The sequence below is a fragment of the Cupressus sempervirens genome, chromosome 3 (genome assembly GCF_028749045.1).
Source record: "Cupressus sempervirens isolate cs-2001-9-10 chromosome 3, ASM2874904v1, whole genome shotgun sequence".
Classification (NCBI taxonomy): domain Eukaryota; kingdom Viridiplantae; phylum Streptophyta; class Pinopsida; order Cupressales; family Cupressaceae; genus Cupressus; species Cupressus sempervirens.
The window spans coordinates 614,044,280-614,168,509 of record NC_143120.1 but is presented as its reverse complement, the minus strand read 5'-3'; the positions used below and the strand labels follow the sequence as shown (position 1 = coordinate 614,168,509).

The window sequence follows — 124,230 nt, the reverse complement described above, 5'->3', positions numbered from 1 at the left end:
TCCGTGGTCACTGTGGCTGGAGTTTTTCGTGATTGGCATTTACCTTCACTATGTTCTTGGATTATTATGATGGATGGTTAGATTTTATGATAGATGTTTTATCATTATAGATGTATGGATGTATCATGTATGGTGAATAGTTTTATATATTTTTACTGTACTTTGTATCATGGATTTGAGGATATTGTATCTTGATCTTTATATATGTATATTCTTTTAAGCCTTTCATACTCTGTGACTTGTACAGTGGATGATTGAGCATTCCGAATTAATTTGCTGAGAGGCATTCAGAACAAATGTATATTATGGACATTGGAGTTTCTGAATATTCTTTCATATGTATGTGATAGTTGTTAGACTTAGAATTGATTAAATTTAAACGTGACTCAACGTCTTGGGATCTTTAAGAAATGTAACTTGCAATGTATGTTTGTCGATGATTACATGTTATTGCTTCCGCTACTATGTGTTTGATGTGTATGTTATACTTTCTTACTTTAAAAAAAAAAATGTCTAGCAAACTTAGTGAAACTTTAGGTTAACTCTTTTGGATCCCTTGGCAGGGCGTTACAATTCTCAGTTTGAGTTTCAATGAACGTTTTTTAATGTAAAGGTTCCTCACTATTACCCTTATAATTTAACCCAATTATTTTTCATGAATATACAAGTATTCTCAAATTTAAAGTCAAATTTCCTAAAATAGATCAATCTGGAATAATCTTTATTTTATTAAGTTATAAAAATAATCAATAATGATTTTTAAACAAAATCACTATGATTTTTAAACAAAATCACTATGATTTTATTAAAATTAATTATTTAATTTTCATTTAATAATAACTCTTTTACTATTTTCAGATATTACCCTAACCATATTTAATTAAATAAATTAATATTTTATTTAAATATAAAAACATTTATTATTATAAAATTATTAACAATTTTTAATAAATTAAAAAAATTATTTAAGCAATATTTATTATTAATATCTATTAACAAACTATACCATTAAACATTGTAAAATAAAATACATTCATTTTTAGCTTATTGACGCCCTTACAAAACAAAAGAGCCGTGCGGCCCCGTCACAGGGTACTGCAGGCTTTAAAAGCCGTGCGGTCCCCTGCTGACGCAGGTCGCCGCCGACGATTTTGCATCGTTGGGGGGGAAAAAAGGTAAGATCCCCCCCCCCCATGCGTTTTATTTATTAAGTATTTTATTTTTATTATTATATATAATTTTTTTTTAAAAGAAACTTTTAAATTTAATTAAAATCGTTTCTCAATTCTTTCCCATTCAAAATTTAATAAGATAGGTTTATTATTATATAAATATTTTATAAATAATTTATTTATAATTATTTTATAAATAATTTATTTATAATTATTTTATAAATAATTTATTTATAATTATTTTATAAATAATTTATTTATAATTTATTATTATTATTATTATTATTATTATTATTTATAACATTCACAAATATACTCTGATAGAAAAAATAATATTAACCATTCAAATTTCAATCTACAATTTTCATTTATAAGTTTAGAATTTAACCCTTCCCCGATTAAATTTAGATTTCATTAATCTATCAAATAAGAATTCTTGATCACTCTTCTAATTTTTACGTATGCCGAATATATTGACAAGCATTTAATGATTTACAATATTGAAATATTTAAGCTTTCATCACAAAGAATTTGGATATACAATTCCACAGGCATGAAGAAGACAGGAAAGGATAATTGTGTATTTAATCGATGATCAAAACACAAGACCCTACCTGATCCTGATGCTATTATGCAATCCCTAGGAACTGTAAGAGAATTCGCTCCTCTTCAATAACCTTCTTCCGAGAATCTTTCTTTCAAATTAGCCTTCTGAAATTCGCTTCCAAAAGTTGTCTCCCAAAAAATTCCCGTCCAAATTCGTGCCCCCCCAAAAATGAACCCCAAAGTTGTGATAAGAAGTTTTCTCCTCAAATCGGGGCATTAATTGTGCGTTCACCCGAGAAGACTCTTTGCTCAACTGAGTTAACTCAAAATTAACTTTTATCATCTTTTATTTTATTTTGCATTCATCTTTTCATGCACATTAAGTTGAATTATTAAATAACTTTATTTAATATTCCACTTGACTTCTATTTTAAATTAATTTATTACTTTAATCTCATGTGCACTTTATGAAATTAAAATAACATTATTATTTTCACTTATTTTATCTTTTTAATTAATTTCTCATATTTAAACTCATGCTTAGATCATGCGATCTAGAAACCTTTAATAATTTAATATCTTTTTCACTTTTAATTTATTTAAGAAACTTTAATTGATAAAATATTTATTAATTCAACTAATAATAATATTTAGCATTTATTTAAAAATGAACTCTAAATATATTATTATTAAATTAAATAAATATTATCACATTCTAAAATTATACTTAAAACTTTATCTCCTAATTCAATTCTTTTTATTTAATTAATTAAATATAATTAATTATTAAAATATCATAAAAAATTTCTATTAAATTAAATCATTAATTAATCTTTTTAATTAGAATTAATTAATAGGAACATATCAAGGACTCATAAGGTAACATACGAAAACCCATCATAGAAAAACACATACTAAATCAAACAAAAGGGTTATAATCATGAAATTACATCATTTGATGCATTCAGAGGGTACTTAACTCAGATACTTGTCATAATTATCAATTAGGATAATTGGCTAAAAGGTTTAGGATTTGGACTTAAGAGTTTATCTCCCCTCTCTTACCATTGAGATAATGCGATAGAGTACGCTCATCCTAGCAATTCAGGGAAGTCGATACCCGGTACCTGCAACCTGCATAAAATCCACGCATGTACAAACACAATATTCTAAGCTAAACAGACAATGGCAGGAAGTGGTGCATCGTGTAGATCCTGACTAGCAGGTGACTACGACTCCCTTCCTTAACCACATCAGAAACACCATACATAAAGAAAACAAACATGCACACCATACACATGCAGTATGGGGTAAGTATCCATAAGAAAGCGCATGTGATAATAAACTATCTAACTAATCATCATCGATAACTGAAAACATTGAATAATCATCATACATGCATGAAATATAGAGTACCAAGTAATCTCATCATATAATAAACTGAGTGTAAGACAACATCTGATAATCTCAAGATAATGCTACTAATTATCAAACACAAAACTTGGCCTAAAAGAGTTTGGCAATGATATTAGGAATGTAACTAGAAAAATGTAGACTAGGGGCAGGCACTACATTAACCTTAAACCCTAATACCATATTTGGGTATTTAATTGATGTGTAAAGAAAATTCCCAACACTCATGTTAAACATTTTAGAACAAATATTTACTTGCTACGATAAACTATCTCTGTTTATTTTGTGCATTCATAGTCTGCTCTGCTTGTTTGGAAATTTTAAGCATATAGTAACTTATTTGGCTTGTACAAATCTTTACAATGCTCAAGGGGATCCATCTATTCTCACTTTGCATTGGGGTCAATTTAATCACCTTTGTTCAAAATCATCCAAATTCTAAATAAATTCTTCAAACAATTTGCAGAGAAAACACAATTGAAAGCAAGCAAATTAGTTTACTATATTTGTTGACTTCTTTTAAAAGAAGCAAGATTTGGGAGTAAGTTGAAACAATCTTCAAGTATCACCTGATTCCTCTACTCGTGTTGTTAATAACTTCCAATTCGTCAATAATAAGACTGTGGAATCTATGGATTCCCACTCCATCTCATTCAGAGGACAAATAACATCAAAATAAAACAACATTTGGTAGAAACTCCATTCCACACTCTCGCAATTATGCTCCTTAGAAGTTTGTATTTAAATTGGCCTTTATCATTTTTATGTATTCGTGCATCAACACCACTTCTCCCTACCAAATAACTTAAGAAAACACAGATACATAAGATGACTAGCATTCATGCAAAATGTTAAAGCATATTGAGTCACGTGAATTATTTGAAGGTTTCCAGCTGTCAAGATCTTTGACCAGGTGGCTCGTAAACATTTTTTTATAATTTTGTAGAGTTAAAAATAGAAAAGATTACCAACAAAAACAACCATATCCAATCATAAAACAATAATAAGTTCATAAAAATACATTTTAATAGAATTATTTCTCCAAACCATAGGTTAAATGATTTCAAAACGATTTTCAAAACACAAATTAATTGTAAAGAAGCAAGTGAAAAAAGTGAAAACTATAGTCTCCGCAGGACTAACAAGGAATTTTTTCCATATTCATATTGAGAAAATAATTTTTCATATTTATATTGAAAAAATAATAACTAAATATTTATGTTACTAAATGATACACATCATTCAAATAAATTATTAATTTACTATCCGTTGCCTTGGCATGGACTCATAATTCTATGTTGGAGAGTCATTATATAGTTGGGTTTAACGCAATGCTTTTCCTTTTCCATTGTAAGTAAACAAATAAAATATTCAAGGGGATTACAAAGTGAATAGCACTGTAATCCCCAGCTTGGGTCAATGGTTGACAGTTCAAATATATATATATATATATTTTCTCTTATTTTAATATTTTCCCCCTAAAACAACCCACAATAATTTTTCAGCAGTGAAACATTGTGATCTAGCAGTTGTCGCACCGGCAATGGCCTTGGTTTTTTCATGTTTGTATTTCATTCGCACCTCAAGAGTCAGCGAGGGCTGCTAGTCTGAAGATCAATAACGCTGCAGAGACAGTGGATATAGAGCAGAGAGAGAGGTGTTTACACAGTGAATTAAGGCGGTTGGATCTAGAACAAGATGGGCGTTCCGGCATTTTTCCGATGGTTATCTGACAAATATCCACTTGTAATCATGGACGTGGTGGAGGATAATTTTGATGATAGTAATGATGCTTCTAAACCCAACCCCAATGGCTTTGAGTTTGACAATCTTTATTTGGACATGAATGGAATCATACATCCCTGCTTTCATCCAGAGAACTCTGTAAGTATCTTCATATTAATTCTTCAGATTTTATTTCCCCTTGTCCAGCACCGAATGATTTTTTTCTCTAAAATCCGTCTTCATTGGATTTGTTTATATTGGTACTGAAAGTAAAACGATTTTTTTTACCTTTTTAAGAATTCTTAATTCAATTTGTACGTTCATGATTACCTAGCAATCTTTAAAATCTATGTTTCTGTTTGCTATGCTCGTAATGTTTTGGGCACTTATTCATTCTCAGCGGTTTGTTGACTCAGCGAATGCGTATTCACTTAAGGGTGAATTGTCATTCATGGTAGATAGCCACGAGTGGGATGTACTGTCTTAGCTATTTTGGTTTGTTCTTCTTTATATTAAATGGGGGATACATCCCTATCCATTGGTTGCTTGTTTCCATATCCATGTTATTTTGAGAGAGAAATATTTGTCCTAAAATTTTGGCTACCCTAGGCATCTGTTTTTCCTTTTCTAGAGTTCCTCCATCTCCTCATAGGAGAACTTACTCAAACACGGGTTATGTTCTGGGTGGACTGTATTTCATTTCTCGTTGTTTCCTTTGCAGTTCTTCGAGGACATGTGCCGAGAGCTTCTCTTTCTTATTCTAATCTATCTGTTTTTTTCAAAATCCATGGCCAGTTATGCCCATTAATTTTGATATATTTTGAAACCTGTAATGTAATTCTAGCTTTTGTTCTATGGAAAAGCGAAATTGAAATACAAATATTTGTGATCAATTTGTATGAGGGCCTAGCTATCACAATGAACAAAAGTTTGACTGCGGGGAGGAAATTACTTTGCATTTTATGGTCATTCTTAGGGAGTGCATCAGGGTTGTGTTATCCTTTTAAGCTGTTTCTGCATCGGGAGTTGACATTTTAATATATTGAAATGAAAAGTTTACAAAATATGCTCATAAGATTGGGGTTCCCAAAAATGGGATATGGGCAGTCTTAAGCGGTTTAGTCTTTCATCACAACAATTATACACAATCATTTGGGTTTACAAGATCAAACAAAACTTTTAAGTCTGCATGCCATCTGTGAAGGGATCAAATTGTTTGGGAAAAAAGGCTATGAACTAAAAGCAGCAACAAAATATTTCTGAATTTTCTATTTTTGAGATTTTCCTCAATAGTGGACCATTTTTGTCCTCCAGTTATTACTTTAGACTGTTGTCCATGAGCAGTTGCTTCTTGTGCGACTTTTCATTTATGTACAGTCGTAATAATCACAAGGCAAGGGATTGAAGAAGCATACTGACAACTCTAAGTGATGGTAGTACGTGGGTTTCAAGTAAGGCTGGAGCAATAAACAATATTAAAATATAAGCCAGAATAAGAGAGGCAAAATAACAGAACACAGTAGTGTATTTTTTAACACGGTTCACTCAATGTGGGCTACATCCACCATAGAAGCAGCCACCCACTTCTTTTCTATTATTGGCAAAGAGCAAATTAGAATACGATGTCTTTCATATTGCACAGCCAATTGTTTGTAGGCCTTTTGGGCAGTTAGTATTATGGTAAATAAACGAATGTGTTATTAAACAAATATCATGAATGATCTATATATACAAGATACAAGAGAATGTTTCTATAATGAACAAGAGAGAGGAAATATAAACATTCTTGTAGAGTGAAAAAGAAAGTTTCCATAATGAACAGAAGGAGTTTATGGAAACACTACAAAAAGAGTGACCATTAGAAAAAGACAGAAGAGAGAGAAAATAGAAACTATCTAATATCGTAATACCCTCCCCTAATGGTCAATCTATCTTCAAAAAATAGTAATTTGCATGTCCTCAAAAAGCGTAAAAGGCAACCTCGGGTTGATCAGAGAGGTCTCCTGTGGCTGAGACCCTCCCTGCTTCTGTTGGTCAAAAGCAACGTGAGTCCTGCACTCTTGAATCACATGACCAAATTTGTGGCAATAGTTGCATCGGATTTGCTTCTTCTTGGACCTATTCTAAGATTGAGCAGATGATTGAGATGGCCCTTTATCCTTGTTAAAGGATTGGGATGAAAATGCTTGTTTAGAGGAGGACGAAGGAGCACTACTACCAAATCGTTGTTTCCAACGATCCTGTTGTAGAAGTTTGGTGCATAGATTTGAGAACTTCAAGTCAACATTAGTTGTAGTAATGTTGAGTGTCTCAATAAAGTGCTCATAAGACGGTGGTAGGCTTTTCAGAGTAATGACCACCTTGTCCTCTTCCTCCATAGTACGACCAATGACCTCAATTTGATCTCTGATGTCCTTAATCTTTAGAAGATGTTCTTGTAAGGATATGTGCTCATCCAAAATAATAGAGAATAGCTGATTCTTCCGAAAGAAGGCTTTGCTTTTATCTAATGTCTCGTGGAGATCCTTTAGTGTTGTCCAGATCTCTGTAGTTGTCTTGCCAGATGACACTTGAGGCAGCTGATCATGGGTAACTGAAAGCTTAATAAGCATAACCGCTTCACGATTATGCTCATCAAACTTCTCTTGAGTAGCATCCACTGTGGTAGGACGAGTCTCGGTACCTAGAACAAGCGCCTCAAGGTGATGGTACTCGAAGATTGTCATCATTCTCTGCTTCCAGGTGTTGTAGTTCTTTCGATTGAAACGCTGACTGCCTTCCAACATGAGACTGGTGAGAGATGCCATTGCACGTTTTTTGATGAAAAAGCATGAAAAACCTAAGATGACACAAACTTCGAGACAGATTGACAGAAGACCTAGAAAATTTGAAGAGACACCCGGATAAGAGCTCAAAAAACCCACAAAGAATATGAAATTAGATTTTGAATCCGCTGGCTCAAAAATTGAGGCACGAAAAACAATGCACCCAGAAAAAAGTGTGACTAACCTAGTTGAGATCTGCAAAAACTCACCAGGAATATGCAAAAAAATTGTTAAGCCAATACAGGAATTGAGGGTTTTCAAATAAACTGTAGTCGGATTAAAAAATTTGAAAAAATTTACAGAGTTCTTGAACAGAGGGCAGATTTGAAAAAAAAGCAGATTTTAAACCATGCAGCACAAAAAGAAAATTGCAAAAAAAAATTGGATGCCAAATCCCTAGTTGGGTTTGGAGGAAAAAAAGGATGCAAGTTTTGAACACACTCGGACAAATATTTTGAAAATTTTGAACAAATAATTTCAAAAAAAGATTAATTTTTTTCCGAAGAGGCGAGAAATTTGCTTTGATACCATATTAGAGCATATTATAGTAAAATAATGAATGTGTTATTAAACAAAGATCACGAATGATCTATAAATACAAGGTACAAGAGAATGTTTCCATAACAAACAAGAGAGAGGAAATAGAAACATTCTTGTTGAGTGAAAAAAAAAGTTTCCATAAGGAACAGAAGGAGTTTATGGAAACATTACAAAAAGAGTGACCATTAGAAAAAGACGGGAGAGAGAGAAAATAGAAACTATCTAATATCGTAATACTTACAAATGTTGTTTTACATGCCAAAATAATAGGTTACACTTGATGGTGCAGTCCCATGGAAGGGGGCTTCCTAAAAAGTTATTGTAGGTCCTGTTGAGATATCTAGGATTATTTTGAAGTGGGAGATCTCATGAATTTTTTAGTGGATTTCATGCTTAAATGTTTAAGCTCCATAATTTGTGAAAGCTGGTGGTCTCATGATTTTTTTAAATTGTCATATTCAATTCACATGATAGAATAAATAAATTAAAAAATAAAATTAATAAGATTGAATTTTTTTCAATGATTGACAAGTGGCAGGAAAAAGCCTAAGCTGGTGAGGCAATTTCTAACCCCCGCCTTTTTCACCGACTCAAAATTTACTGTCCTAAAAAGTAGTGACTGCTACTTATGAGGAAGAGATTTTAATCCTGTAGCATTCTTTTTTTGACTTCATGGGACCTCCCACTTGATAAATATAGATTCCGAAGCTCCCCTCATGGCACTGCACCTTAATAGGGGCTTGATTCCACCTGCAATCCTCTGTTAATTGATTTGTTGGGACAGTGGCTGACCAAATCACCAGAATTTAAGCCCAACAGCACTAAGGTAGTAACATAGAGAAGTATGGTTAGTCATCAGTCTGGGAAGTTATATGCGAAAGTTATGCTTGGTAAAGCTTTTGGTGCATGTTGTGCCTTATATGCTTGTTTCAGTCACACTCATAATTGATTTAGTACAGTCCACACCCAACATTCTTCTATGCTATGAAAGCTCTGGATAAATCTAAATAATTGGCGTCCTATGTTTTAACTTAAAGCTCCTTGAAGTTGTAGGTCTCGTGACTTTAATTTGATCATTTAATTTAATATCTTAAGGTTCTGGTCACGTGAGCAGAGAGACTAGAAGTAGTATTCTTAAGGACTCTATTGGAGCAGCTTTGCTAAGGTTTCACTTTATTTTCTTGCTAATTCGGCCCATTGGGGCAACACACATGATTCTTGGATAGTCAAAGCTTTGGTTCATCCTGTCATTTAAATTGATAGAGCAACTATGATAATGTATAAAAAGTTAAAACTGCAATTGGCTGACAAGCATATTATGGTTTAGAAGAACAAGGGGGTTGATTGTGCTTCTGATCTGTTCTGAAAAACGAGGCAGGGTGGTTGTATAACTGCAATAATGTATGAATGCAAGAGGAAGCAAATGGTTAACCTCTGTAGATACTAATACTGCCGCATTTTAAATGCTAGGAAATTTCCTGGTGTTAACTTCTTTTGTGGAGCTTTCTTAAGTACACATTCTGTGGTAGATATTTGGTTAATGCTTGGCAATATATTATATCTTGTCGGTTGTTACTCACATTTCAATTTGGCAAGTTGAACTGAAATTTTGATTTAATCTAATCTGATGCTGAGCAGAATACTGTTTTTGAGTTGTTTCTTTCACACAGATGTAACTTGTGGATGCTTCTCTAAGTGGTCAATTAAAACATCAATACCCTCAGATCTTGGCTTATCACATTACTTTATCAAAAAGCATTTTGGCAACTTTGGCATCATCGACTGTCTAATTTTGTGATTATGAAGAGTAATGAATCTGTTGCTACATTTGTAGTTTTTTCTTTGATGTGTAATTGTTCAAATGCAAGTTTTGGGGTGCATCTTTTTATGGTGGAGTAAGGCCTCAATCAATCTTGAGTTCAGGGTATCTGCTTATTCTTTAAGGAAATGTTTTACAGTGGTGATAGTTGTTTCAATTTTGCAGATTTCTCCAACTCCTGAGATATAACATTTTTTTATTTCTTCTGTGTAAATGGCAGCCTGGACCATCCTCATATAATGAAGTCTTCAAGAGCATGTTTGATTACATAGATCGCCTCTTTTTTATAGTGAGGCCAAGGAAGCTTTTGTATATGGCAATTGGTGAGCTAATTGTTTGTTATTTGTGCATGGACTATTTGAGCAGAGAGAATCATTGTTTACATTTTAGTTTATTTTATAATTGGATGCTGAGTTTAAACAACTGATGTTTTGTTGCATAATGTTGTGCATCTTTAACATCAATTGATATGCTGATTTAAGCCTTTTCCTTCTATGACTTTATTCAGTTTCTTATTATAGTTATACAATGTTCCAAAATCTCTTCCTTCCCCGTGTCTCTCTTCATTTGAATTTTGAAATGTGATCAATATCAATTTACATCTTTGCGAACTACAGATGGTGTTGCACCGAGGGCTAAGATGAATCAACAACGTGCACGGCGTTTTAGGGCTGCACAAGATGCAGCCAAAGCAGTAAGTTTATCTGGGATTTGGAGAATTGGCTTAGTTTGTAGGATAGAAGCTCTTTTGAAGACAAACTCTAGCCGGCTTTTGATTACAAAGTCAGCGTCTCTAATTGATGTAGTGGGTGTGCCAGGCTGCAGAAGAAGAAAGTTTGCGAAAAGAGTTTGAGGCCGCAGGTAGAGTTCTGGCCTCAAAAAAGAAGTCAGAAGCCAATGACTCAAATGTGATTACCCCTGGAACAGAATTTATGGCAACTCTATCTATTGCTCTTCAGTACTACATACATCTAAGACTAAACCATGACTCTGGATGGAAGAACACAAAGGCACGATTTCTGTTCTTTTTTCAGTGACAGTCTTGTATAAGCACTGCTTATAGGATAAAATTTGTCTTTGATTGAAGTCAGCATCATTAATTTCTGGGTTTTTGTTTGGCCTCTAATACTGATACAGAGTTGTTGCTAGTTACACCTACATGATCTTTACTATTTCCAATCATACTGAATTTCTTTTTGTTTAATATTGTTTTGCATTTTAACCTGAAGGTTATACTGTCCGATGCAAATGTTCCTGGTGAAGGAGAACACAAAGTCATGGCTTATATTCGTCTTCAAAGAAATCTTCCTAATTTTAATCCAAATACAAGGCACTGTTTATATGGATTAGTAAGTGCCATGTCCTTGAAGTGAATTTGAAGTAACTCCAAAATGATTGCTCGATTTCTTATTTACATCGATGTATTTTGATTTGACTGCATAATTTTGGTTTGAGTTTGATTATTATGAACACTTGTTGAAACTATAGGATGCAGATTTAATCATGCTGGCGTTGGCAACCCATGAAATCCACTTTTCAATTTTAAGGGAGGTCAGGGTTTGTCATTTATTTGGAAATGCATTCACTGTAATGTCTGTCTTTGTATGGTCAAAATTAATATATGGATAACCTTGGATGATTGTATGACTTCGGTGATTTAGGTTGTCACTTTTCCTGGTCAGCAAGATAAATGCTTCCTTTGTGGTCAAATTGGGCATTTGGCACCTGAATGTGAGGGAATGCCAGATCTAAAACCAGGAGAATTGGCTGAAGATGGCACTGAGAAAAGTTCCATTTCTAAGAAGCCCTATCAGGTTTTGGAAAAGTTTGAAAAGTAGAATTTTTTTGTTATATTATTTACTTTAAGTGCTAGGTATATGCATACACAGGGTTTGACATGTCAGATCTTGTTTCTTTTTTATCTTAACTACTGAGTTGATATTTTTATGTATAGCTTTAGAATTTGTGTCGATATATGCATTATTTTAATAAATATGCTAGTTGTTCTAACTTCTTCACTGTATTGGTAGTTCAGCCAATATGATGATTGGCCTTAAAATTCTTTAATTTTTTTTGTTAGATGTTCTGATGTTCAGTGGAAACTGGTGTCTGATCTGATTCGTTTGTATTCAAGCAGTTCCTCAATATCTGGATCTTGCGAGAGTACTTAGAGTATGACCTAAAGGTTCCAAACCCTCCCTTTGAGGTAGAGTTTGAGCGGCTGGTAGATGATTTTGTTTTCATGTGTTTCTTTGTGGGAAATGATTTTCTCCCACACATGCCAACATTAGAAATTCGCGAGGTTTGTATTTCATGTATTCTGCATTCCTACTGAAATTTTTATTTGAAAATATTAAAGAAAGCACTGTAATTCTTCAACTCTACCCATTGATATAGAAGCATTATTTTGTTGTCATTGTATCCTTGTGACCGGAATGATCTTTTGTTGTTTTGTCTCATATACATTGTACGCATGATAGTTATCCACATCATCTAAAAAAGAGAATGACTGGTGTTCTTAAAACATTAGCATGGAATAATCAACACACTTAATTGTAAGCTGTGTCAATCAATTTTTTGTACTATTCTCAGACTAATTACAATTTTTCTTACAGGGTGCAATCAACTTGCTGATGCATATATACAAAAAAGAATTTTGTCAAATGGGTGGTTATTTGACAGATGCTGGTGAGGTAAAGACTCTGCCATCTAGCTTGTCTGCTTCTTGTTGTACCAAAGTACATCAAATAAGGGTCATGTGCAAATTTTTAGAATTTATGATGCTTCTGTTTGAGTTGTAAAAAAATAGGGTATACAATTTTTTTTTCCTTTGTGAAGATTCATTTAATAACTATCTGTAAAGATTGAAAGGAAGCAGTCTTATGTGTACCGTGTATAGTTTCATAAATGAACTTTTTCTTTTTCCCTGCTGTACAAAGGTGGAGTTCTACTTTAATAATATATTTACTTTTTAGTATACATTTTAGGATGGCATTGTTTTACCCTTGATATCTTTTGCCCATTATTTAAAATACTCTTTCATACACTGCCAGATATTCACTGCCTTCACTTCTTGCAAATGCATAATACATAAGCCATGCATTTGGAAGTTTAGTTTATGTCTTGTTACTTGTCCACATTTTAGAATTACAATTCTCTGTAAGTGAAGTGATGGTCTTTGACTTTATATATGTCACTATTAGTATTATTATGTTCTATAAAAGTATTGAAAATGGGAGTATAGTATCCATGATCAAGCACAATGCAGAATGAGAAAGACAGGAACTGAGAACTTGTTTTTTCCATTCACAAGCCATGGTTAAATGTATTCCCAAATAATTGATGATGTTGAAACTTATTTACGATCTTTAATCTACTCTTCTTATGTGATGTACATGACTTTTCTCTTAATAACCTCATGTACATTACAATTATGTTTCTTAATTTTTGTTTTCAATCCACTAGTGTACAGACTGTGCACACATACACACAATTATCCCAATATCCTCACTAGTTAATTATCCAAAAGAAATGCTGGCACTTGCACAGTTGTTATCACTGCCACTGCATAAGTTTTCAAATCCAGAGGCAGCCATAATCCATGCCCGAATCTGGTTTTAAAAAATCTGATAAGATCCAAATTTCTTATAAATAGAAAATATGCTGAAATATTACAGAACAGAATAAATCAGACAACCTAAGATACATGATTGGTGCCAAGATTCCCTAATATTTGTAACGGGCCCTTTTCCAATGCCCTAGTTGTCTCCCTAAATTTCAATTCCAACTAAAGCAAGGAATGGGATAGAGTTAGCAATATCATTTACCAATTGTGGAATAAGATGGATCCTGGTTGAGACCCTGCAATTATGTTAGGTAATCTTTGAAAAATAATCCATAAAACATATCTTTCTCATTAGGGTTTTGAATATATAACCAATGTCATTGATGGAGTTCCTTAGAAGAACATATAAGGCTAGGAGCTTTGAATGACACTTACCATTCAGCCTCCCGGTCCCTCTTGGGTCACCACTACTCGAATGGAACCTAGGTGCTACTTGCATGCATTATATGTATTCCACCATAATATGCAGGAGAAATTCCCTCGAGACCTTCCCTGATAACCCATCCACATCATGAAGTACCTTGGGGGATCGCACAAGGTGCATCGAGCTTGTTCATCAAGCCTAGGAGCACGGGATGACACTCACCATTCAGCCTCCCAGGCCCTCTTCTGTCACCACCACTTGAATAGACCTTATGCTACTTGCATTCCTTGCATGTACACTAATTCCCCTCCTTATTGGGCAATTTATTTGATGTAGTTCTTAAAGAAATTTTCGTCATTACTAAGTAAGCACATTCCTGCTTCTTATCGAACGGAAGACAGGATAATCAATTAGCCAGATCATATTGCACTGTGCACCATAGTCATACCTCAAACAGTATATTAACTGATGTCTAATTTATTAACCACCAGATCTCTTCCTCAGTTACTCTTGTTTACCTCAAGAGATGCAATCTTTGGAGGTATCTGCCTTTCCATAAGGGATCCATCCTTTGGATTTGACTGTTAGTGATGCCTCTTCATAACTATTATTCATAAAAAAATGATTTTTTAACATACTTGAATGGCTGGAGTGGAGTTGTTCTTTTTCTTCCAAGCAACCTTTAGGATTTTCCTCAAAGGAATGCTCTAAACTTGCTTGAAGGTTGCTTCAAGGCCTGCTCTACTTCTGCTTTATATCTGTTCATAATTTTACTCTAACTCTGTATTAAAATCTGATCATAAATTTTCTCTTAGATCTGCTAGATGTATGCGCGCAGATCTGCATTTAATCTTTCTCCTCTCACACAAGTCTGCTGCTGTTTCCATAATATCTCCCTTTTTTCTTCTTCTCAATTGAAACCTTCTTCCCTTTATATCATCCAATGTAAAGGAGAGGTCACAACTCTTCATCATGTTTTCCTTTTGGCAAGAGATGAGCTTTCACAGTTAGCACCCTTTAGAAGTGTGACCTTTTATAATTTCTGCCCTTTGAAACAGTCACTTTCTCATTTACTTCTCATTCCTTTGTTAATCCTTCCTAGACTCCTGTGCTCCATTCTTTCTTAATTCCCTTTCTTCCCCTCAAATGAAGTTCTCTTCTCTCCCTTTAATATCTCATGTTTGAGGGAGAGACAATTTTTCAGTTCATGCCTTCTGCCCATTCATTAAAGAAAACTAAATTTTAATTATTTCTAGTTTTATTCTTTTATATTTTTTGTTTTATTACTATTGTTTAATATTAAACTTTATTATCAAGAAGGGGACATGTCAATATTCTACATACTTTAATATAGAAGAACACCATTGAGGTAGGGCAACACCAATCAATACTTCTTAAGGTAGCTCCAAGTATCTTTGTTCTTAGAGCTCAAGTACAATCCGGTGACTATCAAAGATTCTGTACATTATTTTTTGTGCATGTTTTGCAACTGACAGTTTTGGGACCAATTGCAAAACAATGGTTCTAGCCACAGTGTCTGACACAATTTCTCCTACATATAAGGGAAGGCTTCCCCCTATTTACTGCTACTGAAACAACCTACGATAACTTAAGACCTAAGATGATGTACATTAAGCTAATTCATGGGTCATTACATTCACCATACTTTTCTTCTTTCAGAGTCGGTGTTCTTTCTTAATTGTGTTCTCTTATTTTAGAATACATGATTCTATTGTTACAACAATCTCTTAAGTACAGTTTACCAAAGTTAATAAGAAGAAGCTCATGAAAGCTCAAAGTCTTTCCACGACTCCTCATGTGAATTCTGGAAGAAAGATGAAACATACGTGTAGCTCAAAGTCTTCAACATAAACTTCACTTTACACACAAAAATGTAGAAAATAAAAGCAACACAGTCTGCAAGTTATTTCTTTACTAGGGCATTCTACACTAGTTTCAAATGTGATAAGCATGTCAAAGTCTGCAAAGTTGACTTAGATCAATTCCTAGGAAATGTCATCACATGACAACTTGAATCAGCACAAAGTTTGAAAGCAACTTGCCTCTTTTATTCAATGCAATTCAATTTACATCTAAGCTCAAACTTTTAGAATGTCCAACAAGTTGGCAAAGTTATCTTGCATTGCCAAAAAGATCATAATTTACAATGCCTTCTCGTATTTACGAATCCTATCAATGTCATTCTCTGTCAAATCTTCATGCTGCTATAGGACTCTGATACTTGAAGTATTCAGATTCGGCGTAGGCACTTTGTTCAAGAACACCAACTTTGGTCTTTGACTAAATCTCACCCAATCTTCTTGTATGGGGTAGTACTAGTTCTTCAAGGAAGTTATCTTTGTGAAGTCGAGGTAAGAATCCCAAAGAGTCAGAACATCATCATGTGTTTTTGGAGAACACATGACATTTTTCTACAGATTGGAAGTATTGCAAAATAAAACCCACGCCTTGATTTTTCACGAAGGAGGAACATGTTTGCAAACAAGACTGACAAGGAAAGGATGAAAACGACGCAAATGTGGTGTCATGATTGCAATTCTGTTTTCTCATATACAAGTAACATTCATGTCCTTCCCTAATCGCAATCCGACTTCGTTGCCTTTACAAGTGTGTTGCATGGTCCTAGGTTGCTAATTGTAAGTCCATTTAGGTTACACTTGTAGTTGAGTTTGTAGGACCCAACCACAAGTGGAGTATTTTGGTTTTCAAGTTAGGTTTAATACACGCTATTGCAAGTAAAGGCCTCTTGTAAGTCAAGTACTTGTACTAGAGTCTCTAGAACCCACCTCAAGTAAAGTATTTTGGTTTCAAGTATTATTGTTAAGTTAGGTTTAATACACACTGTTGTCGGTAAATTCTGTATTGTAGCCGACAGGTAGAATTTTATCCGAACAGGCGCGTGACGGTTGAGTCACCCCTTCTAGAAAGTATATGTACACTGTCCAGAAGGGACTTTATCATGATGATGAGAATCATTGTAATGAGCAAAATCAGATTGTAAGCATTGAAGTGCATATTGCATATATTAATAAAGTATCTGTTTTGTGATATATCTTACTGTACTACATGCGATAAGTATCCCTTTACCCTGTACGGTAAACATTTGGTGCCATTGCCAATCGAACTTGGAACAAAGGGAATGTTATGAAGATTAATGCCGAATTTACTTAACAAGGATAGAAATAAGATAAAAGATAAGGATGAAATACACATAGGACAAGAAGTTTTTATTTTAGCGCAATAGGCAGAGTGCAGACAGAAGCTTCAGCAGATTGCTAATGGACACTAAGGGGGTGAAGGGGCACAGACGGAGGGAGTGCATTCACCTAGCAGACTGATAAGTGCCGAGGAATTGCTAGAAGAGACTCGATAGCGATTAAATTTGGTGGAAGAGACAAGGGAGGAGTTCTTTAACTTGTATACGTTGAGGGTAGAGAATCTGGACAGAAGCTAAGTAACTCGCATGGGTCGAACTGCCGAAGGAGCATGAGTGTGGAGTGAACTTTTCGTTCTTGATACATCTGACGAACGGATACAGGGAGAGAATCGAACAACTTGGCTTGAGGAAGATCTTTTCTCACCAGGTAACACGGTTGTTGGAAGTAAGACAGTTGTTCGAAGCAGCGTGGTTGTGCAGAACAACGCGGGTGCTCAGAACAATGTGGGTACTCAGAACATCGTGGGTGCTCAAAACAGTGCGGTTATATAATAGGTACCTCAGAATCAGAAGTAAGTAGTAATGGCAGGACCAAAGGAGAAATTGTAGAAGTTTAATGGTGATAGAACGATAGATCCGATCAGGCACTGCAAGACATGTGAAACAATATGGACAGCTAATGGTGTAACAGATGAGGATGATTGGGTCTGACAATTTCTAGTGACCCTGCGGGGTGTGGCAATTGATTGGTTTGCGGATGTCGACCCTCAGAAATTGACTACATGGGTAGACGTCAGAAAGGAGTTCATAACAGAGTTCCGATTGCTACGAGACGATAATGGAATTGTAGCAAAAATATACAACACAAAGCAAGGGAAGAACGAAAAGATCTGTGCATATGCAAGACGGTTGAAAGAGTTGGTGGGGAAGATGAAGAGCCAACCAACTGACGGATTGAAGAAACGATGGTTTGTTGAGGGGCTACGGTTGGCTCTGAAGAAGAAAATGAAGATTGTACCTCCAGCATTGCACCCAGATGCGTATAATCGGGCGATGGATCTGGAGAGTGAACAAAAAAAAGCAAGAAGAAGCACAAATCGTCGGAGTTAGACAATTCATCATCTGAAACTAGTAGTAGTGATGAAGAATCAAGCAAGAAAGTCGGAGCATTACAAAAGGATATACTACGGATGATGAAAGAATTAAAAAAATTGAAAAAGGATCCGGACTCGGTGAAGGGAGAATTGTGGTGTACGGACTGTAAAGAGGAAGGCCACACAAAGGGTTCATGCCTGAAGAAATAATTCTGTGATATTTGCCATGTTGCGGGACATTTCATAAAGGAGTGCCCATTTAATATGAAGTCAAAAGGACACCAGCAATTATTACTGACGTAGGAAGTGTCTGTCGGAACAAACACAAACAATGATGCAACCTTAGGAGGCTATCGCAACAATAACCAGCACTGAAAGGATGATAATAATAATAACAACAACAATGGAGGCCGAATGTAATGTCCCCTTTTTAGCATTCATAGCATGATGTTGTTGTTAGCCTATTTCCCCACAGTCCCGTAGGCTAACTAGGACATTAAAGGGGCTTAGAGGCCATTTGGCCTAGATAGTTTTAGTTGCAGGTCTTTCTGAGGGGTTTTGAGGCAACTTTGGGCATACTTACTATTTATAGTAAGTCATCTTGGACATAGGCAGACATCCAGTGGCAACGGTATGTCGATGGTAATTGTTTAAAATTGACAAGAAGACTTGTTTATCATTGATAAGATTTGTTATGCATTGATAAAGCTATTTTATAAAGTTAAATTTAAATATTTAACTTTATTAATGCATAGACTATAGTTTGTTGGAAATATTTAAATTAAAAGAGTCCTCTTTATTTTATAACACATTGGAGACATAAGTTACGTAAAGGGAGTTATGTTTTATCCCACATTGATAAAATGAAGGATGGAGCTCTTATGAGAACACTATAAAAGAAATGGAAGAGCTTCTTTTAAGCATGCTTGGATGAAGATTAATGTTATGTTGCTGGATATCTGATTATCGGGCTTGGAGGACGGAATCCCTCTTTGCTAGCATTCTCTTCGCTGTTGAAAGACACAGTTAGGAGGATTAACGGTGTTTCCAAACACACTGGGTTTCATATAGTGTTTTGCTACAGTGCGCGTGAATAGTGTTTTTGCTACAGTGCGCATGAATAATGTTTTGCTACAGTGCGCATGAATAGTGTTTTTGCTACAGTGTGCGTGAATAGTGTTTTGCTACAGTGCGGATGAATAGTGAATTTGCTATAGTGCGTGAACAGTATTTGCAACAAGTTTATTGTTTATTCTTGCTGTTTTGAGGGTTTGGAAGGCTGCCAACTACATCTGCAAAAATACTACAGCAACTAATTCTAGGTTTCTTCTGTCAAATTTTTATACTTTGCATTGTAGTTGTTGAATACGAGACTGATATTTGTTGCAGCCTGTTAAACAATTGTATGAGCACATTACATGGCAAAAAATTAATATTTAATTAGCAAGCAAGAAGTTTCAAATTTTCCTATGTATTGTAGTATGTGTGCCAAGTGTTTGACAAAAATGCTATGTTGAGTTATTAAGCAAATCAATTGATATCATAAAGTAGCTTGCAAGTTTTTTTATTTGGGAAAAAATAGGGGAGGATATTACACCGAAGTCGGATACAATATGATGCAAATGGACGACCAATGATATAGTGTCGTGTGTGCAACCTCTAGGGACACTTTGCTAGAGATTGCACCACGAAGGAGACGCCGCAACTGTTATGCAGATGGTGTGGTCTGGGAGACCATGAAGATTCAAAATGCCCGAAGCAGGGGGTAAATTTGTTAAGCATCGAAACATGTGAGGAGGAAGCACTAGCCATTACGCGCGAGCAAACTAAGAAGGCAAAGTACCTTGATGCAGAGGAAGAAAAGAGGAGGTTGCAACAAGCACAAATGGAGTTGGAAAAACAGATGGAAGCAAGAAAGTTGCAAACTGTTGATACCTCGAAGAGGAATTTGGCTGAACAAAACGTGATAAGACAGGTAATGCAAATAGAAGTCCCTATAAAATTAAATGACCTTCTTCTTACAATGCCTCAGTTATAGACGACGATTCTGAATATGACACCACTCCTGAAAGAAACAAAGGAAATAGGAAAGGACAGTAGTGGAGCGACGGTAATAGACCCAATGCTACTTGCACTCACGACGGGAAGACATCCGACAGTAGTCGAGATGGGTATTCTAGGAATTGTACTTACAAACACAATTGTGGACGGAGGGTCAGCGTGAATGTGTTACTAGAAGATACATGGAAAAAGTTGGGACAACCTATGTTGTGGCCACCTACATTCCAGTTACTCACGGCGGATCAGCACGGAATCAAATTGTTGGGAACCTTGATGGCACAACCAGTAACTATCAGAACACAACCATTTTTATTAGAATTTGTGGTCATTCCATTGAAAAGAAGGGGGTATGGCGCTATTCTTGGACGAGGTTGGTTGGTGCAAGCAAAAGTGAAACATGACTGGAAATGAAATACCTTATCCATGGAACGCGGAGGCAAAAGATTCATAATTGACCTGCACTTACAGATGGTAGGTGAGGAGGCAGTGTCGTTAGATTTCGAAGGTAAAGGTGACAATGAAGGAAAGAAGAGAATGGAATTGGACGAAGGAGTGTTGAGATTAGGAGGGTCGAATGATGACGACTTAGACTCGGTGAACGGCCTATTCCATTGGCAGATGGAGGATTACGAGCTCGTTCCGAGCTGTAATATGTTAAGGGTCGATGAAGGTGAGAAAGGAGAGGAAAATGAATGTTCGAAGGAATACAGAGAAGTTGAAGAAGGAAAGGCGGTTATGGCTGTAGCTGAAGGGAAGAACATACAGTATGAACCCAGCAAAAGGAAAGATTCCACGATATGGTACATAGTGAACGGACCGCACAGAAAGAAAAGGTTACACTGCACCACAGATATAGTAGAAAGGTGTTGACAGCAAGGAAAACACATCGTATGGTCTGCACAAGAAACAAAGAGGAAGGGCTTAATAAAAACTTCAGCAGTACGGAGTGAAGGTTTTAAAATCAAGAATATAGTTATTGGTGGCAAGGAGTGGTACCCGACGGAATTCATGGTATTGAGTTTCGAGAACAAATTGGGTGATATGGAAAGTCTAAGGGAGAGATTGTATAATTTAAATAAACTTGATGAGTGATGATTGGAGGCACAACAGGCCACGAAGATTACACAGAATAGGCATAAGACATGGCACGACAAGCACTTGAAGTTGAACAGATTTCAATCGGGATAACTGGTGTTGAAGTATAATGGGCGCAACGAGATCAGATTAGGCAAATTTAAAATAAAGTGGGTCAGGCCATATAAAATCCGTAAAGTGGGCAACAACAGAGCAATAAAATTATAGATGCTTGACAAGAAGGGAGTAGTCAAGGCAGTGAATGGGTCGAAGTTGAAAATATATCACAAAAGAAGTAATGCGCCCCCGCGAACGAACAACTGAGAATAAATAATGAATATTAATGTATATATGTATAATAAAGTGTAAAATAAAATATTAAATTTTTTAGAAGTAAGCTGAAGAAAAGAGATAAATACTAATATGCGCAATAAGGAAATATGGATTTAAGTGTACAGTCTTAACAGGAGAACATTAACCGAAATAAGCATTACCGTACGGTACAACATAGAAGGCCATCAGAAAAGAAAGAGATTATAAAACGTTTCGTTGAACAGAGAAGGATAACATGCAAGCATGGTGAACGACTGGAAAAGACACCGTACGGTGACAATAGAGAACAACGAGATACTTAAGCACTGTATAGCAAATTAGTGGCATAGTATGACATTAAGCAGCACAGGGGAACATGTAACGTACGGTCTGTATGGAAGATACAAGCTGAAATTAGACCTTGCAAAGACACTGTACAGCCTAATGTATGGTAAGGAAGCCAAGTGTAGGATTGTACAGACATAAAAGACACTGTTGTGAAGGGGGAAAACAACGTACAACCCTATACAAAGCAAAAAGTAGTGACCATACGGTACAAGGAAGATAATTAAATTAGGAACAAATAGACCATACGACCGTATGGACAAAGGAAACATAGGCATATGGGCTGTACGGACGTACGCGTTTAACGAGCACGAAAGGGGTATGCATTGAACCATACAGCCAGGCAAAGGAGTACAAATTGAACAGATAGTGCATTGACATACTTTGCCGTACAGAATACACTACAGAAGCATTACATCATGTAGTCATACGTCATACAGAGTTGAGTTGTGATATAATAAAAGGGATCAGAGAAGCCGCACTAATAGAGGTACAATAATAAAGTTACCCTTCAGAGGCTGTACCAGAGCATTCAAGAAGGAGGAGCCGCACTCTTCAGGGAGCAGGAGCTGTAAAAAATCAACAAAAAAAACGATGACAAATCAAAACACTTCACAATGAATAACGTATGATACTAAAGGGAAGGGAAAGACATAAACAAGTAGTGAAACATAAGCGATTCGCTGAAAGATTATGGAGAATCGAAAGAAAATCACAAAAATGGTGTGTTCCATGGACTTTTATGTGGGTTTGAGAGTGCTAATTTGGTCTTGGCGGCGAGACCCTGTTGGAGGCGTTGCCCCCTAGATCCCCAATCAGTTCAGTTATCAGTCGTGGGAAGTGCTACCGATTGATGAGAGCTAGAGTTGCTGCAGGCATGGAGTGTCTATCTGCTAGAGGTGGACAGAGCACTGGAGCAAGCCTTTTGAGAGGGGTGATATGCTTTGAGGCACTCGGAGTAGGTGTTGGACGTGAGGTTGTCTTGGTGGATTCATAGATAGCTCAGGAGGAGTTGACCATCCAGTTGGAGGCAGTAGAGCGACATGTGGCTCAGTGTACCCAGGAGTTGGAAGTAGAGAAGGCGGCACGGGTGGCTATCAAGGTCAGATTGGCTAGGGAGACAGTATTGTATTAGCAGAGCCTATAGATGCAATGTGTTTTTGGAGACCAGTTTGGTATAGGCACTGGAGGAATGTGAATGTGATGTGACGGAAAAAGATCTATCTTGTTATAGATGTGTATTACACCCTTCAGAGGAGCCAGGTAGACCAGGTAGCAGCAGAGAGGGCTTGGGAGGAGTCAGCTACCAGGCTAGACACAGAGAGGGCAGCCTTGTTAGCCAGATAGAGTCAGATACATAAATTGGCAGCGGAGAAGGAACAATTAGCAGTAGAGGAGGAGCGAGTAGTAGATGAGAAAGAGAGAGAGTTGGGAGAAATTGCAGGGATGATGTAGATAGCTTTGGAGCTTTAGATGGAGGTTGAGGCCGAATTGAAAGTTCAAAAGGAGCAAGTGTACAAGCTACAGGCGGAGCTGAATGAATTGAGGGCGCGAACGGCCACTACGCTAGGGACGCATCCCTCTGCTTAGTATCTATACATTGATGTAATTAGTTGTTTATTTTTGAGTTTTGTTGTATTGTCGTCCGGAGATGACTTTACTTTTTGGGGGGGATGATGTTGTTGGTAAATTCTATATTGTAGCCGATGGGTAGAATTGTATCCGAATTGGCGCGTGACGGTTGAGTCACCCCTTCGGGAAAGTATATGTACACCGTCCGGAAGGGACTTTGTCATTATGATGAGAATCATTGTAATGAGCATTATCAGATTGTAAGCATTGAAGTGCATATTGCGTATATGAATAAAGTGTCTGTTTTGTGTTATATCTTACTATACTACATGCGATAAGTATCCTTTTACCCTGTACGGTAAACACACACTATTGCAATTTGCAAGTAAAGACCACTTGCAAGTCAAGTCCTAGAACCCAACTTACAAGTGATGTTTTATTCACTTGTAAATGCCATCTAAACTTCCAATTTTAAACTTATTTGCAATAAGCTCTAAAACTCCCAACTTTCGTTATGAGTGGTGGCTTACTTGTAATTGGCATAAAAAGGACTCGGCATACAAGTGATGTTTTATTCACTTGTAAGTGTCATCGATACTTCCTATTTAAAACTTACAATAGGTTTTAAAATTCCCGACTTACATTATTAGTGGTTGCTCACTTGTAATCGACATAAAAGCTTACAAATGTAAGTTTGTGAGAAAGTTTCACTTGCATTTAGGTCTCTAAGACCTGATTGCAACCTTAGAATCCATTAGCAATTACTTGTGATCAGGTCTCTAGGACCCAATTACAATAACAAACTTTCACATTTCCATTGCATGCACAAAGTTGCATTTTTGATTTTTTCTGAGTAAAGTGCTGTTGTCCTTCCCCACTTTCAGTCTAGCCACCAAGACTCGAAATTCAACCATGACCCCCCATTTGCATTATTTACATCCTTTCCTTGTCAATCTTATTTGCATACACGCTTCTCCCTCATGATAGATCAAGGCACGGGTCTTATGTTGCAACACATTTAGTTTGAAGAAAGTGTCATGGGTTCTTCAAAAATGCATGTTGATGTTCTAACTCTTTGTGCTTCTCACCTTAACTTCACACAGAGAACTTCCGCTTAAGAACCAATACTACCCCATATAAGAAGATAGGTGTTATTAAATCAAAGATTCAAGTTGGTGTTCTTGAACAAAGTGCCTTCCCTGAATTTGAATACTTCAAGTATCGACGTCCTGTAGCAGCATGAAGATTTGACAAAGGATGATGTTGGTTGGAGTCATGTCTTGTTTAATTTGCTTTCAGCTAAGCTTATATAATTTAGTTCTGACAAATTAGATTTAAATGAGTAATTGTAATTACATGTGAACACCTTACATGAAAAGTTGAAACTTGTAATTACATGTAATCATATTGTAAGTTATAGTTTAGGACTTACAATGTTGAATAAGTAAACAACAATAAGTTTTTCCACCTTTTTTCCTCTCTACCTCTCTTCTATAAATACAAGAGGGCTCATTATGAGTAACAATCGTTTGGCAATGCAAGAAAACTTCGCCAATTTGTTGAGCATTCTAAGACTTCAAGCTTAAATGTTTATTGAATTGCATTCAACAAAAGAGGCAAGTTACTTACAAACTTTGTGCTGATCCAAGTTGTCCTGTGACAACATGTTCTGGAAATTGATCATGAGTGTTTGTTTCGTTGCTTAAGAGGGGTTTAAACTTGATCTTGCATAGTCTGAGCTGCTTATCATGTTTGAAACTAGTGTAGAATGTTCAAGTAAAGGAAATAACTTGCAGATTTTGTGTTGCTTCAATTTTCTAAATTTGTTTAAGTATATGTTGAAGGCTTTAAGTTGCATGTATTTTTCATCTTTATTCCTGAAATCGCATAAGGAATCATGGAAAGCTTTTGAGCTTTCTTGAGCTTCTTGTTATCAACTTTGCTAAATTGTACTTGAGAGATTCTTTAATTTTGTAAAGATAGACTCGTGTAATTTGAAATAAGAGAATACAATGAAGGAAGAACACCCGCTCTACAAGAAGAGAGTATGGTGAATGTAGTGCCTTGTGAATTAGCTTAGTTCACATAATTTTAGGTCTTAATTTAGTGTAGCTTGTTTTTGGTAGCAATAAACAGGGGGAGGCATCAAGTTCCCTTATAAGTAGGAGAGATTTTGTCTCACACACTGTGGCTGGAACCACTTTTTTGCAATTGATCCCAAAACTATCAGTTACAAAACTTCCACCCAACAGATTAATAGATGTCATTCGTAACCACCCTTTGGAACTGTATGACCCTTCATAATTTCTACCCTTTCAAAGAGTCACTTCCTTATTTGCTTCCCATTCCTTCATTAATCCTTCCGTTATGTAGGAGTGCTCCATTCTTTCTTACTTGCCTTTCCTCTCCTCAAATGAAGTTCTCTTCTCTCCCTTTTATATCTCATGTTTGAGGGGGAGACAGCTTTTCAATTCATGCCTTTTGACCATTTATTTAATTTAATTTTAATTTTATTCTTTTATGCCTTTGATTTAATATTTATTGTTTATTGTTAAACCCTTTTTCAAGAAGGGGTCATGACAACATTATACACACTTATATAGAAAAGAATACCATTGATGTAGGGTAACACCAAACATTGCTCCTTAAGCTAGCATACACTCCAAATATCTTTGTATTCAGAGCTCAACTACAACCACATGCCTGCTTTCGGTTCTTTACATTAATAGATGTTTTGATTTGTAACCTCTTATCTAATAAGGTTAGTGTCTGGGAACCTAATTCCACCTCAAATGGATTAGGTCAGCTAGTCCGAGTATATATCTTATTTTATGAGTTACCCATATGGCACATTACTAGAGTTCATAGAAGCATAACTCATGCTTATCGCAATATCATATATCTAGATATGATCCATAAGGATTTATATAAGTTGTAGTAAGAATGTGTATAAAATTAAAGACATATTATTAGACCAGTAAAGTGAAACTCTTTAAAATTGAGTTCAGTTAATGAACAAAGGTACTTTTTTACTGTGGTAAATTTACTGGTTTGCAAAGGTGTTGAAAATGCAATTTCCCTGCAAAAACACATTCATATCTGTTGGAAGTTGTTAGTTCATCATTGTGCACACAGGCTGAGTTATAACTTTACTAATTAAAATGCCTTAAGCAAGATAAATCCTGATTTAGGTCCTGCAGTCATATTAAGCAATGTTGGATATATTCAATTCATAAGACCAACGATTTCTACAAGGGCAAGGGATCAAAGTTGAATTACAAGTAGAATCATGTGTATATTAATACTCACTAAAAATCATAATCCATAAGACAAGTCATGCAATAATAAATATTTATATTCAGTTTTAATATTCAACCAAATTGGGGGTTGAATGAGGTAGTGCGGTAGGATGCCCAAAGCAAACACTGAGCCCAAGAGTGGACTTAATACCCTCTTGGTTCACATGTGGCAGGCACATTTAGTCATCTATCATGGGGTGGCCTACTTATGGGACACTTGCTTCTGCCCTCCCTATTCACATCACCTTATTCACCCCTTTATGATTGGGATGTCATCAATTAACCATTGTAGAGGTTGGAGAGGAAACCATAATAAGGGGCCAAAAATCCTCCTCTTTAATCCCAAGAGCATTCTTAATACCCCCTTGACCACATATGACAAACATGTCAGTCATCCATCATGGGGTGGCCTACTTAGTTGGTGATCTCGTATATGCTCTCCCTTTTGCATCTCCTCTTCTCGACATGATTGCTTGTTGGGTTATAAGTAGTTTAATAATTTAGAAGAGCATCTAATATTATCACACATAAAAATATACGAGTTGAGTATCAATTCTAGTATTCCATTTTGTATCACAACACTTATAGAATACAAGCTCATTTGCAGGGTATTTAATCAAATCTGCTGTTTTATATTAAATAGATCTGATTTAATGTGATTTCCTTGTTGAATGCTGACTTCTGCTTTCGTTGGATAACTGCAGAAGCTGATTTGTTCAATTCCTTGATCTATGTTCGACTGATTAATATAGACTGGTTGAATCGATGGAAGAACTGATTGCTGGTCTGTTTGCTTGACTCCCAATTGATGGGTGATGGATGAGTTTTTGTTTCCTTTGGTGTGATGATTTGATATATTGGTGAATGATGATTGAATGAATGTGGAATTCATAGAGTGATGAGTGATGATTGAATGAGTATTTTGTTATGGTAAATTGATGTTATTGTTGTAATTAAACAAAGGAGATGAAACCTCCTTATAAAGATTTACACAAACGATGTTTCTAAAAGAAACAGTTGTGCAACGTGAACTAAATACAAAAAATAGAAACTACCTAATAAACTAAAGACTAACTAAGATGTAAAGAAACATGTCGTTGTCTATTTTTTGTGTTTTGGTCACAAATTCTTCAAAACATAATGCTGCTGCTGAGACTCTTCCTAGATCTACAAAATTACAATGAACAAGAAGCCAAAATTTGTCTAGAAAAGAACAAAAGAGGGTGCCCCCTTCTTCAAAAAGCTTTGCAAAAAGAGGCAAGAGTTTGCCCTTGACCGTTCTAGGATAAACAATTTTTTTGATTCGAAACCATCACAAACTTCCAACCTGATGTTGGATAACAGAGTTGCCCTTCCCTGTAGCTAGAGACATATTAACAATAATTGCCACGATTTTGAGGAAATTTCGGTGAACCCTCCAAACTTTGCAGATGAGAAGGATGCGGCAAATTAGACTACAAACTACAATGAGATATATTTGAAATATATATTTGTCATTATATTAATTACATTCTAATGAATAGACATGTCTCGTGAATCCATACTTCATCATATATTAGAGAGATGGCTGGCATTTGGAAAGAACATACTGAATATAACGGCAGTGCTATTACATTTGCAGCAGATCTGGGAAACACAAACGAACCCATGAGAAATTCTTTAAGGGAAAAAAATTAAAAATCATGAAAACTCATTAGAAATTCTTTAAGGTAAAAAATTATGAAAATCCATCAAATTTTTTTTTAAGGGAAAAAATTATGAAAACCCATCAAAATTTTTCATAGGAAAATTTATTGTAAATTGATGTTGTATTAAACGGAGGAGACGGAAGCTCCTTATAAAGATTTACAAAGACAATGTTTCTAAAAGAAACAATTGTGAACTAAAGTTGAAAAATAGAAACTACCTGATAAACTAAAGACTAACTAAAATGACCATTAAGGAAACATAATAATCTTTTAATCAATATGATATATTAGTAAATGATGATTGAATGAATGTGGAATTCATAGAGTGACGAGTGATGATTGAGTGCTGATTCGATGTATTGGTGAGTGATGATTATAATTGATCTTTGAATTCTTGGAATGATTTCTCCTTTGTACTTTCTTGGTGAAAGGGTCGCCACCTTTCATCAAAACTGCATCACCACTTTCGTTGTTGCCTTTGAGAATAATAAATTATCCCCCAAATTGGTCTCCCTTGGATCCTCAAATGAAATCTTCTACCCTTTATATCTTCAATGTGAGGGAGAAGTCACAGCTCTTCATGTTTGTCTTTTGCAAGAGTCACATCCTTTCACAATTAAACCTCCTCCCCTTTATGTTTTCTAATATGAGAGAGAAATTACACTCTTCATCATGTTTACCCTTTGCAAGTGCCACATCCATTAACAATTGCCACTCTTTGAAAGAGCACAACCCGTCGTCATTTATGCAATTTTAAAGAGTCACAATATTTCCCAATCATCAGCCTTTGAAAGAGCACAACCCTCCATAAGTTTATTATTGAAGCAGTCACTTCCTTATTTTCTTCTTTATTAATTCTTCCTTGATTCACACCTTCCCCCTTTTCTTCCTTATTTCTCCTCCCTTTCAAATAAAGTTCTCTTCTCCCTTTTATATCTCATGTTTAAGGGTCATTTCTTGCCTTCTGACCATTCATTAAACTTAACTAAAATTTGATAATGTTATATTTTAATTTCATTCATTTATACTTTTATATTTTAGTTTATTATCCAAAATCTGTTTCAAAAAGGGGTTATTGCAGAATGTCAAACTTTAGAAGGACAGATGACTTGACAAGGCATGCTTCCAATAGGGTGCTTGCGTGTTTTGTATTGCCAATATTTTTTGTTATATAGGGAACCCCTGTAGAATATTGACTGATTGAGGTTGTGTTCTGGCTTGAGTCTGGTCCCAGGCCCAATTATTTGGCCAGTAGTACATCTGAAATGTATCTGGGTTGAATGGCCAGGTTTGGCAACGCCACTTGGGCAAATTTGGGGAAGGACCTATGAATCATGGTTAGGAGTTAAAGTTTGAAACATGGTATGTAGAATGAAGTTTCCCATGGCCTTAATTTGGGCTTAATGGCTATGCTTCTGCCTCTTGACCCAGCACGACTTGTGACAGGGAATGTGCCTAGGGTGCAAACTAGCTTGCTAATGTAGGATTCACCTGGCTTTTGCATTGGTTGTCCTTGCTGGGTAATTCTGTCCCTTATATGACTCCCCTATTTTTCATATTATACTCTGCTGTTACAAACTATTCTAGTAGAAAATTCTTAAGAGTATATTTCTCATGAAAATAAGCTTATAATATTGCTTCTATGCATTCTCAGGTAAATTTAAAGAGTGTGGAACATTTTGTTCAATCGGTTGGCTCTTACGAGGATAACATTTTTCAGAAGCGAGCTCGTATCCAACAGGTGATTCCATAGTTGTTTAATGTTCTTTTTATAAATACTTTAGTTTGAACCGGTAAGTGGTTTTTGTGTTATACCACAGGTGTAGACTTCTGTCCATGATATAATCTGAATTGTCATGCATGGATCTTAGATAATGAAATAAATATATGGTAATTCTATTTCAGCCTTAGAAAATATATTGAAACACGGAACAAGTGAATCTCAACCAATTGTAGAAAATGTAATGAAGCAGAGAGTAACTGAACCATAATAAAAATAAAATATAAGTAGAAAGTTGTAGTACTTATATTGAAATGATAATGGCTACTAAATAATAGTAACGGATGATTCATCACTAACACTGGTGATGATTGATACACTAAGTGAAGAGAAAGCTAACTGTTGCGCGATAGCTGATGGAATGATGCCCTGGTTGATGGTTTACTAATGATGACGTAAATATAGAAATACAAATTCATTTGAATTAAATATTCCTATACTCACTTTTAAGTAAAAGTATTAGATCTTAAGTCTAACATTAATGTGTATTATAGCAACTATTTCTTTTTGCACTGTTCATTTTGCTATTATTGTCTTGGCCCCCAATTATGTAATATTCTCAGTGTTCAGTAAATGTGAAGTTATATAAGTTTGGTGTTCAAACTTCAAACAATATCTAACCACTGACTAAACAGAAGTTTGTCAAGAATTTTGTATCAGTGGAATTAGCATTTAGGAAGAAATTTTTTTACAGTGTGTCTAATGGAATTGGAACTGACGAAGAAAAAGCTTAATCAGACAAGCAGGTTCAAGAAACTTTATGTCAAAAACCATAAGCTCGTTTTAAAATAATTTTTAATTTCCCTTTCAAAATAAAGTAGGGAGGAAGAAAAAATCTTATGCTAAAAAGGGTGATTGGGTTTGTCTGGTCAAATGCTAGACATACAGTTTATTGCATTTAAGTAACCATGTTATTGTGTGGTTACTTGTTTCAAACTCACTATTTCTCTCAGTTATTTGTGTAAGTATGCTAGAACTTGGTATTAGAGCAGGTATTAAGTTTTAACCAATGAAGTATTTATAATGACATAAGGCTATTTTTGACAGCGTGCTCCCAAAATTGCTCAGTTTTGCTCATTTCCACTAGAATTGTCTAGTAAAGATAAGGGGCTTCTGTAATACATTTCTAAAAAATCTTCTCATGCCTGCCATCTCCTCAAGCATTGCAGGCTATGGTATCATTGAGATTCTTCATGCAAACTAACAAGGAAAAATCATCACAGACTATGACATCTATTTATTGTTCAGCAAAGTGTTGCAAATGTGTAGAGAGGATATTTTTCTCATACCGCTTTCAACTCATATTATCCTTTCTTTAACCTTCTCATATTTTTCTCTAGAAAAACAGTTGCAAATTGCAAGTTTGACCTGTATACACTGCTCTTCAATGGATAACTTGATGCAAAAGCACTTGAAGATTGGATACAACTGTTGGAGACCTATGCTGCAATTTTCACAAATTAAAAATAGACTGTATTGGTAAGACTCACAAATCAAAAGGAGGTAATAGAGCTAGATTGACCCTGTATATTTCTATGAGGTTATTGAGAAAAAAAACACATGAATACAGAAAAAGAGGTAATTTTAATGGTCTAGTTATTGCCAAAATAATTTTTGACACCATCATCAGGTAAATCTATTCACAATTTTCATGGACTATCAAGCATTAGTATGTTCTTTGAATAAGTGTATGTTTAATGGAAGAATATCATTAGGGTAATAATTATCAAAAGAATTCTCATTTTTAGTAGTGGTAGGGAAATGTTAACCATGTCCTAGAAGGTAGCACATTCCAAATTAGAAACAGTGAATCGGCAAATAAAGTCAGAGATGAGATGGCTTACCATTTTTATTTTGTGATAAGTAATAAGCCAATATACAAATTAGAAATGGTGGACCACCAAATGAAATCAATGATGACATGATTCACTGTTTCTACTAAACAGAAACAGTGAACTAGGAAATGAAGTTAATAAAGATTATCAAGATTCATAGTTACTCCTCTTTGCAGCATTGTAGTGGTACATGGAGATAGGAGAATATTTGTCTATAAGTAGTTTTGTACAATGAAGAAACATCATCCTAAATCTAAGAAAATTACAAGTGTGACGTGGATTTTTATATCATTGAAGGCTAAGGGTCAAGGTTTGTGAACATGTGTAATGGAAGAAATGGTGTCAATTTTAAAACAAGCTGTTGGGGATGAGAATGGAACATATGGACATTGAAGCGACAATACAAAATATATTGTTCATAGGGTTATGGTAGCCAACTATGAAGTCAGATTGTGTCAAGTGGGTTAAATCTTATGACATTTAGAAAGCTACAATAGACTAGTCAAAGCTAAATTTTCCACAGGAGTGGATTGAAAAATGGCAAATAGATATAGGCATTTGTTAGTTGTAGTCAAATATCAAATATGCAATGTAGGTTGAAGCCAAGATATTACTGCATAATATAGAAAAAAAAACAAACACAAAATCTCTCAATGAGACATTACAATAAGATTTGTATGCCTCATAGGCTTAGTATGTGGTAGAGGCAGTTTTCATAAATGAAGAAAAAGGAAGATGGAGATATTGAAAACCAAACATAATAAGTCTTCTGCATATTTCTAGAGCAAATGGACAAGCTGAAGCATCATAGAATTCCTATCGTACAGTAATCATAAGATTTATTGCATATAAACATAAGATTGGGACTAGAAGTTACCTGAAACTCTATGGATAGCCAAAATAAATTTCAACATGATAACTGAAATCACCTTTCTTCAAATTGGACAAGGACAAGAAGCTGTAGTACCAATGAAATTTGTGGTACCCATGTTGAGGGTGGCAGTAGAAAATAACCGGGTGAGGATTAAGTTCTAAAAAGTTCTTTAAATTGAATAAAATTGAGGAAAAATGATAATGAGCATAATTGTCCATGAAGATTGAACAGAAAATGGCAATATCTGGCATGAGAAAAACATATGAAGAATGAAAAATGAGTTATAAATGGCATTCTTTTTGTTGGACTTTGGAATCTGTGATAGTGGATTGGTGCAATTGGAAGATTTTGACGGCACAAAACATTAAACAATGATCGTTTACTGAAACCAAAGCAATATCAAATTAGAAGAGATGTGGCAAGTATTTCTTAGGAACTGTACCACTTATATACAGAAGATAAATTGACAAAGTTATAAATGTTATTGCTGATCAGACTTTCAAACTATGGACCAAATGGTTAGTGTTGAATAGAAATCAACAAACATTAAATAAAGATGACAAAGAATGGTTCAGTTGCATAACCATGCTACCTGGTCAATGATGTGACGTCGAAAATGGCATTGAGCTACGTAATGATATAGATAAACAAATTAGTCAGCGATACAACTGGTTAATAATTTCTAGTTAAAAAATTGTTGATCAAAGACATGGATTGATACTTGACAATATACATTCCTTTGATAATTGTGCAGAACTTGAAAATGAAACTTTAGTTAATAAAATAAGATATACAAATTAAAATGTGGCATTGGCAATGAATTATGAAATTAAAATAAATAAATAAACAATATATAATGAATCATTTCTGAGTTTATACCATTAAAGCAAACTACAGTTCCCTATGTAGAAAGTAGTAGAAACAAGGTATTTGACTGGATCCAAGTGGAAGAAAAATAGAGAGACTTCACAATGGTAGTCATCATCACCTTCACTGTATTGAAAGCCATCCCTGTTGATAATGATTTATGTATGTTTATTTGATTAATACTGAAGGAAAAAGACCAACTGGAGAGACTTGAACAAAACAATAGGTGGATATGACAAGACCGGTCCTGCTGAGGCTATTTTGAATTAATCATGAATGTATCCAGCAACCAGAATAGGTTGGTGTACTGCAATTGATTTCCATACCATAGTAGACATTGAAGTGTGATGTCTCAATGAGTTGGTAGCATATAATGGCTGGTCAAGAAGTTCAATTTAATGCCAATGGAATTAATTTTAGTGTTTTTTTTCCACATCTGCTGAATGTGGTATGTGATCTCCGTGTGAAGTGACAAGAGTGTGTATAGCAGCAGCTAGCCAAGCCACAAAAAGAAAATTTAAAGGGGTAGCTGCATAAATATTGCAGCAACTCCTATAATAAGAAGACATGGAATTGCTATGGATGCCATAACCATATTTTCTTAGAAGGGAATAATGGAATTCGCATTAGCCTGACTATTCTTGACTAATGAAATGCCATCATGTTGTTAAAGATATATTTAATGGATTTTAAAACAATTTCGGTATAACTGAGAATTTGTTGTTCATGAAATCAATACTCGGTAAGGTGTAACTCACATTGTATCCATACACTCAATTTCCCATTAACGTATCTGCTGACAAGTGAGAGGCTGGAATGCTGGCATTTACACTTTGATATGTGGAGGTGAATCAAAGGCCAATACATTTCTATAATTCCTACAAATTAGGGAGCATAGGCAGGAAAATGTTTTTACAAAACATAATCAAGGAGGATTGGACACCTTAGGAGAGAAGTTTACTGTAAATAAACAAAAAAGGACAATTTTTGTGAGATGCAGCAACCGTGTGTGATGATGATATCATTGTGCTTTGTCAAATCAAACCGTGAAGCACCTGCAACTAGTGAGACAGTTGTACAATTGAAATAAAGAATTCTTATCTTAGTACCCTTTTGGTTATCATATGTTTGAACACCCTGAGTTGACACATACTAAAGCAAACTTTTGAGTGGGAAGAAATGTAGTAATATTGTGATTTGTTAAGAAGAAGACATGTAGAATATTATTGTGAAGAAGATTATCCCCCAAGTATTCTTACAATACAAAAGATGATCCTTTGTGACAACTGGTGGAGGACGTTTGAACTTTGAACTCAGATGTGATATTCAAAATCTGCCTTAGAAGAAAACAATTGAGCAGCAAGAGGATTCAAAGAAATTATACTTATTTGCTTTTGTGGGGACTAGGAAATTGGCTTAGGGATTTGAGGAAATGTCTACAGCATTCTGCAAGTAATTTTTAATTTGCATTACTGACTACAACTGTGTTGAAAAAATACTTAATATTCCCTTCTTGGCTCCACCTCTTTTGAAAGCAAGGATATCAACATGTTATGTCATTACATTCACACTTCATATTCTGAGGCATGCTAGTACAATAAGATTGTAGATATTTTATGATTTGATGTAGTTAATGAAAGACATAATGGAAAAGAAGACAGCCATATACAGTTAGAGTCGGAATTATAAATGTTGAAACAAGTTGCAGATTTGGGACAGGCCAATCTATAGGGAAAAAATTCTGTTACTATGTGGAAGGGATGTTAGTTGCAGCTGAGAATTCTCTCATTGTCTTAAAAAAATCCTTGTGGAAGTGAAAGCTTTGTTTTCAATTTCAAATTCTCATTGTTGTATATGAGTCAATAGGAAATCTTTGAGATGTGTTTAAACTTTAATGCTCTTTCCTGCATTTCTGCTGGATTGATTATAGGAATACAAGGACTTGCGCATTTTATTTGTCCTTCAGGGATGTAACGATACTTGGTAAGAAATCTGGTTTGATGAAGTGTATAATTTTATCCATGGTTAAACTTGAGGCCTTCTAAAACTAGCCATCTTATATGGCTGATGGTTGGAAAGGCTGAATCAGAGCACTAGAACCGATTTTTTGAATTTGTAATTTGTTTGGGAATATTGTAAGGTCCAGTCGAGAGGTTAAAGGTTGTCTAAGCATTCATAATTGAACTTTCTTTTATTTTCATGTTTACATACATCGGTTATTTTTAGAACCTTTTTATTTTATAGAGGCGCATACACATTGGTTATTCTGGAGGTCGGTGAGCTAGTAGCTGTTTTGAAGTGAAAGTCTTCGTGTTCTATGAATGTTTTCTTATTTACATCTATTAAATTTATGGGCTTGAAATTGATCTATGGATGTGGTTCAACTTCTGATATTTCAGTTACGAAGTTGGACGTTATGATGATTTGATTGCCCAGTGCTTGGCGAATTTTAGTTAGGTATTGATAGTGATAAACATTGAGGAGATGTGATAGTATTAGTTGAAGATTTTACTAGAATTATTTATGAAGTTGAGCAGAGGGCATTTTATCTGTGGGGTATATTGTTATTTTATATAGAATTCCAGGATAAGTTATGCTATCACAAATATGATTAATGGACTGAAATCACAATGCTTTTTCCCTTTACAATTGAGTAACCAAAAAAATGTAAAAAATGACAGTGGCTACAGATGGGTCTGATTTTTCCCAACGAACTCAGGAAGCTCTCAAGTCTTAATAGCTTTTTCAAATTTTGTTGAAATGGTGTGGTGGTGGGCAAATATGAGTTAAGGTTTTCCGATGGATTGACTGGAATTAGAAATGATACTAATGCCAGAGGGTACTTATTGTCTAATAACATTTAAAGATCCTGATCTAGCATACCTCAAAGTCAAATGCATTTGTTCATAGGGGGAGGCATGGTTAATCCAATCCACCACTTTTGTACTTTACACCCTCTTACCACTTTCCCTATTGGAAAAGCTTTTGGAGCATTTACTGCCTTACAGTTCTAGAATGTTAGATGCAGTTTTTGTAGTGAATCAAAATGAATGTGAAGATCATAGGGAACACCTATTTATTTTTCTCTTTCAGGCACAAGAGAACAATGATGCATTGAAAATGAAAATGAAGAATTTAAGTATTTCAGATTCAGATCAACTCCATGAGGATAAGGTATGTTACAGAATGTATATTGTGCAATTTTCTTAATCTACATTCAAACCAGCTTATTGGCAAATCACTTGGTAGTATGTGAGTTATATTCTGCTATGTAGGTTAAATTAGGAGAACCTGGTTGGAAAGAAAGGTATTATGCTGAAAAATTTGGAGCAAAAACACCGCAGGAACTTGAAGAAGTTAAGGAAGATGTTGTAAGTATATTTTCTTCTTATTTGTTCACATACTCTTGCAGTACATTTTAAAGGCAATATCAGATTTGCACCCTTATGCACATCTGCTGCATCTCGGTAATTATAAATAGGTGCTCCGAAATTACATTACAAGATTTTGGATAAGGTTTGATTTTTATTGAAAGCAGTATTACAGCATTGTCATTCTTTCATTGTAATAATGTATCTTTCCCTCTTTCCCACTAATATTGGTTTCCCATTTTGAAAATTTTATGCATAAATTTTGAAATGTGTACCCTTAATTCTTGCTTAGAGGAAATTGTCTCCTGTGCCGACTAGAGCATGCACTTAGCTTAAATTGGCAGGGAGCTTATGCATCCAAGTTTTGGTGTAATGGACTCTAGAAGTATATGTGGTTATTAAGCAGAGCATTTTCTTCCAAAGGAGGCTAAAGATTTGGAATGGTAATAGTTGGGATGAGAGGCAATAACATGTCTTTTCATATGTGGTAAATCTTAATTTGTCAATTTATAATGGAATATTGCAGTAGGATATTTTTCCCCAAACTCCTCTCACAATAAATTTTCAGGATGCAATAGACAGCTCATGCAATTAACTTCCAGATTTAAACAACAAAACTCATATAGAAAACCTCTGAAATCTCTATTGTATCATGATTTTTCAGCAATACAATATCTCAACCAGCAAGTCCATAGAAAGTTTTGAAGAAATGTTATTGCATTATACATCAGCAATAGAATAACCCATCAAGTCCAATCTTAAATACAAAAGTACAGTCAGATTGGAAATATTAAGAAAATGTAAGCAAAGTGAAACACCTGAAGGCTGAAATGATGCCTCCCACAAACGATGGGTTCTTGTCCACTGTTGTCCAGCTAGAGGGTTTTCGTCCTCAAAGTTGGTTCTGAAAATGAAACAGTCAGCTTCCAAATTTTGCTAAGAGAAACCTGATCTGAAATCCAATAACCCAGTCTCCTCAAATGAAACCATCTCTCCTCCTTTTATTGTCCAATGCCAGGACTTTTTAGCTTCCTCTACCTTGTCAACTCATCATCTTGTCATTTCGTCTCTTTATTAATGCCCCTTTAATATAAAATTGACCCTTTTATAAATCTGCACTAAGCTCTTCATAAGCCAAATTAAATATTTCATGAATTTGACTATAGAATTCTTGATGTCTCAAAAAGGGGAAATTACAAGTCCTCCCTCCTTGCGATTGCTTGTCCTCAAGTGATTCGGTGCCAGGATCCCATATAAATCTGCAAGTAGGCCTGTAGCTCAATCTGACAATTATTCCTACACCCATCCGCTGCGCTACTCTAATTAAAACTGCTCTAGGCCCAAAACTGTGTAGCCACTCATCAATATGCTGCTGGAGTAACACATCAATCATACTAATACTGGGATCCCACACTACTATACTATCACAACCATCAGATATGAGAAGATATAAATGTCTCGATGAGCTATTAATACTGGACAACTCTCCATCTATGAGTAATCTCCCGTGGAAATGCATACTGAACTCCATTGTAACTATCCATCTTGAACTACTGATGAAGGGATCAAATTGCTAAATAGCTGAAATCAACACCAAAGGTGTAAAGGAACTATACATTCCATCATTAGTCTGAAATATGAAAGATCCCCATCCTGGTGACCTTGGAAATTGATGTTTGTTTCAAAATTTGAGACTTTGACCAAAATTTTGTACCTCTGAATAAATTTTATAGAATTCTGATTTCTTTTTGGTTTTCTCTCGTTTTCAAGTTCTTAGGTGTTTTTGAAGATGTATGCAAGTAAATGACAAATAACAAATAACTTCAAACGAAGAATGATGAGCAGCATTCATATATTGAAAACACTTAACAATTTGGAAATGATTCAAATCGTACCAGGCATAATATTTAGATTTCTGCAGTCAAAGAAATAAATATATCAAATGGATTTGCTGCTGTCTACAATGAAGCTGTTGCTGGTTGTAGAAGGCTTTTACAATAACAAAAGATGGAGAGCTTGCTGTCACAAACCCCCTGTACGATCTCCAAACTGCAAAACGTGGCTCCTAATAAGGAATGGCGCCCACAATACAAGCTTGAGCTGCTTTTGGAAGAAACGGCCAAGCTGGAATGGGCTGGCTGCCTAGCTGAATGTGATGTTTCCTTCTAATAAATGGTGCTATGAAGAATGTCAATCCTTGCCACAGAGAATAGTACTTTCCAACTCCAATACTGAATCACCAAATCCTTGTTGAGGTTTGCGTCCCAACACTCTAGACTTGGGTTTTCGTCCCAAGCCTTTGAATCGCTCCATTAGAGCAATTTCCAATCTCACAAGCTTAAAAATGTCAAAAGATAATCAACAATTAGGTCTTCATATCCTTATAACTCCTCCCAAGTGCAAATCAAATCCTAAATGAGAATTGCACTTTGCACTTTATAATAAAATAACATTTTCCCAAATAAAGGCGTCTAGGCTATAGGAAAAACATTTCTTTATTAAAATGTCATAACTCAAAGTGCCAAAAAGTCTCCAGATAGTGAAAATAGTTTATAATAATTTAAGACCTTTCCAACGAGCTATAACACAAGGGCACATCTGACCAAACGAAGCCATATTCCCCTTATTACTCCGAAATGGCTATATAAATACCCCATTATTTAAATGCTAACTTAGGAAATATTTAAATATATTAAAATATTCCCCATTTTGCCTCTGAAAGCCCAAACCAACCAAATAAAGGTGAAACCGACCATGTCACCTGTCTGTGATTGATACAACACGAGATGGGTCAATTGGCAGTCCCTTCCCTATAATCTAAGGCTTCTCCTAGAAACTAGGAAACACACCCAGACATCTTGAAACTAAGAACCTCACATCTGGAAACTGCCACATCCTCCTAAAATGTAGGGATACCCCCTAAAATCAAGGAACTGCTCCCAAATTGCTCCCAACTGCCTGTAAAGTCAAGCTCGGTCACTGAATATTCTGTATGAGTCTCTATCCACTGCTGCTAGCCTACGAGAACCCCATGATAGGCTAACTCACATAACTTTGTTAGTCGGACCAAAGAGGGTACATGATAAAATACACCTGTATATGACGTTATCATGAGCAAAGAAAGGACTAAAAATCTATCTTGTATGATCAAATTGTAACTCCCATCAATCCTCAACCAAGATCTACTTGGTGAAGCAAGGAGTCTATCCAACTCATCTGTAAGTCAGAAACTGAAGCCATGTGTCAGCTAATTGGAGAATGAGAATCAGTGTTAAATTTGAAAATCTGATCACCACACCAATCCTGTGAACCAAACTCACTTCTAGGAATTGCAATTGGGTCCCACATCCTCCAATCATGATCATCCTCATCAAGGAAATAAAAAAAATCTTCTATATTTAGCTCAAAAAGTGGATTATCAAATGTCCAATCAGCATCCACCTCAAACAGGGAATTGTCTATTAGCTGAAAATGATCCAAAGTTTCGTTTCTTGATCTCTTGGGGCAGCTATCCAAGTTGTAAGTCTGCTGAATGCTATCAAGTTCTTTAGTCACTTCGTGGAAAAACTCATGCCATCTTTTATCCTCTTGCTCCCTAGATTGTTTGGTGACAACAATCTGATTTTCTACCTCATGAAGAGCAACTTGTGTATTATTTAATGCCTCTTGAGCATTTCTAAGCTCCCTACTGAGCTTATTAACCTCATCCTCTTTTTTCCTTAGTTGACCAGCAAATAATTCAACAACCTTTAAACTATAATCCTCTTCTGAAAATAAACACAAATAATCGGTTTTCAAAGATTCTAAGGCTACTTTAACCCTTTGCAAATCAGCAACAATAGAATCACTTCCCATTCCTTTTCCCCTCTCTTTAGCTTCTGTCTTCTTGTAGATCCTATGAGTATCATCATAACACACGAAGGCTACAACAATCATCTCTTCACCAACTTTCAATTGGTTTTTCAAAGAGTCATTGTCATTTTGGCATGTATTTTCTAATTGGTCACCCCTAACACCGTCATCTTGAATTTCTTTTTTTGATTGTTCCACTAAGTCACTATTATGTATAGATGAGTTGTCATAAAAAATACATGACTCAGCAACGATGTCATCAATGTCATCGTATGCTTCAAGCTCCTTGTTTGATTGAGTTGTGTGCAATGACAAGGTGGTTGTCATGTTATCATTTTCATACAATTTCTCATCATCTGAAGTCTCCAACACACTCTCTCCTCCAATCAGACCGTCCTCTTCAAGATGCTTGTCTAAAACCACCTCTAAGTCACCAATATAAAGAGTGGTATGACCAATACTTGTGTTATTTTCTAGGGGAAAAGCTGCGAAATGTATATCTTCTTCATTGCTGGCCCGAACTTCTTTGTTTGCCTTAACTTCATTATAATCCTCACAAATGTGATTAGGTGTCCAAGTTTTTTGACATGTGAAACAAATCTGTTCTCTTCTCATTTGGTTTTTGCTCATTTTTGGTGATCCTTCAACCTGTTTGCTTGCTGAAATTAACTCAGGTTCAGTCATAAACTCTTTGACCATGTCCAACTTATGTTCACTTAGCTCCTCCACAAGCTCGTAACCCATAGGTGAGATTATGTTCTCCCTTCTCCACATAGCCAACAAATCAGATTTTAATTGCTTGCATATGTCATCGTTCTTATCAAGGATTAATGACATAATGGTTTTTATGCAAGATCTCACATTGTTGGAATGATGTTTCTTGAATTCTCTTAAGAAAATTTGAAACAACTGTCGAATCATCTCCTCACAACCGAAGTCCAACATGAGAATTGAGAATCTGGTTTTTCCCATTAATTCTAGAATATTTACTTTCTTCCCACAATTAGGGTGCTTGTTATCATGTAACCCCTGCAGGTTGCCCATAATAAATTGCAAAATGTTCTTCAACACATCATCATTATAGGGTGTTGTAAGTGTTGTTATCTGTGAAGCCACTGCAAGTCTAACATTTTTATCCTGATGCTTCATAAACCTTTGCTGAACCAAAGCAATCATTGAAGGTTGTAAAGCCCAATTGAGAAGCCTGCAATCTGTTTGGTCTACCTTGGACAAATACATTTATAATTCTTCTAGGTTGGAGAGAACATCAACTTGGATTTTCATGGACTTCAATTGTAAGCCAATCATTTACAGCCAAATCCCAATTTCCTTCTCTTTTCAAAAATCCCTTAGTTGTTCACCGTTAAAGGTATTATTGAACTCTTTCGAGAACACCCTGTGTTTCAGATTTTCCATTGTCTTACTGAATTGCACGAAGTCTGGGGCACAGTCCCACAAGTTGTAAGATGCTGTTGTATTAGGCTACCGCTGGTAATGTAGAGCTCTGTATTTAAATATGAATCTGGTCTGAAAGAGTGTATGTTACAGTTGCCTTGTTAATTTATTTTGCACAACAAAGGGAAAAGTAGAATATTTTTCAATGGGCCTCAGCAACTCTTCAAACTAGTATTTGTTAGCACATTAACCTGATCTCAGACTTTCTTTGGGTCTCCAAGACAAATCAGTACTGCAACAACACCACTCACTGAAATCCTCAGTTTTAAACTGAATGATTTGAATATACGATGCTAATGTGTCCAGCCAAAATCCTCCTCAAAAGACATTAATACAAGAGTAACACTAAATGTATATGCCCAAAAAACCGTCCAGTGACTGAACCTTTGATTCTTTTTTTAGTTTTGATTCTTTATATAGCCTTGCTGGAAGGTGATAGAATGATCAATTTAGCCAATTATCTTTTATTTAGTTCTGGGTAATCTCAAGATGTATACAGACACTACACATAGAATGATATAAACTTGCAAAGAACGAAGACATTACTGGAGGTGCACCTGGTTGTTACCCCATCCTGCAGTTGGAATGTTTAAGCCAGTGATCTGTATAATCCCCTGACTTGCAAGCTTATAAGCTGGCCACGCAGGTAGAAGGGACGCAAGTACTGGAAAATTATCACTGCACGTCAACAATGTCTCCAATGGTCCTCTGCGTGACTCCACCTTTATAACTCTGCCGATATTTATCGCCAAACTTTCTTGTGGCAATGGAGGAATTCTGCTGAATTTTTTGTGTTTTCACGACACTAGGGAGATGACTGGAACTTACACAACCAATATAGTTGTGATGTTGTGAAATAAAATAATTCTCACACCTCCATATTTATCCATAGCAATTTCCCAGTTTGCAAGAAATAGTCATTGACAACACCAGATTAACTCACAAGTGGCTATAAATATAGTTCTTCAAACAATCGCTCAATTTTTGTGAACTCTTTTCAAATGTCGAAGAAAACAATTCTGGGAAGTTCCATCTACACAGAGGTCACACCAATAACAACTAATAACTTGCTTCTTTTCTCTGCACAAATTCTCCCTATAATCCAAAGAGACTGCCTTGTACCAGACTGAAGATGACATAACTGGAAAGGTTTTTGTATCCTCTACCAAATGATGTGTGTTGACGGGGAATAGATTGTAACTCCCTTCGATCAAGCTATTCAGCTTCAGTTATCATGCCGCTTTTGTTTTGATTGAAAATCCATGCCTCATGGCAATATCAATGGTAATAATTTATGACTCACTGGACTTTCATAAACAACACACCACTAACTACTCCTAGTCCAAGCAACTCTGGAGGATGTCGTCTTCTACCAGAATGCGTCCATCTTATTTTGTTCCCTGTCACCTATCACAAAGTCCAGTTTCTGCCGCTTATACAAATGTCAGTTCAAACAAGACAAGGAAATGAACTGGAGACTATTATATCAAAATTGTTCTTTAATTGGCCAAGTGTTTTTCTTGTAAGGAGGAATCCGACACGTTGAAACTAAATTTATACATATTAGTGCCCCTTGACATTCTCGATAATGTTATTTTATCCTTTCGGAGAAAGCCTTTAGTGATGCATCTCCAAATATTCATACCCGGTAATAATTTGCAAAAATTAATCTCTAATTGCTCGTGTATAATTTGGATATGAATAAGTTCAATCACCAACAACAGGTCGTCTATATTCCCAAATACAGGAACCACAGTCTTCTACTTCGATTCTTTGGTATCGACTCAAATTTCAAGTGGCGTTTAGATCTCAAACAACAGACTGACTCTTTACAAACTTATTGAATATGATTTATAATGTATTCGACATTTGGGAGATTTCGAATTTGCAATACTAACTTTAGTATTTGATTCCCCGCATCATCATTTTTGTCTACAAAAAACCTTCATTCTCCAAATATGATGCCTGTTTGTTCACTATTACTCTTCCTCAAGAACTACTGAAGAATTTGGAAATGACAATAGTTGCTTCTGATATTATTAGCAGAGGATTTAGTTGATAAGTCAGATGGTAGTGACTAAGCTTTTTGTGTCCTCAGAGAATGTTATCGAATGAACCTTGAGAATAACCTTCAATGTTTGACGTAGAAGCACCATGTATTCTTAATAGAATCCAATTGATTCCTCACGGGCTCGTCTCACTGAGACAACACCTGCGATATATATAAAGCTTTTTGTAGGTTCCTTCTTTTCCAAACACCAACAGCGGCTCTTCCAAGTTTGGTGCTCTTACGGATCTTGTCAAAACCATGGCAAATCGTAGCACACTTTCAACTCCTTCAACACACTAAAATGCCGATATATCATGTCTGCTTTTGCCTAATTTGAAATATTTGATTCAAATCTTATTTTTCCGCCACCTGTTGGAATGACAAATATGAGTCTTAGAAATAATATTTCAAACATATATTTAAAATATGGCAAAAGCGGACATGATATATCGACATTTTAGTGTGCTGAAGGAGTCAAAAGTGTGTTACGATTTGCCATGGTTTTGACAAGATTGGTAAGAGCGCCAAACTGTTGAAGAGCCACTCCAAATAGTTTTATATATATCACAGGTGTTGTCTCAGTGAGACGAGCCTGTGAGGAATCGATTGGACTCTATTAAGAATACATGGTGCTTCTACATTACACTTTGAAGGTTCTTCTCAGGGTTCATTCGATAACATTCTCCGAGGACACAAAAATCTTAGTCGCTACCATCTGACTTACCAACTAAATCCTTTGTTAATATCAGAAGCAACTATTGTCATTTCCAAATTCTTCAGTAGTTCTTGAGGAAGAGTAAAGAGTGAAGATAGTGAACGGATGGGCCTCATATTTGGGGAACAAAGGTAATGTCATAGACAAGAATGATGGTGCAGGGAATTGAATACTAAAGTTAGTATTGCTGACTTTAGGAAGTGTTGGCAACTAATTTGAGATTATCTTACTAAGCCTTCAAGTGATACTTTTGTTGATCTTCATACTAGTGGTTTCTATTTTTGATCATTGCCCTATATATGTCCTTGTCGTAGTTGGTCTGGTATATAAAAATTTAAGTGGAGGTCAAGATTCTATCATGTTTAATACTTTAGTGTTCACCTGCTAGGGTGGTCACCTTTGTGCTACTTACATTGTTAATTTCTGTCAGCTGACTGGTTAACACTTTTAGTAGTTGTGGACTGAGTGGTTTAATATAATCATTCTCTAATCCACACATTTGTACATTTCATTAATATAGGTATATCTAGTGCAGAATATTTTCCAGGGGATAATGGTGTGCATGTATTTAATTGGGCATCAGAGGAACAAGTATTCTTTTGGAACCACAGCTGGCAAAGATGAATGGGCTCATTGTTGAAGACAAACTCAATGCACTGTGGCAGTCATGTATTGATTTGGCAGATGGTTTGCTTGTCCCTTTATCATTCTTTAGATCCATTTTAAGTGTAGATTGTGTTTGGAGAAACTGATGAATGTTATTGTATATTTATAGATCAAACTACCTATGCTTTGGCATTCTACTATAATTGCTGATCATAGCAGGAAGTAAGTTTGACATGTCAATTAGAAGGTTGTAGTATCCCGAAATAAGAATTTTTGTCAATTTTATGATTTTTATGTAGTTATCTGAAGTTTTGAGGAAAACACAAACTAGAACAGCAAACCAAATAGAAACCAGCATCTGGAAACTAAATATTAACCCCCCAAATACCACCAAAATGGGAATTTTGGATCAAATTTCATCAATTTTAATTGCTTGTATAATCCCTTGATTGACCAAAACACTTGATTTGGATAAGTAATGACAGCAAAAAGCATCATTTTTTGAAACCCTTAGAATGCTATCTCATTTATTTTCAACTTCTGTAATTGATATTTTTAGAGCTTCACATTCATCAAATCAACTTGCATGCAATAAGAATGGAACCTTAGACTTGTATGGCTTCCGCAATAAATGGCAGCTGGCGGATGCAGGGCTGTACAGCCACTATGAGACTGAATCACATGGAAAAATGGCTGGAACAACTATTCAAATGATCCTATCTTCTCTCCCAAGCTGTTGCTCCACAAGTCCAATGCATTAAATGATTGATAATAATACATGTGTCGAAGTCTGCACAAGGTCCCAAACTTGCCCACATCACATATGCAATTTCGAATGATGATAGCAAACAGTAGAGAAACTGAAGGATGGCAGTAGTGAAGTTTCTAAGATTGGAACTGAAGAATGAACAACTGGAGATGCTGTTGAACATCCAAAATTGCTTCCTAACAGAAACAAATACCATGAAACTTGCCCAAGCAGAAGTCACACACTCCTCCAAGGCTGTTGCGCCCTATTAAAGGCTGGAAAAGCAATATAGCAGTGAAAATAAGGGCAGATCTGTTCTCTCAGAACGGGATTTCTGTGTAGAATGATGGTTGGAAATGTAATTGCAGCAATAAATGAACTCCACAACTTCTCCGGAACCTTCGGAAATGCTGGCACTTGCACAAGGTATGCATAATGAACTAGATATTATGCCGATATCCACTTATAATGGCTGGAAAAGCTGGTGCATCTCTTCAACTGAAAATGATGTCACATCCCCTCAAGAAGGGCAATCAGCGAATAAATGAGTGAAAACAGAAAATCTCTCTCAAATAACTGCTGGGGCAGCAAAAAGGTTTCCAAAACGCTTGGGCAATCATTGAATAATATGAGCAAAAACAGAAAATATGTCTCAAATAACAGCTGGGCCAGCAGCAAAAAAGTTCTAAAACACTTGAATCGGTAAAAAATTACTGTAGCCACCTCTCCCAAATAATGTGTGTTTAAGTTCTAGCAAGCTTTAATGATGAACAACTCATGAAACTTTGAAATATACAATAAAATCTTTCAAGTCTCAATCTTCAAATCTGAAATGACCCAATCAGTACATATATGACTCTTGGATGAATATGCCAATGTTGGAGATGAGAGTTTGTTGGAGTCATTTGCCATTGCACCAAAAGCTCAAGTTGTCAATGCCCCATACAAATGCTAGATTTAATCTGACCCACAGGAGGTGGTTAATGCATGTCACAAATCTCCAAGGAGGTGCTGACCACCAAGTCAGCAATCTATGCTAGATTTAGCTTGATCCACAGGAGGTGGTAAATGCATGTCACAAATCTCCAAGGAGGTGTTGACCACCAAGTAATCAATCTCCCCCCAACACTGAGCCTTCAACACCCACTGAAGGGGGACTCACCTGTGACCCAAGGCTCTAATTCCAATGTTGGAATTATTTGTTGCTGCACCAAAAGCTCGAACTGTCAACACCTGATACAAATGCCAGATTTAACCTGACCTATAGGAGGCAGTTAAGCCAGTTTTCATCCCCAAATCCAATACTGATAATTTCAGAGGGTTTTCATCTTCAGAAGTCAGCTTGAACACAAGGCTCAAATATTGAAAATGAATGGCAAAATGATGTCAAGCTTGACAAGTCCCCTACTCTCGTGTACTCCAATTGGGCTGTTGGGACCAATTTCCTTAAGTATTAATCAATAATTTTTATTTTGTTTTATTTAAGGATTTATAGATTCAGTTGTATTTCATTAGTATTGGAACACTTATTTATTTATTTTAGTAATAATATTATATTAGTTCTGTTAGTAAACAGATTTGTTGCTGTGATTTATTTTAGAAATTGAATCAAGATTGCCTAGTGAATGGTGACAAACTCCCTAACAGTTGGATAGATCAATCATTATCGAGTTTTTTATCTTCCTCTGCATTTAAGAAGGTTAGCTTCCTCATAATTTTAAATTTTTGGGGTGCTTTTGACCAGAAAGCAGAAAAGGCAAACTAACATTTGTATATATTCATGTCATGAATGTGAAGAATGAATTTTAAACGAATAAATCTAAATCCAATAGCACCTTAATACAAAGATCGATAGACTAATGGACAAATGAATAGCTTTTGAGTTGAAATCCACTAATCCCACTGAGAAGAAGGCTGGCCAGATGGATATTGTTGATTTATCAGGATAGCTGCAAATGTATTAACATTGCCTCTTTGGTATATGTTTTCAAGAGCAGTGATTTATCTCTTACATTGTGGAAAACACATGGAGAGACACGTCCCTTCATGAGACATGTTTATATATTATTATTTAATTAATATAACAATTTTGAATTGGTCCTTGGTCCTGGTCATGGTTCCCTTTTGGGTTCCACTTGGGTTTGGACCTAGGCAAGTTGGTTCCTCCAAGCTGAACCTAGGTCGAACTAGGGAAGATCCAGGCAGACCGAGCGCAAACTAGGTATAGTTCCACTGAGAGACATTCTATAATTTAGTGTAGAAAATGATTATTACATAATTTGAATAAAGATCTTTAACATTAAAAAACAAAATTTGTTGAAGTTCAAATATTTATTACATTAAATTAAACTAGCCTCAAGACTTCTTCCAATAATTTTTTTAGATCCAATTGCTTATAATGTTAGTTACCGATTTGGGCACGTGAATCGAATTTGTGGATTTGTGATTTTTTATTTTTCCCATAAGGATTTGTGAGTACACACACACACACACACACACACACACACACACACACACATATATTAAATTTATAAATATAGATATATATGCATTATATATAAAAATATATTTATAAAACAATATATATATATATATATATATATATATATATATAAATTCCAACTTTGACCTGTGGGTCCTTCGGGATTCATGACGGATTCGTGTAGGATCCTTGTGTTGGACTATGGATTTGTTCGGATTCACGGTCTGTGGATCTTGACGGATATGTAGTCCAAAACAAGGATCCTGCCCAAATCCAGATGAATGGCTCGAATCCAGAACTGGATCGGATCCGAATCTGAATCTGGCCTCCTAGGCATGAATCTGGTAACTAAGTTTATAATGACCCTTGGTCGGTAATTGAAAGCTCTGTGTAGTGATAAATCATATTTTAAACATAAATCAACATCTTCAATAGGTGAAGGGAGTTGCAAGCTACTTATATAACATTTTTCAAGTAGGATGTTAATTACAAACTAACAAGCTCTCTGTAGAATGGAATAGTAGCAAGTATTTGACAACTTGAAAAGTAGGAAGGTAATTTAGTGCAGCTGATCTCATTGACATTGACATTGTTTGTGAATCAACTAATGCCTTTGATGAAGAAGAAGAAGAAGAAAATGAAGATTTATATAATCCATTAGATGGTTGAAACTTAGTATAAAGTTCTAATTGTTGAAAATCAAAATAATGATACTTGAAATCGATATTATTTTAAATATTTTGGTGTTGATAATAGATATGATGCTATGATTACAAGTTTATAATATTTTTGTTGTATTTATGATAATATGTGGCATTCTAATCTTCTATAAACTAGTTTATCTTGTTTGCCTTTAAGATTTTGAAAGTTCACTTGATCAGTTAAAATAGATGTTTCACTACATCTTAATGATCTGGTTTATCAAGACCTTAATGTACCTAAATTGACAACTCGACGAACCTGTTGCAAATGAACTAGGTAATTATGCATTGTCAAGCAATGCAAGATAATGATTGCAATATCCGTGTAATGGTACTCTAAAGCTCTAGTCGTCATTGGCAGCAGCAACTTATGGGGATGTGTTTCATTATATAAATTGTTACTTGCCTACACTACTAGTATGAACTTGAACTTGTGGAATACTTCCATGTAGATTTACAGTGTCTTTCAAATCCATGTTGTATACAGGGTTTGGGCGCTTAATTGATTGACACTTGGCCTGCAATCCTTGAGTTTAAATTGGCTTTAAGTAAACTTTTTGTATGGTGGCATTGATAGTTGTGGTGAATCATTGGATTTTGAGTAATGTGTATTTTTTAACAGGTCTTGAAATACATAGAAGGCCTTTGCTGGGTGATGCGTTACTATTATCAAGGAGTATGCTCATGGCAGTGGTGAGTTTTAATGTAGGAAAGTAACTTTGGAGATTCCAAAAGCATGTCTTTTTTCAGTGTAGCACAAAAATTGCATGCCCCTTTCTTCTACTGATGTATAGGATTGTTTGAGAGTAGTTATCTATTTTGAATTATGTATAAGGTAGATTTTTTGTCCACGATTTTTTATTTAATTGAAAGTATTGAATTCGTCATTTGGGAAAAGTTGTTGCAATTAAGGTAGAACCATCTCAAATAACTTGTTTTATTTCAGTAACTGTGGTACTCTTGGAACTATGTCAAGATTATCAGCCATGTCGATATCCATTCAAATAGCAACATGCATCCTTTTTAGGCTAGTAATTTAAATAATTTTTCCAAAATAAAGAAATCAATTTTAAACCAAGGGGTATTTCTTTATTTACAGTGGACATTGTTTTCCCATGGAAGTCATCTTCAACAAATTGATTTGAATGTTTGTAATTTATTTCTTAATGGTCTGTTATACATGCCCATGCCAAATAAACATTTGTTTAAAACACCACTTTACTAATTATCCTGTAAAGACAAAATGCTATGATAATTGAACATGATAAATATACACTAAGAATACTTATATCCAACACAGATATTGCCAGAGAGCTCTCCCTCTAGAATTCTTATCACCATTTGTTATCACTATCCTATCTACATGCTGGTTTCATTTGGTTTAATCTCTGTATATAGTATTTCACTACAGTGGTGGTTGTATCGGTGTCTTTCGATATATGGGACTGTAAGATACCCAAAATTCAAATCCAAAGAATGTGATATATGCCTGCTGCAAATGGGTAATGATATCTTTACAAGCTGATATTTATCTATGGAAGTGGTATTAGTGTTATATGGCTGTCAGTTCTCCTGCTTGTATGATGCTTCCATAGTGTATGTTAAAGAAGGCAACCTATCAAATCTCTAATTGCAAAAATATTTTATTAAGACATTCTAAATAAAAATTCTATCAATAAAATTATCAAAGGGCAGTGTTTTATGACTGGGACATACGTTAGGGATATGGAGGTCTGGCTGGATCTACCTACTTTTCAGTGTGCTTGGTTTCTCATCAAGAGTGCTTAATTATGCACATGCTCACTTCTACAAAGTCAAATGCATTGTTAATCCAATGGCTCTGAATTATTTCAACATGACAATATTGCATTGACGGATCTGGATAACTCCATCACTGCATCAAAATTACTTTGCTAGCATGGACTAGACCAAGGTATTGTTCCTGGGCCCTGGCTGTAATAAAGCCTACAGAAGAACTTAGTTTTTTTTTAGCACGTGCTATTCCATTTTAATCATTTGAAGAGTAATGCTCTTACCAATGTTCATATCAAAACTCCTGCTTTTTGTGAATCCTGTGTCATTTCACTTTGGACTTTACCAAATAGGAAAATATATTATATTTAGAAAATATAACTCATTTTTGTTGGTAGTGTGCCATGTCTCTTGCAGGGATTCATGACATAGTTTAACAGCCTCCTGTGTCTATCATAAGTCTAGTGGTTGTATCGGGCATTGAATGGTCAATCTTTTGGTGCAACGACAACCACACGTGTAACAAGTGGTATGAGAGCTTGGTGACAAATTCGAATCCACACAGGGCACAACGAGTAACATTGGGAGGGGATTGTTGGTAGTGTGCCAGTGTCCCTCGCGGGGATTCTTGACATGGTTTAACAGCCTCCAGTGTCTTCTACAAGTCTAGTGGTTGTATCAGGCATTGAAAGATTGATCTTTTGGTGCAATAACAACCACTCTTGTAACAATGTTATATACTAAAATTTAAAATGCATTCTTTTAAAGATTTTGTGAGGCAATTGGGCCCATCCTCTAATATTGAGGCTACATATTGAATATGGTGTTGCTGGATGAATCATTATTTATTTTCATAGTGGAGCTAATGTAGTGTTAATGTGTGCATGTGTGCTGCTCTGGTTGTGAAAAGAAAAGAATAAAAAATTAAAATTGTTTTGGGCCCATGTTTCCCTTCCCGCAAACAAAATCTATAAAATATTACCATGAATATATAATTTATAAACATAGGACATTGTGATGCGAATTGGGTATAGTTTATCATTAGAGAATGACTTCTAACTCTCATTGCTAAATTGAGAATGCAATGGCTTTGCCAAATGCCAAATAAGATATTTCAAATGTTTTCCTCATTGAAAATAGAACCTATTAAGTACTTTCTCCTAAGTTGCATACAATTTTTGGCTTAGGTACATGTTCAAAGTTTGGGTATGGGTTTGTGTGTACAGACAGATACACAAACCTCTCTCTCTCTCTCTCTCTCTCTCTCTGCACGCACACATACAGATACATATTTTAATTTTTGACCGGTAAGCTGGGGGTAATGGTAGTGCTCCCATATAACATAATAGCTAAAAAATAAGTTACCTTCAGACTTGAAATCCGGGAGAGAAAAAGATTGAAAAATTTAAAGATATGCCTATAAAAAGCCAGCTCTTCTACTCTAAATATCATCTTGACCCAACTATGCTTGAACTCAAGACATCGACCTTTCTTTTGTTTCCATTTCCTCCTAGTGAGGAGCGCGTCCACTGTCCACTGAGTATCATCATTTATAGAGTCCATTGCTTCCAACTTCAGTTTTTCTGCTATGGATTTCCTTCCCCTATGTTTGCTGCCCTTTCCTATGTTTGGCTCTGAAAGCTTGCTAGCAGTCTGGGAAATGTTATGAATATGTGAGCAGGCCAAGACATCTACATGATCCATAAGACAATTATGATCTGTTGTAAGAGCATTCCAAAGCTCTTCAATCTTCTGAAGCCATAAATTACTTTGATGATCTTAATCAAAATGATCTTGCCAATCTTGACCCTACATAGCCAAAATAATGGGAGAGTTTGGAATCTCAGAAGCTTCTCCAATAGTCCCGTCATTTGGGGGGGCTGGGGGTTTGACGATGCATGAACATCCCATGATTTCTCCAAAAAAATCACTATGTGGACTACCCTCATTATGGACCCATCTTTTAAGATTAAGGCACAAATATCTTTTATAGGATATGCTTGGCAGCCAACAATCTTGTGCTCAAGTTGGTTGCACCTGAAGTAGTGCTCTAGAAACCGTTCATAATTAATGTATTGGAGCCAAGAGCCATGCGATGAATTGATGCCAACCATGTGTGTTAGCGACCTGGACGTATCAACTTGGGAACAAACCCTGAAGAAATTTCTAGGGGCAGATCCTTCCTCAGCTTTGATGACAGTGCCAACTTGATTGATCATGGATTCAAAGATCCCTGGATTTCACATAACCAGAGGCAAAATTTAGAGACACAACTAGATTGAGATGGAGTAAATTTGAACATTTACAACGTCAAAAGAGACCAAGGAGTTTTTAATAAACTAAATCCATAAAACCAAGGTCCATTAGCCAAAACCAACCTGCAATCCTCATAATTAAATAAAGTGACCAGGAGGAAACTGCAGTCTAGCAACTCCATTGTGGGAGTAGTTAGATTGCCCCCAAGAACTCTTGCACCAGTCCATGAAATCATACACAGAAGGCTATTTCTCCACTGATCTGAAGACCAGGGCCTAGGAACCAATATTTGAAGATGCCTCCTATTGATGTGTGTTTTATGACCCACCAAACCGTAGAACAAAATACTGAAATATCTTATCCTCTCTTGAATAAAGTCTCGTGTATGCTAAGATTGCTAGAAGATCATACGATGACTTCAAAGTTCCTTTAATGCTAGGTCTTGACTGTGGATAAGATTGGTGGTTGATGTGATTTGCTGATGATCACAAGGGGCCTTATGTGTTTATTCAGATTCATTTCAAGCCATACTAGATGTGGGAGCTATCTTAAGGTTTTGCAATGAAGTACTTTTTGGAGTTTTCACAAAATATGCAGGAATTAAATAAGATAGGGTTCATGAATTCTATTCTAATCCTAAGGGTAGTGATGACAATAAATGGTACTCTGGTGGACAAATTCCTCAAATTACCGAGCTCCACTTCGCCAAGTTATACTACAAAAAAGCGTGAACTGGAGCAATCTTCAAGGGTTATGCCAAAGATTTTCATACCACCACATACATCATAAAGAACAATGTATACGAATGATAGAAGTTAAACATATGCATGAAAGGGCTTTAGGCTAACTTTGCACAACGAGTTAGAATCACTAAAACGTCAAAAGTATGAACCAAAGGAATTCATCAATACACCATCATATTCTTAATTGTAATCACCACAGATTAACTAGGCTAAACTTAATCTGATTGAGGGAACTTAAGTGAACAAGCAAGCACTAAGACACATCAAGTATTCACCCAGCTTCAATGAAAACTTTATTATCTCAGTAGCTCATAGCAACAATCTCCTAAAAATTCCCTTTACAAATGAGAAATGAGGCCTTTATATAGGTCCTTGATTACAATGGGTGGCCCAGATGATTACAATAACCTATGGCCAAGATCATGTCACATTAGCCCTAATTAGGGTTGGGGCAAAGAAAAGGAATCTACATTAATGCAACAAGGAATCCACTACTGTAATGGGTAATAAATGCGCACTATGCATGCTAGTTTAGGAGGGGGTGGGGTGCAATAAATGACCACTAAGAACATCCACTATGCATTAAATGCATCTATCCTTGATTCCCCCGCTTGAAGGCATGAAATTGATCCAACACTGTTTCCAACTCTTTTGTATTGATGCTTGGCGTAGATTCTTGCTCGAATTCTACAACTGCAATTGCTCTTTCTACTTTTCCCAAGCTTTCCTCCCAATTTGGTAGCATGTCCTGAGTAGTGCGCATTGTATTTGAGAAGATGGAGAAGTTCTCAAAATCATCTCTATCATAGACATTTAGTCGAAAGAATTCTTCTTACTTGACTTTCATATTATCAATTGTCATTACTTCTTCCACCAATCTTTGTGATAACAAGGATGCAACTGCGTTGGATATCTCCTGCTTGATGTTGTCCACAATCTTCTTCCATCGAGTGGATTCTTTGGTGAAGCGCTCAAACATTTTCTTAGCCATGATTACTGCACTGTACCATTGAAGAAAATCATAGACACCCCCCTCGTTGATAACTTGACCATCGATCAATGCTTGTTTTGGGGTCTCCATCAGATTCTGAATGGCAGAAATCACTTCATCTTGGTAAATATGTTCATCCTCCCATGATTCCTCCATGCACTAGAAACTGGAGAGTACAACTAATGCCTTACTATGCATTTGCACTAATTCTTCTGCATGTTTGAAGGCTTCCTCCTGAATTCTTTTGGCCCAAACCTTTGCGCCTTGAGCAATCCGCTTGATCCTGTCAATGTCATCTACCACTTCAATGGAAACACATGTCGGAGGGACGAATGATGGACCTTCCTCTCTTACTGGATAAGGCAAGCCATTGATGTACTGACATAAGACCCTAATTTCTCTTTTCTGATTCTCGTACTTTTCTTCCACCTTCTTCAGTCTATCCTTCAAAGCCCATGTAGAGTCATCAAATTCTTCTAATATTTGTTCTCGTGAGGCATGACCAAGATTTACTTCCGTAACATGGTATTCATCTGGAGCAATCTGATTTTTGCTCTTTTTGACCGTAGGAGTTGCAATTTGCAAAGATTCTGGACCCCGATTCTCCTCTGATAACTTTAGCATATCTTTTTGCTTTCTCGTGCTCCTCCGATCGGTTTGCTCGGTCCAAAATTTCCTGTAATTCAATTTCCAGATCAACCTCCTTTTGTTGACTCATCTGAATTCGTTGACTCAACCATTCTGGAATGGGTATACTTTGGTCCCCTGGAATCACCAATTGCTCTTTCCTTTGGACTGCTCGAATGTCGATCTCCTCTTCACCTCTTGGACTATCCACCATTACTTCAGGAACTACGGCTTTAACATTTGGAAGATGTATTGCTACTAGAGGAGCCTCTTCCTCTAGTGGACTATCTCTAGCATTCATCATTTCTCGCTCTAAGATTGTAGCGAGACTTTCCTCAGTAGTGATATCTTGATCTCTGCCTCTTTCTTACATGGATTTTTCATAGGCATTTATACGTAGTCTATCATGTATTGGCCTATCCAAATTTTCTTCTTGCTCAAATCTCCTTATGCTTGTCTCTACCTCCTACCTTTCAAATATTTCTATCTCTTGAACACCGGGAGTGCGATTCGGATAAGAGGGAGCATTTCCATGTTTCTGCTTCTTATTTTGAGGCTCTTGGATGACTTCCTCAATCCTAGGATGCTTTTCTCGAGATACCTCTTTCCCTTTCTTGGTTCCTAATCCTCCGATGGAGTTCCTCTTTCTTCAACAGTCCCTTCAGATATTTGTCCCGATCTTTCATCCCTAAGTGGTCGATGACCAAGCAACCTATATGTGAATCCATTGGTTGGTGCAACTAATTTTTCAAGCTTACGCTCAATCCACCACTTTGTAAAATCCAAGATTGGCTTTGAAAGAGCTTCAGATCTATAACCTCTTTCCTTTTCCAATCATATGGTTGAGCTATCATTTCTAGATTGAATCCTTTTCGCATCACGTATGGATCCTCCTCCATTTGTTTAGGAACCCTAAATATGTTGCATGTTCTGATAATGTTCAACAGTAATCTTGAATGCATCTTCTTTCTAATCTCATTCTCATCTGTAGCATTTGCCCAAAAGTCTTCAAGGTGAACTTTGTGTTGGTACTTTGATCCTGCTACTTATGTGATCTTGTTGTAGGGGTCAAAATCAGTCCTTTTCGGATAAAGAGGAAGACAAGAAGTGGAGCTCATCTGATGATCTTTCTGTAGCCTTTAGACATGGGCATAGCTTAGTTTTTCCTTCTCCTATGGAAATTGGGAACTGCAATCTCAACTTCTTCCCTTTTTGGATCTTATCATAGGCTATGAGTTGTCGAGTAAGCTCTAACAAGACCATCTTATTCGTTGGGTACCCGGGAAGTTTGTATGGCTCCATGGAAAATCCCTGAACTTGGATGTATGAAAAGGTAGGAAATTGAATGAACTAGACGCCATAATCTTTGACCAACTTCATTTTGCCAACTGACAATCTCATATATAGCCTCTTTTGTAGTGTTCTTGCTATGTGCATGGCAAAGGTATCATTAACCCTTATGTAATCATCCTTTGAATATAAATGCAACTACGGGTAGCATTCACGAACTTTGAGGTGTTGGGTTCCTCTTCCAATCGGTCCTTTGCATCGTAGTCCATCATAATTCATTCCCCGTGCTAGCATGTAGATGACATAAGAGCTCATGTAAATTTTTTATGTATGCTCTAGATTCATCAACTGTTCATTCAAATTGTCACTAATGAGCCCAGCCCAATCTATTTTGTCACCTTCCTCCATCACATGCTCAACAAAATACCACATCCAAGATTCAAATCTATAAGAATGAGGCATGCCCAATATGCGACTCAGCATCATGATCATGTTGCTATACTCCCTTTGCAAGTCGAGCCATACTATTTCCCTAGGAATCTTGGAATGATGTGATCTATTCTTTTTCAACCATCTTTTGTTGATTATTTCTTCACAGAAATGGGCTCCAGAAGTGTAGATTCTATGTGCTTGCTTTTGTGTTTTTGTGACCATCCTTTGGTGAGAAGGAATTCCAAATGCTTAAATATGGATGCTGGAGAAAAACCTACGAGGATATTTTGTTCAGAATCCCTGATAGTTCTATCCCTAGGACTTTAGTGTTTGGTGCATTCCACGATCAACTCTGGATGCTGAAAGGAAGGAGGGAAGCTACAGCAACAATTCCACTTCTCACAATTCTTGTAGCTAGGTGCTTTGGATGATGGTCATTGTATCCAAACATTTTCCGATTAAACTCTTTCAAATCAAGGTCGTCGAGGCTTGTATCCTTGATTTCTGTCGACTCTGACATAATTTTGGATTTAGGATAGAATCCTCTTTTTTCATTCTTTATCAATTGTTCGCACGTTTCTCCCGTTCCCTGGGTTTTGCCATTCCTCCTTCCTGCAAAGTAGAAGATGCCCATACGTAAGAATATGTAGAAAGCATAAAAACCAGATACAATTTGTCCAAAAGACAAAGATTTTGGATTTTTGTCAAAATTTCCATATTCCTCCTCAGGATTCACTTTTCAATATTTTCACAAGAAACATGCAATTTTCCACAACTCAATGAAAAGGTTCCTTTCTGATAAAATTCAACATCCTCTGTCACAAATTCCTAGAAAACTCTTCAACGATTTCAGAAATTTCTCTAGAAATCTTCTTTCCGAACTCTTTGAATTTCATTCCTGTTGATGTGTGTTTTATGACCCACCAAATAGTAGAACAAAATACTGAAATATCTTATCCTCTCTTGAATAAAGTCTCGTGTATGCTAAGATTGCTAGAAGATCATACGATGACTTCAAGATTCCTTTAGTGCTAGGTCTTGACTGTGGATAAGATTTGTGCTTGATGTGATTTGCTAATGATCACAAGGGGCCTTACATGTTTATTTAGATTCATTTCAAGCTATACTGGATGTGAGAGCTATCTTAAGGTTTTGTAACGAAGTACATTTGGAGTTTTCATGAAATATGCAAAAATTAAATAGGATAGGGTTTAGGAATTCTATTCTAATCCTAAGGATAGCAATGACAATAAATAGTACTCTAGTGGACAAATTCCTCAAATTACCAAGCTCCGCTTTGCCAAGTTATACGACAACTACGCTTGAATTGGTGCAATCTTCAAGGGTTATGCTAAAGATTTTCATACCACTACATATGCTATCATAAAGAACAATGTATATGAATGATAGAAGTTAAGCATATGCATGAAAGGAGTTCAGGCTAACTTTGCACAATGAGTTAGAATCACTAAAACATCAAAAGTATGAACCAAAGGATTTCATCAATAGACCATCATATTCTTCATTGTAATCACCACACATTAATTAAGCTGAACTTAATCTAATTGAAGGAATTTAAGAGAACAAGCAAGCACTAAGACACATCAAGTATTCACCAAGCTCCAATAAAAACTTTATTATCTCAATAGCTGATAGCAACAATCTCATAAAAATCCCCCCTTTACAAATGAGAGGTGAGGCCTTTATATAGTTCCTTGATTACAACAGGTGGCCCAGATGATCACAATAAACGATGGCCAAGATTGTGCCACATCAGCTCTAGTTAGGGTTGGGGCAAAGAAAAGGAATCTACATTAATGCAATAAGAAATCCATTACCATAGTGGGTAATGAATTCCCACTATGCATGCTTGCATAGAAAGAGAGTGGGGTGCAATAAATATCCACTATGCATGTCCATTACTCGATAAATGCTCAGTCTTCCTTGAATAAATTATTCTTGATTCGATTCTCTCAATGCATAGAAGTTTGACTTGCAGACCTTAGTTCTTCATAAAAAAGATAATTGGATGCCATGAAATGATGATGGAGGGCATGTAAGCTCGAGTCTTTTCCAATTGCATAATTTTAATTGTGATCCAACTTTGACCGACTTTATTGAAAATCTCTCCTTGAACATTCTCATCTTCTATGTACTTTCTTGGAAATTTATCTCCCTAAAATGGATTGGAATCCCTTGCTGATGATTATGTTACTCTAGAATTTCTTCATATTGAACTTCTGTCGCCATGTTCTTGGATTCTTGGATTTGAACTTTGATCTTTGAACCTTAAATGTCTAGGACCAGATCACTTAGTACTTTGATCTTGGTACTAGAATTTTGGATTTGAGCATCTTTCTTGAATTTCTAGGACTAGAGCCTTTCTCCTCCTTTCTCTTCAAATGCTTTAAATTCACTGTTACGTCTTTTCTTACATTTTTGAACAATTCTCCCTTTTTGTTTATCATCAATAATCATTTTTCCAATCTTGGGTGCACAGTTGAAGAGAGTGAATTTTGACATCTGGAGGAAAAATTTCTAACAGTTAATCCTTCTTCATTTTTCATGAAGGAGAAATTTCAAACACTTAGCCATTTCTCTTCCACGAAGGCAAATTTTTTTGAAACTTGGCCATTTTTCCTTCCATGGAGGAGAAAGTTTCCAACACTTAGCCATTTTTTCTTTCACGAAAGATAAACTTCCAACACTTGTTATTTTTCTTCCATGAAGGAGAAAGTTTCCAACACTTAGAATTTTTTCTTCCGTGAAGGAGGAATTTCGAACACTTAGCCATTTATTCTTCCATGAAGGACAAATTTCCAACACTTAGAATTTTCATCCATGAAGGAGAAAGTTTCCAACACTTAGGATTTTTTCTTCCATGAAGGCGGAATTTCCAAGACTTAGCCATTTTTTCTTCCATGAAGGACAAATTTTCAACACTTAGAACTTTTTCTTCCACGAAGGAGGAATTTCCAACACTGAGCCACTTTTTCCAAGATTTATAATTTTCTTGTGTAGGAGTTGATGAAATCTAACTCCACAGCTCGCCAAGATCACTTGCATGCAAATAACTTGTCGAAGGGAAACCAAGAAGGAAGATGTGGAGCTTGGAAAACCCTAAACGGACATGAGAGAGAACATATTGCAAAAACAATGAAAATATATTTATAATGAAAATGGAATGAGTTATGAGTTGAGAAAAGACAAAGAGAGAGCCCGAACATAAAGGCCTCATGGAAGCTTGTAGAACAAGTTGGAAAGTGGTAGAAGATAAGGTTGACAACTAAGCATTCACAAAAAGGTGGAACATGCTAGAAGGGAACAAACTCCCGTGTTGTCAACAACTAAATACTAAATATTAAATAAATGTATTAACCTAAGTAAGCTTAAGTAATAGAATAAATAATTAATAAATAATTAATTATTTACTCTAACACTCCCCCTTAAGGGCAACTTAGGGGAATGTCTTAAGCTCACAAAACTAAGATGAAAATGTAGAATGGGTCCCGACAACAAGGCCATGTTAGGTACCCATGTACAATGCAAAGAGATGCAACCTTTGAAAATAGGGAAAGAGAGAAAACCATGTGGGAAAAACCCTCTCCCAAAAAGAGTTAACCTAGTGAAGTATTGAAGAAGCCTCCAACTAGGGGAATGTCCCCATAAAATAGGAACAAAGAGTGATAATGAAGAGCATCATTGAAGCATGAAGAAGCTGCAAAATTTGCCATTTGAAAAAAACTGCTGATCTAAAGAACCTCTATGGAAGAAGAAGGCACGAATCGAGCATGTCTATATGGTAGATGAATCATCTCATCGAAATGCATAGGTAGCCAGCCATTGCAATCGCCTCGTATATAGGATCAACCACTGAATACATAGCTCACACTATCAAAACATCGAACCAAGGATGCATTAGAACAACATAACCCTCCCTTAATGCAGACAGGGTGAGATGATAGGCAACTGAGAAGGTGGGCCAAAATCCCCTGCAGATAGAACCAAGAACCACGAGAGAGGAAGAGGTACAAACACTTATAAAGACACCGTCACACCGACGTGCATGGGGCTAATCTTGTGGAAAGGACACTCACTTGACAAAGGAAGAAAACCAAAAAAAGGGCAACATTTATCCCCCCATGGTGCTTTATAAAAATAGTGCAAGTACAACTGTCTCAAAAAACAACATTCATGAACCTGAAATGCAAGAGTGGCCCTTTATCTCAGTGGGTATACAAAAGAGCTTACAAATGATGTCTACAATGATCAGAAAAGGAAAAAAGTTGACACAAAAGATAGGATAGCTCAAAACAAAAGAAACATGCCAGGAAAATGATCCTTGGACCTGAAACACCCAAAATATCCACCATAGAGCAAAAACGCCAAAAACATGATAGAAAGAGCATGGGCCAGAATCTAAGGAAAAAGTCCACATTTATGAAAAAGTGACAAAACCAACTTTCCAAAAATATAACATTTTCAAAAAATGACATGGGACGCAAAAGATATGCATGTCGGAGTAAAAAAACAGAATTTCGGACTTCAATTGAAAAAATGGGTAACAAAACTGCATCAAAACTTGAAAATACTTACACCAATGTCTCCGTCTTGGAACCAGCTTCTCGGCGCTTCTTTCAGATCAGAAAAATACCTCCGTATGCTCAAGTTATGGCCAAAAAACCACGAGTAGGTCCAAAATGACCTTTGGAGAGGTGCAAGAGGCTGATGATGCAGTGTTGACGTCAGCATTTCACTAGGAAAAATTTGACGGCTTCTCAGCCGTCGCAGCAAAAGAAAAAGAAAAAAGAGAGGGCCAACGGTTGACGTGGCAGGTGCCACTTGTCAACCTTTAACGCATTGACTGTGCTGCAAGATCTATGTACACGGTTGAGTGTGTAGCTGACTGTATAGGGCGGAGGACGAGCGCAGGAGCGGCGGATAGGAGCGGAGGCGGCTAGAACTGGAGGTAACCACCGGCGGAGCTGAAATATAGGGAGGCGCAGCCTGGAGGAGGAGGCGCTCAGGCAGAGCGCTGGCTGAGGTGGAGCTTGGGGTGGCGCTGCTGGTTGCAGCCGCTGCGAGCCCCGTGCTGGTGGCACGGTGGTGGTGCCCGCCTTTTATATATATATTTTTTATTTTTTGATGCTGATCATCTGTACGACCGTACGGAAGCCCCCCAAACTAATTTTTTTTGGCCTCCTGGAGCGTTGTCTCCAAAATCGAAATTTTTTATTTGGATCCTGACTGGAAAGTGCCTTTTGAATCCAATGGTGGCGTCCGTTTGGGCCCAAGATGCTCCGGAAAAACGCTCTCCCCCCGATTTGAAAAAAAAAGCACAATTAAACTAGGGTTTGTGTCTTCGAATTGCGGGTTCGAAAATCCTTCAATGAAGTAGCAGCAGGGAGGCTCTAATACCATGTAGGAGTTGATGAAATCCAACTCCACAGCTTACCAAGATCACCTGCATGCAAATAACCTATCGAAGGGAAACCAAGGAGGAAGAGGTGGAGCTTGGAAAAACCCTAAATGGACATGAGAGAGAACATATTGCAAAAACAATGAAAATGGAATGAGTTATGAGTTGAGAAAATACAAAGAGAGAGTCAGAATATAAAGGCCTTATGGAAGCTTGTAGAACAAGCTGGAAAGTGGTAGAAGATAAGTTTGACAACTAAGCATCCACAAAAAGGTGGAACATGCTAGAAGGGAACAAACTCTCGTGTTGTCAACAACTAACCACTACAACAACTAAATACTAAATATTAAATAAATGCATTAACCTAAGTAAGCTTAAGTAATAGAATAAATAATTAATTATTTACTCTTAACATCTTGTAGGCGGAAATCTTGAGTGTTCATGGATTTTGTCCATGATGGAAGAATTTTGTAGCAGCCATTTTTCTCCAAGGTGGGATTTTATGAGAGATTGTGGATTTGGTCCATGACGGAAGAATTCCGCAACAACCATTTTTCTCCATGGCAGGATTTTTTGAGTGGTCATGGATTTTGTCCATGATAGAAGAATTCCGCAACAACTATTTTTTCTCCAAGGCAGGATTTTTTGAGTGATCATGGATTTTGTCTATGACGGAAGAATTCCGCAACAACCATTTTTCTCCATGGCAGGATTTTTTGAGTGATCATGGATATTGTTTGTGATAGAAGCATTCCGCAACAACCATTTTTCTCCATGGCAGAATTTTTTGAGCGATCATGGATTTTGTCCATGATGGAAGAATTCTGCAACAACCATTTGTCTCCATGGCAAGATTTTTTGAGTGATCATGGATTTTGTCCATGATGGAAGAATCCCGCAACAACCATTCTTCTTGATGTTTTCATGCCTTTCCACTTTTGGATATTTCAAGGGTGATTCTAGACTTAACCATTTTTTTGATTGACTGTCATGCTTGCTCATTCTTTTGGATATATAAATAGGTACCCTTTTGGCTCTTTATTAACCAGAGCTCACTGGTTGCCGAAATAGACCTACCAAAATTAGACTTTCTAAAAATTTTAAAATAGTAAGCTGTCCCAAAGTCAAAACAGGGTCAAACAGAGAGGCAATGAAATTTACTAAAAATAGATTTTCTAAAAATAGTAAGTTGTTCCAAAGTCAAAACAAGGTCAATTTGGGAGGCAGTGAGACTTACTAAAAATAGACAAGCTAAAAATAGTATGTCAAGACATTCAATTCTCAAACAACCAAACAATTTCCATTCTCAGAGCCACATGGACAACACTTTCCAGATTTGGCCAATTTTACCAATTCTCATTTGAAAGAGGGGACCTTAAAAGACCAAGCCCAATACTACCAAGGACTAAAGCCAAAAGGACAAGACCAAGAGACAAAGGAGGGGCCCCATTTGCAATGGGGCGATGGTGTGAAAACCCCACAACAACTCCTATTCTCAATTTGCTCGTCAAATTTCTTTGTGAGAAGGAATGAATGAAAGGGTTTCTAATTTAAATTGTCCTTCAAAAAAGCTGCCTTCAAAGCTGTAGGCTAAAATTAGGCAGTTACTTTACTTAACCACCAAGATTTCCATTTTTTTGTGCCACTTGTCTCTTTATCTGCTTGTTTTCAAAAGTTTCCATTATTGATGCTTTTAGAACTTTAGGATGAAGCTAAGTCTTCATTTATCCCATTTTTATTTTGATTTTTAATTAATTAAATATGAATTAAAATCAATATTTAATTAATTTCCATGCTTTAAAGCAAAAAATCAAATTTCTTTGCAACTTGTTCTCCAATATTTTTTTTTGGATTGTTCTTTAAAATAACCAAATTAAATATCAATAAAATTAATATCTAATTTCCCATGTAAATCGAAAACAAATCTTCTTGAAAGAAAATCGTTTTTTTTTCAACTTTTCCATCTATGAAAAATGTTCCATTCTTTTACTTTTTTGATTTCAATTGATTTCTTTTCATATTTTTCAAATTTGGGATTTTTCTCGAATTTCCCAAATATTTCAACTTTTCATGATTTTTCACACTTTTGGGAACTTTGTGGGAACTTTCAGATTTAAGCATTTACCTTATTCTTTCTAAACTTTGTGGGAACTTTTAGATTTTTTCTTCTACCTTTTATTCTACCATGGATGCTTTGGGTCTTCGATTTACCATGCCATCCTTTGAGGTTTTTTGTGATCGTTTGACTTGAGAGCAAGCTAAGCTCTCTTGGTTGGATTCTCTCATAGGATCAAAGAATCAAGCATTGGTAACAATCTTCAGGAAAGGAGAAGAAACAAAAGTCACAATCTATAGAACCTCAGAAGGATTCTAGTACTTAGCTCTCCTCAAGCCCACCTTCTCTTAAAGGAGAAAAATAAAAGACAAAAAGATTAAAATGTGCTTATAGTCAAAAGCCCAATCGTGATGAGTCACGTTTTTATGAGTAGAAGATAGATGGATTTGCAAGAGCAACATTGATATTCCTTATTCTACTTCTCATAGGTCTTCTTCATCGTCATTTCAGACAGATAGGCAAGCCACAAGAAAGGGTAATGCATTATATGCAACGACAATGACTACTCATCATTCTTCTAGATGGCTATTGGATTCAGGTGCTTCACACGATATGGTATCTTCTCAAGATTTGTTCTCTTCTTTTGAGACATCTCCTACTCCACACGTTTTGTTGGGGAACAACATTGTTTTGACTCTATGTGAGAAAGGTTCTATAGACATTAATGATGGTGCTTTCCATGATGTACTATGTTCCATCTTTGTCCTCTAACCTTCTCTCTATTTATTAGATTACTCACAGTGGGACAGGGAAGATAGTTGAGTTCACATGAGATTCAGTGTACATCAGAGATAGTGAGACAAACAATATTGTTGCTATAGGGATTGTTTATCATTCTTCCCGTTTGTACTCTTTCTCCCATTTTGGTCCACCATCTCCATTATCGGAGAATCACCCTCTTTCTTCACATGAGTCTATTGAGGTGAAATAGGGTTACTTGAACTTACGTGTTGTTCTTGAGACCGGTGTTGCGATTTCTACATGTCCACCTCTTGTTCATATTCCATTTGTTGCATGGAATTACTCTTCAACATTGCCTAACACTACAACTCTATTCATCCAGCCACCTAGTGCAATTGTTAAGGATATATCAGAGGACATTCATCTCCTCTCAGATGACAGATTTAGCACACTTGTTATCCCTCCTCCATTGGAGATTCCATTGCAAGATTCTCATGTATTCTCATTAGAGCATCTGCTAGGATTTCCAATGTCACCTCACATTCAGGGGTTTCATCTTCTCTGTCCACTACCTTCATTTCTTTTAGATCAGAGTCTCATTGGTGTGATCACCGACATAGGAGCTGTACCATTCTACAGGGGGCTATGGAGTCTTGAGCCTCTATTGTGGGGGGGTTCATTGTACTTATGGTTTTGAGAGAATCTCTTGAGACATCATTTGTACATTCTTTTCAACTCTTTTTGGAGTAGACTTTTTCGCATGTAGTTTTCTTTATTTCTTTGCTTTACGAAGATTTGGTTGTGATTGGGTACCTCATTAGGCCATGTTTCTGGTACCCAAGTTTGCTTTCAGCATTGTAGCTCTTTTGCTATCTTTCTTGCATTGTTGCTCATCTTAAGGGCCGGTGTTAGAGTAAAGTATTAATTTAATTATACTAATTAAATTGACTTTACTTCCTTCTTAAGATTTCCCTTTCATGCATTAGTTATTTAATAATTATGTTAATTATAAAATATTTACCTCTTAGGGTTTCCCTTTTGGGTTTTGATATCCTTTTATAAGGATTGATCCATTGTATATTTTCTTATTCTTTTAGTCTAATAATATATCTTCAATATTTTCAGAGCACAAGCTCTTGCCTTTTTCTTCTCTCGACTTCTCTATGGCAGGTTCTTACATGCAGGTGTTCTTTGGGTTTTTTGAAGTTGTATTTCTCAACTTTTACAACATGTTCCTTGCTTCTGTCTTTTGACCTCGATGAATCCTCATCCTGTCTTCTTAACAACTAGTCTCGGCTTCCTATCCACATGTCCTGACTTCTGCTTGATGTCAACTTTCACTTAGCCTACTTTGTCTAAGTGTGATTGTGATGATCTCACATCTTCTCCTGTCCATTATTACCATACTTTAGTGTTGTCCTTCTCTGACTGGGATGCACTAGTGTCCTTTCTTGTCTCATTGGTTTTCTTTCTTATACCGGTTGATACTTCAACACTTCCTTGAAATCAATGACAACCATAATATAATTGATCTTACTGGTAAGCTCCACCGATCTCTAAAACTTTACCCTTTTGACAGTTATGCCAACAATCTCCCCCTTGGCATTGATGGCGACTTTAGCACCCTTTACATCTTTTAATGCCTTAGCATAAATCTTCACTCTACCTTTACCTTTCAATCTATGTTCCCCCTAGTTTTTGGGATGGGGACGACAGGGGACAGTGGGATGGGCTTTTGACATGGCAATTTTTTTTGCCTATTTTGGGGACGGCGGGATTGGCAAACGGGGACGACAAAAGTGACATTTTTGTTTATTTTTTGTTAAAAAATTGGGGATGGATGCAAGTCCCCAATGAAGTCCCTGGGACGGGGAAGCTCCCGTCCTCGAAACACTGGCTTTTCTGGGGGGGATGCATCCCCGGGGAACATAGCTTTCATTTAAAAATTTTACCTTTCTCATGTCCTTGATAATCTCATCAATCTCCAAAACATTCATCAGATAAGTAATATGACATGCAAGACCGGAAGGCATACACACATAACACCAATATATCTTGTGGAAACCCAATTTGGGTTAAAACCATGGTGTGAGGTGATGCCTAAGAAATTTGCAACCTGATTTGGGTGAAAACCACAATGTGAGGCAATGCCTAAATTTGCACCCTTCTAGAGTGTGCCCAGTCAAGAGCTTATCCTTGTTAGATGATTACAACAAACACTGTCAGGTGCCACCTGGTTAAGGGATTTGAGAGAGACCTGTTAGAGTCTTTACCTGGTTAGAGGACTTAGAACACAAGTGAATGTGTTACCTAAGTAAGATATTTAATACCAAAGACTTGCTAGAGTCCACTCACAATGGGATTTGTTGTTGTAATTGCAATAGAACACTAGGAAGATTGACCTGTGAAAGATAGCTACCTTTCCCTTCTTTTCCTCTGTGATTGCAATTGCCTAGCACTTTGGCACTCTAGCTTCTCAAATGTGCAATCCAACTTGTTCATTAAAAAATGAACAACTTTATACGGTTCTTACTCAGTCACCTTCAATCCCTAATCCAAGAATCCAAGAATTCAAAATTCAAATTCTCCTCCCTCTGTTATGCGTGTTCTCCAATCTCTATCATGCGCCGTTCTTGCAGATTGCATGTGTCAGGTGTATTGTCCAAATATAGCAAGTCACAGGTATCTTGTGACTCATGTCTGCTTGCTGGGAAGAATTCCAATTTGAATTCTCCTGCCTATCTTTGGGTTGGAGCTTGATTTGATAGCTACCTCTCCATTCTCCAAGGTGTCAGATGAATTAGACCTGCTTTGTGATGTGTCTAGTCATGTGATCCTTGCCTTTGTCCTTTGACCCTGATGACTCATCATCTTGTCTGCTTGACAACCAGTCTCTGTTTACTGTCCACTTGTCTTCACTTCTGCTTGATGTTGAATTTCACTTAGCCTACTTTGTCTAAGTGTGATTGTGAAGATCACTCATCTTCACTTGTCCATTATCACCATACTTCAGTCCTGTCCTCTGATTGGAACACACTAGTATCCTTTCTTGCCTCACCAGTTTCCTTTCTTATACTGGTTTATACTTCAACGCTTGCTTGACATCAATGACAACCATAATATAACTGGTCTTACTGGTCAGCTCCACTAGTCTCTAAAACTTTACCCTTTTGACAGTTAAACCAACACCTTGTATCAACTCATACTGTGTTTCAAAAGATACCGAAAATCTGACATAAACCCTACATGCTGATATATTGATCCTACTCCAAATAAACATACAAACATTATCCAAATGTTAATTCCAATGTACCATTTTCTTATCTGTGATTCTCTAAGCATTCTAGAAGCATACAGAGACTGAAAAACCAGAATGTTTTCTTGCAGATCAACTAGCACAGATCTCTCACTGTCGTAGATGGCAATTTCCCGGCCCTGACTCCAAGAAAGATAATGAGAAAGCTCTCATGTCAAAGATTTAAACTCCAATGCATGATTTTGCACATATCCTAATCATTAATACAATATTAAATTTCAGTTTCTCATTTCCATGCAGCAGTTATAATTAGAAATACACATGACTTCAATTATTTACTTTATAAAGTCACTTTTAATTATTTAATATTAGCTTTATATTTTTAACACATAATATGAAATAATTAATTCAAATTTACTTTATATATTCAGATTGAGAGGGACATTACACTGTTATTGGCTTTTCCTAACAGTTGGATGGATCTCCATAAACACTCAAATTCGGGAGGAATGTGAGTGGAGGTGGAGATTTTTATCAAAGTAAAACATGTTCTAGAAGTCGATGACAATGGACGGCCTAGTTGAATGGAATAAGATAAACTCAGAGTTTTTAATTTCTTTAACAGGAAAAAGCTATATCTGGTGCAGCTGGTTTACCTTCCACAGCAGGTTTTGGTTAGGGATAAGGTGGTAGAAGCAAATTTTGCCATGGATGAGGAAGAGCTGATCCTGGATTGGGCTGTGGTGGAAGAGGCAGAGGTGATGATAGGGGCTGATGTGGCAATTGATGAGGTTTGGTGTACCTGATGGACCTTCTAAGGCGCTCTTTTTGGAGAGAGTATTCCCCAGTTGGATGGATTGGATGGTTGATTTGGAAATAGTTGTGGTTGTGGCAGATATGAGTATGACAGTCAGCTCTATGGCCATCCGGCATCCCAGCATCCACCTGCATTTGTCATTGGTGGTTCCTTTTTGGGGGATTTCTTTGGGCAGTTTACTTCCGCTTTCTGTGATTGACTAAAGGTCTTTATGAATTGATAAAAAAAATGTTTTTTATGTCTTTTCTTTCTTTGCATGTTATTGTGGTTTGGATGTTGTGTGCTGGGCTTTGGCCCTTAGTGACACATTTAGTTATGTACTGCCAGATTTTTTTGTCTATGCTATGGTTCATAGGGACACATTTTGTAGTTTGGTATTATAATTTTGATTTTAGGCAAATATCCCCAATGAAATCGCTCACTTAGACAATATAGTCATTGTGATTGTTGTTTCCATTGTTTCTCATGCACTTAAATATAAGTTAAAAGATTCAAATGCATATATCTTTATATAACGTCTGTCTATATGTATTTATGTTCATCAGGCACTAAAGAGAAAAAAATACATCATTAGCTTGTAGTTAGGGTTGCTTTGATTGGGATTAATTTCCAAGTTGCTATTTCTCCTTCATCAGCCAAAATAACGTATAAGATGGCTCTCCTCTATCCTTTAGTGAATACTTATGACGCCTGTTTCAAACTATTTGATTTTGATGTGGCTCTTTTTACCTTGTCCATTGTATAGGATGTTTGACACAAAAGGAAAAAACGACCTACATAGTATAATAAGAGACATGGAAGAAATCTATTTAGATCTGTTATCAGAATGCATCAACTTGACCAACAGTGCATCTAATCATTGTTACATGTGCCTACTAACATGTTTTCCCCATATATGTTTGTAGAAGCTAGAATACATTTGAGCATCTTGAAATAGTAAAGAATCATCAGGAGCATCTCTAGATAGGCATGTAGGCTAGAATACATCTGAGCATCTTTCAAGTAATAAAATTCATCAGGAGCATCTCGAACTAGTAAGATTTGTTAAGGGTGACCAAGTTCATGTTATAGGTAATATGATTGATCCGTTTGTGATTCATGGCATTTAATAAGACTGCTTAGGGCCCTGATCCCTATCCATAAAGTGAAGATTGATGGAAGTGCCATTGCTCACTTTGATGTCCTTGTTTTTGGACTTGTGATACCTACATCTGGAAATGTTCACAGACTTAGACCTGGAGGGTCCCAGCAAGCCATAAACTTCTTACTCAGCAAAACTTGTGAACACTTAATTTTTCTGAAAACTAAATTTTTATGCAAAATACAGCTACAAAATATATTAAATGAGTTGGCGGGATTTTGGGGGCAACACATTTTCATAAAATTTTTAGACCACACTGAACAATTTTTTTAAATCCCGAAAAATGAAGTTTTTTGGGGTTATCAATAGTACAATACACATTTTTTTCCATGTTTTGGATGCATTGTTGGCACAGTATTCAAATATATTCATGAATTTCAGAACTACGTAACATTTTCACATTCATCATAGCAACATAATTTAAAATTATCAACTCCATTCATTAAATCAGCATAGAACATAGCATCAAGTCAAATCATCATCTAAGAATAGGAACATAAGATGACATCAAATGAGAGAATCAATCTTCCATATATGGGTGATATGTTTAGACTTTAGAGCCCATGCTTGTGGGTTTTGGAGGAGAATTGAATTTATTGTGCCAAATCTTTCCTAGATAGGGAATGGCCATCTTGTCTAGGCAATAATCAGCTACAACAATGTATTTGTGGATGATTATTGCTACTATCAGAGAATTATCAAAGCTGGAAACAATATCAGTATTGCTCAACCCAACAATAGTCATTTCTAGGTCTGCAATATGAATATCAAATAGAAGTTTAATTTATAGTCATTTTCAGGTCTGTTTTGTTGAACAAAAGTTTGAATTTTCAGTCATAGTTGGACGCTAAGTCTGTAATGACTTCCAAAAAGTAAACTTTCAACATATGTTAAACATAAAATATTTTATTATTTTAATGATTTCCAATGCGCGAGACCCGCAAACAGCAAAAGATCACGATTTAGTATTGTTTTTTCAATTAAATTTTATTTTAAAATTGGAAACTCCAATCAGTGCCTAGGACAAATGGGAAACAGCTATGCAGTCCCTGGAACGGCCAATGCCAACTGGAAACACGTTGACCATTTTCCAAAGTTTCTCTCCAATTTTCTTGCTTGTGTGGGGATGACTGGAAATGTTTCTGGCTGTCCCCAAATCCTCAAAACGGGGATAGTTTCTGAAACCCAAGGCTTAGGGCTAGAAATACGTCCCCAAGTAACATAGAGAAAGAGCACCTTGGTTTAGCTTAAGTGAATAAAGTAATTAAATTTCCTAAATGATTATATAATTAGAGAGTGTAGTCACTGGATTTGCCAAATTGAAATGATAAGTTTTGCCAGCGAAAAAATGCATGCAAATGGTTCGGGATGTTATCCTAAAATATTTTTGTACATTTTTGTAACCATTTTGTGGTTTTTGTTTGATTAAAGATTCTCACCGCAAACTGACTGGCATATTACATATATAATCAGATCTTGTGGCATAATCCATGGTTTTTCTGGATTAATATTTATAATGGAAGTGAAGTCAGAAGGAACTTAAGAGGGCTTGGACAATTTAATTGTAAGGCAAGCTTACACGGGGACCCTTAAGATGGAATTACTTCAAGCTTCCCTGTCAACCCACTTCTATTGACAATGGACATCAAAAGTTTAGCAAGGATTTCCCATTCAAGAAATAACATGTGAACTAGACAACAAAAGGATGAACCTCATTTCTCGAGTCAAAGGTAGATGAATTCCTATAGCATTTTTAGTTACAGTTAGGTACATCATTTCATCCAGCCAAGGTAAGATGCATGAGAGCTAAAATAACTGCAAAGCAAGATTCTGCTGAGATAAATAAATGTTCTCAATCTCATCCAGATGCAGCTAGTTTTTTGTTTTCAAATTTCCACTTCAACAATTGTATATTTCTATCTTATGGATTATTTAACCCGCTGCTTAGATATTTGTTTTGCAGTTATTTGGCATCCAATTGTTGCACTTCTTTATAAAATGATCTTACAATGCATATTGCAGCATAATTATTTTGATTAGCAGTCATGATATGATTTATTATCAGTCAACTTAATACTGTTCACTATTTGGCCAGGTTTTATCCCTATCATTATGCTCCATTTGCTTCTGATCTGAAGTGTCTGGATAATTTGGAAATTACCTTTTTCCCTGGGAGGCCATTCAAACCATTGGATCAGCTTATGAGCACACTTCCTGCTTCAAGGTTAGACTTAAAAAACAAGTATAAACTCTTTTTTATAACTTTTTGGTATTTGCAAGGTTTCAGCCTTAATTTACTTATTTTCTACTTTGTTTTAGTGCAAAGGCACTTCCTGAACAGTATAGGTCTCTCATGACAGATCCAAATTCACCAATTATTGACTTTTACCCAACTGGTAAGATTTTCTAATATGTATTTGAGAGAAGCCTCCTTCTGGGATACCATTTCTGAAGTCGAAAATATGATTCGCACTTGTTGTTTGTAACAGATTTTGAGATAGATATGAATGGAAAACGCTTTGCTTGGCAGGTACCTTTGATATCTGAGTTTTGTATTGGAATTTTAATTTATTCTCTCTTCTTAAACCTGCATATTACTGTTCTAAATTAATGTTATATTTCTGTAAGTACAGCTTTGTGCCATTACACTTGCTGAGTCTAATATTCAGTTTCTATTCTTATTTTCAGGGTATTGTAAAATTGCCCTTTATTGATGAAACACGACTTCTATCAGAGACTAAAAAGATTGAATGCACTTTAACGGTATGGCCACTGTTATGGATGGAGCTTTCAATTGACCTTTGTATTTTTTTGATAGTTTTTATTTCCAATCTAACTAGTAGTTTTTCAAATCATTTTGTTTGACATTTTTGCAGTAACCTCAGGCATATTTTGATCTTTGAAAGTTCTGAAAATCATCATTTATTTAGTTGGCTGCCTGTTTACAGGAGGAGGAAGTTTGCAGAAACAATTTGAAATGGGATTTGCTTTTTGTGCATATTAGTCATGTGTTGGCTCCATATATTATTTCCGTCTATAAATGTGCTCATCATCTTTCAGAAGAAAAGAGAATCAAAATCAAAGAAGAAATTGACGTCAGAGCAAGGTTGGTCAGATAGCTGTTTATAACTTTATAGTATGATGTCTATCAAGAGTGGTTTTAGTAGAATGTGTGTTTACCAAAATATTAATGTATCTGAACTAACATTGTTTTTGTGGAACTGTTTCTGAATACATTTTAAAACCATATTTTTATATTTGGGGAAATCTCTTATTCACATTGGTGGCGAAAAATAAATGCTATGTTTCTTGGTGCTTTGGTATGGGGATGACAGGAAATGCTGAAAGGTGTTTCTGTGATGTTAGGGAGAGGGAGACTTCTTCTATGGGAGGGTAGAGTATGACAGTTTCATTTATAAGATAAATATAAGAGAAATAAATTATTCATATTACAAGGCTTTTTCATTATATGTAACCATGCTACGTAGTATTGAAGCTGAAGTGAAACTTCATGCTATAGGTGACACAACCCAACAAAATTTCTTTTTTTTTTTCATTTTCAATGTGCACATATAACAAGCATAACAAAAGGCCCAAAGGCTACAAACAGAAAATGACACAATTTTAGAAAAAAAACATGGCAATAACTAGATCTATTTTTGTGTGATCTTCATCTGGAAATTTTGCATCAAATTCATAGTGTGTTTGAGTCACTCCCATTACGAGTAACTAGCTCATCTGATGACAACCCAACCTTCATCAAATTTTGTGGCATTATTGGGATCAACATCACAATGTATGGCCGGAGTTTGATGATACTTAGGACCCTATTGACGGTCTTGAAGTCATAAGGAACTATATGACAAAGTACTCTATTTGTCATTCCACTTCATCCCTGTAATATTCTATTATTGAAGTTCTCCAAGTTTTTCTTTGTATGGTGAATTGCAACCTAGCATTCTTCTGCAGGCAATCCAATGATTATGGACCTGAATGCTTTGTGGTCATAAGCCCAAGTCTTTGAATTGACGGTCTTGAAGTCATAAGGAACTATATGACAAAGTACTCTATTTGTCATTCCACTTCATCCCTGTAATATTCTATTATTGAAGTTCTCCAAGTTTTTCTTTGTATGGTGAATTGCAACCTAGCATTCTTCTGCAGGCAATCCAAATATTATGGACATGAATGCTTTGTGGTCATAAGCCCAAGTCTTTGAATTGATGGTTTAGAAATCAAGTTCTTTTATCTTCAATCAAATAATGCACTCTTCTTGGTTGTTTTGAATTGAACTTCTCAAAGGAACTCTCTTTGTTTGCTATTCCAAATTCTGTGTTTTGCTTGTTGCTATATTGGCTTTTCTGCACTGTGATACTTTGTAGTCTCTTGTCAAGTTCTAAATAGTACTCTTCCTTATTCCATCTACCTTAGTTGTCATGCTTTTCTACTGTTGCACCTTTTCTTTTCTCTGAATTTGCTTTAGTTCACAATTTGTAATATCTGGCCTTCATATGCATTAGTATCACACTGTTTGCAATAATGTTTGTTTGAAGCCATTATTTTTCTGAACAGAGGTGAGATACTGCTGCTTTTCTCTTCTCTTCTACAGAGGACATAACTCTACCTTCCTGATGCATTTTTGTCCCATTTATTTCAACATGCATTGCTATCTATTAAGAATCGTAAATTCTCTTCACATTGAATACATCTAACCCCTGAAGAGTATGAATGTGCTGCCTCAAGGTACTTAACAAGTTGTCCTGGACCATTTTAGCAGACATTAGATTTCCTTGCAAAAGTCAAGGAATGCTCTTAGAGATGTTTTTTTTTACCTCTCATACAGCTACACCACATGAGAAGTTTATCATCCTATTGTTCAATGGTGTAAAATTGGGATTTAATCAATTTCTTTATTTCTTGGTGGCTTCATTGTTGAGCAAAAGAGATTTCCTATTCATCAGAAAACCCATGGAGAGCAAACATCCAGATTCTCCATCCCATTCTCAAGTTTCCTTTGTCTAATTTCCCATTCGCCTCAATAGTTTGGATTTCCAACTTGTCCTCTACTTTGAATGGTGGGCTTTAGCTAAAGGGACTGAGAGTCTCTGTAGATCATTTCTTAGATTCCTCTATTTCTTCATACTTTCATGTCTTTGTCTGCTTCCTTTTCTGGGGCTTTCTTCTTTTGGTTACCTTTAATTTGATGACTGTATCAACATTAGAGATATCCACCTTCATGTTAATGTATTGGGCTTTAAGATACATTCTGTTGTGTCTTTTATATTAAATTGGGTATATTTTCCATTCTTCCTTGTCTCTTTTGGATCATATGGAATTTGCTTTTTGTCACAATGGTTTCTTTCTCTGGTCAACAAAGAAATCCTATAGACCCATTCTATGTCTAATCCAATTGAGCTGGCATCAAAATTTGGTTTGGAATTGTCTATCCTATGAATTGGGTCAATTCATTATATGTCTGATTTTTCTTTTAAAGAAATGTAACAAATTCTATGGAATACGAAACACCATTTCATATTTTTCTATGTGAAAAAAACTACAAAAATCAGTAAAATGCCTAGTAACTAAATATATAAATATGAAACACAAATATGTATGTGGAGATCTGGGAAAACCCTAATAAAGGGTCAGAAACTCCAAGAATGGAATGTTGAAGTTTCAGTTCCTTCTGGAAGACTTTATTACAGAGGGATAAATAGCTGTGTTCACTATGTAATAGACAGCATTGTGATCTCATGTTAAAATCGAAAGTGCAATGACTTCCTTTCTTTACGACTGCATTTCTTCACGTCCCTATAAGTGCTTCTAAATGATCCCATTGAGTTTTCTTTTCCTTCAGTTATTGTAAGAAATTATAACCACCATCAAATTTTTCTATATTTTCTGCCAATATAATATTGAATCATCAACATAGATCTGCTAAACAGTCACAACTACTGTCATATTTATCTGAGATGAATAATCATCGCAAATAGAATGCTGTTACAAATGTTCCAATGTAAAATCATTCACAGAGAGTTGACAATATGTTGAAACCATCAATTGCATATGCTTCGCAAGGTTGTTTTATGTCACAATATGCATTTTCTTTGATTGGGTTTGCAATGTCAAATCTTTTGTGCCTTAGGTTCAACTTTTTTTCGATCCGCTGTTAATCCGTTATGTGCGCTTCCTGGTTTAAGTCGTCCGACTTATGCCCTCTGTGTCGTTGTTTACTCCTGTTCCTTTTGTTTCTTAACTAGTTCAACCGGTTAGGAATTTTTTTTTATGGTCACTTTCTAATTCTCCCAAGTCCCTGTGTTCGCCATGGTCCTAATCTTCTAATGTCTTTCCCAAATGAACGACTTGTTTTAAGTCATGAATTTGTGCACATGTGGTTAATAGTCCCATAAGTGTTCCCAGAACCTTGCAATGGTGTTGTGAATCTAACTAATGGTTATAAGGAAGTGTTTTCCGTGAGTTCAGAACAGTTCGTGATGAAAACTGATTAACAGTTGTGAAGCAGCAAAATGTTTTTGAGCGGTTGCATTAAAATGCTATCGCATTCTCACAACGGTTAAACACTCTAACCGTTGGTGGTTGCAAACTTGCAGAGGGGTTTTTGGCAGTCATATTAAAGCTTTGTTGCAGCTTTGTGACGTTTATGATCACTAACTGTTAACGGCTGTGAAGTTGTAAGTAGACTTCAAATGGTCACAACAAATGTTTCTGAGTGTAATAACCCTCCTCAATCTGCTCTCAAAAATGCTGATGAAAGCTCAAGGAATTTCATCAAACAATTCACATGCAAGGGACGTATGACTGATATAGTATTTCAGCTAGCTTCAAATGACTTTTTCTTCAATTTGCATCAATGAGAATCTTACGCTAGAAGACTACAATGGACTACACAATGACCTAATATGAGTGTGCTACTAATTTTGACAATATTCAGTGCATATATATGATCTAAGCATGAGAAATGAACACCTACAACCAATTGACATTTTTACAAACAGGTGGTATGCAAACTAACTAGCTGATAAATAATGATATTAAATTGCTTAAATGACACCAGCAACTATTATCTTCTTAATTGCAATGAAAAATACAATGCTCATGAAATATGGCCAAGACTTTGGCATTTACATGGATTACAAAATGATAATGCTGGTATAATGCACACTTACAGCTGAAAGCTTATAACACCCTAAAAAGCAATACTAACAGAAGAACCTGGTTGGAGATGGCTATAATAATTTCCTTCAATGCTGCCCCTTCTGCTTTGCTTTTCCAATTTGCTTTTTTCGATTGCTTTTTCGGATCCGCTTTTTGAACTGCTTTTTCGGCCTGCTTTTTCGGTTCCGCTTTTTCGGGCTGCTTTTTCGTATTTGCTTTTTCGGACTGCTACAATGTTGAATCTCAAGACCATATCTTTCAATGGCGTCAAAATTTCCAACTTGAAGGGATTTCGTCCTTCAAACTATTGAGACATAATCTCCAGAAAATTTCCCAATTTTTTTTGATATTTCCAAGCATACTTAAAAGAAACTTTTCTATTTCTTTTATAGTGTTCTCACAAGGGCTCCATCCTTTGTTTTCTCAATGCGGGATAAAACATAACTCCCTTTATGTAACTTATGTCTCCAATGTGTTATAAAATAAAGGGGACTCTTTTAATTTAAATATTTCCCACCAACTATAATCTATGCATTAATAAAGTTAAATATTTAAATTTAACTTTATAAAATAGCTTTATCAATGCATAACAAATCTTATCAGTGATAAACAAGTCTTCTTGTCGATTTTAAACAATTACCATCGACATACCGTTGCCACTGGATGTCCGCCCTTGCCAAAAATGACTTATTATAAATAGTAAGTATGCCCAAAGTTGCCTCAAAACCCTTCAGAAAGACCTGCAACTGAAACTATCTAGGCCAAATGGCCTCTAAGTCCCTTTAATGTCCTGGTTAGCCTACGGGACCGTGGGGAAATAGGCTAACGACAACATCATGCTATGAATGCTAAAAAGGGGACATTACATTGAGCGGTTGCATTAAAATGCTATCGCATTCTCACAACGGTTAAACACTCTAACCGTTGGTGGTTGCAAACTTGCAGAGGGGTTTTTGGCAGTCATATTAAAGCTTTGTTGCAGCTTTGTGGCAGTCATGAAAACTGATTTAACAGTTGTGAAGCAGCAAAATTTTTCTGAGCAGTTGCATTAAAATGCTATCGCATTCTCACAATGGTTAAACACTCTAACCGTTGGTGGTTGCAAACTTGTAGAGGGGTTTTTGGCAGTCATATTAAAGCTTTGTTGCAGCTTTGTGATGTTTATGATCACTAACTGTTAACGGCTGTGAAGTTGTAAGTAGACTTCAAATGGTCACAACAAATGTTCTCTCTGAAACTTTGCAGTTTAAAAGAAGCAGTTAATGCCTTATTTGTGGAGTAGCAAGATGATGACATGTGTCAGAGGTGGTCCCACAGGAAGAAATGGATGGCTCTTGCATCTTCGCAAGGAAGAATGATGTCAGTTAATGTTAGGATGCGAGGCCGCAAATGGCTGCCATGTGTCCCTTTTCAGGAGGAGGAATTGACACAAATGAATAAAAAATGTTTTTTCGCAACCTCGCAATAGTTTGTAAAAACTCTTTAGTCAACCTGCAAAGTTGTGAAGAAGCTTTATGAAGGTTACAACAAATATATTTGCTGCTTCACAACGGTTAATAAAGATTACCTTAGCAGCTTCTGAAGCTGTGATGAAGAAGACAGTGTCAATATAATTAATGCCAAAATTTTGCACGTGTCCTAGAGTTAGAAGACGATGATAGGTGTCATGCATTTGCATGATTGCAGGGAGCAATGACTATGTCAGAGGCTCTTGTTGATCTGCACTGGCTTGACACGTGTATCCCAAATATAGGCAAGAGGAAAGTGAAAGGGGAGACAAGTGTTGGCATGGTGCATCCTCACAACAATAAATAGAAAGTATATCGACACCTTGCAATTGTGCAAGATTTTGGCATGTGTCTCAGGGAATTGATCTCACTACTTTGCAGGAAAAGGAAATTTAACAGGTTTCAGGCTTTGACCCTGCAGTGGAGCTTTTAATGACAACAATAAATGTTGAGTACAAGTCCGATGCTGTCGTGGTTAATATTTTTAATGGCTTACAGAGTTGCGACCTGTTGACATGTGTCACACTGTTTAACAGAGAAGGGGTTTTTGGTTTTTGAATGCAGCAGTTCTATATGGTTCAGTTCAAAGGGGTTAAGCAAATAATTAATTGCCATGTGGCAGCGCTAGGCAGGAAAGTGCCAGGTGAAACCGGTCAAAGCCTTTTGATGATGCATTGAAGGGGAAAGAGGCGATAGATAGGATCCAGGAAGTAATGTGACGATTGATGGAAGATAGCAAGTCACTAATTATCTATACAGGCCAGGAAACCTGGCCATCAAAACATTTTGTGTTCCAGCGAATTTGTTGCAATCCACAATTGCCAGTGCGAGAGATCTCACAGCTGCTGGAGTAAGTAGAGTATCAAGGTCTTCTAAGAGGGAAGATTTGTTCTCGACTCAGTTTTATGTAGATGTGTCTTGTCTACACGAACTGGTGATGTGAGTTAATAAATGCAAATGTGCAGATTTGACAATCAGCTACTGCCATTTCACAATTTGAGAAATGTGAGTTGTATCTTATAGCTGTGAAGAGATAATAAATACATCCCCCTGGAATTGATTTTGTGCATTAAAAGGAATTGTTTCTTTGTTCGAAATGGCTGAGGACGAATTTTTTGGAGGGTGCAAATGAAATTTGGTGTAAGGAGAGTTGGTTGATGAGAACTATATTGCCAGAAATATAGAGACCATAAAAGTGAGCAGACTGATGTTCCATCTTGTTGTGAGAGGTATATTAAAATTGCCACAAGTTCCGAGAGGGAGATTAAATTCTTGTATACAGCTACGAGTTTTTACCATGGTTTGTAAATAATTCTAATCTCTATGGCTATTGCTCTGATTCTTTCTGATAGGTGGGATGCAAAGTGAAATCTGGATGGTGGCACAGAAGATGGGGTTCTGGAGTCATCCGTTTCCCTTTTAACAAGTCTCTAAGTTCTGCCTTGTAAGGGGATATGATGAAAATCTTGCATCCTAGTCTTGTCTGCACCAATAACCACCCTTGTGTGATATGGCATGGCTCAAAAGCCCGGTTGGTTTTCTGGAAGCACTCTGGTCTTGGCACCAAAGTTCCCTCGTATATCCGCCGAGCGGTTTCATTTCAAGACTAACTGGAGGCAACAATTTTTGCTGGAAGAATAATCTTTGCAACTGATTCGTGGCAGTTAGAAATGAAATATATGTGAACTGCCTGTAGCCTGTTGTATTCCTTGTGGTTATGAAAGGAATACCAAGACCTTATTTTAAAGGCTCTGAAATTTTCCTTTAGGTTTGTAAGCAGAGTATGTCTAGTTTTAAGCTGCAGATAGGATGTGTTAATGTAATAGTCTGGTTTCTATAAGCAAGTACGGTCCTTTTGCCGTTTTCATGAAATTGTGTTCATATTTTGTATCCAAAATCACGCAGATTCAATATCAAGGGTAAATGACTGTCTTTACAGTCATCTCTGAAATTTAAATATTTGTTCATGGGCCTCTTTGAAGGAGAGAGTTAAACACTATGGGCAAATATTTGTGGTTTCAAATACATTATCTGGGTTTTGTGCAGCAGTAGCATCATTTTCATGAAGTTGTCTCCATTCTTGTACAATTCTGATCATAGGAACTGAATATACTCATGGTATTTGGATGTCATTACAATTGTTTGTGATTATTTTTTTGGGTTATTGGTTTCTTTGAAGTAAAGAGTTAATTACTTTGGCCAGACAACTGTGATATCATATGTAAGAAGTTGATTTTAAGAATGACTTAATGATAGCTTGAGAGGGGATGTTAATGTCAAACATTAATTATTATGATAATAGATAGTTTCTATTATCTTTGTTTAGTATCTAATGGTTATCTATTGTAATCTTTTGTAAATATTAGAATGTTTCTAATATGTAGTTTTTTATTTCTAGAATAGAATGTTTCTATTCTTTACGATTGTTTCTCAAAGAAACATCGTTCAGTCTCTTGTATAAATTGATCTCTTGATCACTGTTAATAACAAGCAAATATTTTCCAATTACTTCGTAATATGGTATCAGAGCCAATACTCTAAATTTTTTTGAAAGTAATTATAATTTCTTTGTTGAAATTATCTGCCTTTTATTTTCAAAATTATTTACATGCATATTTGCTTCCAACTCTCTCTATAATCCGACTAGGGTTTCCGTTCAGAGAGATTTGAATTTGCCGACTTTTGGTTTGGTTCTGCAACCCATTTTTGTCCAAATCCATCTATTTTTTTTGCACATTTCTACCATTTTTTGTGATTTTTTTTGCAGCAGGGCCGTTTTTGTTCAAAACCCTAATTTTTGAGTTAGAAAAAATTTCTTGATTCCAAATTCGTGGTGGGTATTTTGAGAGCTCAATTGGGTTGTCAGATTTTTCTAGGTGCCTCGATTTTCGAGCCAGCCGATCTAGAAACCAACAACATATTCTTGTTGGGTATTTCGAGCTCTCTTTTGGGTCACCTTCTAATTTTTTGGTCTCTACTTTTTGAGGGTTGCATGTACTTGCATGTTGTTTGCATGTGCTACTTTACTATGCAAAGTCTCGTGTTTTGCCTCCTTTAAAAGTTCTGGTGAGTTTTCATAATTTTTTTCCTTAGAATTTTTTTTGATGGGTTTTCATATTTTTTCCCTAAAAAAATTTCTTATGGGTTTCTATAAATTTACCCTTAAAAATGTCTGATTTTGTAATTCGCAAAGTTGTGTGGGATTCCTTTGTGGGTTTGTATTATCTGTTGGGTTTTACTGTTTTTCCTATAAAAAATTGAAGCTTTGTAATATTGGGTTTTGATTGATTTTTCACCTCAAAAATCATGTTGGGTCTTGATTGTTTTTTCACCTCAAAAATCATGTTGGGTTTTGATTGATTTTTTACCAGAAAAATCATGTTGGGTTTTGATTGATTCTTCACCTCAAAAATCATGGCTTTTTGCGGTTTGTTTTGGAGCATTATGCTCATCTGCAAAGTTTTGGAGCGTTATCCAAAGTACCATCAATAGTATTTTCAGCAAACATCCTCTGCTCCAAATTCAGAAGGCTCCTAGAAGAAGAACATTCAATGCAACTATTGCCACAAGTTTGGTCACATGAAGGTTGAATGTCGGAAGCGCTTAGCTGCCTTATCTAAGCAATCTAGTTAGCAGCCCACAACAAACAGTGTGGAGCACCTTGAGTAGACAGAGTCTGCCTTTTACGCTTTTTGACAGCTTCGTGCTCTGGTTAGATTAACCATTAAGGGAGGGTATTACGATAATAGATAGTTTCTATTATCTTTGTTTAGTATCTATTGGTTATCTATTGTAATCTTTTGTAAATATTAGAATGTTTCTAATATTTAGTTTTCTGTTTCTAGAATAGAATGTTTCTTTTCTTTATGATTGTTTCTTAAGGAAACATTGTTCAGTCTCATGTATAAAGTGATCTCTTGATCACTGTTAATAACAAGGAAATATTTTCCAATTACTTCATAATATGGTATCATAGCCAATGGTTAAAGTCTAATCTGCTGATAAGATCTCTTTTGCAATTTCATGTTTGACTTTGAAGTCCATGACAAGGGACTGATGTATGAGGAGCTTGATGTGTTTTCAGAAACGATTCATAACCAAAAATCATTTATTTTCATGTCATTAGGAGTAGATGTAGTTAATTTGTTCTCAGGGAAATTTGAAGCTAAATACTTTGAGGTTGGTGTAAATTGAACACCCATTGTATCAGATCTGAGAATTATCCACTGTTGTAGGTCTGCAGTTGCTTTTAAAATGAGTTTATAATATATTTCAGACCGATAAATAGGAACACCCTCCTGAGTTAGTGGAGCTCAAAGTGAAGAAGTCTCACATAGCCTTGTCGGTGTTACATTTTCTCGTCTCCAATTGACTATACAGTTAAGGATCTTTTCATTACTCTTAGGATTGGAGGTAGCAAGAAAAATTGCTATCACAGTACATGATATGATGTGATGCCCTCTAACAAACAACTCAAAATGAAGGATGAAACATAAACAGATACAGTTTTGTACACCGTAGAAATGAACTTGTACAGGGCTGATATATCCGTGTAAGAAGATTTAGGTTTGCTGTCCAATGCTGCATGTTTCATAAACACTGAAAATGCCCTCCACTTATCCTTCAACCATGCATAGAACACCACCAAAGGTACCCTAAATCATGAATAGACCAACCTAGCTTGAAACAAAGAAACAACAACTAAATAACTTACTGATGATGACTCTGGTTGCTGGTGCTCTGAAATGCTATTGAAGTCTGCTGCTATAGATCTGATCAGCAAGCAAATACCCAACGAAAACTCACCAACTCTTGTTCAACACACCCAACTTGAGCATATGCTTAACTATCACGTTGAACTTAATCAAACACACTCCAAAATCGCTGTAAATGATCTCTTGACAAACTGAACTCACATTTAAAACTGCCGATCACTGGAATTTGACTAAGTCTAAAATCGATAAGATCCTTTTAGACTAGATTTGCACTGTACCTCCTAGAGATCTGAAACCCATCTCGAGCGTCCCAAGTCCAATAGCTATGAGACTCAGACTCATCTTGGACTCAGACTGGAACTCGTTGCAAAATTTTTGGTAGATTAAGAAACCCAAGAAATCCTGATATGTTTAAGGACTTAAAACTTGTTTCATGCACCTTTCAATAAATATACCTTAAATACACAAGAACATCATCAAATAAAAGCTAATTTGATAACATACAGAAGATTAAATTTATCCAAGTACAAACACAAATTGTATCAGAAGAAAATAACACTCAGACATATATTGTCAAATGTGTAGAAAACTCATGGAATATGCAGTCTATGGCATAAAAAAAGATTAACACTAAAATTATAAGACTATGGTTTAAAAGAGGTTGCATTATTCATCCTAACATCACGTTGGTGACTAAGATGGGTCTTTGATGATGATCCAGCCATTATATTGATTTGTGTCTCAATGACTGATGTGTGTATTCAAGTGAGGAATTCATTAATAGCTTAATTTTAAAGCTTCAATGCTACATCTTTCTTGACAAGCTCATTACAGAGAGTAGCTAAGTAAAATAATAAATGGTTATGTTCTAGTTTGATTTTAACTAGGATACTAATAGATAATATTCTTCTATGAGTTGTCTATGCAAGGCATGATTGATGATTGATATGTTTTTGCTTTGTGAAAATGGAATTATTGCCAACTGTCTTAATTTGTATTCAGCTGTACAGGGAATTGTAGCATGCCAGCTTTGCCTATGGTGGTCCCTGTACACTAGACAAGCTGTCCAATAGATGAAACAAGATGATCTTTGGTTGTGGCTTTGACTGGAGATATGTAGAGATTTGCAACAATGGAAACGTATTTGCATATGTTTATGATCATGATTTGTCACTGGCCTATTACTTCCTTAGACTTATAGTTTGATGGGGGTTTGGGGGCAATACCAAAACAAGGTTGAGGATAGCACCCTTCATAGGGATCTAGGGGCAAGGCCCCCAGCAGGTTTGAGGGGAACAGTGCGCAGCAGGGTCAAGGGGCAGTGCCCCTTGGATGTCTTGGGCAGCACTTCCTAGGGGGTCGAAGCTTATTGCCCCCTTGTCATGACACATGGTGGGGTTGATGGGTGAAGCTCCTGCGAATACCTTCTAAATGACAGAAACCTTCTTGGTGCCACACCATTTTCGTATATTTAAAAAAAATCCTAGATAGGCATGTCATAAGCCAAAGAAGCATTAAAATTTTGTGAGTTACAGGGAATAAAAATTAAAATTACTGAGCCTTAAGCCTATACTTGCCAAGAGTTGGTGAGTCTCCATCCTAGGCGAGTCTAGGAAAGTATTGCTCGAGTCCAAGGCCAAGCCACAGAAACCTTCATAATGCACACTGTTTCCATATAAAAAAAAAAAAATCCTAGATGGGCACCCTCCAAGACTACTTAAGTTTGGGTGAGTCCCCAGACTTGGCTAGTCTAGGAAAGACTTGACTGAGTCTGAGGGTAAGTGTCTCAGGCTCAACTAGCTTGGCTCGCCTTGGACTTGTTGAGTTCTGGCAAGTCTCCTTATGCTGATCCTGATAACATACATGAAATATTACTTAAAATATATGAAAAATTCTTATACTTAAATCTTTATTTCATGTATGGCCCACAAGTATGACTAGAAATCTCTATTCAATATGAAACCCAAAATTGCATTGCATTGGTTGTACAAGCCTCAGGACATCACCATGAAGTGGTATGACATGTACCAGGCCATGCAACGCCAACAATAAGCCTCCTTGGACCCTTTGAATCTATAAAGAATCAGTGTGACACGGGGTTGTCACGTCTGAAAACCAATACCTCACAGCTTTCTTGAGGTGTAGTAGACCCTTCCAATGTATACACCATGAAATGACTGATTTGGTAGCTCCAGACAAGGGTTAAAGTACTACAACCAGTAGTAAAACTAATCCTCCAAACTCCACACTCAACAAACAGCCACAAATTAATACAAAAACTTTTTAAAATATCTGCAAATTTATAATGCATCAAAATCCTTCATACTGAAACCCCAAATCTGAAATTTTGTTGTACATATTGGTGATCCCTGAATAGAACCACTCCAACTGGCTAGGTATTATCTCTCCCATTCAAAACTAGGAGTCAAATGAGGGTTTTCGTCCTCAAATGATTTATGATTTATGAAGAAAACATACTTTCAATCCGACAGCATGACAGCACAAGGAATCTTTAACATATGAGTATACCAAACCTCCTTTTATAGAATTTTGGAGGGAATTTGCAATTTTAAATTAAAATAATTCCTTGGTTCACGTGCAAAGGCCTTCTTAAAACTCTTCATTACCTTTACAATGAGCTATTACATTAGTTAGCCCTTTTATTATTTCTCAACATTTCTCTAATAACTGATTAGAGTTGTAGATAATGTTGAAATTGGATTTCATTCAAACTCTGATCACAGTAGGATGTTCGGAAGCACTTCTGGAAGTGTCAGAGAAATCCTTAAATACCAAACTTGCATCCTCCAAGAATTTTGGAGTTCCCTTGCACATCTAAAGATATGGGAAAACATGGAAAGTGGTTTAAAGTTCATGAACCAATATTTCTAAAAATGAGGACATTCCACTTCAGTGAAAGTTAATCAGCTTTGTTAGTTACATAGTCTTATTTAATTATCCTCAATGTTGACGGAAAGGATGGATGTATCACTACCAACTGTTCTTATATTTAGATCCTGTAATAAACAAAGTGAATTTTCCCAGGATTTGATTTGCATCCACTTGCTATTGCCATGGAACATGGCCACGTGGACCCAAGCCATGTTTTCCTTTCATTGTAGTTTGTAAAACCATAATACCTTATAAAAGAGTTACACTGGGTCAGTAATATCCAAAATTCATCTTTTAAGATACCAAACTGAATGGATTAGATAAAAATCATCAACATTGGGCTGCTAATGATGTTCCGCCTCTCTGATGTTTGTCTAAAAGACTAAAACAAAACATTTTAGCCCTAGGTTACACTGAAATCGGAAACAAGGTTTTCTATAACTTCAATACCTCCTTAGTATGTTAATTCTTTCGGGACAACTGTATTTGGGTTTTTTTAAACTCTATTTATTCCATTCTGGTTCAGTAAAACATAGAGTAGTAATCTCTTTAGAACATGCACCATTATTATTCTGAACTTAGACTAAACCAATAGAATCTTCATTAGGATTTTTTTTTTGGTGTGCAGGCATTGTGCATATTGGAAAGTTAATTGTTTTTGACTAATGACAACATTGTTCGGTAAATTTTATTAACAATACTGAATTTGGTTACATCCTGAGTTGTAGTAATTGATTTTATTACCAGCCTTTCTTTCCTTTAACTTTTTTACAATTTTCTAACAAAAATAGTGAATTTAGTTTTTCCTACTGTCAATATTGATTCTTCTTGGATATCATATTTACCTGCAAATGTTAACATTCTTGCACGTTATGCTGGGGGCTCATTTTGCATTGTTTTGATTTCAATATGCAAAGTAGAGATCTGTATTTTGGGTTGTCTGAGAGTTTTTTGGTGTGATATATTGCAGTGATGGAATGAATGGCTTTTTGAGTCCCTGTGAAGAGGATCCTTGTCCATCCAGTTACCCTTCACCCATTAAGGGCATGCAAGATATTGATTCTAATCAAGTACTGTAAGTGATGCTGGTTAACCTTGAACCTTAAGTTGAGATGCAAGTGTCATGCACATGTTCATGTGTTTTCTCCCCTCTGAAATTTTGTAGTCACAGAGTGCGTGGATATAATTGGTATCTTCAATTGACTAGAGATGTTAATGGTTGATAGAACATTTATTTTTGGGTCCTACCCTGGAAATCAAGTTTTGTCTGAAGAAATGTTTTACTGTGCAATCTAATCTGGAAGTTTCTCTGCAGGCGTGTAATATACCTTAACCCACCAGCCCATAGACACATTCCAAGTCCACCTGAGGGAGTAATCATGCCAACAAAAGTAGGTGTCACTACCACTTTGATGTATACAAATCAAACTGTTTTCTTACTATTTAAGTGTTCCTAGCCCTGTTTTTTGAAATATTTCAGATATAAACTAGTTTTGTTAACAAACTGTACTTATACTCTTCGTTTGACAGACTATAAATGAACATGATATAAAGCAAACACCCATTTTATGGCATGAGGATAATGGCCAAAGGCAACGGTTTCGAGAAAGGTATGCTTCTGACACATAGTTGTTAAGCCTTTGACTGATTTTTATTCTTGGCTGTTATTCACTGGGGCCTATATTTCCCATTTTCCAGGCCACCTGTTCCTGGGGCCATTTCAGGTCCTCATCTAGGAGAGGCAGCTCACCGTCTCCTGATGAATACACTCCAGATAAAGAGTAGCAACTCAAGGAATGGACAGCCTTCGCAGCATCTGATACCAAAAACTTCTCGTAGCTCAGCTGGTGTACCTACAATGCCCTCATCATATCAGGGTACTATGAGATCCAAGCCAAGACCAGCTGGACCTCCAGGCTATGAGCAGGGCTTTGCTCCTTATGAATCCTGGCCAAAGTCAGTTGGCCAGCCTATCTATGAACAAAGCTTTATCACATCTGGGTCCCCGAATTCCCATAATGTAACACACAGAAACCTTAAGAGTAATGACCAGGATTGCATGGCCACTGCCTCAGCATCATTTCCTGGATACCAGCCAATGCACGATCAAATGCAACCCGCTTTTCCTGGCAATGGATATTACCCTCAAACCATTTCTCCAATCATGAGTAATGGGGATTTGCACCTTCCTCAAGTCCAAGGTGTCAGTTTACAACAATATGGAATGTATCAGGGTAGCCCCAGTTTCGCAAACTCTCAACAACATTATCAAATTCAAAATACTCAGAGAAATGATCCTCCATTGCCACCACCAACATGGTTTCCAGGCAGAGGAACTAGTAATGCACATGTGTATCCAAGAGCTCAAGATGTGACACCCAATAAAAATGCCCCTTTGTATAATGATGGAAGTAATGTCCATCATGGAAAAGGAAGGGTTGGCCCTCCATGGTCAATGGGTTCTGGCCGCCATTAACCTACTATCAAATGCAAGTGAGGAGAATCTAAATCCATGTTGTATTTTGTGTAGGAATTCTTCCTGTAACACATTCTTTAACCAATGACCTGCTGTAAAGTTTAGGCAGGCAAAACATGATTTGTACAATGAAAATTGACTATGTACAGTAACAATTGACTGCCCTCTGTACTCTTGTGGGGAGTTAAATTTGTAGATTCTGATGCTGATCAATTACTTCCATGAATTTCTCAATAGCATAAGTCTGACTGGATGAGAGAGTCAATCAGTTGATGTGGACAGAAAATGAGATGAGTCTCTTTATTTGGAAAATTTCACCAGTGTTCTCATTACATAAATCAGTTTATTTCACAGTTGCATCCATATCCAGAAAATTAAAATCTTACAACGAAACAGCTTCATGCTAGTATGGCCAGTACGATTGAGTCTTGTACTTTTGTGCGGCATGGGTGAGAGAAATTTGTTATGCTTCATCACTTATGGATTGGTTGGTGATGTAGTATCTGAACTTCATGAAAGCCATTGATTTTTTTTTGTACAATTGTGAATTACTTTATAAAGGATAGAATCACCCATGGCAAGTGGGGAAAGTGAATTCAATCAATTTCTTTATTTTTAGCCTATGAAAACCACATTTCGAAGGGCTTGTGAAGTTGTTTCTGTGTGCAAAATTTCATTTTATGATCAATTTTCTGGGAAAGCTATGACAGACCCTGAATATTTTCTTGAAAATCATAAAGGTGCATGTTTAACATTTAATCATTGACAGCAGTGAGTCATTACTGTTTCTGTTTGTCTGGCTACATTTTCAGCCCTTCTGTCTTCAACACTTGTTTCTTGAGAGTTCACGTTAGCTTTCCACAGTCCATGTTGTATTAGAAATAGAGCTCTGGGAATCAACTGTATATGATTTTTGCATCTTTTATAACTTCTCGAGAGTTTTTCAAAACATATATTGGGTTTATGTCCTCATGGATATCCACACGTCTGTTACCAAACCCAATGCTTGAGTTCAATTAACTGTGCTTATTTGAGTGTAAAGCAAGTCTTAAAACTTCCATTTTTGTTTTAAAATTATTACTTTGTATCTCTCAAAAAAACTATTAAATATATAAAATTGAATTTTGTTTAAGTGAATTTCAACCACACTGTCAATTCTTGCCTATTTTGCCAAATTTTCACCATTAAAACATTTTGTAAACCTTTCCAAAATATTTCTTAATTATTTGGTGAATTTGTTTCATTCGTTTACTGTTCTAGTGCAAAGCTTTTGGCAAACTGAATTAGCATTAATTCCAAGTAACTTTTATAATCAAATACAGCTTTCATATTGACTTTGAAATTTGGTAATGCATTTTTCTCAGCTTTCTGAATTAATGCGAACTGTAGATATATCATATTTCTGATCTATAAATGGTCCATTTAGCATATATCTCAATGCATTTGATGTATAATAGGTGTATCTTTTGGTGGTTGATACTGCAATATAAAACTGGCTTTTAGCAACAAGGCATTCTGGGTGAATACACGCAGGAATAGTGCAGTACTCTGCACAAAGATTAAAGATGAAAATTTATTGAATGCTATGAAGTTTTGCAGCAAATTGCTATCCTAGGTGAATTCTCTGTGTGGATGGTTGTGAACAAAGATTTATGTTAGACTCCTGCAATATGGAAAAGGAAAGTAGCGCTTGCTCATCTTGGATATCTGGGTTATTTTTCAAGGGTACTACTTAACATTAACAATAAAATGAGCTGTCACAAAGCTCGCACAGGACTACTTCAGTTGAACAGAATATGAATCCGCACCGGAAGAATATGCATCTGCTTAAAGTCAATAACTAATGCAGAGTTAATGGATGACACACATAGAGTGCAAGAGTGGTAAACAGGACAGAAGTAAAATGCATGGCCCAACCATAGGGATACTGTCAACGAAATTCTGATGGGACGTCTGAAGGCAGTCAGGGGGTAGCTGGGTAGTTTGCTTTATTAGAGATAACCCTTTGAAGCGTCATTGATTCTTATCCCAAGTGGAACTAGATACATGGTGGATATGTTTGCTCTCATGAGTTGTCTAAAATTAGCTTCTGCTTAAGGGAAATTCACGGTCATTATTGCCATGAAAAGTAGGCTATTGCTGGTTGGAAACCAGAACCATAATGAGAGCCGGGGATCTAGTCCCTTGATTCCATTACATTCACTTCCAACATTGCTACAGAAAAGCAAATAAATTTGCAGGTCTTCTGGCAGACACTGCGTAGCTCGAATACAATCTCTACCATCTGTGCAGAAGAGTGGGAGGGCCTGTCAGACTTACAGCTAGCAATAGTCCTACAAGGGCCTAGCCTAATTAAAAAAGGCTGAAGTGGTCGACTTGGACAACTTTGCAAAACTTAAGTCACTTGGCAGTAAGTCTGATAAAACTTGCAATTAATATGGGCAGTTCACCCATGTGAAGAGATCCTTGACTAGCGGGTGTATATGGAAACAAAATGTAACACTAATTGTATTCATAAACATGTGACAGAGGTAGCAAGATTAAAAAGGCACAGAAGCTAATGAACTATTATTATAGCCTACAACAAGACATTCATGCAAGCCCACACTACCTGGAGATGGATGTTCGTTATAGAATGTAGATATTTCATCAGATATAAAGAGATCTGGATCCTCATTACCATATTTCTGATTATTTTGACAAGAAATGTAGGCAGCATGGTTTGGGTGGGAGCAGTGGAGGGATGGAAGGTGGTGAAAAATAGAGAAGAGTCCTTCATGGGTAAAATCTCTAATTGGAGATTGAGAAAATTGTTTATGGCACACTGACGATACCATAGCCATTGTTCATTCAGTCCTGCCAAGGAAAGGCCTGGGGTATTATAGTGGCTAAAGTGCTCACGTGTAGGTGGAGGTGGACTTCTTGGAGATGCTGGCAAGCTTAATCCAGAACAAGACTTGTTCTCGAAGGTGATGATTGGATAATGTTTTGTCCATTGTAGAGTAGTTGGCAGGGTATGAATGTACAGGAAATATTTTTTCAGTATTGAAATATGGACTGACAAATAGGGCTTAAGGCCTTGCTCTCTTTTCAGAGACACTTTGAGGCTCTTAGGAGCAGCATTTCTATCTTGTGTGGGACGTAAGGTGGCCATAGTGGGTATCATGGTAAGTTTTAGATGTTTTGACTTATAGTTTCTCATTTTTAAATGCTGTAGAACTGTTATCACAAGTAATATATTTGGGCATTGTACCCTTTTATGGAGTTAATGCTTGGTTTGTTTGGTTCAGTGATATAAGGGTGAGGGACTCGTAACAGCTATCAATTGTATCATTCAAGAAAAACACAAGTGTAAGGGCAAAGCATGATGCTTATACACAATCTGTATTTCAGTGCTGATTTTAATTTTTTTCCCTTGTCATCCATAAAAATAATTGGTATATAGTAAAAGTTTCTCGTGTTTTCAGTCAAGGGAGCAGATGGAGATAAATGGACATATCTTGGGACCATGTTTTAGACTGATTTGCACTTAGAATTGCTGCAGGTGACATTTTTTTTTTGTAAAGGGTTGTTATCATATGGTTTGAAATTTTCTGATTGCATCATCTTGTTCTCTATGAAAAGGTTGCCATCCATGTGGTTACCCTTTGAGGCACTTGTGTGAAGGTAAGTAGAATAATTTTATGACATCTAAAATGAATGGCGACCTCATGGAATTAACTTCTAGAGGATTTGTCTACCATGATTGATTTTCAACTGAAATATGAAATGCATTTAGCTTTCTTGGCATTTGTGAATTTCATTTAGGTTAATAGCAAGACATGTTAGATTGGTTTACAAACACATTGGTACAGGACTGCAATGGCAAGAACAACCAACTTTTCCATCCGCCATATGCTGATTATGGAAGGTCCTAAGAAGGTTTTATATTTTCAGGCCAGAGTTTTGAAAAGAGAACACTATATTTTTTATTCTGTTTCATTTCAGTTTTCTGCAGTTTCTGCTTTTAAAAGAGCATATGATAGCTCTTTTATTACTGCGTGAAGTTTTCTGGGGGTTTTCTCTCTGAAGTCCTATTGAAAATTATACTGTTGTTGATTAGTTTATCTCTTCCAAATTGTTGCTTAAATTATTATTTGATGAGTACTATCTTCATATGGCATAAGAAAAACGTTGAGCTTCACCTTTTGTTGATAGGAAAGGACAATTGTTTGGGCATTTCATATTAAGGCATTTGGATTACATAAGAAATTTTGCGGCGACTTCTAGTCCAAGTGAGATTTTGACTATTGTCTGGCTTTGATGATATATTCAGTTCAGAGGAATTATTTTTTAACTCCGTTATGTTGAACTACAGCTCATTTATATAGTCTTAGTTAATAGCCATTTCACCCCTAAAAAGTAATGTAATACTAGCATGTTTGTACACTGATCCTTGGTACCCTTCTCTTGTATCAGAAACATCTCTCTATCCTGAACACCTAAATAGGGATATCTGTAGAAAATTTCTGATGTAATCTCTCTACATGCCTTCTAGAAGCATCCTTGAAATCTGGGAAGTGTTTTGCAAAGGTTAATGAATATATCATGTAAATTACACTAGCCTTTCTTAAAATGGCGGACAAAAAGGCTGAAAGAAAGAAATAAATACAGCAAATCGATTTAGTTTTTTTTTTCCCTAGAAAAACAATTATAAAATTCTGTACCCACACTTCAGAGAAGTGTTAAGGAAACAATAGTAAGGGTTAAGATGCGTACATATATTGAAGTTTAATAAATTAATTGAAAAAAAAAACCGAGGACATCCACACCAAGTTTCTAAATCTAAGGGTGTTTCTCTGTTTGATTGCAATTATAGGGGATTATAATATCAATTTATATCTATATTACATGGGAACATGTTTCCTGTCCCTCAGGGTCTTGTTTCCATTCTAAAAACATTTTGGGACGCTAGGACAAAAAGAGAACATCCCCAGCTGTCTCCAATTTCAAAAGACAGTAGAAAATGATAGGAAATGTCCCCTGATATTTAAGGATGGCTAGCCATCCTCAATATGCCAAGGGGACGCCCAAAATGCCCCTGATCTGTCTCTGAAATGAAAAAGTCTTTCTAAACATTTGGATGATTTTTGACATTTAGAAAATATTTTTTAAAATAAAGTTCTGCTTGCCAAACAGGCAATAATTTCGAATTTGTGTCTGCGAATGATAAAATTTGATGGAGGAGGTGCAACCATGATTGGTCGGGCTACCGTTGATGATCCACTTTTGCCAGTTATTTAGATTATTCTGAGCATTTGGATATTGATAGCTAGAATGAGGCTTAGTTTCATAGTAGTGCAATGTTTGAGACTTTCGGATACATGTTTGAGATATTTTGATTTGGAGATTGTTATAATGCTGTTACACTGATTTATACTGCTGCCATTATCATTTATGTTATTAACTTATTATACTACTGTTGTAACTTGTGAATCAGTGATATATTTGTATATTGTCTTGTTATCTTTTGTGTGTGCGTGTGAGTGTGTGTGAGAGAGTGTGTTTGTGAGAAAGAGAATACACATATACACAAAAAAATTGTATATCAGAGTCCTATTGTTCCCTATTTTTTGACTCAGAAAATGTTACAGAAGTGTCTGCTGCCGGCCCTGTCCCTAGAACACTGTTGACCATGTATTTTAATCTTATACATCATGATTGTAAAACATAAACATGATTAGTTTTTATTTGGTTGACATCTAGACATATGTTGTATTTTAATTTAATTGAATTATATCACTTTTTTAAATTACAGGCATTGTGTTATTTTTTTAATAATAAATTTTAATATACAAGTATTTTGAATTTTCATTTTTATTTGGTTGTCTCCAGCTTTTTGGAAATTAGCGGAGTGCTACCTCATATCGTTTCTTGCTAACCATGAATGCTATAATAAGACACTAAGATACAAAGCTAGCGGTGGTTCTCTTTGGTTGAAGAAAATTTTATTGGTTCTAAATGGTTCACATTCTAAAGGTGTAAATTTTGCGCAGGCAACCGAACTGTCTCTTTGATGTTATGAAAATGACTGCATACTGAAAAAAGTTTGAAAGGAAATAAGGAAGCAAATCCTATCGAGGGGAGGTTAGGAAAAGCATAGGGTCTTCGGTGTTGGGTTTTATATTTATTAGATTTGATATAACTGTACAATAGAAGTCTCAGCTGAACTTGCATGTGATGCAGGGATATTATTACTTCTATTTAAATTGAGTATTTATTGGGAACTTATGTTTTCGTTTGGCCCCCAATATTAAATTTTCTGGAAACAAATGCAATATATTCTACGGTTTGAAAGGTTAGATTTTTTAAATTAATTATGATTCGTTATTTCCAAATTTCTGGATTAGTTTAGACCAAATTTCCTGGGGTTTGTACATATTTTGGAAGATAGAAAAATCAGAAAAATATTAAATGCTGGCAGTGGTCTTTGACAATGGTCATTTTAAACATTTTGCCTGGCTGGTGCCCGTGTAAATGTGAAGCCCATCTCCGAATATCTCATCATACCTAACAACTTTCACACCATTTTCACAGCCCTGACACGTCCTACGCCGTCAACATATTAAACTATTTTTAAAAAATAGTACTTAAACATAAGTCAATGTACACACTTCAATTAATTTTTGAATTACTCAACTTCAATAAATTTCTAAAATATCAAAGATTCTTAAATTATTCATATATATCTAAATTTATAGTTATATAAATGTATATTCGAGTTTTGATGTATTTTTCATATTTTTTCATAGTTTTGATTATATTGATTTTAATTTTAACTTTTTCTGATAATATAATAAAATTAATTTTAAAGATAGTTAAAATGTATAATATTAAAATAATTAATCTTATTTTAATTAATTTAAAGTTCAAATGTATAAATGGTTGAAAATATTTTATTTATTTGTAAAATAATGATATTGAGATTTAAAAAAATTGTGTATTCTTAATAAACTATAATTAGCATTATAAAGAAATATAAATTTTTATTAAGATCAAATTAAAGATTATAAAAATAAAAATAAAATACTAATACAAATTTTGCTATTAACTGCAAAATAGCAACACATTTTTTGCTATTTCTTATAAATTTTTTAATACAAATTGTTTCCAAATAAAGATTTAGCTCAGTTGGGTATAACTTTGAGCATTGTATAGGGATGAAACTACCAATTTGTGGGTTTGTTTATTTTCAATCAGGGGAAATGGAAGATGAAATTGGAACTAAAATCTATGTGTTTGTTGGTCTATATTCTAGAATTCAACCTTGCAATCATTGTTTTCAAATGGAAGGCTTATATTCATTAAGTTGGTATAACATAAAATCATGTTGTTAAATTTGATATTAATATGAAGATTTAACTCATTCTATACCTATACTTATTTATAGAAAACTAAATTTTTAACTTAATGATGTTAATTTTTCATTTTTATTACTATATAAAAGTAACTTCTTCAACACATTGATTTTAACAAATAACGAGTTTACAATTTTATAAATGTATTTTTGTTAATTCAACACGTCTTTTATAATCACACTTCTTAATGAGTTTACTATTGACAAAAGAACCTACCGAATGTATGAGCTTTGTAAAGATCCACAACTTCTTTATGCAACATAATCTAATATAGATTTGACTTCTTTACATAGCTCATAGACTTATCAAAATACTTGTCTTGAAATGCTTCATTAGTTTACTTCTACCTAATAATCAATGCACTAAAAACTTGAAGTTTTCGTAATAATGAAAGTTTCCGCAACTTTACTCCAACCTCATTACCAAAAGGCAGGGACTTCAGTTTGCAAAGAGCTCTTGTTATTGATTGAAATTTAGATACATGTTTGAATCTTGAAAAGATTAAACAACCAAGGAAATGAAATTTTAGCTTTTAGAATATGGACATGAAATATATGGATGTCTCTTACAAGATAATATCTGTAAAATGATATATACAAGAAATGTAAATGATATGTGTATGCTATATTAAGTCTAAAATGCCTAATAATAAGTTTAGTAGGATATTTATTTATGAATGAAACATTGTGGATGTTGTGTAATAAGAAAGTAGAGAGTTGTGATCATGATATACATTTAAATTAACAAATGTTGTAGAAGGAGTTTCTTCTTGAGTTAATCACTACATCTCCTAGTGTATAATTGAATATTACATTTTGAGATTTTTTTTGCTTGCGTATACTATCAATATTATATGATAGACCATTTCAGTCTAATCCACTGTAGTCATTGTTTTATTCTTAGTTCATATATCTATAAATACATCAAACACACCTCCCAATTTTCCCATTTACATTGGCATACATAATTGGTTGGAAAATAAGGTTTTCTATTCACCCAACTTAAAGACAACTCTCTTCTATTAAAATCAGAATGCACTAGTATTATATAAACTAAAGTTAAAGCTAAAACTTGATCAAAATATATTGTATTAAATATTTTCCCTTACGAAGTCTACTTTCGAGAAATTGAACTTTCGAGTAACTTTACCTACAAACTCTACTTTCAAGTAACCTTACTATAATTACTTTAATGGTGAAATAATATTGTCCTATATGGTTTATCTATGTGTATTTTCATTTATGTATAGTTAAAAAGAATAATAAATTTATTTGACCATGAAGTCTTTTGGACTTCAAAATAAAAATGTTAGTTGAAAAATAAAGTGAGATAAGCTAAGAAATAATCAATATTAGAGTGAGTCATTAAAAGTTGCAATAATGTTGACATATTTCTTACTTTGAATCCATTTGAACCAATTGAATGGTGGAGTGGGTGTTGAAGGGTTTCTGCAGAGCTAAAGAAGAGCATGGCATTCACAAGGCTGAAGTGCGCAAGAGAACATTGGCAGCAATGATTTTAGAAGGCACGGAGGTTTTAGATATGAGGGAGGTAGACTCCTTCAATGGCGTTATAACCAAAGAAGTTAAAACAACTTAGATTTCATATGGAAATAGAAAGAAGTGACGGGGATGGGTAAGCAACAAGGTAATGATAGAGGTGTGTGAGCTAGGTATGGGAGCCACCGGATTGAGCAGCAAACATGAAACCTAATTAGGTTTTTCCCCACTAGCCTTTGTGGTTTGGTAGACATTGGTTCGCATCGGTCAAAGATTATGGCAACCGAAGATTGCCAAAGATAAGGAGAAAATGTTAATAGTGGAACTTGCCCAAATTTGAAGCACGGTAATCTCAATGGAGGTAAACGATAATGCATGGCAGTAATCAACAAGTTTCCTGAAAAGCCATGGTTTCTTTTTTAAATGGGGAGGGGAATGGCTGACGTTTCAAAAGATTAAAACATGGTGTGACAAACATTAGGGGAAAGTGAGAAGCTTTTAAACCTTAGAGAACAGTTTTTATATGATCACGGTGACATGCGATGGCCCCTATATGCTGGAAGGGAAAGGTTTTAACTTGAAATAGTGGACTGTAAATTTTGATCCAACCAAGGAAGAAATACATGCATACCCTATATGTGTAGGCCTCTGTAATCTTCCATAGGAATGCTGGAATGAAGAATCTTGGAAACTGATAGGGGACAAATCGGGGTCTTATATCAAATTCGTTGAAACAGTGGATGAGGTCATATTTCAAATGTTCCCTCACATTACTATTCAATGGCGGTCGTGTCACCCAATGCTAGAAATGATAGTGAGTTGACTGGTAATGTTCACAAAGTGACTGTTGATCTGGTCCAACAAGATCAACATTGGCAGTAGTTAAGGGTGGGTTATAAGCAATTGGGTGCTTTTAAAAATCTGTTTAACATTTATGATTTGGTTTAGGATAGAGTTAAAAGAGATTTGTGGAGATAGTTATCAAGTTTCTTGAGTGCTATAGTTGAGGGGGGTGTGTTAGTATTCTGGGAGTGGATTTTAATGCAATTTTAAATCCAACAGAAAAAGAGGTTGGTAGAGGTTGGATAACTATGAATCAAGAAGACTTTAATAACTTTGTTCTGGACAATGGGTTAATTGTTATTTTCTTTAAGAGGGGGGAGTTTATTTGGATGGATAGAAGATTTGATTTCGTGCATATTTTAGAGAAATTAGACTAATTATTCTGACTAGGGAATGGGCTGATCATCACTGGACAAGTGAGGCAAAGATAATGCCAATGCATGGTTCAGACCATTTTCCTATTAGGCTACGTCTTCAGGAGGATTCTACGCCTGATCGATGCCCCTTTAGGTTTGAGGCGACGTGGTCACGAGATGAGGGTTTTATGGATCTGGTCAAGCTATGGTGGACATTAGTTCCGTTGGCCGAAGGTAACAAGGCCTTTATTTTCTAAAAAAAGCTCCAATTTTTAAAGGAACAGTTGAAAGTGTGGAAAAGAGAGAACATTCAAATATTTATAATCAAAAGTTGAAGTTAGAGGAGGCTCTTAAAATGTTGGTTGAAAAGATCATCTCAAATGGGATGGGTGAGGACTTCAAATAAAAGTTCTTGAGTAAAGAATATGATGAAGTGTTGGCTAGAGAGGAGATCTTTTGGAGACATAAATCTAGGGAAACATGGTTAAAATGAGACCATGACACTAATTTTTTTCATAATGGTTAAAGATTAGGAGAGTTCATAATAAGATTTTTCCATTTTAGATGAAACAAGTAGAGAACATAGAGATTGGTGAGATTAACTATGAAACTGTAGATTTCTTCAAGAGAAGAGGACAAAAGATGGTCCAAGATGTTACTAAGGTGGACAAAGTCTTAGACTTGATGTTGAGATGTGTTACAGAGGACCTCAATAAGATGTTGATAGAAAAAAATCTTGAAGAAGGATGTCAAATTGGCTTAATGGAGTTTGGGTAAGGATAAAGCCCTAGGGCTGGATGGTTTTTCCAGCTTGTTTTTTCAAATCTTTTGGGATTTTTTAGAGGATGAGATCTAGGAAGTGATGGAAGAATCTAGGAGAGGTGGTTTTGTGTTGAAAGATCTAAATAATACATTTATTGCTTTAATTCCAAAAAAGGACGAGGTCTCCACCTTTGAAGATTTTTGGCCAATTTCTTTCCATAATGCTATGTATAAGGTGATCTCCAAGGTAATGGCAAACAGGTTGAAGAAGGTGCTAGATGTAGTGACTTCAAATGACCAAAGTGGTTTTCCCCTAGGGAGATCAATTTATGAGGGGATGACACATGAGTTGATCCATTCAATTAGGGTGAAGAAGTTAGAAAAGATGGTTAGACTAGATATTAAAAGAACTTATGTTGAAGTGGACATAGACTTCTTGTTCAAAGTGTTAGAGAGATTTGGTTTTAAGCAGCAATGGGTAGATTGGGTGAAGAGTTGTATATCTACCCCTCGATTTAAAGTCTTGGTTAACAAAAACTAGCAAGGGTTTTTTGAATTGGATAAAAGGAATCCGACAAGGGGACCCTCTTTCCCCCTTCCTCTTTATTAAAATGACTGAGGTGTTGGATGGGTTGATTGTTAGGAAAATATAAAGTGGTTTGTGGAAATGGGTCAAAGTGGCAGAAGGAATTGGTGCAGTGCCTCATTCACAATTTGTGGACAACACCTTCTTAGTGAGAGAGGCTTCAAAGAGGGTGGCTAGAGAGATGAAATCAAAATTGGATTTGTATGGAAGGGTGTTAGGGAAGGAAATAAATTGGCACAAGTTAGAGATACTTTTCTTTAATACTCCTCATAGGAAATAGTGGGCCATTTGGAGGATTCTTAATATCAGGGGTGGAGTGTTACTAGAAAAACATTTAGGTATCCCTCTGTTCCAAGGAAGGAATAAGGCTAGATTTTGGAAGGGGCTAGTGGAGAATTGTTTGAAGAAAATGGATGGTTGGAAAGGACAATGGTTAACCTCTGTTGGTCGTATTCTCATGCTGAAATCGATGGCCTTAGCTATTAACATTTTTTCTATGATGTGCACAAGGGCTCTGAAAAAGTGATTAAGGTGATAGGGCAAAAAATGAGGAAATTCTTCTAGAATGGGGCATTAAAAGATGATAAGCTACCTTTATTGGCTTGGGACAAAATATACAAAATTAAAGATCATGATAGGGTAGGGTTAAGAGATTGGAATTAAATGAATGAAGCCCTCAGAGCAAAGCTTGTATAGAGTATCAACAAAAGTACATATCAATTATGGTTTAGAATAGTGAGAGAGAAATATTTGGGCTCAAGTGATGCTAAAAGAATCTTAACCATTAAAAATCCCATAGTAGGGTCAACAATATGAAACTTTATGATGTCATGTAGGCATGCTATTACTCATCATATTTCATGGATGGTTGACAATGGGCTCCAAGCTAAATTTTGGGACAACTCATTGAATGGCTACCCAATGTTAGCTAATTTTAACTAGTACACAGACCTTATGGAGATCTTCAAGAGGAGATGGGGGGATAATGTTGCTCATTATTTGGAACTAGTGGATGGTCTGTGGAGAAGGAGATGGCAATGAAAGGGTTTTAGTGTTGACTAGTTATCAGCTCAACAACAAGAAACATTGAGGAATATTTTTAGGCAACGTGAAGTTTGTATGACAAACAAAGATGATCAATTCTTTTGGTAACTTTCATCCCTAGGCCTTTATTCAATTAAATTGGGTTATGGTTTCTTATCAAGAGAGGTGGTGATAAGTTTGAGGATGCTAATTTATGTTGGAACAAGGATTGTCTCCCTAAGACAAGGTCATTTTCTTGGTTAGCAGTACATGGGATAATTCTAACAGGAGAATAGAGGAAAATGTAGGGAATTTTTAACCAATGAGGTGTATATTTTGTAATGAGCATGAGGAATTCATGGACCATCTCCTTCTAAATTTCTCGATTTCCTATGAACGTTGGAAGTTGGTAAAAGAAAAGTTAGGTTGGTAGGGGCCATGGATGTCTAATTTAAAAGATTTCTTTGTGAGATGGCCAATAACAAAATCAAAATCTATTTTATCTAGTCCATGGTTGGTCACTCCTATAGTGATTTGGGATATTTGGAAGGAGAGGAACATGCATATTTTTCAGGAAAAGGAGACTTTGGAGATGTTGCTTTGGCGTATCGAATGAGCTACCTTTAGATAAGATAAGATAAGATAATATTAATGTCCAAAAAGAGACCACAACACGGGTCTATGGGACTGGAAGCTTACAACCAAGAATATAGCACCAAATGGAACACCAAACGAAACACCAAACAGAACACCAAACGATGCTGACAAAAGAGCAAACACAAACCTAAAATAGAAGATGAAGAAGAGAGCAAGAGTCACGTTGAATAGGATTAGGGTTTACAAATTCTTCCTCAAAGAAAAGAAGGACAACAATGAATGAGATGGACAGGGGTGACCAGGGGGTTTGTTCTATTCTTGAGTGTTGTAGGAGTGTCGCTAGTGAAGAGGAACACTATAGGGTTTCACTGATTTGGAGTGGCCAGTGTCAGGGAAGCTATACGGTTGCTTCGTACCTTGGGCATGAGATAAGGGCAAGAAGAAGGTCATGATAAGTTGTACCTGGGTCTGACCCATGGGGGAAGATAGCTACAAAGTGTGGTCGCAAAGCTATATGGATTCACGAAGATAGAGCACAAGACAACACTGATCTGTGTACCTGAAGAAATCTGAGAGGGATCTACACTCTCTAAATAAATAATAGAATCTCCTTATGATCTCATAGTATATGGGGCATCTGAAAAGGAAATGGGCCTCAGATTTTGCCTCTGCCATGGTACAAAGTCTACAAACCCAATTCTCTCTATTGATATGGTGGTTGATTTGAATCCAGAGTTAGTGAGAGCTCACCTTGAAGGAGCCAAGGGAGATACATAGGGCATGGGTCCACTATCTATGTAAGTAGTCCGAGTGCCAAATGATCCTGTCTCAAATATCCAAGAAATGTTTGGCATAGAATGCCATCCTCAAGTGTAAACCCCCTAGAGGGTCAATCTGGGTCCAGATAATATATTGTCTGTAGATGTCTACTCTGCCATATCTGTTCAGCTCCTTTTGAGAGGGGACAAGATGAGTTGGAGCATCCAGTGAGATCTGGTAGGGAGGGAGACAATTGATGTTTATCTCAATCGATCTCAGTAGGATAGTAGCTTGAATGTACCAACAATAGGCCCTAGAGGCGAGACCCGAGTCTGTAATAGCAACTGAAGAGTAGTATGCCAAGTGAGGGTATTTTTGTCAGCATTCAACAGAGTCTACAAAGTCACAAAGGTGGTGGAGGAACTAGATCAGGTAAAAAATGGCCGCTAGTCTAAAAGGGTTGGCACCAAAATCAACCAAAATAACACTGTGGGGGTGGATCTCTGGCATCTGATAATTCGATGGAGGACAAAAATATGGATACACTTGATCAATGCCTAATCTAAGTCTGAAAGGGAAGGCTGTCATACCACCAAATCATAGAGCACTGTGGGTCTGACTAAGGAATCTAGGAGGGATAGCATTAGAGAGGCCCTCAAGGGTCCTAAGTCTACCAACCACCTTCTTATATAACCTCATGATTGCTATCAGTAAGATCTTTGAAATACCAATATCTCAAAGCCTCTGAAAAAAGGGCTGCATAGGGGATGGAGCCAAAAGCCTTACAAAATCGACAAAAAAATAGTAGACTTTCGTCTTGCGGTGGTGGACCTCCTCGATAATAGCTCGCAGTGTGAAAATATGGTGCATGGTCTAGTAGTCTACTTGAAAGCTTGCTTGACCCTTGGTGTTGCACCCTCTCATGTCAAGCTCTCTAGATAAAATGGTATTTAAAGTTGTGGCATAGAGTTTGGCGGTATGCCCAATCATGATGGTTGCTGGGGTCTAAAACCAACCTGAACTTATGGATCAGGTGGATAGTGTGCATCAACTAAGAGTCTGGAAACCCAATACAAACAACTCTATTAAAGAGTGTAGAGAGGAAAGGACCTAGGATCGAAGTACCTAGCTTGAAGAGCTCAACATGAAAATCCTCCTCATCAGCAGCCCTATTGCATCTCATAAGTTTGTTGGCCTCATAAATGTTGGAGGTGGAGAACATGTCACAATGAGAAGGCAAGATGGGATGGAGAGCAAGGTGACTAGGGATGTCATAAAGCATGGAAATGTGGGAGATGAGGGAGCAAAGGTCTGGGGTGGATGGGGTATAGGAGTGATGAGGGAACATGATGTGCCAAAACAACTTGGGACAATGAGTAAGTGTGTCGCGTAGGGACCTACATTATGAGGTAATGAATAACCGCTTCTTATGCAAAAGAAACTGATAGTAAGAGAGCCATAAGTCCATGAAAGTGGGGGAATGAGTATCGAAGGCCAAGCACAAGGAGCAATGGAAAGTTTTACAGGTATCATCATACCAGTGGTTCATGGGACAAGTATTTTTCCATGTAGATCTAGGGTTGTGGGGAGAGGGGTCGTGGGGGACAGAGAGGAGAGAAGACTCCCATATCATGGAGGCAAGAAGGTGGAACATGGTGGACACCTGGCTATGATTAGTAAAGCTATCATAGAAGAGCAATCTTCTTAGATGGAGGGTGAAAAGGTCTTGGTCACTCTCATAGAAGCATAAGCGAGTAAGGGGGCGGAGCAAAGTATTTGTGGGGGTGGGGAGGTGTGGGGGTTGAGAGATGGGAAGTAGAGGGTGGGAAGAAGAGACATGAACCGAAAGGCTGAAGAGAGCATGATTGGCCAAGGGGAGGCGAAGAATGGTAAAGATGTGGATGAGGGGGATGAAGGAAGCAAAAATAAGGATGTAGTCTACCATGCTTGCACCCCCACTATGAGGCCAACAGGTAAAATTCTTAGAGGTTAGGAAAAAAAAGAGGCCTTTTAGGATCACTAGGTCAAAGGACTCACAAAGATGGAGAAGGTGACGACCGTAGTCGGAAAGAGGCTCACTATGATCCTCGGATAAGTGCTGCAGCCCCATACTGGTAAGATCTCTCTATGAAGTACAAGTCAAGTTGGAACTGCAACCATGTTGAGGAGTCTAAAGATCTCTTGTCCACGCGTTGAAGTCCCCTAAGGTGATGATGTCACCTATAGGCCCGAACTTGGAGATGTAGTCATATAAGTCAGTAAAAGGGTCCCCATCCTCCACACTGTGCAAGGTGTAAGGCGAGGAAAGCAACAATGAAGATATCTCTCTAACGACGGTTGGTGTGACCAATGCAGATCTACATAAATCTAGCATAAGTGTCAGAATGAACCACCAACGTAGTGCTGAACATATCATCTCTAATCAAACATGCAATGTCCGTAGAGCCACGTACACCTCCAAAAGGTCAGACCTCCTCTCAACAAACTGAAAGCCACTGATAACCAATGTAACCTGGAAGAGGACGAACAAGACTCTCATGTGTCTTGGTGACTACCAAGACATTCACATAACCAACAAAAAAGGGCTTCCTTGGTCACCTTCACAATATAAGGCAATTGGATTCATAAACAATGGCTAGGGATTAGGATTAATAATTCAAATTGCTTTCAGCATAAAAAAGAAAAACTGATGGGGAGGTGAAAGTTAAGTGGATGGCTCTTGAATCAAAATGGATCAAGTTCAATTCTGATGGAGTAGCTAAGGGGAATCTAGGTCCTTCAGGGGTAGGAGTCATATTTATAAATCACGAGGGGGAAACTGTAGCTTTCAAAGAAAAAATATTGGAAGATGGGACAAATAGTTTGGTTGAGTTTAAAGTGACTCTATTGGTAGTATAGTGTGCTCAAAAAATGGGGGTTAAGAAGTTGCACCTCAAAGGCGATTCAACGATGATTGTGGAGGTAATTAACCAACAAAATTTGAAGGCATGGCATGTAGAGAATTGCATTGTCAAAATATGATAGAATTACATTATCAAATTACATAAGGAAGGTAATCATGAGGTAGATGCTCTCTTGAAACGGGCTTGTGGTTATCAAACTTTAGGTAAGTTGTTTTTTGAGGAATGTGATCGTTGGGGGTAATTTAGCTCTCGATTAAAGTTGGTGTTCTAAAGTTATTATATTGGTGGGTGATGTTGATTATTCCTAACCCATAGTTTAAATTTGATACTAGACTATAATTATCAAGGTTGGGGGGTGAGTATGGAGTTAATTTGAAGCGTAAATTTATAAGAGGTTGTTTCAGCGGCTATTGTCATAATGTGGGAAGGATTCAATAGGATATATGGGAGACTTGTTAGACCGTACTTGAAAAGGTGGTTTTAAGTAGCCCACATCTAGGTTTCGACAAGGCATTCAGTATTGGGTGTAGTTGGGGGCCAATCTTAAACATCACATACTAAGGAAGAAATTTAAGTTGACTTTGACTATTTAACCCTTTTAGTGTAGGAATCAAGTCTTAGTGTGTGATGTGCCGATTATTGGGTGGAAGTGGTCTCATTTAGAGAAGTAGAGGAAATGGAGGCCACTTCCACCTTTAGATCACCGAAGCAACAAAAGGCTTGATTTTTCCCAATTGTATAAAAAATTCTATATAATCTTGGATAATCTTTTATTATTAAAGAAAATTGTAGACAGACGTACACATACCTAGAAAACCTGATTTTATTATTATTATAATATGGAACCTAATTAATTATCAAACCTAAAGATTAAATTAGCCCACTTTTATAGTTACAGTTTCCTTCCAAATTATTGAATGGTAGTTTAGGGAAAACATCCCTATTATTTATAATCATTGGATTTGCAAATCATTGTTTGACGATTTTCTTGAAGTGCCCATCTCTGCGGGTGATTCAGGCAGTGTCATAAAACCTGGCTAGCTTGTTCTAGGATGCAACACATCATTGGAAGATTAATGCTAACATTGCAACCGTGATAGGGGCTTGGGGTTTAGAGTTGGAAGAAAACATTTCGATGATGAAATGGGCCATGGAAGCCTTATTTCCCCAATATTTAATTGTAGGTATGGTCTCTCTTCCGGAATGGGCCTTTCCTAGGTACGGGTTTAATTACAGTGAATGTATTGAAAATGAAAATGAAGGGAATGAGATTGGGCATTATTCTTTTTCTAGGGTAGCCAAAACAGGTGAACCAACAAGCTTATAAGTTGTAGATAGTTGAGGATGGTGGAAGTTAAAGGCGGAAATTCAGTCATATCAAGAAAATGCTTCTCGGAAAGTGCTTGGTTTACTGTTTTCTCATCTATGTCGACAGAGATCGGCAATTGCATGTCGCCCCAGGGTGATTGCTCTTGTTTTTTATCCAGAAGTTTGTTGATAAGTGAAATTTTGTGGGTGGCAGTTGAAAATATAGAATTTTTATTTGTCGAAGATGGATGTTGATGGCGAGAAAAAATATGTTTTGATGTAGACAATGACTAGATTGACACTTAATTATCAATTGACCAAATTAGAACAAAAAGTTAATGAGGGATGACACACACCTATACATGCACACACACACATACACATAGAGAGAAATATGTATATCTATATATAGACATTAACAGAGAGAGAGAGATATGTATATCTATATGTAGACATTAATACACACACACATACATATACATACACATATATGTAGAGATAGATGTATATCTATATATAGACATTAACATATACATACATGCATACATACATACATATGTATGTATGTATATACGCATGTGCATGTAAAAATAATTTTATAAATTATTATATTCAACAATAATGTGTATTAATAACAAAAAAATAATTTTGATCAAATTTGGAGTTGATTTTGCATTGTTTAACATATATTTTTAACTCTCTAGTGGTCATCAAAAACATTGATGGAAATATATAGACATTTCAATACTTAATAAACATGTTATTACCATGCATCTAGATTCTTAGGCATGGAATATGTCTATAACCAATAGAAAATGTTGTACTAAACATTGTCTAATCTCTTTTATAGTAACTTGGAATACAACAAATCAATATCTCATGAGCATATAAAAATGAATTGTAAAAGCTAGCAAAAACATACATAAAATTTGCTTGAAATACATGAGTGATCAAATGTTTGTTGATAGATATATCTAAAATATTTTAGATAATATCCAAAAAAAAGTATCACAAATAATTCGGCTTAGCCTCTTTCATGTAACTCATTGAGAATAACCGAAGAGAATCAAGATGATTGTTAACAACAATGAAAACATGCCCTATTTTTTTAATAATCAATTCTTACATTCAACAAGAAAGAATGTGTCTATGCCAAGGAAGTATAAAGTTTTATCTTTAAAAGGGAAGGTGTTATAAGAAAAAGTTTGTGAAATTTTATACTTTATTTTTAATTTATTCAACAAATTGTACTTGATTTATATTTTTCAATAATTTGTAATTAGTTAAATTATAAATCTAAATCCAAACAAAATATTTTGGGTCAATTCAAATAGTCATGACACACCTAGCAATCTACAAGTAATTAGGGTTAATTACAATTTATTTGTGATATTTTGTTCTTTGATTATAATTATCTAAATTTAAGTGAGACCATATATGTGTATGTGTGTGTGTGTAATGTATGTATGTGTTTATATATATAGAAATATATGCATATACATACATACATACATACATATATCTATATATGCATATATGTATGTTTATATGTGTGTGTATATGTATATGTATATGTACATATATATATACACACATATACATACATATATACATATACACACATATACATACATACATATGTATATATGTATATATAGATATATAGATATATACATACATACATACACACACACATATACATTATATATACACATACATATGTATATATAAACACATACATATGTATATATATACATATATATGTATGTATATATATACATACATATATGTGTATATATATATACATACATATATGTGTGTATGTATGTATGTATGCACATACATATATGTATATATATGTATATGTATATATAGACATATATATGTGTATTTATACATATACACATACATATATGTATGTGTATATGTATACATACACATATATATGTGTATATATACATATACATATATATATACATATATGTATGTGCATACATACATACATACATACATACATACATACATACATACATACATATATATATATATATATATATACACACACACACACACACACACACACACACACACACACACACACACACACACACATATAGGTGAGTGCACCAAGTTGGTGTAGAAAAGAGTGGATATCCAAAAAAAGAGAGCAAAAATCTTAATAACTTGATCGGGTTTTTAATAACTCGATCGAGTTTCTTTAAAAATAAAATGCGGGCCAGGCTTGATATCCAAGCCTGACCATTATAATTTGAAAAACTTGATTGTGTTATTAAATATATCTTATTTATTTAAAATTATGCTTCTTAAAACCTGATTGAATTTTAAGAAGCATAAATATTTTCCTATTGCCTACGTTTGAGGGCATTGTTATATGCTCAAATGACAACAAGAGGGTGGAGTGCAAAGGAGATGGACAAAACCAAAGGGGTTTTTTATTGCATTTTCATCCATGGCACCCTATAAATGAGGTAAGTCTTCATTCTTTTAGTTGTTTATGTATTTTTCCATCAAATTTTGTAATGTAGTTTTGTCATTTATAAGTTTTGTAATTTTTTTCATAATTTATAATTTTTTAATATAGATGCATCAATGAATCTATGAAAAGGAGGGAAAGGCAAAAGATCACATCCTATACAATTAAACCCTCCACTCATTATGACACAACCACAAAACATTCCACCCATTATGACACAAACACAAAACCCTCCACCCATAGTGACACAACCACAAAATGCTCCACTCAATGTTCCCATTCAACAACCATTGCCTCCTATAAACCCTCTACACATACCATTACATCATTTAACTACTACACAAGAGGACCTCATAAACCACCTTACACAAAATAGTGTTAATATTACCCAAATGGTTAAAGGTTGTGGTCATCTACATTTTCTCACCACTCAACCCTAGTGAATACACTTAAACCAATGACCCAAAATGCAAATGAGTTGTCTAGGGAGGTTATGAAATAGGGTACATGGAGGGATATGTGTCGTGCATTTTATGCTGATGGATTATCATATCAGAAAGTGAAAGATAAAGATATAAATAAAGGTACTATATAGTCTCTTTTCACAGATCCTATATTTGACAACTCCCTATTACACACAACCAAACATTTTCCTATTCATTGGTGCACTCATACTTATATGAGATCATATTTTTGGGATAGGTGGTATATGATATCTAACCTACCACCATGTAATAATTATGAGGTGCCTCTATTTTTTTGAGAAAGCTATATTGTAAGTTCAGCCTTGGCGATAAGCCAAATTACTTTGATATTTGTGAGTTCTAGGGTAGAGGGTGAGGCTCTGAGTAGGATATACTTGGGGTTCATAAGGTGGTACTACAACATGAGAGGAGACACACAACACAAAAAACCATTTGTCATGTTATGCTCCCATCAATTGTAAAGGAGTATATTGATTTATAGGCTCTTCACGCGTTTGTCATTGACATATATTATCATTGAGCATGACTCATAGTTAGGTGCTTTTCCTTCACATATGACACCTCGACCATCATCAAATGCACCTTTAGGGTCATCAAAACCTACAATATCCCCATCATCATCACCTATGGCACATCAGTCATCACAACCTATGATAGCTCCATCAACATCACCTGCACCACTAATGTCATATATGCTTGTGTCACTTGCACCATCAGTGTGATCCTCTCTTGTGCTACCTGCATCATCATTATGTGCAACATTACATTTTTTGAGGCCCAATCAACATTTTTGTTTTAGTTGTCAGTGCATGTGTGATGGGATAGATATTGAGGAGTCTCAAGATGGAGTGTCATCTCATCCATGTGTACATTGTGGGCATACTTGTTATTCATATGGAGGTGGGGATTTCACACTCATAGATGATTTGATGGCGATGGTTTTTGGTGGACAAGAGAGACAGGTTTGTTTGTTTGAGTTTTGACATGATATTATTTAATCACCTAAATATCATAAAAGTATTTTTTTTTTTATAGGTCACTCTAGATTGATATGTGAACAATATGCAATGCAGGGTGCAACAAGCAGTACGAGAACACCGCAGAGTACTCATTCTATTAGAGGTGTGAGGCTAAGAGCAAGAACACCCGAGGTAAAGTTTTTTAAATATTCAAGGAGCTAGAACACTCGAGGTAAAGTTTTTTAAATATTCTTAAAAGTACAATAATACATTGGCTTTAAAATATTTTCTTAATTGGTATGATACTAAAAACACAAATTTCCCTAAATGTTGATTCTTAATTGATTTACAATGAACACCCAGTCTCTAAGAATTCTTACAAGAAAGACAATAGAATATCCATGTCCAAGTTAAGTTGATGAGGACATCTCATCTAATTACATCATGTGAAGTTGCTAGCATGCTGAAACGTTTCCATCTTCCACACTCATCATTCCTCTTCCATGTCCCATAACTATCATCCCTCTTTCATCCAACCCACTTATAGATCCTCTTCCATCTCCTACCTAAATGCGTGAATAGTGGGCCTTAGATTCTCACACACTTCAACATAGTCTTTACTTGAGAGATCATCCTAGAATGAACATTGAATTGTTCATCTGAGAAATCCAATAGTGCAACCTGTTGCCTTCTAACTAGAAGGATTTTGCCTTGCTCTCAGACTGAGAAGTGAGAAACCAGATCTTTTAGTACGAAGGATTTATATAGCTAAATGATAAAGCACATTAATCTAGATGAGAGATACAATTAATCTAATAACAGATAAAGCAAATTAAACTATATGATTGCATTTTAATCTATATGATATTAAAGCTAAACAATGAAAACTATGAAAATATTAAGCAAATGAGTACACAATTTAGTAGTAATTTGATGCAATTCAAATTCCCAAACTCTGTAATGAGGAATTAGAAGCCTCTTAAATAGAATTCCCAAAATCAATCAATGGTTGAGATCAACTTAGATCAATGGTCATGATTGAAGATGAGATCTAGTCAAGATGGAATATTTCGAGTGTAGTGAGGTTAACTAACTCAAATCTTGAGTGTGAGAATGAGTGGATTAAGTGAATTCCAATTCAAGAGATAGATCACTTCGAATTCCCATTCCTAAATTGAAGAGAAGAATTTAGAAGGTTATTTAATTTAATAAAAGGACGTATGACCTCATAAATGCATATTTTAATTAATTGAGTAATTAAACCTAGCAATATTGATAAGTGAATTATTAAATTAAATAAATTTAATTCCTTGGCATAGTAGCTTTAGGAAATAATTTTAATTTAACCTAAGTATAAGCACTTTAAATTAAATTAAATCTAATCAATAGGTTTAATGTAGCTAATTCAAGTCGATACCTTAGGAATTAAATAAATAGTGTGATTAATGCAGATTAGGGTTTTTTACATTTGACATTAAGTCAAGTACTGAGAATCAAAATGAGAATTTCCTAATGAAATAGGACTTTAGGGTTGATTGAAATAGACCAGAATTGGTTAGCATGGCAATGAGCCAATTTTGGGGTATTGCATTTGCCCCTCTTTGAATGAATGTGTGAGCAACACATTCAATTCAAAGAAATCAAAAGTATGATGCATAGATCAAGACATGAGATCAGTTCTGAAATTGATGATACAAAGACCAATTGATAAGCTTTTAAAGGTTATCTCTAGAATGGAGCTTTACCTTAAGGGATTTAGATGGAACACCTAGATACCTCAAGTGATAAGTAAAGATTTTCTCCAGAATGAAGCTTAATCTCAAGGGATCTTGTTAGAACACCTAGATACCTTGAGTTATAAGCTTTTAAAGATTATCTCTAGAATGGAGGTTAATCTTAAGGGATTCAAATAGAACACCTAGATACCTAGAGTGATAAGCTTTTAAAGATTATCTCTAGAACAAAGCTTAATTAAGGGATCCAAATAGAACACCTAGATACCTAGAGTGATAAGCTTCTAAAAATTATCTCTAGAATGGAGCTTAATCTTAAGGGATCCAAATAGAACACCTAGATACCTAGAGTGATAAGCTTTTAAAGATTACCTCCATATCAGAGCTTAATCTTAAGGGATCTAGATAGAACACCTAGATACCTAGATTGATAAGAGATAGCAAGATCCCATCATGAGTCATAGAATCATCCCCATAATGAGGCTTAAATCTTAGGAGTTAGGGTTTAGACTATCCCGATACTTATCCATCAAACTCTAATAAAGATTGCTATAAGATGTGATCAGTTGATGAGATGATGATACAGATGACGTAGATGTTAAATGTAAAGAAACAAGATGCCCCAAGTGATGAGATGCTCTGAGTAACGAGGACATAAGATTTAAATTGAGTTGAGATTCAGATTCAATGATGTGATCATTCTGCCCCCTTGGGAGTAAAATCGAAAGATGACACACCAAAAATATGACGTAGTGCAAGGCAGGAGAATCCCCAAAGGATATGTCCTAGCCCCCAGCAATATACCCATACAACAGAAACATAAAAACAAGAAAAAATAATGCAAGATCTGGTATCAAATCACAACTCTCTAATCATAGATATAAATGATTACATGAAATATGCCTAGGTGTAAGGCCTTCCAAGTTAGGGCCAATACAAATAGCAATTACAAAATAATCAGTTCTGCAAGATCCAACCAGATCCAACTTACAAACCCAATCTCAGCTAGTCCAAATACACAACTAGATAAGAACACCAAGAAGAATCCGCACTTGTACCCTTAGGTCCACCAAGAAATCCTCTATTTCCCAAGCTGCAACCCTAGCTTTCCAAAATTTGCATCTCTCTTCCTTTTCCCAAAAATTGAACTGCCAAAAGACTCAACAAGACCCTTATTTATACTTGTCAAAATGCCTTACAGAACATTCTAGAACATACAAAATAGGAAGGCCGATCCAACAATGGTCAAGACACATCCAAAGTCAAGATCTCAACATAAAAGTCATGATCAAAATAAATCCTGCAAGTCAGCTTGCACCAAAATGCAAAAATCACGTCCAAAATGCTGACACTTGGCATAAACGGGAAAACTTGGCACAAACAAGAAAACTTAGCATCTACTAGCTATAGTAACTCAGCAACCCACTAGAGCTATAGTAACTTGGCACCCACTAAGTGCTACAATAACTTGGCACCAACTAGAGCTATAATAACTCGGCACCAACTAGAGCTACAGTAACTCGACACCCACTAAGTGCTACAATAACCCAACACCAACTAGAGCTATAGTAATCAGTACTCACTTAGTGCTATAGTAACTCGACACCAACTAGAGCTACAATAACTCGGTACCCACTAGACAACTCAATAACAAAATAAGATCCATAACCATTGGCACTCGACACCAACATGTAGGATTGCAAGAAATCCTAGTATGCTCCTACATCAGACACCCCAGGTTCAAACAAATGTTCTAATAACTGGACGAACATCTTCTTGGATTCAACACATAAATCCCAATTTGGTTCTTCACATACATGTCCTCCAAGTCTTCAACTTGCACACTCTTTCCCTTGTTTTTCTTCTTCTTCTTCACATCTACCATATGTGTTCCATAGGTATGCTTTCCATGCTAATCTCCAACCTTCTCAAAATCTTCCAATTCAACTCAACTACCAATACTCAGGTTCCTCCTACTGAGCTCTTCATTCTACAAATGAATTAGGGAAAACTTTCTACCACCTTTCTCAATAGTAAACACATTCCTAACACAATCGTGCACAACCCTACAATCATATTGCCAAGGTCTACTGAGTAACACATGACAACTATTCATATCCACAATATCACACAACACTTTATCCTTATACTGCCTAATCTGTAAATCAACAAGGTATTGTTCCCTGACTTCCAAAGCATGCTCACCTTGCAACTAGCCAATCCTATAAGGATAAGGATATCTCATTCTCTTCAAACTAAGTTTTTGAACCATCCCCTTAGCAAAAAGGTTATTGGTACTACCACCATCCATAATCACCTTGCAGATTTTTCCAGTAGACTTACAACAAGTCCTGAACAAACTAGTCCTCTGACAAGAATCCAATGTCTTCTCACCAACCAATACTTGCCCAGCCAACAAACTCTCTCCTTGCTTAAGGCTAACTGTCTTGAACTACAACATCATTCACAATAGTAGCTATCCTACAAAGCAGACATTCAAAAGATCTATGCCCTTCTTTCCCACATCTGAAACAATTACCTTTGAATCCACCTCCACCTGTCCTTCGTTTATGTTAAATAGGTTTTGGTTCATCTTCTACTTTTGGTTTAGCTTGTGTTGAACTATCCTGCTTCTCCTTCCCTCAAGAACTACCTTGATTCTTCCTCTTTAGCTTCTCCTCTACTCTCAAAGCATACTGATAAGCATCCTCAACTGAAGAAATATTTAGCCTACCAACCTTATCCTGAATATTGAATTTCAAACCATTAATATACTAAGCTACCTTCTCTTTTGACAATTCTCTATGCCCAGACTGAATAGTCAACATGTAGAATTCCTCTGTATAATCTTTCACAGTCATATCTTTCTATTTCAGATTCTACAACCTTTTAAAAAACTCAAGTTCATAATCAATAGGAATGAACTTAGCTTTCAACTTAGTTACCATCAACCTCCATCTACAGATCTTCATTTCACCTTCCTCTTCTCTATCTCTTTGTAGTTCTTTCCACTAGAGAGTAGCATGTCCCTTCAACTTAGTTTGTGCCATCCTTACTTTAAGTGAATCCTTAATATCCTCAAGCTCAAAGTAGTCTTCCAATTCACCAATCCAATCAATCAAGTCTTCAGGATTCAAAGTACTCGAGAACTTAGAAATCTCCATCTTATGCTTTAGCTTCAACTAAGATCCAAGTCAAGCAAATTGACCAGCCCTAATTCCCATAGGTCTCTCCACACGATTAATTTTGTCCTCACCACTAGATCATGTCACTCTTCATCAATGCAATCTTAGATCTAAACTTTGCTCTCATCTTCTCTGAGATCCTTTCTTCCACAACATCCCTAAGATCATTAATTTCTCTAGGGTCCAATCTTCTTGGAGGCATCTTCCAAAATTTAAACAAACCCTAAGCAACAAATCCACCAATCCAGAAGATCAATCAACCACAAGATCAACCTTCTTTGCAAATCCTAGTGTAAACTGCCTTAGCTTCGACAATCTGTCAATGCACTTAGGAAAAACCTTTGCTCTGATACCACCTGATGTAGTGCAAGGAAGGAGAATCCCTAAAGGAGATGTCCTAGCCCCCAGTAATATACCTATATAGTGGAAACACAACAACAAGAAATAATAATGCAAGATCTAGTATTAAATCATAACTCTCTAATCATAGATATAACTGATTACATGAAATATGCCTAGCTGTAAGGCCTTTTGAGTTAGGGCCAATACAAATAGAAATTACAAAACAATCAGTTCTACAAGATTCAACAAGATCCAACTTACAAACCCAATCCCAACTAGTCCAGATACACAACTAGATAAGAACACCATGAAGAATATACACTTGTACCCTTAGGTCTACCAAGAAATCCTCTAGTTCCCAACCTGCAACCCTAGCTTTCCAAAATTTGTATCTCTCTTCCTTTTCCCAAAAATTGAACTACCAAAAGACTCAACAAGACCCTTATTTATACTTGCCAAAATAGCTTACAGAATATTATAGAACATACAAAATAGGAAGGCCAACTCAACAATGGTCAAGACACATCCCAAGGCAAGATCTCATCATAAACGTTGTGATCGAAATAAATCTCGCAAGTCGGCTCACACCAAAATGTAGAAATCACATCCAAAATGATGACACTCAACATAAATAGGAAAAATCAGCATAAATAAGAAAACTTGGAATCCACTAGCTATGGTAACTTGACACCCACTAAATGCTACAGTAACTCAACACCCACTAGGGCTATAATAACTTAGGACTAACTAAGTGCTACAATAACTTGGCACCAACTAGATCTACAGTAACTCGACACCCACTAAGTGCTACTGTAACTCGAAACCAACTAGAGCTACAATAACTTGGCACCAACTAGAGCTATAGTAACTTGGCACCCACTAAGTGCTATAGTAACTTAACACCAACTAGAGCTACAGTAAGTTGACACCCACTAGACAATTCGACAACAACATAAGATCCAAAACCACTGGCACTTGACACCAACATGTAGGATTGCAAGAAAGCTTAGGATGCTCTTGCATCAAAATATGATGTAGAGCAGTATGTTGATAGATAAAGAAGAAATCAGAGAGTGAAAATAATATAGAAGAGATCAGAATGATTAGAAGAAAATTTGGAGTCAATCCAGAGTGATTTCAAGGTCTAGAAGACCAAGTTTGACCAAAGTTGACCAAGTTGAATTTTTCCATTATTTTTGAAAAATTTGAAGAGAATTTTGGTTTGAAAAGATTCCATGATTCACAAAGTATCTGAAAAATAAACTACACAAGTATTCAATTGCGTTGGTCCCAAAATTTAAAAATGCGATTTTGAGTTGTTTATGTCTGTTAGATATAAGGGTTTGTACCTGTGAAATGTGGGCCTTTGAACCTCACAGACACTTCAACATAGTCTTTACCTATGGAATCATCCTAGAATAAACATGGAATAGTTCATCCAAGAAGAACCAACAGAGCAATTGTCACCTTCTATCTAGAAGGATTTTTCCAAATTAATGTCCTCAGATTTGAGGTGTAGGCAACTAGACCCTCTAAGAACGAAGGATTTAAAAGCAATTAAGATGAAATGAAGTTTAATCTATAAATTAGAAAATAACATTTAATCTACATGTATGCATAGTATTAATCTAGATAATATTAAAGAAAGCTAGAATGCAATGAAAGCTTGAGCAAAGTGAGTGAGTAATTTAGTAGAGATTCGATAGCGTAAAAATTCAACCTTTTTTTAATGAGGAATTAGGAGTTCCTTAAATAGAATTCTTCGAATCCATTAACGAGTGAGATCAACTCGGATCGACGGTCAGGATTGAAGCAAAGATTCAGTTAAGATGGAAACTTCCTTGTGCAGGTGAAGTGAACTATTTCTGATCTGAGTGTGATGAGCAGTCAACTGAACTTGTCATAAGTGTGAGAGCAAGTTAAGTAGATTGTTTCCAATTCGAGAGAGAGTTCACTCAAAGTTTCCATTTAGAACTGAAGAGAGAATTTTGAAGACATTATTTAATTTAATAAGTAAGATATGAGCTCATAAATGCCTTTTTCATTTAATTAATTAGGGATGACTTCCTATTTAATTAAATAACTTTGTTTAATTAATCAAAATAAGCATATTTATCAAATTAAATAAATTTAATTCCTTAGTACATTAGCCTTAAGGTATAATTTAATTAAATTAAAGTATAAATACTTAATAATTAAATTAAATATTAATCAATAGGTTTCAATGTGACTAATATGAGTACATACTATAGGGATTAGATTATGAGTATGATGAATGCAGATTAGGGTTTTCTGCATCTAACAATTAAGTCAAGTAGTGAGTAGTAGAATAAGAATTGCCTAGTGACGTAGGATTTTAGAATCAATCAAAAATAGACCAGAATTAGTTGAGATGGCAATGAGCCAATTTTGGGGTATTACATTTTGCCCCTCTTTGAATGAATGTGCAAGCATCACGTTCAATTCAAAGAAAATCAGAAAGCATGATGCGAAGATGAGATTGGTTTCGAAGTTGATGACATGGAGACCAATTGATAAGCTTTTAAGGAGTATCTCTAGAACAAAGCTTAATCCCAAGGAATCCAAGCAAAATACCTAGATACCTAAAATTGATAAGCATTTAAAAGACTATCTCCAAAATGGAGCTTAACCTTTAAGGATCTAGATAGAACACCTAGATACCTAAAATTGATAGCATTAAAAATATTGTCTCCAAAATGGAGCTTAACCTTTAAGGATCCAAATAGAACAGCTAGATACCTGAGATTGTTAAGCATTTAAAAGATTATCTCTAGAATGAAGCTTAACCTTTAAGGATCCAAATAGAACGTCTAGATACCTGAGATTGATAGCATTTAAAAGATTGTCTCTAGAATAGAGCTTAACCTTTAAGGATCCAAACATAACATTTAGATATCTGAAATTGATAAGCATTAAAAAGATTATTTCCAAAATGGAGCTTAACCTTTAAGGATCCAAACAGAATGTCTAGATACCTGAAATTGATAAGCATTTAAAAGATCATCTCCAGAATGGAGCTTAACCTTTAAGGATCCAAACAGAAGATCTAGATACCTGAGATTGATAAAAGATAGCAAGATCGAATTATGAGACATAGAATCATCCCCAGAACAAGGCTTGATCCTCAGAAGTCAAGGTTTAGATTGTCTCGATATCTGTAATCAAATGATGACAAGATGAAAAAGATGCTAGAAAGAGGGAACAAGATTCCCCTAGTGGTGAGATGCCCCGAATGATGAGGACATAAGATGGGAGCGAGATGTCCCAAGCAATAAGTATTCAATGATGTAATTATCCTACCCCCTCGGAAGCAAAATCGAAAGATGACACACCAAAAATGTGATATAAAGTAGTAAAAGAAATATGAGATTCAATAGAATGTAGAAAAAATCAAAAGAAGATTTAGAGTTAAGTCAGCATGGTTTTGAGGTCTAGAAGACCAAGTTTGACCAAAAGTTGACCAGATTTGACCATAGTTGAGTTGAGTTGACTTCTTCAAAAGTAAATTTTGAAAACATGAAGGATTTTGAGTTGAAAAATTCCAAGAATCGCAAAGTATCAGAAAGATTTGGGCTACACAAGCGTTCAATTGCATCGGTCCCCAAAATTTTAAAACACATTTTTGAGGCACTTAGGTGTGTTAGATTTCTAATTTGATCTCGAAAATGGATTAAGAATGGTCAAATTAGCTATGGGGAGATTTTTGCACAAATCAGAGCACTTTGAAAAATTAGGACAACTACTATATAAGTGCCAAAGGGGTCATTTTCAATTCATTTGTGCTTTTTGTCCTTTAGTGAATTGAGCTTTGAGAGAGACATGGCAGTGAATGTGAGAAATCATCATTTTGAGCACTCTAGATGACACAGCTAGCCAATAGACTACTTACCACTGGTGAGTCATCAATTTTCCACCTTCGTACTTTTGCTTTCTCACTTTATGAGGTCATTTATTGCATTTAAAAGGATGTTTTAGAGTTGTCCAAATGGTCTTTGCATGAGACTGTCCTTTCTCGTGCAAAGAAACAGGGTGCGCTGTTTCTTCGTGGGCATTGGTGAGGTTTCTCATGCGGGGGACACCCACCACTCGTGCGAAGAATGAGATTCTTCGCGTGCATGAACTTCGTCTCTCTTGCGATGAAGAGATGCTTCGTGCAAAAGAGGGAAACTTCGCACAAGATTTTGAGATCTTTTCGCGAGAACCCGTGACAATAGAAGTTAAAATGTTCAATTTTGTACATGAAATTTGTATTTTTATTAGCTTTGTTCAGCCATTTCATGCCAGTACTGATCATTTTCTTGTCATTTTTTGTTTGTGTGTGTATAGGAAGTCTTTGATGACATTTCATTTAGATCACATTATCTGCCATATGGAGAGTTGTTGTGGAGTCTCGATGATGCTGATTGAGCACACATTGCACGATTGGGTTTGTCCTCTCTATGCTAGATCCTAGCCGTGATGGTGAATCATGGCTTACTCACAACTTTGGTGGAGCGTTTCCATTTAGAGATGAACACCTTTCACCTACCCATGGGGGAGATGACCATCACCCTAGAGGACATATGGAGGATCCCCTTTTACGGTGTACAAGTCATGTACGATACAGTGCCTTGAGCAGGCACAGAGGCACTTTCTATTTTATTTGGTAGAGGGCTACAGTGAGGTAGAGCCATTAGCTGGGATGACCTGATGCATACATATAGGCTGACACAAAGGCTGGCATCTATGCTAGCTATATTCTTGAGCTATTTCTTGTGTCTTGACAGAGGACAACATAGTTTGGAGTGTGGGTGGGGTGTCATGCTCTGTAGGATAATAGAGGCACCAGAGATTTTTGGGTGGGGTGAGTACATGTTGGCCCACCTATACCATGAGATGCACAAGATAGTCTTCCATGAGAAGAAGACTATGGCTTCCAGAGTATACGTGCTTTAGATCTGGGCCTGGGAGCATCTTCCTATATGTAGGCCAATTTTTGAGGATGCTAGAGAGCCGATGGAGCCTTACATCTGCTGATATCGAGGGCACATTACCCAAGTCTTCTTAGGTAAGATAAAGCATTGGAGGACACATCTCGATGACCTAATCTCTGTCGTATGGCGGCCCTAGCAAGAGATTGAGGACTGGGATGATGCCCCAAGGGAGCTGCCTTGGTGTTCAGCTCACGACCACTGGTGGGGAGGATTGCATAGATCTTAGAGTGATTTGTGATCTCACAGGTGTGGTGGCAGTATGGCCAACCACAAGATATGTCACAGGAGTACTGCACCTATGCTAGGCTTCAGAGGGACATAGAGTGAGGATGGCCTTCGCAGATGGATCCTAGTAGATTTATGATAGATGTACATAGCCTAGCTATAGTTTAATGGGGCTACCTACCAAAGGTAACAGATGTAGGGATGACACTTGCATATTAGGCTTATCTTATTAGTCATCCATTCCCTCGATTTATAGATCCATTGGGGATGGCCAGGCAGGCATAGAGATAGGTGCCCCAACAACAATAGGCACAATCGTAGCTAAAGGTATAGCCACAACAGCAACCATAGGTCCAACAATGGGTACAAAAGTTGTAGATTTCCTCACGGCAGATGGGATCAGATCCAGGTGTCGGGGGTAGTGGGACAGGACATGGTCGGCGGTAGAGGTAGAGGACAGAGGAGTAGGCACCACAGCAGGAGGCTCCACAACAGCAGGTGCCACCACAACAGCGTGCACCACCACAAGAACAGGCACCTGAGATGCTTGATGAGGATATGCCATATTAGCCGACAGCTAGGGTGCAGGACATAGTACGACGCTATTGAGAGCGGATTTGTTAGGCCTCTCGATAGTTGGGGGATCTGCAGATATAGGTAGCTATCCAGGACTCACAGCTAGTGGAGTGGTAGTGAGAGATTGATTGGTGGAGAGTGTGCACCGAGATTGTTGAGCAAAGATTGGAGATTGCGCAGGATGAGATCCACCTTTAGTCGACTCAGGTGGCTTACTACTTTGCTGCATATTCAACAGTGGTGCCTGATGATGTTAGGATAAACCATAGACATAAATAAAAACTACATGCAAATATAACCAATAATAGAGAATAATAGATCACACAAAAATGAACACAAGGCACCAAGATTTAACGTGGTTCACCCAATCCCTAGGCTATGTCCACCAAACAATAAGTCCAATTTTATTACAATCCAATGATTACAACTTGATTACAATCCGTAATCCCTTACAGCTCAATATTGTCGCAAGAAGCAATTTTGCATCACAACTTTATTGAAAATACCCAACCCTAAACCCTTTTATACAAGTATTAAACCGCTTTAGGGTTATAACATTTTGGCCATAAATTAGCCATAACTTTAGTGGTGAATCTATGAATGACTAATCTACGAATGCCCCAAACCCCACAAAATTATGGAGTATGTACAGTACTTTCTTGATCAGTCACCACAATCTAACAATCTCCCACTTGGGGACTGATCAAACTCCACACTAAAAAAAAATCTCTCACTTGGAGATTGATCCTATAGCAATACCACTACCACATGAGGCTCCCACTGGATCAAACCAACCTGGAATCTACTATGCTTTTATTCATGTTCAGTCTAAAAGACCAACTAAAGCTGAAGAGTAGTTCAACTTCTCCCTTGTTACAACCTTTGTCAACATATCTGCTAGATTTTCATTTGTATGTATCTTCTCCAC

General features: G+C 36.1%; 1 protein-coding gene and 1 long non-coding RNA gene across 3 annotated transcripts; both read left to right on the top strand.

Annotated features, from left to right (window-relative positions):
- Positions 1 to 4,478: 4,478 nt before the first annotated feature.
- Positions 4,479 to 90,905, top strand: LOC149568170 (5'-3' exoribonuclease 4-like). The gene is made up of 22 exons (XM_089821176.1): positions 4,479 to 5,015; positions 10,261 to 10,363; positions 10,658 to 10,734; positions 10,859 to 11,050; positions 11,270 to 11,389; positions 11,529 to 11,591; positions 11,702 to 11,854; positions 12,178 to 12,342; positions 12,656 to 12,733; positions 30,307 to 30,393; positions 37,102 to 37,182; positions 37,284 to 37,379; positions 50,611 to 50,681; positions 73,605 to 73,733; positions 73,829 to 73,905; positions 73,999 to 74,039; positions 74,198 to 74,272; positions 74,458 to 74,615; positions 88,771 to 88,875; positions 89,116 to 89,191; positions 89,331 to 89,410; positions 89,499 to 90,905. The coding sequence occupies exons 1-22, from the start codon at positions 4,830 to 4,832 to the stop codon at positions 90,274 to 90,276; spliced, it is 2,991 nt and encodes a 996-aa protein (XP_089677302.1). The 5' UTR covers positions 4,479 to 4,829; the 3' UTR covers positions 90,277 to 90,905.
- An 835-nt stretch (positions 90,906 to 91,740) lies between these two features.
- LOC149568169 (uncharacterized) lies at positions 91,741 to 96,617 on the top strand. 2 transcript variants are annotated; one of them, XR_016362513.1, is made up of 5 exons: positions 91,741 to 93,245; positions 93,371 to 93,443; positions 93,567 to 93,627; positions 93,744 to 93,820; positions 96,312 to 96,617. It is a non-coding gene; the product is annotated as an uncharacterized LOC149568169 (long non-coding RNA). The 2 variants fall into 2 exon arrangements; XR_016362512.1 differs by lacking the exon at positions 96,312 to 96,617 and having other exon boundaries at positions 93,744 to 94,431.
- Positions 96,618 to 124,230: the final 27,613 nt, after the last annotated feature.

Bases quoted from the DNA above. Each gene is read 5' to 3' on its own strand.
- LOC149568170 (XM_089821176.1), top strand. From the start codon at position 4,830: ATGGGCGTTCCGGCATTTTTCCGATGGTTATCTGACAAATATCCACTT. The intron at 10,364-10,657 runs GTGAGCTAATTG...TGCGAACTACAG, and splicing joins GCTTTTGTATATGGCAATTG to ATGGTGTTGCACCGAGGGCT. The intron at 50,682-73,604 runs GTGAGTTTTAAT...CTATTTGGCCAG, and splicing joins GGAGTATGCTCATGGCAGTG to GTTTTATCCCTATCATTATG.